At 43.3% G+C, this 112,010-nt stretch overlaps 1 protein-coding gene across 2 annotated transcripts; it reads right to left on the bottom strand.

The window, feature by feature from the left end:
- Positions 1 to 12,673: 12,673 nt before the first annotated feature.
- On the bottom strand, positions 12,674 to 101,727 carry RNF149 (ring finger protein 149). 2 transcript variants are annotated; one of them, XM_073664776.1, is made up of 7 exons: positions 100,901 to 101,727; positions 45,998 to 46,248; positions 45,443 to 45,511; positions 43,112 to 43,194; positions 39,637 to 39,733; positions 31,757 to 31,952; positions 12,674 to 13,687 (listed from the first exon to the last, which is right to left on the bottom strand). In XM_073664776.1, exons 1-7 carry the CDS (start codon positions 101,328 to 101,330, stop codon positions 13,620 to 13,622), a joined length of 1,194 nt encoding a protein of 397 aa, XP_073520877.1. In that variant the 5' UTR covers positions 101,331 to 101,727; the 3' UTR covers positions 12,674 to 13,619. The 2 variants fall into 2 exon arrangements, with proteins under 2 accessions (XP_073520877.1, XP_073520878.1); XM_073664777.1 differs by lacking the exons at positions 39,637 to 39,733; positions 43,112 to 43,194 and having other exon boundaries at positions 100,901 to 101,726.
- Between the last annotated feature and the right edge of the window lie 10,283 nt (positions 101,728 to 112,010).

The following is a 112,010-nucleotide window of genomic DNA, read 5'->3' as shown; positions in this document are numbered from 1 at the left end:
TATTTGTTTTGCATCTCTCCTCCCTCGTCTTCCTTGATTGATCGCTTTGGCTGTGGAGGAGGGAAAGTGCACTTAGTGCCTGTGCTTGAAATGAACAATCATTTTGTGCTGACAGACTTAAAGGAAATCAGTCAGCTGGTTTTTGCTACCTCATATGAGAGCAGCATGATGTAAAGGCAGAGAGCCTGATTCCAGCTATGTATCAATTACTGGACTTATTGGAGCAGCTTTCATTTAGATGATCTGTGTATAACCCTGCCCAACGGATTGGCAGCTTCCTGTGTACACTCTGGCAGCTTGCTGACAATGCAGTCAGTGGTGGGGGCTGGGTTACACCGATTAGCTGGACTGTCTTGCATGGGACACCTAGTCCTGGAGTGATGATTGTGTTGAAACTACAGCAATCTACCGCACAAGTGACAGCCCTAGAAACAGGCTCTCAACCTCTAAAGTATGCTGCTCTCAGATTAAATGGCAAAAATTTGCTGACCGATTCCCTTTAAACTCTCATCTCTTCCTGTGGCTTTGTCCACATCATATTATATTCACTTGTCCATGGCTCTGTTGCTGCTTACTTCTGAAGCCCTAAAACATGTTTTTCGGACATTTACGCTGGTAGGGCTATTGATTTCAACCCCTTGCCCCTCAAGCCTGTTTTCATCTTCATGACCAGGCCAATTTTTACAATTCTGACCAATGTCACTTTATGTGGTAAGAACTCTGGACTGCTTCAATGGATCCCACTGATTCGGAGACTGTGTTTTTTCGTGACATACTTCATGATACTGGTCAAATTTCTTCGATAGGATCTGCGTTTATTTGTGGGGAAAAAAAACTTTTGCAATTTTCAAACTTTTTTTAATTGTTATGCCCTTAAATCAGAGTAATATCACACAAAATAGTTAAACTTTTCCCACATGTCTACTTTCCATCAGCACAATTTTTGAATCCTTTTTTTTTTGTTAGGAAGTTAGAAGGGTTAAAAGTTGAGCATTGATTTCTCACTTTTCCAACAAAATTAAAAGAATTTTTTTTTTTTTTTTTTTTTTAGGGACCACATCACATTTGTAGTGACTTTCAGGGGTCTGTGTGACAGAAAATACCCCAAAGTGACACCATTCTAAAAACTGCTCCCCTCAAGGTGCACAAAACCGCATTCAAGAAGTTTATTAACCCTTCAGGTGCTACACCAGAATTAATGGAATTTGGAAGGAAAAAATAAACATTTCACAAAAATGTTTACATTAGACCAAATTTTTTTTTTCTCACAAGAATAACAGGAGAACATGGACGCCAAAATTTGTTGGGGAATTTCTCCTGAGCAAGCCGATACCACATATGTGGGGGAAAACCAAGGTTTGGGCGTATGGCAGGGCTCGGAAGGGAAGAAGCGCCATTTGATTTTTTGAATGTGAAATTTGCTTTAATAATTAGCGGACGCCATGTCGCATTTGAAGAGCCCCTGTTAAACAGTGGAAACCCCCCACAAGTGACATTATTTTGGAAACTAGACACCTCGGGGAACTTATCTAGATGTGTGGTGAGCAACTTGAACCCCCAGGTGGTTCACAGAAGTTTATAACATTGAGCCGTAAAAATGAAAATCACATTTTCCCCACCAAAATGTTCTTTTAGCCCCAAATGTTTTATTTTCACAAGGGTAACAGGAGAGAAATGGAACCCAAAATTTGTTGTGCAATTTCTCCTGAGTACACAGATACCCCATATGTAGAGGAAAGCTACTGTGTAGGCGCACGACAGGGCTCAGAAAGGAAAGAGTGACGTTTTGGAACGCAGACCTTGATGGAATGTTTTGCGGGTGTCATGTCGCATTTGGAGAGCCCCTGATGTGCGTTTGGATTTAGGAGAGCAGAATTTGCTGAATTTTTTTTGGAGGGCGAGGAGCCATTTAGCTTTTCCAGAGCCTTTGTGCTACTGGTAATGTGTAAGTCCCCTATATTTCTGATAACAGATGTCGGACCTGAGTGGGGATTTTTTGTGTGGCTTTAGTTGAAGCTTTCATTGTGAACATTTTGCATCACATTTATCCGGTGCGCTACGCTGATCACTTACATTGAGGTTTCCATCTAAATCTCCGAATGACGTGATTCAGATGAAACCCCTGAGGGATTCCTTCACTATAATGATCGGCGGTGATCTTTTTTTTTTTTTTCAGAGGTGCACAAAACTAGCGGACCGCGTATTTATTCATGCCTGAAAAGACGGACACCGCTGGATCAAAGGCCATACAGCGTCCACAATGTCTCCATCTGCCTCATTACAGGGAATCTTCCGCTAGGGGTTCTTTCTGAATCACGTATTTCAGGGATTTACACGGAAACCCCGGTATTAGCGCAGGATAAATGTGAGCAGAGCCTTACTGCGATCTTTGGGAGGCAGAATGAATAAATCAGCAGCAGGTGAAGAATTGGTGTTATTTATTTTTTACGCCGTTCCTCATGCGGTATAAGTTATATATCGACTTTATTCTTCTGGTCAGTATGATTACAGCGATACCACATTTATATTGTTTTTTTATGTTTTGGCGCTTTTACACAAAAACTTTTATAGAAAAAATTATTTTTACATCGCTTTATTCTGAGAACTATAACTTTTTATTTTTCCGCTGATGGAGCTGTATGGCGGCTTGTTTTTTGCAGGACAAGATTATGTTTTCAGCGGTACCATTTTTTATTTATATTCGTCTTTTTCATCGCATTTTAGTCCACTTTTTGTTCATCAGTATGATGATAAAGCATCGTTTATTGCCTCATTTTTTATTTATGGTGTTCACTAAAGGGGTTAACTAGGGGACAGTTTTATAGGTCAGGTTGTTCTGTATGCGACGATACCAAATATGTGTACTTTTTTATATATATTATTTTTCATAAATATTTATGGGAATAATATATTTTAAATTTTTTTTAATATTTAAAAAAAAAATCACTTTTTTTTTTTTTTACTTTGTTTCACTATGGGACTTTCACTTTTTGCAGGAGCATTAATATGCTGTAAAAACTGTCAGTGCTGCACCACCGTACTTGTTAGTTTATGCACTGAGCCACTGAGCTTGATCTAGCAAGTTTGCTAGCGCTGTTGACCCGGACGAGACATCAGGTCACCATAGCAACTATTACATCACGGGGGCACCGATCCAAGGGCAATAGGGGCTTCCCTCTGCTTTCTCTCTAAATGCTGTGATCGGTTGTGATTGCAGCATTTAGGGGGTTAAAGTGCCAGGAGCTGTACAGCACTGCTCCAGGCACTGAGTGCCGGGTGTCAGCTGTCAGAATCAGCTGACACCCGGCACCGATCGTGAGCGCACAGTTCCTATGCGCGGGCGATCACCATGATGTATCCATACGTCAAAGTTCGGTAAGTACCAGGCGACCTGGACATATGGATACTTCAAAAGTCGTGAAGGGGTTAATGATGCAGATGGAGTCCCTTTGTACGCTGTCGGACATAATTTTCGGCAGTATCAATCTAGTTGAGATGGGTACCAAAAGCATTCTGTGTCTACAGACTTGTGAAGCCTCACAGTAATACTATGTAGTATTAATTAGCGGATAGTAATTCACTATTACTGGGAGCTGGCGGTCATGTGAACAATAAAAGTGAATTGTGTGAGGCTGTCAATTTGGAATGTGCCTGGGAGTATGCATATCGCACGCTTGTGGTCTGATGACTTCCTGCTGCCGGCATCGGAGAATCCTGACAGCACTCACTGTTCTAAACCTTGGACAACCCCTTGAAATGGAAATATACTAAGGACTACAGAACAGGAGAAATTGGGTATTCTGGTTACAAGTAAGTTAAGAAGCAATACTCAATGTCAAGCAGCAGCTGCAAAAGCAAACAAGATTTTAAGTGTGTATAAAAAGGGAGATAAAATCTTGTGATCTCAATGTAATATCGTCCATCAATAAACCACTTGTATAAATCTTGTCTACACATTCTACAAAATATATTGGAAAGCCAGAGTCATTTCAAAGATAAGCAACTAAATTTTTAAAGGGGTTGTGCGGTACTTTAGATTACCACCCCATGTATTCCCCCCAGGTCCTTAAGACTTTTTGTAAATACCTTATGTTGCCGATAATGCCTGTGAGTGGCGCTATCGGTGGCCGCTCACAGGCATCATGTGACCCCAGCGCCGACGTCCCGACAAGTGAGGTGTGACTCAGCGCTGGTGTCCCTGCAGTGGCTGCTGGGTTGTGGGCAGGGTTACCCCCCGCGTCACACACCCGGGATGCCAGGTGTGATGCCGGGGGTAATTCCGCCCACAGCCTGGCATCCACCTGGAACCAGGAAGATCATGACCCCCGGCTGCTGGCAGCACTTGTCGTGACATCAGCGGATGTCAGAGCCGGCTGCAGCCGGGGGTCACATGATGCCTGCGAGCGGCCACCGATCGCGCCGCTCACAGGCATTATCAATAGCAGAAGGTATTTCTAAAACATCTTAGGGACCTGGGGGGGTATACATGGGGGGGGGGGTAATCTAAAGTACCGCACAACCCCTTTTAAACAGGAGGTAAGGCTTCTATAGTGAGAAGTTAGAAAATGGCGGCTCATAGGAGAGGTCATTTGCATATATAAATATATGCATCGTTAACAGACAGAAATAGAACATGAGTAATTCCACAGTTCTTATAAAGATCAGAGAACACTCATGACATGTGGAAGTAAGGTGATGTAGGAGTTCTTTAGAGTTAAGTAGTCAGGACTGTGAAATGCCCTACCACTCAAATAATCATGGCAAATAGGTTATTTGAAAAAATAATCTATGGTTACGTTCCCACGATAGGCTTTTATTGCATTTTTGAAGCTCCATGTTTTCCCTGTGTCAAAAATGTGTATTAGGCTGCGTGCCCACGATCAGTAATGCTAGAGTTCTGGACGCAGCATTGTACAGTACAAGCACAGTGGATAGGATTATATAGAAATCTCATGCCCACTGTGTTTTTTTTACGCTGCGGAAACTCACCTGCAGTGTGGGTTTCCAAGGCCCAGAATGTCAGTTTCTTTTGCGGGAACGCTCCGTCTTCTGTGTGGAATTTCCCTGTAGACTTGCATTAGGTGTGGAAATTCCACAGTTAAAAAAAAGCACATGTAAGTGCATTTATGCAGGTGTTTTTAGCCAGGTTTCACCTAAGAACTAATTAAAAAAAAAGAATGATGAGGGGAGCATCCCCTATATTTGATAACCAGCCAAGTTAAAGCAGACAGCTGCGAGCTGATTTCAGGCTGGGAAGGTCTTTGGTTATTGGGCCCTTCCCAGCCTAAAATTACCAGCCTAGAGCCGCCCCAGAATTGGCACATCAGATTAGATGCGCCAATACTGGTGCTTTGCTCGGCTCTTCCTGATTGCCCTGGAGTGGTGGCAATCGGGTTAATGGTAGTTGGGGTTGATGACAACTGTGATTTGTCAAAAATCACAGCTGTCATCAAGCCCTAGGATTGGTATTGGAGAGGTATCTATCAGACACCACCATTACTAACTCGGTAATACAGAAAAAAAACACTATTTGAATAAAGACTCCCCCGCACTATCCCTCGTTTACGACTTTATTGAAGAAAGTAAAAAAAAAATCCATGCAGGTTCACAGTAATCCACCAAATCCAATGTAGTCCAGAAATGAATACCTGAAAAACATAAACATTGGAAATAAACACAAGACAGTCCCTCATTCACCAATTTATTTGTAAAAATGTTCTCACGAAGTTCTGATGTAGTCCACGTTCCCTGAATCTTGCATACTTCTGATGCTGAATTTTAGGCCACGGCCCCACTATCAGTATTTGGTCAGTATTCTGTCAGTATTTTTTCTCAGGAGTGGGAGCCAAAATCAGGTGAGGAACAATCGGAGAAAAGGTATAATGGAAACAAGTCACCAATTCTGCATTTATCGCCCACTCCTGGTTTTGGCTCCCACTCCTGAGAAAAAATACTGACCAAATACTGATAGTGGGGCCGTGACCTTATGGGGAGGACACAGGAGAGGTTTTCTTCTGATGACTCTTCTATGAAGGCCATATTTGTGCATGTCTCTCTGAACAATAGAACAATGTACCACAACTCCAGAGTCTGTTAAATCTTTCTGAAGGTCTTTTGCAGTCAAGCGGAGGTTCTGATTTGCCTTTTTAGCAATCTTAAGGCCCCGTCACACTAAGCGATATCGCTAGCGAGATCGCTGCTGTGTCACGGTTTTGGTGACTCACCAGCGACCTCACCAGCGATGTCGCTGTGTGTGACACTTTGCAACGATCAGGCCCCTGCTGTGAGGTCGCTGATCGTTGCAAAGTGTCCTGGACCATTTTTTGGTCGTTGGCCTCCCGCTGGCCAGCACACATCGCTGTGTGTGACCAGCGGGACCAACGATCTGGCTGGTAACCATGGTAAATATCGGGTTACTAGGGGCACGCGCGCACTTAGTAACCCGCTGTTTACCATAGATACCACTCTGCTACGGTGAGCGGAGGCTCCAGCACACCGTAGCAGAGTGGTATCCATGGTAAACAGCGGGTTACTAGGGGCACACGCGCACTTAGTAACCCGATGTTTACCATAGTTACCAGCCTGCTCCTGCTTGCAGCAGGCTGGTAACGGGAGCAGGACATCGTGGAACGATTCTTTCCACGATATCGCTGCTCCCCTCATCGCTGGTGAGCCTGCCTGTTTGACAGCTCACCAGCGATGTATTAGCGATGCAGCAACGATCCCTGACAGGTCATATCGTTGTCGGGATCGCTGCTGCATCGCTTAGTGTGACGGGGCCTTTACAAGCAGCTCTCACTGAAATTTTGCTTAGTTTTCCAGACCTTATCTCGACCTCTGCTGTTCCTGTTAACTGCCATTTCTTAATTACATTTCGAACTGAGGAAAGGGCAACTTGAAAATGCTTTGCTATCTTTTTATAGCCCTCTCCTGCTTTGTGGGCCTCCACCATTTTCAGAATGCTAGGCAGCTGCTTAGAAGAACCCATGGCTGCTGTTTTTTGGCACAAAGTTAGAGGAGACTGGGTTTTTATAAAGCTGTGAAATTTGCATCACCTGACCTTTCCTAACTATGATAGTGAACAAGCCATAACCCTAAAAGGCAAATTAAGGTCTGAAAACTTGGTCAGAGTTATCTGAGCACACAAATATTCAAGGGTGCCCAAACTTCCTTTTTTGTAATTTTTAAAATGTAAAAGATAATACTAAGGAAATGTGTCATCTTTAAAACTTTAGGCCTTTCAAAGATTATTTCATCTTTAGCTTGCTTAACTGTTCACAATCACAGTAGTTTTGACCAGGGGTGCCCAAACTTTTACATGCTACTGTATGTTCCCACCCGTACCTTGTTCTCAGCAACCAGTCATTTGTGTCATATTAAAGAGGTTGTTCACTTTCTCTTAGTGCAGCTTTTCTCACAAACTGACCAGCACTTCTGTCCATACAATGGCTGCTGGTGCAGGAGCATGTGACCAGACCTGTCCATCAGCCTTCTCCAACAGAAAATCAGCTTTCCCACTAGGTGTTTTACAATTGGAGGAAGCCGATTTACTGATTTGGTCATGTGCGCCTCCATCAGAAGCCATTGTATGGTCATAAATGTTGGTCAGCCCATGAGAAAAGCAGCATTACCAATATAAAGGTGCCAACTAGTGATGAGCGCAAGTGCTCGTTACTCGAGTTTGCACAGAGCATTGCGGGTGCTCAAGTGACATGTTCGAGTCCCCGTGGCCGCTAGAAAGCCACAAAACATGCAGGGATTACCTGACAAACACGGGTGATCCCCGCATGTTTTGTGGCTGTCTAACAGTTGCAAAACATGCAGCAGCCAGGACTTGAACATGTCACTCGAGCACCTGCGATACTCTGCGCACACTGGAGCACCCTATGCAAACTTGAATAACGAGCACTTGTGCTCATCACTATTGCCAACACCTGTAGGTTTTTATTCCATCAATGTTAAAACATGTACAGATTGGGCTTTTGTTAGCTTCAGCCCAAATGAATGGACATCAACTTGCACAAATGTTCCGGGAGATCAAATTGAAGAGTTGTCTACAATGAGTAGAGGCTGATGAAGATTTTATCAGTCTCACGTAAAAAAAGAAAACATACAATCTTTGAAACGCATTGTATTTGTGAGAATGAATAAAAACTTCATCATCCTCTTCACCTTGTTCTGGACAAGTCTTACATTTGATCTACTGGATCATCTGTGCCAGCTGATGACATCCATTTGGGTTAATTGTTTGAGCTAACCCCACCTCCATTGGATCCATCAACTTGTTTGGTCAGACCTGGACTTCAGGTGGCATTAATTACATCATATGCGACACAGTAGAGTTATGCCTATTCAATACCTTTACAACATACTAAGTTCAGCCTTCTTAACCTCTGGCCATGTGATTGTTTTTTTTTTTGCCGGACTAACCACATGATCGCCTGCTATTGGTTTTTCTCCATCTGCTATCAATCTTAAAAGGAATTGGTGGGGTTGTTTTAACCAATGTATGACAAGGACTGATATTTTCAACATAAGCCCGGTATGGCATGTAGATTTACATCACTACCAGCCTTCTTCACCATGGGAATCTATAGCGCAGCAAGGTGTACTTTGCATGCATTGGGCCTGTGAGAAAAGGGCCATCTCCTGCCCAATTGGTACAAGGCAGTGGTGCGTGTGCAGCCATGGGGGAGGTTGGTTGTGATCTAGTGTCTGGGGGATATCAATTAACCAAGGAGGATAGGGATTGAGCCCTAACATTCATGAAAATTTGCATACTGCTCACTTGTAGCGCACATACATGAAAAACACGTCTGAATGAGACCTTAGCCTATGATGAGTTTTTAATGTTGCAGATTTTCTACAGCATTTCTGCATGTATAGAAAAAGGCGGTCAGCTCACCAGCATCGGTATCTGCAGTCAGCTGCAGCAGGAGACCCCACATGGACCAGCCAGATTAGTTTAAACATTTCAATTCACAATTCATCTGTCTCTCGGAGTATATCCAACTACTGAATGGAGTTTTAATTATATTCAATAAATAGGAAGTTTTATTTATATGGAGTCTCTCTCACTTGAAATCCTCTCTACTTACGTATTGGGTTACTTTTAGATATTCATTGCGCTTTTGAGTGAGCCTTTTATATTTTTTATTGCGGATTTTGTCTCCTTTTCGGATGGCATGCTTTAAACAAAGTTACTTTGTTTTTTATACTTCCTGGTATTTGGTTTTGACCAAACTTTGGTACCAAAAGAACTGCAAATATTGAACATATAACATTTCGACTGCATACTGCTATAAGGAATATACTTATAAAAATGAAGATACTTCGTGCATAAATTAGTCAATTTATGTGTGCTCATCATCCGTGATAAGGCGTCCTTCTTTGATGGGACCCTAACCAAATATCATGCCTCTCCTGGGCTGAAAACTTTGATATAATCATGTGCAGATCACATGCGTCTTTAGGGCACTTTTGCAACTGAAAAGCACTAAAAACGCACGTGCATTTTTTACCTGCGTATTTTCCGCATATAATGCAATTCTATGGGGAAATTTCGCACATAGATAGAAACATGTGGTACTATATTATTTAATTTTCAGATGACATTTTTGCCCAGTTTTTGACAAGAGGAATCTTGTAATCACATAATTGTATGATCCACATGGCGTGTAATGTTGAAAAGGTCACTTAACTCTTTCCCGCTGTAGCCAGTTTTCACCTTTCTGACCAGGCCAAATTTTTTCAAATGCTGCCATCACTTTATCTGGTAATAACTGGAACACTTCAACATAAACAAGTGATTCGGAGAATGTTTGTTTTGTGACCCATTGAGCGGATGCATCAAGACCAGCGTTGTGCTGGAGTCAGACACTCCCGATTCATCAAAAGGCCGATGTTTCTTCAGGAGCGTTGGACGAGCAGCTTACACCAACGTACAATTTAGGTCAATATTTTTTGTGTTTATTTAGGAATATATTGGAAATTTGATGAAAAATTAGCAATTTTCAAACTTGATAATTTTTTATGTCCTTAAAACAGTCATATTACACAAAACCATTAATAAATAACATTTACCATGTCTACATGACATTATTTTTTTGATGTTAGATTAATTTCCCATGATGAGTTTTTGATGCTATGTATATTTTCACTGCTCAAAAGACATAAAAGTCTTACAGTTCCAGCAAAGTGGATGGGATTTATAGAAATCTCATGCTCGCTATTGTTTTTTTTTCCCCACTGCATAAACTATGACCTGTTTTGTGTTATTAAAATCTGCAACATGTCAATTTCTCTGACTAGTACGCTGATTTTTATGCATGGATTTCCCCCCATAGAATTGCATTAGATGTTGAAAATCCACAGTGTTTTTACTGCATTCCGCTGTAGAAAGGCACTAAAACTACATGTAATCCACATACGACTGTCAAAGCCAAATATCAGTATGTATTAAAAAAAAAAAACATAAGTAACCTACCGTATTTACTTGAGTATAAGCTGACCAAAGTATAAGCCGAAGCACCTAATTTTACCACCAAAAACTGGGAACACTTATTGACTCGAGTATTTCCCCATCCTGGTATGCATGGCCCCCTCCTCCCAAATCCTGGTATGCATGGCCCCCTCCTCCCCAATCCTGGTATGCATGGCCCCCTTCATCCCCCAATCCTGGTATGCATGGCCCCCCTCCTCCCCAATCCTGGTATGCATGGCCCCCTCCTCTCCAATCCTGATATGCATGGCCCCCATCCTCTCCAATCCTGGAATGCATGGCCCCCTCCTCCCCTAATCCTGGTATTCATGGCACCCTCCTCCCCTAATCCTGGTATTCATGGCCCCCTCCTCCCCTACACACATGAAAAAAAAATTCTACTCACCTTCCTTCCCTCTGCTCCAACACTGCGTCCTTAATAGCACACACTGTCAGTCGCAGACGCAGGCTTCCTGCTGCTGCTTAGCGATCCTGTGCACCCGCTACTAAAGAGAAAGAATATTCACTCCTCTCCAGGCCCATGGGCGTGGAGAGGAGTGAATATTCAGTCTCTTTAGTAGTGGGCACATGTGATCACTGCAGCAGCCGGCTACAGCTACTGCCTGTGCCCTGCTCTTCCGCCGCCGCTCCTCCCACCCCACCATCCACAGCCAGTATGTAAGTGGGACCCTCACTCGTGTATAAGCCGAGGGGGGCTTTCTCAGCATAAAAAATGTGCTGAAAAAGTCGGCTTATACACGAGTATATACGGTAATTTGCATAATAGGTGCAGAAATGCTGCAGAAAATCTGCAACCTCGAACACTCACCATATACTCATCATAGGATATTCAGATATTCAAGTAAGTTTTGTGCTTGGTATATTAGCCCCAGTTACAAGGAAAATGCATCCTACTGGCTGTATAGCAGAGCTGTGTGAGTCTCTTATGACCCAGCTGCTACTACTTGTGGCAAGACTCGTTAAAGGGTCAATGTTGACTTTTAGGATTGCTACATCCAATAGGTGGCACTAGAGTTCAGGTTATCTTCCTCTCTGAAGAGGACATTTCCAAATTTCAATTTCCACAGGAGAATTGCATGACCTATAAGTCCCCTTATGCTGGCCTGGCACTCTACGCAAAGAGAAACATTACTCATTGGACTTCGAAGTATATGTCGCACACTTTTTTAGGCACATTTTTTCTTGATAAATAAATGTGTCTTAGTCCAAAAACAATATTTCTGCATACAAGTAAATTAAAGGATGTTCATTGTCCATTTGATCCCTGGAAGAAGCATTTCAGTGCGAAACGTATGTCAAGTGCCTGGTTCCCTGCTAGGTATCTCTTGGCTAATTATTATTACTTATATATTTTTCTCTATACCTTCACATGGAGTGTTTTGTTTTAGCTGTACTAATTATGCAGCTTGTGTAGGTTTGCTTTACATGAGGGCATCTTTTTTTTTTTTTTTTTTTTTTTTGATACTTTACCAATGTATTCCACGCAATATTTCCCATATTAACACACACACATACATATATGTGTATATATAGTTTTGTTTTTTTTTTACATCCTTTGATACTTTTTGTATTACTTTACTTTATACTATTATAATATGCAGGGAATTTTACTTATATTATCTTAGGAGGCGGATAATTTATTACATCTTCCAGGTGTCCCTGTTTTAATCTCACTTGTGCTGTCTCAATATTATTACTATATGTAATTTTAATAAAAATAATTTAGTAGTAAAATGTATTTTGCTTGTATGATCTTGATTATTGGGGTCGTTCTAAATGATGCACATGTGTCTTGTCATATGGATTATAGCTGTAGGGGTTTAATGTTACAGGGGAAACAAAGTCACAGTTAGGCCAAGTTCCCACGAGGAGTTTTTGACGCAGCGTATTTTTGAAAAAATGCAATTAACCGATCTTACTTAATGGGTGCAGAAAATCTGTAGCAACAAAAACTCACCAAAAAGCTCATCATGGGAACTAAGCCTTATGCATTAGCATATTTGCGCTAAGGCTCAACCGGCTGACTTATTCTTAAATCCTCGCTGCAGAAGGAGGCTCCTAATGATCAGTGTAAGTAAAGTGTATTCACAGTCAATACAGTGCAAAGATTCAAGCAGAAATTTCCAATCACCTACTAACTAGGTTAAATAGGCGATAAAATAAACTCACAAATCTATGTAACATTTATTACAACCATTACAAAGGCTTTAATTCCTCTTATATTCAGCACAGTACATTATGTAGTAATTATGCTATTTGCTTCAGATCTAAATGTAAACAAAAAGAAAAGAAAAGAATATTCAGCAGCCTTTGGTCAAACTAATCAATGAGTAAACCTGTAACTGAGTGGTATGAGCATATTCCACCTACAATTGGGTAATCTTGAAATGCTTGCATTTTCCATCCACAACCACAGAATCTGTTCAATCACCGCAACCACACAAATTCCTGAGCTGGATCCAAAACAAAAACAGAACGTATTCCACATTGCAGGTGCCGGGATCCCAGAGCCGGATCCAACAGAACAGAACGTATCAGTGTAAGAGTCCTGATTCCTGAGATGGACCAAGTACAACAGAATTTGTTCGTCACTGCTGTGTATACAGATTACCTGAGCCAGATTTCCAGAATCAGCCGTCAGTTGTATATTGTGCATGGGCATCAAGATAGCGGGTAAAGAACCAGGGAGTCTCCTTGAATAAGTGCTTTGTTTGTAAGGTTTCTTTTCATGGAGTCCAAGTGTACTGGAAGAGGGGACTGGCATGTAAGCCATCACGAGTACTATCTAGTCCACTAAACGTTTCGCCATTCCTTCAGCTAGAGATTTTACTCTCTCCAGGAATTACGCGTATTTCCTACCTGACATCGACTGTAACATTAAAATCACCAGTACTCGCCTCTGCCCTCTTATCCAGACCTTCAACAAATATGTAACGAATGCCATGTATATGTGCTTGAAGAAAGGGCTTGTATGTTAAATTAAATATAATAATAATAATATAATAAGTATCCGGCAGTTATAAGCCTCTTCTACTCTTCTCTGAAACCAAATGTCACTTCATGGCTTATATAAAACCCGTAAAATTTCTAGCAGTCTGAAGGGCCTTAATTAAGAAGGTTAGAGAACAGTAGGAGTTCCAGAATTCTGTGCTTGTTCCCCGGATGCTTCCTCACTGCCAGGATCATCTGTGGAGGAAAAGACATTTCACAAGTCAATTGTGTATTCAGAAATACGCACAGTTCTAAAGAGACATCCAGAAAAAAAGCCAAGGAGGGGGATGATTCTTGGGCACAGGCCACTTGGGTAAAAACATTAATTTAAATGTATCTTTTTCTATCAACTACTATGGATGCCCAAGTTACAGTAAAAAAGGGTATAAAAATGTAATGATGTATCCTCGCCCAGAAGTCTCTTATGACCTCTATCGAGACATATTGGCCCCAAATCATCACAAAAATTTTTGCGAAACACGAAGTTGAGTCAAAAAAATTGTACTTTTGGAGTTTTCACGCACAGCCAAAGTGGGCAGAGCGAAGATGGAACCAGGACAGGCAGTGGCATCACTCAAAAAATTCATTAAAATTGGAGTTGTTTTTTTTTTTTTACTCCTGACTGGATTAACATTTCTGGCGAGGCACAAGAAGATGCATGTTGCTGATAAGATACGTCAAATTCATTAAGTGGCATGCAACTCCTAATGAATCCTCAAAATTCCAGTCTTAATGAATCGGGGCTATATTTGATCATTTAGTAAAAAATAATTTTATAGCACAATAGATTAAAAAAAAAAAAGTTACACTTATTAGGCATCCTCTTAATCCACATAATAGAAGAATATGAAGAATGCAGAAAGTGATTTAGTGCAAAGAAATGAAAAAAATATATATAAAAAAATTATGTTTCTATATTTTTGTCAAAAAAGTTTTAGCTTATGAAATGAGGAAAGTCTAAAACAAAAAAAATTACTGTCATGAAGCTTCTCAGGCCTAGTCATTTAATAGTTAAAATGGAAAAATGGGGCTGAATGAATTTTTTATGATCATGAAATGATTATGCAATGTAATATTTTTGTAACACTAGTCAGCCATTAAAGGGAAGGTGCCATAAAAATATTATAATTTGTTTTTAATGGAGTAAAATATGAAAAATGTTAAAAGATTTGATATTTTCCACTTTTAAACACTAGGGGGAGCAGCTGTTGAAATTTGCCATGAAATCCTAGTGTACAACTAGCTCACATTACAACTGCAGTAAATTGGGATGGGGTCTGCTCACATGTGTGACCTCACTCTCCTCTCCTTTTGGGTGTTTGTAACAAGATAAGAAAGGATGAAATTTAGGATCACAGTGCGGAGACATTTTGTTAGTGACTGCAAAGTGATACTGACAAGTACAGTGTCACTGAGGATGGCCGGCAGCACCGATTCTGTTAGTTGGAGGTTTGTGGTAAGCTGGGGTTAGATACACGGTGTGAATCACATGCTGCGATTAATCCCAGTGTATGTTACACTCCGTGTATCTAATCGCATGGGTCTGGGGCGTATTAGATACACGGGTCTGGGGAATATTACACATGATGGGATTAGATACGCTCCAGAGCAGTGCATCATGCATGATGGGATTAGATACACTGGTTTGGGGTGTATTACACATGATTTGATTAGATACATAGGTTTGAGGCGTGTCACACATGATGGGATTAGATACACGGGTCTGATCTACATTTTGAAATCTATAGATAACTCGGCACATGGACGCTCCTGTACACTGATACATCTGTATATTACCTTGAAAAATAAACGTGCATCTTAAAAGAGATTGACAACAATAGGGACATATTTATTTATTTTCTTAAATTCTCATATTTTGTGCTAAAATTAATTTAAGCATTTCATTTTCATTTAAAAAAATTGCACCTCTTACCTTGCGTTGCATTGTCTATTGCTGGCCGCAGGATAGTTAGATATACTGTAAGCTTTGGAGCAGGGGCGTACATTTAAATCATTGGCCCCATAGCAGAAGTTTTAATTGCCCCACCCCTAAAAATATATATATTCGGTGGGGTCACAAAAGAGTATGTTTCACAACTTTTTAGCCCTTACAAAGTTATTTTCCTCCTATAGATGCTCCTAGATTCCCCTTTCATTGCCCCCAGAAAGTATGATGCCAACAAAAGGGTCCCCCAAACACTGTATGATACCCCCACAGTGAATTCCTTCACAGTAACCCTCCACAAGCACGGTGTGATGACCCAACATTTGCCCCCCTCAACTCCCCAGACAAAGTATGGTGACCTCAACACAGTATGATCCCCCAAATGTGACCCCCTATAAAGCCCTCCACACAGTATAATGGGCCTACATACAGAATAATGGCCCCCACCCACTAGCCCTCCAAAAAGTATTATCGCCCCCACACAGTATGATGGACCCCACACAAACCTTCACACTGTATAATTGCTTGCATACAGTATAATGGCCCCCACATAGTCCTCCATAAAGTATAAAGGCTCCCACATAGCCATCCAAATATAATGGCTCCCACATAGCCTTCCAGACAGTATAATGCACCGCATAGTCCTCTATATAGTATAATGCAAACCCCATAGTCTTCCATAGAGTCCTCCACTGCTTTGGGGCATATCATGTATGATGGCATTATATACACAACTCTGCTATGGCAGTGTACGCCTCCTTAAGAGGCATTACAGTAACATAGCAGAGCTGTATCAGTGATCAGGGCACAGCAGGGTGGATAATTACTCTGTGCTCTGACACTGTGGTGATAGCAGCGCAGGGAGTGATCAGCAACCTGGTAATGTACTACTAATCCCAGGCTGCTGATCATCGCTCACCGCTGCAGATACTCACCTCACCCTGGACCTCCGCTCCCCGGCAGCTTCAGGTCACCTCACGCACTGAGCAGTGTGGGCAGTGACAGGGGGAAACGAGTTTGCAGCGCAGCTGCGGGCTACAGCAAAATCGCCGCAACCTCCTCCCACAACTGTGACCTGGACAGCCCAGTGGCTGTGCCCAGGTCACAAGCAGGAGGCAGCCACAGTGCAGGAGATGCGGTCGGACGCCAATGCCCAGGGACCACCGTATTTGAGGTGTGTAAGTGTCGTAGACACCAGCAAATGAAAATGGCAGCCCCCGGTGGCTGAAGAAGAAATTAATAACAAACAATTAAACCAGTAAATGTAATTTTGTATTAAAAATAATTGATTATATAATCAATATACAGTGGCTTGTGAAAGTATTCACCTCATTGGCTTTTTACCTATTTTATGGCATTACAATCGGTGTTTAAATATTTTTGTAATCTGATTTGTGTGTGATGCATCAGCACTAAATAGTCTAAGTTGGTGAATTGAAATGAGAAAAATATAGCCATAAATTAAATTTATGGGATCAAATAACTAAAAATTGGCATAAGCATATGTATTCACCCCTTTTGCTATGAAGCCCCTAAAAACTTCTGGTGCATGCAATTACCTTCATAAGTCACATACTTATTGAAATGAAGTCCACCTGTGGGCAATCTAAGTGTCACATGGTCTGTCAGTATGTACACACCTTTTCTGAAAGGCCACAGAGGCTGCAACTCCATTATGCAAGAGGCACCACTAACCAAACAACACCATGGAGACCAAGGAGATCTCCAAACAAGTTAAGGACAAAGCTGTTGAGAAGTACAAGTCAGAGTTGGGTTATAAATACATATCACAATCTCTGATGGTCCCCCGGAGCACCATCAAATCCATTATCATCACATGGAAAGAACATGGTACCACAACAAACCTGCCAATTGGCCTGTCCACCAAAACTCTCAGCCTGGACAAGGAGGGCATTAATCAGAGAGGCAGCACAGAGACCAATGGTAACCCTGAAAGAGCTACAGAGTTCCCAAGCAGAGACTGGAGTATCTGTCCAAAGGCCCCCATAAGCCGTACACTTCATAGAGGTGGCCTTTATGGAAGAGTGGACAGAAAAAAGCCTTTACTTACACTCAAAAATTGTAAGGCCCGTTTTTAGTTTGCCAAAAGACATGTGGGAGGCTCCCCAAATGTATGGAGGAAGGTGCTGTGGTCAGATGACACCAAAATTGAAATTTTTGGCCACCAAGGTAAAATCTATGTCTGGCACCAAACCAACACAGCTCATCACTCAAAGAACACTATCCCCACAGTGAAACATGATGCTGACAGCATCATGCTGTGGGGATGTTTTTTGGCAGCAGTAACTGGGAAAATGGTCCGAGTAGAGGAGAAGATGGATGGTGCAAAATACAGGAATATTCTTCAGCAAAACCGGTTTCAGTCTGTCAGTGATTTGAGACTGGGATGGAGGTTCACCTTCCAACAATACAATGACCCAAAGCATACTGCTAAAGCAACACTAGAGTGGTTTAAGCATAAACGTGTAAGTGTCTTGGAGTGGCCTAGTGAAAGCCCAGACCTTAATCCAATTGAGAATCTGTGGTCAGACTTGAAGATTCTTATGCACCAGAGGAAACCATCTAACTTGAAGGAGCTGTAGCAGTTTTGCCTTGAGGAATGGGCAAAAATCCCAGTGCCAAGATGTGGAAAGTTCATAGACACTTATCCAAAGTGACTTGCAGCTGTAATTGCCACAAAAGGAGGCTCCATAAAGTAATGTCTTTAGGGGGTGAATAGTTCTGCACACTGAAGTTTTCAGTTATTTTGTCTTGTTGTTTGCTTCACAATAAAATGAAAACCAAATGTTCACAGTTGTAGGCATGTTCTTTACATGAACTGATGCAAACCCTCGAAATAAAAAAAAAACTGTGAAATTCCAGGTTGAGAGGTAGCAAAATATGAAAAATGCCAAGGGGGTGAATACTATTGCAAGGCAATGTAATTATTGATACAAAAGTAAAAATCGCGGCACCTTCCCTTTGGGGGTTCAACAGGCCTGGGCTGCCCATCTGGCAATTCTGGAAAATACTAAATGGGCCAGCACCGGCAGATGGCCACTGAGTTTACACTGGCCCTGCAGTCTCTGGTGTCTGTGACAGGCATCACTTTTAATGGTATCCTCATTCTCAAGAGGTGGATACAGTTGAAAGCAGTGGCAAAGTAAAGAGCTATTGACCTGCTCCGCAACATAATGATGGCACTGTTTGTATCTGGAGGTACACAGGGGGAATTGTTACCTTCTAGGTGCATAATTGGGGCACTATTACTATGTAGAGGTATTAAGGAGTACTATTACTATGTGAATGCACATAAGAGGCACTATTGCTGTGTTGGGGCACAAAGAGAGCACTACTACTATGTGGAAGCTCAATGAGGACACCATTATTACGTGGAGATATAAAGGGGGCACTATTCATATGTGGAGGCACAATTAATATGTAGAGACATAAAGGAGACCGTATTACTGTTGGGCATAAAAGAGGCGTACCATTATGGTTTAAGGCACTAGAAAGACATTATTACTGCGTGCAAGATTTCGGATAGGTATTTAGTTTGCGTAGACTGGGGAAAATAAGGTAGGATCCTGGAAAAGAGCTGTGCTAAACAGTTTTGCGTATTGTGATTGACTAGAGGTAATATTTTCTCTTTGTATAGTGATATCATTTGATGACTATTCCGTAGACATATATCATACACATAAAATCTTATAATTACTTTGTCTTTGATCGATATAATTGAGGTTTTATTTTCTGAGAGGGGGTGACATATCTGTATAGACCCTAGAAATGTAACTGGCATCTGCACATCTAATGGTATGCTGGTGGTGGGGCCCAGGCTGAAAAGTTGCCTTGGGTCCATCTGTACTCTAGTTATTTTGCGTAGTTGCTTCTAAATTCAGCCGACTCAGTCCCCTTGCAGCAATAATAGTAGTGTTCTTATCAATACTTTTTTTTGGGGGGTGGAGGGGTGGGAGGGGGTGCTTTTTTTTGTTCTTCCTGTTAAAACTGCCCTGAGACCCCCATTTAGGGATGCGGGTGCATTTGATTGTTTTTTGACTGAATGTAATAGAAGATCATTACGCTCTATATTAAAATTATTTCCCTGCCTCTCTTCAAGAGAAATAAGAGTACAGTAGTTTGTAATCTGCAAACGTGATACACACCCCGATCATCCGTAACCCACAAATGCACAGACATATTTCACACTCGCCACTTAGCGAGTGGGTCTGTGGGCACTCTAATGCCTGGGCTGGGAATCAGCTCTAGTCCGACCCTGGACTCCATTATTGTAGGTCTACACACAGTCACCGGTCGAATCACACCCGGTATTCACAGCCTTTTACAATTTTATCATGGTAAATATTAATACACGTGTACGTGACTATTGCAATAGTACCAGAGGGTCAGCAGCATTATGAAAGCCTCATTAACATTTTTAGAATATTACAAGACACATCACCCAATTATTTTGAGCTGGATAGTTAAAGTTAATTGGAACATTAAAACTTCCCGTAATCCCATACTCTAATGGAGTCATTTGGTTTTAGTTACCGCTTACCAGTCAGACCCATAAATCTTACTAGCAGCTTTCAAAGGTTTTATGCTCGGGTAGGGGGCAGTTAAATATCAGCCCCAGGGCACCGATGGAAGCTGCAGTTAGATTCTTTAATCACCTCGGCAGGAGACCACCCCTTCTATGAGGTCCATATGGTCCGATACGTCATAAATAAAGGGGCTGTCTTAATGAGTCCATCCCTTTAAGTGAAGGAAATAATTCTACATTGGAGCTAGTACATATCATCTAAACAAACAATCTACAATTTGAACATTGACATTAATGCCCAGGAACACAAAACTATGTGTCTACAGCCCCATATCCACCCTGTTAGGGGTTGGTAAAAGTCATTTGCTAACAAGAATAAGGCTGGGGTGACAAGGCGACTTTGGCTGTAACACAGGTTGTGAAGCCAAATATTGAGGCCGCATTGCGACTCGCGAGGTATTGTGATGTCAACAAGCAAATCGCAAAATAATACAAAGGGTTCTTACTTTTAGCGATTTCTTCCGGCAGTTACGGTGACCTGCGAGCCCAAAAGCCACCCGGTTCTTTTGCAATATGCTGCAATGTGACTGCGGCACACAGCGATCTTTGGCCGACTGATTTGTCTTGGGGTCAAAGTCACCGTGTACCCCCAGCCTAAGGAATATTTATTTTTCAGGATGACTACAGAACACAAACGTCATTAATCACACAATGACATATGAAACCAAATATGAAGGACAAGCAGCATTATCTGAATATATTTTCGGCTTTCCTAAAGGTCAAGCATATAACATTGCATACTAGTAGATTAGCGCTACAAAGAACTTGAAATAGGGAATGCGCAAAAAAAACAGTATGCCCTCTATATTGCACTTTATGTATTCATCTTATGTAATCCTGTTATGGCTCATTTTACAATTTAAACCAAGAAATATATAAAGAAATTGTATCTTCTTGTCTCAGGAGACATCTCCTCGGTCCCTGCATTAGGAGCCTCCCCACTCTGCAATAGGACAAAGGGTCAATAAAGGGGTTGTATGGTCTTAAGCTACAAGTCTGCAGTCACTCTGTGTGACTGCAGACTTGTAAATCCTCACATTCTCCGGTGCCGGCACCGGGAGCGGCAGTCATGTGACCCCAAGTGTGCTATATGCATACTCCCGGCCACATTCTCACAAGATGGGCGAGGCCTTGCTCAATGCAGGTATATTGAGGCCGGAAACAAGTCTAGTCAGAATGTGACAGGGAGTATGCATATCACATACTTGCGGTCACATGCTTGAGTGACTGCAGACTTGTAGCTTAAGACAGGACAATCCCTTTTAGTCTTCCACTAAGCATGAAGCCAAAAATAAAACAGATCAGCAAGAGATTATTAAATATATTCTCTGGAGGATTTCTTCAAGATTGGGTCTGAAAACCATGCAGCCATATACATTTCTCTGAAATGCTCCGGCTCTGTCCCTGGCCAGTTTTTCCCAGCACCGCTAGGTGATTCACTGGTTTCACCCTTATATGTACATCTGGAGACACCTGTCAATCACCTGGAGTGGTGCAGGGAAAATCTGGCAAAGGACTATAGGAATAAACAAGGCTAGTCCTTCCACTGGCCCCAGCCGGCTCCTCAAACTATATTTATGCTGAAACACTGGAGCGTTTCAACGAAAAATATATCTGATTCATGTTGCCCATGGTGACTTTTTATTATTTTTACAATGATTTTTTTTTCATCCTTTCTTCATAACTGGCTTTTTGTTTCTCTTTTTCTCGTTATGGCGTTTACAGATTGGATTAATTACTGTATATACTCGAGTATAATCCGATCTGAATATAAGCCGAGGCCCCTAATTTTACCACAAAAAACTGGGAAACGTATTGACTCGAGTATAACCTGAGGGTGGGAAATGCAGCAGCTACTGGTAAATTTCCCCAATCCTGCTATGCATGGCCCCCTCCCATGGGTGTGGAGAAGAATTCATTCCCTAGTGAAAATCTTGGTCTCCTATGTAGCTCATTGTCTGTGGTTAGGCTTCACATCAGTACCAAGATGGCAGCGACAAGGCTATTCGGCAGTGCCCAAGTTGCCATAGTAATCCATTGGTCGATGGGAGCTGGGGTGCGCAAGCACTGGCATACGGTCCATTTAAACGCCATTGTCAGAGATTGACAGCAGTGTTTAAACGATTAACAATAGCGGCAGGAGCTCAGCCCTAGCCGCTGCTAAGACACAAATGCTATCTATGTAACATAGCCGCATCTACTGCCTGTGGAGAGAGCTCTGCCCCTGTGCCCTCACCACACATGGTCATCCCTGCAATCACCAACATGTACATGATCTTCAGTTAAAGGGAACTTGACAGATTGATTATAAAGCAGGAGGAGCTGTTCAGATTGATGTATAGGTTTTGTGAGAAAGATTCAACACAGCTTGTAGGATATTGATTGAAATCCCTGCTCATTCTGGGCTCAGAAGATAAGTTGGTTGTCCTAATCAATGATTGATAATCGTCTTTGTGTCAGTGTGCATATACAGGGAACTGTTAGGCTATTGCGCACACGATGCGGATTTAATGCGTTTTTGCGGCGGTTTTTCGTTGCAAAAACGCATTAAAATCACTTGTAATAGGTCTGCCTTGTGCTGCAATGCAAATCCGCATGTGCTGTGCACATCATGCGGAAATTTCCGCTGCGGATTCGCATTGCGGTAAAAACCGCAGCAAGACCAATTCTAGTGCAATTCCGCTATGAAATCGACACCATTGACTTGCATTGGACCTCATAAGATCCGCATGACTACATGTAGTCATGCGGATCTTATGAGATTTAATGTGCGGATGGTACTCAGGTCTGGAGAAGAGGAGACTCTCATCCGACCCAGGTACCATCGTACCTACAAGTTAAAAAAGAATTATAAAGTTAAAAAAAAAAAATAATAATAATCATATTCACCTCTCCGGCGCCCTCCTAGCGACGATGCGCTCTCCTCGGCTCCCAGCGGTGATCTGCAAGGACCTTCGGTGACATCATTTAGTCAGCTGATGGTCACGCGACATCACCTGACCGCTGACGTCATGGAAGGTCATTTTACATTACCGGTACCCGCGCGGAGCCAGCAGCGACACTGGGAGCAGACCAAGGCCGCCGAAAGGTGAGTATAAGGTTATTTTTTATTTTTTTAAGCTCTAATTCTTTTTTTTAAACATTATGTTGGTCACACAATATAAATCCATGCCGGTTGCATGGATTTATATAGTGAGACCAACTTTCAAGCACTTTTCCAAGTGATGCTAAAATCGCTTGGAAAAGCACTTGACAACCCGCATGCGAAATCGCATGTGCAAAACGCTTGACATCCGCATGTCCCTGGCAGAAAAAACGCATGTAAAATTCGCATGAGTTTTTTCTGCCAGAGAGATGCAGAAACGCTCAGAAAAAGTCCGGAGAATTTCTGCATCGTGGCACACAGCCTTAGGACCACCCGTATGACTCCTAATCCCAGAATTAACAGAAATTTAATAAATAAGATACAAGTTATAATGAATATTTTCCCACAAACCTATCTATTATATAAATATCAATTTGCTCAGTTCCTCTTGTTCTGTGAAATACTAATCTATAGATTACACAGCATTTCCAAGATGACAGGTTATTTTGTAATAAATACTTTTTTTTTTTAACTAGAAAAGTGTGTACTGCGTTATTTTTTCCCACATTTCTCTACAAAGGCTGGAGAAAAAAAACTTCCCTTTAATGCTTTATACTTTCAAATAACTATTCTCTTAACAGAGTTTATCCATACCCACACTTTAAAGTGGATTGGTTACCAGATTTCACAATACAAACTATATACATTATTAAATAGATCTCTTACATGTGATGAAACTGGTGTACTTACATTAAAAATCCATTTTGAAAGTTTTCCCAACTAATATTAAAATGAACATTTTAGGGGTCCTGCTGTACTCATAACAAGCTCATTTTAATATCACCAATATACAACAACATGGATTTTCAAAATTAGTTTACATGCCTTATCAGATCTAAGAGATCCTTTTAATAATGTACAGTAGTGAGTGTTCAAACTAATAGCAGTCCAATATGACTAACCAGATTAATCACTGTTTTTGGTATCACATGTCAAACAATTTACCAGTTGGTGCAGTAGATTCTAAGAAAACCAACAGACTCAGCATTCATGATCTGCATGTTTTTGAGTCTGTGTATTTGAATAATTAATTGAAAGGGGTGTGTTGAAAATAATAGCAGTGTGGAGTTCATTTAGTGAGGGCAATCATTCTGTGAAGAAACAGGTGTGAATCAGGTGGCCCTTATTTAAGGGTGAAGCCAGCACATGTTGTACATGCATTTCTCCTTGGAAGCCTGAGAAATATGGGTCGTTCGAGACATTGTTCAGTAGAACAGCGTACTTTGATTAAAGTTGATTAGAGAGGGTAAAACTTATAAAGAAGTGCAGACAATGACAGGCTGTTCAGCTAAAGTGATCTCCAGTGCTTTGAAATGAAAAGCAAAACCAGAGAGACATGGAAGAAAACGGAAGACTACCATTCAAATGGATTGAAGAATACCCAGAATGGCAAAGGCTCAGCTAATGATCAGCTCCAGGATGATCAAAGACAGTCTCAAGTTACCTGTGAGTACTGTGACAGTTAGAAGACACCTGTGTGAAGTTAATCTCTTAGCAAGAAGTCCCTGCAAAGTCCCACTGTTAAAAAAAGACACGTACTGAAGCGGATACAATTTGCCAAAGAACACATCAACTGGCCTAAAGAGAAATGGAGAAACATTTTGTGGACTGATGAAAGTAAAATTGTTCTTTTTTGGTCCAAGGGTCGCAGACAGTTCGACGACCCCCAAACTCTGCATTCAAGCCATAGTACACTCTGAAGACAGTGAAGCATGGTGGTGTAAGCATTATGATATGGGCATGTTTCTCTTACTATGGTGCCGGAGCTATTTACCACATACCAGGCATCATGGACCAGTTTGCATATATTAAAATACTTAAAGAGGTCATGTTGCCTTACGCTGAAGAGGATATGCCCTTGAAATGGGTGTTTCAACAAGACAACGACCCTAAACACACCAGTAAACAAGCAAAATCTTAGTTCCAGTCCAACAAAATTGAGGTTATGGAGTGGCCAGCCCAATCCCCAGACCTTAATCAGATAGAACTCTTGTTGGGTGACATCAAAAATGCAGTTTCTGAGGCAAAGCCAACAAATGGCAAAAAATTGTGAGATGTAGTCAAAGCATCCTGGGCTGGAATAACAGTTGACAGGTGCCAGAATTTGGTTGACTCTATGCAACATAGATGTGAAGCAGTTCTAAAAAACTGTGGGTCAACAACTAAATATTAGGTTAGTGATTCACAGGAATGCTAAATCCTCCAAAAATAAAGAGTACATATTGTGAGTTTGTAAAGACAAATGAAGACACTGCTATTTTTTAGAAGAGCCCAATGTTCATTTTTTGTTATTTTCTGTAAAGTTTTTAAAAATGGTATACATTTATCTTCATGTTTTGAATTAGAAAACAGTATGCAATGTTCTCAATGCATGGAAATAAAAACTAGTATAAAGATTTTAACTCATGTTTTTGAACACTACCGTATACAGTATATACTGTGAAATCTGATGACAGATCTACTTTAAGCATTTATCAGTTTTGCCTGGTCATTTTTTAAGCCTGTGGCCAACATAACTGATGCCAAGTTGTACATTCACGTTGTGTCATGCTACTTCTGAAAACAACTCCTGTCGGATGAATAGAAACAATCCTTGAGAACACTACGAGATCAATTCCCACATCAATTTCCTTAGCTGGAGGAAAAGAAAAGCGGGATGGCTGCATATAAGGAAACAGGGCCTAAGTCATTCGAGGTGGTGAAAGAGAACAGACTCACAACATCTCCAAGATATGCAAAAAACACATTAAAGTAAACACAGGGTGGATAAAAAGTCACTGTACACCTAATACAGACAATCTAAGTCATAGCCACCTTTATATTAATTTTATTAAATACAGTCAATGTGACATTACATTATCTGAAGGGCAAATGGATAGTGTATTACATGCTGGTCCTGGCCTCTCCTCAAACAAGTAAAACTCCTCTAACCAGAATAACAAGTATTTGTATTGTCAATGGTCTTCAATCAAGTATTTGCTTATTTTACACCTATGTAGCATCACCATTGCATATGACTAACAGGATTACTCCCTCTAACTAATAGGTTTTACATTTAGAATGGAGCACCCATGTGCATGGTCAACCGCCACTCCATTCATTCCCTATGGCGCTGCTGAGCGCTGTTTTCTTCTATTTCCAGCATCCACATACAAAACTAATGGAGTGGCGGTCAGGCATGTGCACTGGTGCTCCATTCTAATGGGTATAAAAGCTCCTAGTTTTGCCAACCAGTACCAGGTCCTAGTGGCCAGACTACACATCCATCGGTCAATAAGTTATCACCTATTCTCTAGATAGATAAGACGTGTAACAAGTCACTAGCGCGACCACACTTAGAATACAGTGTATAAGAAAGACATAGCTGAACTAGAGAGGGTGCAGAGAAGAGCGACCAAGGTTATTAGAGGACTGGGGGGTCTGCAATACCAAGACAGGTTATTACACTTGGGGTTATTTAGTTTGGAAAAACGAAGGCTTAGGGGTGATCTTATTACTATGTACAAGTATATGAGGGGACAGTACAAAGACCTGTCTACTGATCTTTTTACTCTGAGGCCTGAGACGGGGACAAGGGGGCATCTTCTACGTCTGGAGGAAAGAAGGTTTAATCATAATCACAGACGGGGATTCTTTACTGTAAGAGCAGTGAGACTATGGAACTCTCTGCTGCATGATGTTGTAATGAGTGATTCACTATTAAAATTTAAGAAGGGCCTGGATGCCTTTCTTGAAAAGTATAATATTACAGGTTATATATACTAGATTCCTTGATAGGGCGTTGATCCAGGGAACTAGTCTGATTGTCGTATGGAGTCAGGAAGGAATTTTTTTCCCCAATGTGGAGCTTAGTCTTTGCCACATGTTTTTTATTTTTTTACTTCCTCTGGATCAACATGTTAGGCTATGGGTTGAACTAGATGGACTTAGTCTTCCTTCAACCTTAAAAACTATGATACTATGAACTTGTTTTTTACCAGACAGCCCATTTAAATTGTTTCACCAATGTATATCATGTAAATTTGTATAACAATCAAAAGCTGCTTTAATAAAATATGATTGTGGAGAAGCAGCAGGAGGACGTTAACCATGCTGAGGGGTGTGGGGGAGTCATGACAGTGTAAGGAAGTGGACAAAAGAAAAGAAGAGTATAATATATGTTGATGCCTAGCTGAGTAATTGGAAGCGAACACCGCGATCTGCTGGTCAAAGGTGAAAGTAAAGAATTACAATAGTAGGAATCTAATAGTGGGAACCTATGTTCCCAGAGGAAGAGCTTGAAGACGACACCAGATCAAGTAACACCTGTGTCGCAGATACTAATTATAAAAGGCCTGGCCAGGCTAAGAAGGAGCAGTTGGCGCCGGAATCTGTACCAGGACAGGTCGTGTGACTGCTAGGTAGGCTCACAGCCACCATCGCCACAGAATAGTCTGAGAGCGATCAGATGACGAAGAAGGCCTGAGCTCTGAGGAAGATCCGTACCCAATGCCAGTAGAAGACTGTGACCAGATCCGAACCAGGCTCAGGAGATGATCTGGCTGTAGCAGGGCCGTTCCTGTGGGCTATTACTTCCAGCGTAGACATACGGTACAGGGTGTGGGCTGGGGCCGTTCTTCAGGGAACAGAGTCGGCCAGTGCCATAAGCACACTGTATACCTAGTGACTCGCATATCTAGGACTTGTGGCCTAGCAGGAAATACCGGTGAACCCCGCTAGGGCCAGTGTAACGATCAGAGGAGCTTACAGAGACTACGACGGGGACGGGCCTAGTACTGAGAGTGACGCCCATGAGGTTGAGACATAAAAGCATTAACAGTCGTAAATATATATATTTATAAGTAGATTTTCCTTTTTGTGTTAGTTACATAGTGTGGGTTAAGTACCATTGTCTCCTCATTGTCTGTGCTGTGGCATCCAAGTAACCTGCTTGCAACAGCATCAAAGCTGGAGAGAAAAGATACCCCGATGGAGTAGTCAGGTTAATTTGCATATGCCGAGGATGGCAATAAAAGTTGTTTTTGAGCACATAGGGACAATGGTCTGGGCCACCAAGGGCATCACTGGGATGGAAGATTAGGGTTCTAAATTGTAATGCGCTGTTTAGAAGGCTTGTAGGACCTTGGCGCTTATTGACATTGTTTACAGAATGAAGATACTTCTAATTAAAATGTCGCTCCAATTAATTACTGCAGTAGTATATAAATAAGCTTAGGGGTAAAAATTTGAAAAGTTGTTAGCAAAGCTCAATGTACAAACACATGAAGAAAGGTTTAATGCTGTGCTAGACATCTAACAGCCGGCTTTACAAATGGTTAAGTCCGGCTCATTCACCAGCTCACGTTACTAATCTATGGATACAAAGCAGCCATCTATGCTCGAGCTACACGGCGCGGTACATGCAGTCCAGACTAGGATTGCGCTATGTCACAGTTACATTGCAGCATAATATAAGTGAATGTGGTCGCTTTGCAGACAGCAAGTCCCGAAAACACAGTGGGTATGAATTTTTTGCAACTTGCGTGTCATGGTTGGAGCGCTAAGCTGATCAAAATGCAATTACATTCACTTACTTTATACTGCAATACAAGAGCAAGATAGCATGATCTCGTCGGTGCAACATGTGCCAAGCCCAAGTCTCTGTGTCACGGGTGTGTCAGATGTGACAGACAGTCGCCCCGCAGTTGGTTTCAGAGATCTCTTTATTTGGCATTACAGACACCTTCTTAGAATCCATCTCACTCTAGGACCCAGAGGCTACCTCCCTCCAGATCTAATTAACACTCTGGCCTGGGTGTTTAAATTCCTTCAGTTTGCTATAGGGAGTGGCCGGTGATATTCACATGTTTCCTGTGAAGGCTTGGTGCTATTGCAGTCTGCTTACTTCCTCCACCTGGTGCTGAGAGGACGTGTTGTAATCTCTCTGAAGTCGGTTTAACCTAAGTTGCTTTCCCCTGTGTTTGTCCCCCTTGCTGTCTTTAGTTGTTTAGTGGGGACTGACTAGTGCTCATTCCCCCTTCCCTAGCCAGGGCCAAGCTCTAGGGAAATATAGGGTTTTAGGTTCCTGTGTGGCGATTGGTGAGGAACCAATATAGGGAAGACAGGGGAGACAGGGTGACATCAGATCAGCCGAGGAGGTCTCCACTCCACCTTTCCCTACACTGTGTTTCAAATTATTATACAAATAATATTTTCTCAGATTTTCCCAAATTACCTATATGAATTGCAGTCATTGTAATTTTCCAGGCAAATAACTATTAGAGTACAACTGAAAGGTTTTTGTACAAACTGCCTATGATAACAGTATATTTAAAAAAAAATAAAAAACTCAAACTGCACTCAAAATGCATGTTCCAAATTATTATGCACAGCAGAGTTTTCAACCTTTTCATTTTAATAAAGAACAAAAAAATTGTCATTTTTGAAATTCTAAGCATTAGCAGGTTATTATAAACTGAAATCAAACAGTTTTCAACTCAAAACTTTATTCTAGGTGATGTTACATTTGCACATAGGACCCCTTGTTCGAAAGGAGCTTCTGAACTCTCTCGTCCATTGAATTTGTCAGGTTTTGGATGGTTTCTGCTTTAATTGTTTTGCATGAGGACAGAATACCCTCCCAGAGCTGTTGCTTAGATGTGAACTGCCTCCCGCCATCATAGACACTCCTTTTGATGATGCTCCAGAGGTTCTCAATGGGGTTGAGGTCAGGGGAGCATGGGTGCCACACCATAAGTTTGTCCCCTTTTATGCCCATAGCAGCCAGAGATGCAGATGTGTTATGTGCAGCATGAGACGGGGCATTATCATGCATAAAATGATCTCGATGGTCCAGATGGATGGAGTGGAGGATGGCTGGTTGATGGACACCCCATGCAAACATGGCTACGGCGCTAACAAGGAGGGGGTGGAGTAATGTTTTGGGCTGGAATCATGGGGAGAGAGATTGTCGGCCCTTTTAGGATCCCTGAAGGGGTAAAGATGAACTCCATAATGTATGTTGAGTTTCTCAAACAGCACTTCCTTCCATGGTTCAAGAAGAAGAACCGTGCATTCCGCAGCAAGATCATTTTCATGCATGATAATGCCCCGTGTTATGCTGCACATAACACATCTGCATCTCTGGCTGCTATGGACATAAAAGGGGACAAACTTATGGTGTGGCACCCATGCTCCCCTGACCTCAACCCCATTGAGAACCTCTGGAGCATCATCAAAAGGAGTGTCTATGATGGCGGGAGGCAGTTCACATCTAAGCAACAGCTCTGGGAGGGTATTCTGTCCTCATGCAAAACAATTGAAGCAGAAACCATCCAAAACCTGACAAATTCAATGGACGAGAGAGTTCAGAAGCTCCTTTCGAACAAGGGGTCCTATGTGCAAATGCAACATCACCTAGAATAAAGTTTTGAGTTGAAAACTGTTTGATTTCAGTTTGTAATAACCTGCTAATGCTTATAATTTCAAAAATGACCATTTTTTTGTTCTTTATTAAAATGAAAAGGTTGAAAACTCTGCTGTGCATAATAATTTGGAACATGCATTTTGAGTGCAGTTTGAGTTTTTTATTTTTTTAAAAATATACTGTTATCATAGGCAGTTTGTACAAAAACCTTTCAATTGTACTCTAATAGTTATTTGCCTGGAAAATTACAATGACTGCAATTCATATAGGTAATTTGGGAAAAACTGAGAAATTATTATTTGCATAATAATTTGGAACACAGTGTAGTGTCTGGGCTCCCTTCCCCTCATCCCTTCGTGTTACACTTAGTCTTTCCTACACCTTGCGTGACACTCTGTGTAACCCTTGCCATGTCACCACTTCTCAGGGCAGATGGAGTACATGCTCCATGTAGACAATTAGTAGAATAAAATCTATCTGATCATTTCCTGCCAATGAACGCACTTTAACATCACTGCACACAATAACGTGGTCTAATACCAAAAAAAGGAGTATGGACATTAAGCTGTAGACTTGTGTCACTAATGATCATAATGATTTATTATGGTTTTCCAATGTGTACGTAAAAAATATTGTCTGTCTGCGATTTTTTACTCAACTGTCCAGAAAAAATAAAGTCAAGTTGGGAACCCTTCATTAGGGTGCTCCTGTAGATATAAAATTGAGCAGGGAAAAAAGGAGGTGAATCAGACGCAAAATATGTATGAGTTAGAACTTATTTTCACAGTATTTTGAGGCCAACATCAGGAGTAGATCCTAATCACACATTGAGTATAATGTAAAGTGTGTACTTCTTTGCTTCCAGTACTGTTGATGTTGGCTTCAAAATACTGAGGCAACATTTTGTCTGAGATCTAATCATCTTGGACAAACATCTTGGTGTCAGTGGTTATTAATTCATTCTTCAGTCTGTATTACTAGCCACTGTAAAAAGCCATGTTTTATGAAACCCCTATATGACATTTGGGTTTAGTATAATAAGCAGAGCTCAGCAATACAGGACAGGAAGAAAAATCACCAACAGTAACCATGTAGTATGATATACAAGACACAAATGAGCACAATTCTCCAGAGGACGAGATGGCGCCCAGCAATGCGCTCACCTAGCAATGCAGTGGTCTCTCCGGCGTCCTCCTTGGCACTGCCGCACTGCTGTAAGGTGTCTCCTGTAGAAGAAGTAGGCAGGTTGTTTATGTCACTTCTATTATCCTCTTGGGCAAAACTTAGAGTCCCAACAGAAAGGCTGCTGCCAGCGATGGATTCAGGCACAGGGATTTCAAGTGTTTCCTCAGGCTCTACCTGTAAAATATTTATACTTATTAACAAAATATACACTTTATATAACCACTCACAAGTTCTGATTCTGGTTAATTAAAGTCAGGACTATAACACTGTTCTACAGCCAAATTGGTTCAGAGATGAAAACAGTTGAACTTAACTAATTTTGTGGTGCTGAAAACAAATATGTTGCTTAAATTTGCTGATTGACCCTAATTTTTCAAATCCAGAGGATGTTGTAATTACTTATGATAATTTTTCTATAAGCCTGCATGAAAGGTGTGTCTTTATTTCTTCATCATCATTATTGCATTGATAGTAGCCAGTCTATTACATCATCTATTTAGCCTATTGAGCCGTCAGTATTCTATCATCTTGTGATGACCAGTCAAAAAACGCCAACTCTGCTGCAATGACGTAATCCTAATTACAGTTGCATCACCTACTTTTATATATGCTCTCTGTGTAAAGTATACAGTTTTAGAATTTCTTAGCTTAGTTTCTTAGCATATGGACATGTGTTTCTATATGTTTTTTCAGATATGCCTCTTTCTTGCACTAATAAAGCGGATAGTTTTGCTACATATGTGGGGAAGTCACTTTTGCATCACAAAGGCGGAACTTGACTACCATGATAAGGAAAACCTACAACCAGTATTTTGGCTGCCAAATATGAGATCAGGAAAAGAGTTGGGCTCCACACATATGTTGCAATAGATATGCATCACGTGTTACCCAGTGGTTGCATGGGTCCCAATGATCTGGAGAGAGCCAACCGATCACACTACCAATTGCTATTTCTGCATAGTGTCCCCCATTAGGAAAGGAGTTTCATGAAAGATGAAGTGGACTTTACAGTATCCAAACATTCCATCTGCAATACGCCCAGTACCACATACAGGAGAATTGCCAGTTCCAAAAGCACCAGAAACATTTTCAGTTGAGACATGTGAGGAAGAAGAGGGCTCTTGGTGTCATGAAGCATCTTCCTCTCACGACCCAAACTTTCTGTCAGCAACCTCAACTGAACTATCCTGTTAGAGATTTGGATCTGCCCAAGAGTTACACTGAGATCTTAGGTTCCAGGTCACAGCAGTGGTATCTTCTAGCAGGCGACCATTGGATTTCTTTGTTCCGCAACCGTGATAAAGATTTTGTTCAAAACTTCTTCATGGAGGGCGATCTTGTGGCAAGCAACAACATCAACAGTTTAATGAAAGCTCTGAAGATAAGTCATAATCCAGAGGAATGGAGGCTTTTCATAGATTTGTCCAAAAAAAGCCTAAAAGCCATCTTGCTACATAACGGCAATGCACTACTGTCACGCAAGGTGTGGGAAAGAATTAGTGCAACACAAAAGGAAGAGGGAAAGGGAGCCCAGACTCTAGGGAAAGGGGAAAAGTGAAGACCTCCTAGGTTGATCTAGCGTCACCCTGTCTCCCATAACATCCCAGTATTGGCTCTTCACCAATGGCCGCACGCGTACCTCGCCCTGTCTTTCCATGGCGTTTGACTCAGGCTAGGGAAGGGAGGAGATTAGCACTAGTCGATCTCCACTAAACACTAAAGACAACAAGGAAGGACAAACAGGGGGAAATAGCTTAGCTTTAGACGACTCCAGACAAATGCGCACGTCCACAAACTCCAGAGAGGACAAAGTACTGCTCTTGCTAAAGCCTTCACAGGTAGTAATGAATATCGCTGGCACCTCCCTCTAGAACACATCAGGTATTTATACACCCAGGCCAGGGAGTTAATTAGTAAGAGGGAAGTAGCCGCTGGGTCCTAGAGACAGCATCTAAGAAGATGTCTGTAATGCCAAACGTAGAGATCTCCTGCAACCAACTGCAGGGCAACTGTCTGTCACTTCTGACACACCCATGACAACTACCGTCAATTCCAGTTGGTTATGCAGTCCACATGAAAGAAACCTATGACAACATGAAACAGCTGTTGAGGTGCCTGAACTATGTGACCAAAATTTGTGGCCCTTCTATGGTGACTTAAGGGTGGTTGCCCTCTTACTTGGTCTACAGGGTGGATACACAAAGTACTGCCGCTTTCTGTGTGATTGGGATAGTCGTGCAAGAGAATATCACTACAATAAAAGAGACTGGCCTCTCCATTGACTTCAGCCAAGGATTAAAAATGTCCCACATCCAGAACTTGTTGACTCACATAAGATTTTGTTACCACCATTCCATATCAAATTGGGCCTAGTGAAGAACTTTGTAAAGGCAATGGATATTCAAATATATCATGGCTACATTTCCAAGTTTGAGTGAAGCAAAGATAAGGGAAGGAGTCTTTATTGGACCTCAGATTCGTAAGCTTCTTCAAGATGAGGAGTTTCTCCATTTGTTGCAGGGCAAGGAAAAGGCTGCATGAGTAGCATTTGCATTAGTGGTAACAAATTTCTGAGAAACTCAAGAGCAGATAACTATGAAGAGTTGGTGGAAAATCTCAAAACATAAGGATCTAGGCTGTAACATGTCCTTAAAGTTTAATTTCTTACATTCGCATCTAGACTCTCTTCCACCAAATTGCGGAGCAGTGAACGACGAGCATGGTGAGAGATTTCACCAACATATTGCAGCTATAGAGAAAAGATATTAAGGAAAATGGAATCCATCAATGCTTGCAGATTACTGCTGGCCAATTGTAAGAGATGATCCGATGCAGGAGTACAAGAGACAAGCAAAAAAGAGTTGTCACTGAATAGGGACCAAATTTTTTAGTGCACTTTCTGGAACTGTTTATAATTCGCAATAGTGTTTAGACATGTTTTAGCTATTTAGTTCATCTATCCATTGTAGCCAATCACTGGAATCAACAGAGATGATCTCATCTACAACACTTGACTAATGGGGCCAGAGACTGTCTGCAGTGGTCACACAAATGATGTTCGGCTTTTGACTAGCCGCAGGACGGGCTGCGACCACTGGAAAGGTAATGCTGGAATTTGAGAAGGTAAGTTTTGGGTGTTTTATTATTTTATCACATTGCCTACTATTGGGCAAGTTTCATAAACTCACAGGTAACCTCTAAAACGACTTAAAAAGTTAGTTTTTGGTGTTCAGCATTGGTGAGGTAATGCTGAATGGCATACATGTGCAAGTGATATATATCACCATATTTTATATATGGTTACATGCATGAGCAAACAGGAGGAAATCAATTATTCTTTGGCCGCTTAGTTCTAGGAAAGCAATGTGAGGGGTTTTGACGAACAGCAAACAGATGTTATTCAGATTTTGGGAAGGTAGAACGAGTTTCCTAAGCAGTGATTGTCTCATTTAATCTCTTCATGTACTTCAAACACGTTCTTCTACCGTACCCATTAATTGAATTCAGCAGGGCAGATGGCGGCGAGTTTCACCTGGAGGCAGGTTATTAGGGAGTTTTTTCAGAGCAGGACTTATTTTTATGCTCTCACATGCTCCGCTGCACCATGTGTTCCAGCCACCAGAACACAGGGGCCTTCTAATTGCCTGAATGCTGCCCACAGAACGAGAACTACAAGCGCCAATATACACAGATGCACAAAAGCCATGCGTAATCACTTTCTTCATGGACTTGTACAGAACAGTAAGTTATAGAAGTCATCTAAAAATATTCAGATGTTATGTTACAAAGACTAAAATATCCTGGTACATAGTACAATCCAGATCAACAAAATGATACGAGTAAATAATAAATAACCAATGCTGTGAAACACTTTGTCCTGACCGCTCGCAGTCAACTACATATTCAAGTACAATGGAGGCTTTGTGCTCTTTATGTAGCTCCATTAGTTGCTTCATAATGCCCTCATCAATTCAGCACCCAATTCTGAATGAAGGATTTGAAACTCCCCCCCCCCCATGGACATCATTTCTTTTTCATATGTCTTTTTCAATCAATAAAAAATGAACCTAATGCACAGCAATATAAAAGCGACACTGCTGTGCACATATTCCGACCTTTGTTACTTCTTTTCACCAAGTCAGGATTTAGAAACCGTGAAATGGTTAAGAATTAGTATGTTCATTTTCCGGGCGGTTTCTGCTAAGAAGACAACCGCTAATTATAGTTTAAACTATAGCAAAAAGTCACTGGAAAAATGACAGCAAGACGTCTTTTATCTGTAGTGAATTTGCCTATGAAATCCTCAGCGGGTATGCCAGCATCTTAAAGATGTTGTCTGCACATTCCCTTGCATACGTTTTCCCAGAATTAGCGCCACTCATTTCCACAGGCTTCATCTGGTATTGCAGATAACGCCATTTAAAGTACCAGACACAGCCCATGATGGAGTGAAGATACACTATATGGACCCCTATAGGAGCTTTTATGACATCCCATTATAAATCCATCGGCATTAATATGGAGCTGGTCCCGTTTTGCAGATAAACCAGCTTCCACTCTTCTGGGAAGGATTTCTACAAGATTTTGGAGGGCATCAATGGGAATTTATGCCTATTCATCTAAGACAGCATTGTGAGGACAAACACAAACGATGGACGAGAGGACTTGGTTCACACTCTCCATTCTAACATTAAAATATCCCTTCACTGGAAATCTCAACAGGAGCAGCTATCCAGCTTCAATCGGAGCCACACGGACTCTCTGGAGTCTTGTTTTTAAAACAGTAGCCAAAAAAGTGTAGAACTAAACTTTTTTATTTTATCAAATGAAAATGATAAAATGTGACGCGTTTTGAGTCATAAATCTTTGTCAGGCAAACTAAGAGTTTGAATTGAAACCCTTTGTGTGTTTGATCATTCTCATAATAAACTCTTAAGTTCTACGACCAGCTTTTGGCAATTCATTTCAAAACAAGAGTCCAGGGACTCGATGTACTGTCCACTTAAACCGGACAGCAGCTTATTTTGATGATTTTAAATGTCCAGACCGGTGTGCGCTAAAGTGGGACTGAAAAATAGGATTTGCTGTGAGACCGAAGAGCAGATTTACATTTATCTATGATGCATATGGAGGTGTGGGGCCCTCAGGTGAGAGAATAAACTTGCTCATTACTTGATTGGTCTGGTAAGGGGATTACACTAGTATGCACTATCTGGTTTGTTTCTGTTACTGGAACTAAGGGGTCTTAGCCAACCTCTGAAAAACAACTCCATAGCATAATGCCTCCTCCACAAACTGTGTAGGGAGGCACGTTTCTCCTGGCATCTGCCAATCCCAGACTTGCCCATCAGACTTTCACATAGATAAGAAGGATTCATCACTCCACAAAACATGTTCCCACAGCTCCATTCCAGTGATGGCGTGCTTTACATCACCCATTGCAATGCTTGGCATGGTGCTTTGTGATGTAAGGCTTGCACACAGCTGCTGACCATGCCAGGAAGGTCCCGGCGAACAGTTTTCGCACGATGTTAGTGGCCGACTAAGTTTGGGACTCTGAAGTTATTGAGTCTGCAGAGAGTTGGCAACTTGTATGCACTATGTGCCTCAGTGACCCCATTCTGTAACATTATGTTTATGGCACTGCATGGTTCAGTTGCTGCAATTCCTAAACATTTCCACTGTTCAATAATATCACTCACAGCTGACCATGAAATATTAATAAGAAAAGAAAGTTCACAAAGTGGCTTCTTACAACCGTGGCATCCTATTACAGTACCATGCTCAAATTCAGCTCTCTAGAACAAGACAGACTGCATGGCTAGATGATTTATTTCACATATCTCTGGTCATGACACTGAATGAAAAACCTGAACTTAAAGGGGTTGCCCCATTAGCAAAATTGATTTTAATCAATAGATTTTAGAATACCAATAAGTTCCACAATTGGATGTGTTTAAATAAAATGTTCCTGTGCTGAGATAATCAGCTGTGTTCCCCTGCTGTGTCCTGTGTAATGGCTGTGTCTGACCGTACAGGAGCATGGTCTGATCATACCACAGCTCCTGGGCAGGGGAGGAAGCAAAAGAGTATACAGACATTACAGCAGGGGATCGCAGCTGATTCTTTCTGTGAGGTAAAACATTGCTTAAAAACAGGCAGTGAAATGTTTTACTTCACAAAAAGAATCAGCTGTGATCCCATGATGTAATGTCTGTATAATCTTTTGCTTCCTCCCCTGCCCAGGAGATGTGGTATGATCAGACCATGCTCCTGTACGATCAGACACAGACATTACACAGTACACAGCAGGGGACATTTATAAGATTATCTCAGCACAGGAACATTTTATTTAAACACATCCAATTTAGTGAATGATCCAATGATTTAGTGAATCCTGCTTTGAGCAGGGGGTTGGACCAGATGACCCAGGAGGTCCCTTCCAACTCTACCATTCTATGATTCTATGAATTGTGGAAGTTATTATCATTCCAAGATCTATTGATTAAAATCAACTATATAATTACCTTTGTTTGTGGGAAAACCCCTTTAATGATTAAGAGGTGTGTTGCAACACAATGTCCATAATGTGCATTCCTGGAGAGAATAGCAGACTCTTTGTAATCTTATGTACATAGTCACGGAGATAAGACTTTTTCCCTGTATTGAGGCCTTACACATTGGGATCAGGTGATGCGTTTTTTGACACTAACTAGACAAGGGCTTTTCACAAACAAAAGACCTTTTTCCAAGAGGGCTCCATCAAGTTCTGAGCTTGTGGTTGTGGAAACCATGTTGCAGTACAGGTGTATAAAGCTATAGATTTAGCAACAGAATTTAAAAGATAAATCTGCACTTTTCACTAGGTAAAAGGTGTTTTGTGCCCTATATAAGCTGAAGCGACAGGACATGATATCTATTTAACAGATTGCATGCAATGGGTTTATTTAAAGAGAACCTGTTAGCATGATTTTGTAATGTAAAGTACAGACATGCCTGTAACGGTGCTGTAATACTGATTAAGTTGATACCTTTGGTGAAGAAATCAGCTTTCTTCTTCTGTCATCACCATTTGAGGTTTTCTGCTAGTTAGATTTCGGTGCACAGGGGCCGGGATTGTGCACTGGGTCTTCTCCTCTCGGTCTGACTTGATGTTCCCTCCTCCTGCCTCTGGTGTGTGAGTGACAGGTCACTGCTGAGATGTCAAAGAGGAGGCAGATCATTCACAGACCGGAGGCAGCAGAGGAGCTGGGAAATCACAGACAGGGAGGAGAACACCCAGTGCACAGTCCAGCCCCTGTGCACCGAAATCTAATGAGCAAAAAACTTCGCTGATTGGTGAAGAAATTCACCTAGTTGTTCTACTTGAAAAGGTACCAATTTACCGTTATCTGTTACAGCGCCATTACAGCCATGCATTTACTTTACATTACAAAATTATGTTGACAGGTTCTCTTTAACTTGTTGCTTTTCTTTCTTTAAAACATAAAGAGGTCATGGCTATGCCAAAGGTAAGCGTTTTGGTGCTACTCTACTCTATACTGTGTTGTAACAATGTGGATATAGGCTTAAAAAAGGTTATTCAGGGAGGAAACATCAACCTTTGCCCCACTAGGTTAATTAATCAAGACTTTAGTGTTATTCTTGATGCCTTAGAGCCTTTATTCCCGAACAAACATGGGAATGTTTTATTTCAGTAGCGCCATGGAGTCTATAATTGCTATAAGCACTACATGCATTTTGGGAATCCTTTTGAAAAACACATGACGTGTTACAACCTGTAATGTGTGACCCCAATATAGCAAATGCAAAAATGAAGAAACGAAAGGCTGCCATACTATGGCTCTAACTGACCTACCCAGAATCCAAGAGCTTTTATAACATCCAGTTTACACATAGGACACGTCCGGTGCTCCAGCAACCATGGGTCTATACACAGCCGGTGGAAGATATGTCTAATGGAGGGGAGAAAGGGTCAGAAACCACGCATGGAAGCCGATTTACATCAAACTAATTGAAAAACAAAAAAGCACAATAGATTTGGCTAGAAGTGTCAGGACTGAATTCTGAAGATTATTGCTTTCCTACGTATTATTACTTCTTCTGAGTTTCCGCATAAGCTATTAGGTATAATCTTTATAATTGTGGGTGAAATATAAAGTGTCAATTTACTAAATGTAAAAGAAATTCTGTGCAGTTTTCAGACTTTTGCCTTTATTCCCTGTGAGTGAAGCCATGCCCCCTAGTTAGCATTGCAGTCTCCCCCCCCAACAGTATGCCAAGCATGTGCAGTTAGGAGGATTGTTAGCAATCTGACCTAATATTATCTAATCTGCGCTTGCACATCCTGAATGTCCTGTAATCTAGCACATGCACAGTGTGCTGTAATGGAGGAGTCTAATGAACATGTCGCATTACCTGACCCTCGATCTGTAGAGATAATGTGGACAAGCTCGCAATGCTCTGGCCATTTTTGGTGAGTAGCAGCATGATGTCAATATGAGAAGGCTTTGTTAAGCAGGGGGCACGGTTTCACCCCCCAAAAATAAAAATAAATGAAAAAAAAAAGCCAACACTTCAATATATGTACAGTTGAAGTCATAAACTTACATACACAGCCACATATATTAAAACTTATTTTTACAGAATTCCTGACATGTAATCCCAGTACACATTCCCTCTATTAGGCCAGCCAGGATCAATACTATACTTCAAGAATGTGAAATGTCAGAATAAGAATGGAGACAATGATTTGTATCAGCTTTTATTTCTTCATTAAATTCTCAGTGGTTTAGAACAGGGGTCTCAAACTCAGCCGGGTAAATGGGCAGCACACAGAAAAATGTAAATATGATGAGCTGCCTTCTTTCCGGGATAAGATGACGTTTTCAGTGATACCATTATTTTTCTATATGGCTTTGTGATCATCATCTTTTTTTTGGGCATGTTTTAACGGTGTTTATCATATGGGTTATGGTAGATGTCTTCTTTTGTACGTTTATATTTTTCTGTTAATTTTTCATACTTTATTTTGAATGTTTAAAAAAAAAAAAGTTTATTTTTTTTTTCTGTCCCCCAAAGGGCCCCATACAGTATTATAGCTTTACAATTAGTCCCTTATAGTAATTCTTTGCCCCATCCTGTAATAATGTCCCCAATCCTGTAATAATGTTCTTCATCCTGGAAAAATGTCCCCAATTCTGTAATGACTCCATCCTGTAAAAATGTCCCCTGTCCTGTAATAATGTCCCTCGTCATGTAATAATAGTCCCCATCTTGTAGTAATTTCCCCATCCTGGTCCCATCTTGTACTTCTAACAATGTTCCACATTCTGTCGCCCTTTACACACACAAAAAAAATTCTTCTCACCTGACTTCGCTCCCTCGGCGAACAGTGTTTCCTCAACAGCCGGGGCGGCGCATGGCAGTGACATCAGTCGCCGACCTCTGATTGACTGGTAGGTGATACTGGTATCATGGTGCAGAGAGACGGACATTCAGTTGAAAAGGAACGCCAACATCAACGGCCCCTGGACCGGGCTGCGATCGTTGCACAATGGAGCCTCGGGGGCCCATGATGCAAAGAAGCAAGTAGACCTTGAAGGTAGGCCTGAAAATTCTGCCACATCTAGACCTCAAATAATGTCAATTAGCTAATGAGAATCTTCTATAGCCATGACATTAGTTTCTGGATTTTACCAAGCGGTTTAATGGCACACTTGGTCTATGTAAACGTCTGACCCATTCTAATTTTGATATAGAGAATTATATATGAAGGAGTTTGGGCCCATTTGTTGGAAAACTTGCTTGTGTGTTATAAAATTTATAATCTGAAACAACGTGCTAAAACTAAAGTTTATTGACCTGGAATCTGTGGCAGGGAGAAATAGGAGTTTTAATTTATTTTTATTTATTTTAAATTACTTTGATCTAAGTGTATATAAATGTATTACTTCAACTGTAAGAATATATAAGTTGGATACATTAAACCACTTCGTCAACAGATGCAAACAAAAAAAAAAAAACATTATACAGTTATGTGCTTGTAGATTTCTTGAAACTGTTTTGTGCACATTAATTTGACATGTTCTCTTAAAGGAACACTCGCATCTATTTTTTTTATTAGATCTGTGTATGTGCATGTAATGTAGTGTGAGAGTTAATATAATCGCCTACTGCTGCTCTCTCCGATGTCCAGCGTCGTTCTGCTTCGCTTTTCAATGACATCACTATAATATAGCCCTCCGCTCTATGCGTGAGCTGGATGTCTTTTTTAGGGCTCTTTCATACATCAGCTTAGATCCATTCAAATGAATGGGTCTGTGCACATGTCAGTGTGTTTCCACAGACCATGTGTCCGTGGGCAAAACACGCTGACATGTCCGTTTTTTGCATGCCGCACAGGACGAAAAACGTCCCGCACATGTGCACACTGATGACACATGTCATCAGTGTGACATGTACCGGCGCCTGGGAAACCACGGTACAGTTTGCACTGTTCCCCAGTGCCGGGTACTGGCGGCAGCTCTCATCATTGACCCCTGCTCAGTGATGTCACCACAGGTCAGGGGCCCGCTCTCGCTGCATCGAGTCATTCTCCTTTGCTCTTCAATGTGAGCAGTCGCCTCAAGCTCTCATGGTGATGAGCAAATGTCGCACAGATTGATTATAGCGAGGGACACTATGGATTCTTTCAACTTCGAACAGGTGAGGGATATTGTGTTTTGTTTTTGTTTTTTTTATTCTTAATTTTACACTTGTTGTAGACAACGGGGGCTGAATACAACTCTCAACATTGTCCCCTGCTGGTGCTGATCTCAGCGTGAGCAGGGGACAATGATGAGAGCTGCCTCCAGCATCCGGCGCCCGGGAACAGCGCTAACTGTACCGTAGATTCCCAGGTGCCGGTACGTGTGATACAGATGCCGCACACGGGCGGCACACATATGCCACACACGGATACTGATATCTCTGGTACTGGTTTTTAAAGTACCCGACATATCAGGACGTGTAAAAGAGGCCTAACAATGTAAGTCTATGGAGCTTGGTTCTGACACTTCATAGACACATTACATTACACTGTAAAAGCCACTTCCACGTCACGCTGGAGAGTCTCTGCAAAGCGGTGACGTTACACAGAAGGCACTGGACATCGGAGAAAGCAGTGGTAGGTGAGTATATTAATACATTCACACTACATCACATGCACATATACACAAATTTAAAAAAAAAAAAAGATGGGAGTGCTTCTTTAACCCTTTGTGGACATTTGATAGCTTTGCATGTAATGTGAAAATTGGACTTGCACATTGAATGTAAAATATAGAACATACTTGCATGGGAGAATACGAACAACATCTTTGGGTTTGTAGCTCTCTATGCACACCGCACAGTTTTCTGCTTCAATGTCGATACCCTGGAGTGAAGCAATTCAATAACATGTCAGATTTTCACATACACAACAGTGATTGCAGCAATCCAATCTGCAGAACTGAGTCTGCGGAGATTACACTACAAATATTTCTAGAGACAAGTCGTGGATGACGACCGCAGCTCTGACAACATTACACTGACTTGTCCAGACCAATTCTGGTCTAACAGAACTAGTCCATAAAACAAGTTGGAGAAAAACACAAGTGTGCACACAGCAATGCCATAGTATGGGAGGAACTGGACTGAATCATCGGGCAATCACTCTGCAAATGTTATGAGATTTGTGGTTTCTAATTTGGTCGGCACAATATTTAGAAAGCAAATAATAAGTGATAAAAATAAGCCTGAGCCAAGATATAAAAGTACATTGATGTTTTAGATAAGTACAAGTTCCTGACAGAGCATTTATCAAAGCCGCTGCGAAAACTGTCAATTCTACCATTAAGTGGCAAATGTGGTAGTGATCTCACAGAAAGAGACCAAAAACTCCTCCAAATATGTACTGAACACTTTAGGACACTGATAGACCAAAGTTCCAACAAATAAACTTAAAGGGGGTTGTCTGGTCCAGATCGATAAGTCTGCGGTCCATGATTCCCCCCAGTACATGCACTGTGCGCTGCAGGGATTCGCTGGTTTCTAAGCCAGGACTGGGGGGTATGTATAAGTTATACATACTCCCGGCCAGAACCCAGCCAGTGGGCGCAGCCTCGTTCCATATGCTTGTATTGAGCAAGGCTGCGCCCTTTAGTCGGCCACGCCCACTGGGCGGGCATATCACTAGCCGGCGCACAGCCTCTCTCAATGCAAGTGTATGGAGTCAGGCCACGCTCACTAGACGGGCTCTGGCCAGGAGTATGTATAACACATACGTACCCTCCAGTCCCAGGTCAGAAACTGGCGAATCCCCACAGCGTGCACTGGGGGGATTCAGGAGTCCGTAGCCACACAGAGTGACCGTACACTTATTGGTCTGGACTGGACATCCCCTTTAATAAATGGCTAATAATGCTTAAATGTCTCAGTGTAAATATATATATATATATATATATATATATATATATAAACATACACACACATATCACTACTTTTCAACGATTAAATAGGCAGACTGACAAATTACAAATCTTTTTTATTATTATATATACATACATATATATATACATACATATATACACACGCACACACACATTTATGTAGTGCACTTTGCTGGATGTATGCACCTGAATAGAAGAAAAAAAAATAATATTCATATGAAGGCGTACCCATAGGCTACAATTGGCAAGATATAGTAAAAAAAAAAAAATATATATATATATATATATGTTCTTCTGACTTTGCCAGATTTATGCCATCTTTTGTTTTCTTTTGGACATACCGAAGAACGGAATTGACCACGTTTTTTTGTTCCCAAGAAAAAAAAGAAAAAAAAAGATGTAGAAATGACACATCCTTTTTTCTCAATGGGAAAAGTACTGATATATATAACAGTAAGTTTCAATATGTCTAACAGTATATGATTGTAATGAATTTTTTGTGAAAAAATGGTTTACTCTAGACACACTCTGTCCACAGGGTTAACGCCGAAATTAAGGAAGTTCGGACTATCTAAACCAGTAAGAACTAGTCGGAAAAAAAATGGATACTTTTTTTGGTGAAAAATGTATACAGACATAGATGGACATATCACATATGTTAAACATATATGTCTAAATGTAGGCACACATAAGTCAAAGCATGGCACATTTTTGCATATGTTTTAACACATAAATTCTAGATCTGCAGAGGTACAAATGTGAGCATATAGGGGGATGATGAATATAATGCATACTGTATGAACCCCGACCGCGTCAAAGATTCCAGAGAACTGAATATTAAGCAGGATGATCTGTTCCAACCAGTATTTAATTATACTGTACAAAACACTTTTGACGCAGTTATGAATCACAACAGAAAAAGGAGAAGAATTCATTATTGAGCAATCAGCTCCATATGGGAAGGGCCCTTTTCAATCATTTTTTACACATTTGTAATAAGAGTTGATAAGAGTTCACAGCAGCGTATTTCACAGTCGGTATATGGGCTGCAATGCCTGGATCTGGATCTCCCAATCTGAACTTACAGCCTCATATCGGTCTCTGTAAATTTGGGTTGGGAAACTTGCGGTCAGTCAGGGTATTGTGGACCATACATGGACCATGAAATATGCTTGGTGTGATATCAATTATTACCTTTTCTCCTTTCTTTACTCTATGCAACTGAAGCTGATTGATGGCTTTTTTGGTTTCCTTCCGGTTGCCCTTTAAAAAAAGCAAATAAATTGAACTACAGTTAAAAAAAAAAAACAATAACATTGTAAATTATGTCATTTTCAAAAGTATCTTGTTTTAGGTGTATATATACTGTCACATGGTTGCCCATAAATGAATACAAGTTAAAAAGCCAAATTTATTCAATCAAATGGTAATTAAGATTAAAATTGGTAGCACATGTTAAAATATTTTGGATAAACCCACAATTTCAATGGGTTCAGGCAATGATCTCATGTGTATGGAGGAGCCACCAGACCATCCCTTGACAGCAGATGTGAATGGAGAGAAATATCGAGCACATGGAAGCCAGGGGAAAGAAGCATCTATTTTGGACTTTAACATGTCCATTGCCTTGTGCCCGCAAGATGTGGGATCTGGCATCAGCTTATCCACCTCATATCCTGAGAAATACTTAAAAGCTGACATCTGATAAAACTGTACGGGCAAAATTAACTTAATGGAGGTTATAGTCACCTGATTTCCATACTGATTTCCGGTATATAGGAAGCGTTGGATGTAGTAGAATATTAACCAGGCAAGAGATATAATCATCATTGTGATGAAGGCAATGGCTACAAATACCACCGACTGACCACTGATGAATTCCTGAACATGCCTGGTACCAACCGTGATGATCATCTTTACTGGTATATTTCGTCTCAAAAGTTCCATGATATCCATCCCTTTTGGGTAGCCAACCATTATAACCACAGTATTACCAGTTCCTAAAAGATAAAAAGGAAAAGTCATCAGTACCTATTTGTTGGATTAAAAAATGTTAAACAATAAAGAAAATCTGAATAATATTTAAAAAAAAAAATAGAAATTGGTATGAATCTTTCAAGAGTACCAACACTGCAGTTATGGATACAGTGGGCTTTCCCCTTTTTAGATTACAATGCAGATACATTCTGTAGTCTCTCTTCATACAGATATGTTGATTATTCTATAACCATTCTCAGGACTAAATCAGATTGAGCCCTCTTGGATCAGATGTCTCGCACTTTGCTTACAGTGAATACAATTATTGGTATCTGAGCTATTTGACGAGCTGAACAGACTTGTTCTTTCTGTAGTTCAGGACAGACTACATGAGAGGCTTCTCTGATCTAACAAACAATGGGACGTCTGTAGAAATGGTATCTGCATATAGTTATGTGATGGAGAACAGAAACTGCAACCTAAAGGCAAGAACAATGCTATTTTTTATATTACAGTACTTTAGGTTTTTTTTTTTTTTACAGGAAAAAGACTATCATCATACTTGTATTTTTCTAGTGCATGGAAAAAAGGACCATTTTCCAACAACATGCTGGATCCGATTGTCATTCAATTTTGGTGTTTGTTCTCGTTTTTTGTCATCCATGTATCATCCGATTCTATTGTATGAGTAAAATAAAAAAAACATCATGGGGTTTTCCTAAGCTAGCAACCAGGCAGGGAAAAATTGACAGCATACAAACACAGATGGCATCAGTGTTTTTTTTTTTTTCCATTCACTTCAATGAGTATAATGAGAATGTGCTCTATCCACAAAAAAAGGATAGCACAAATATTGGGCGTGTTAATCAGCAATAATAAAAAAAACCTTCACTCACTACAAACAGACTTTGTATAGTGATTGCAGTGTTACAGATTTTATTTATTTTACTCACTTATATAGTGCCACTAATTCCGCAGCGCTTTACAGACATTATCATCGCTGTCCCTATTGGGGCTCACAATCTAGATTCCCTATCAGTCTTTGGAGTGTAGGAGGAAACCGGAGAACCCGGAGGAAACCCACGCAAACACGGGGAGAACATACAAACTTCTTGTAGATGCTGTCCTTGGTGTGACTTTATCCTAGGACCCCAGTGTTGCAAGGCTACAGTGCTAACCACTGAGCCACCGTGCTGCCCACTGCAAATTCTACAATAATGAAGAGGACTGGATGCTTCGGTAATTGCTGGGGACCCCTCTATTGTTATTTTGTGATGTCTTTGTAAACAAGAGATCATTTTAAAAGTATTAAAAAAAAAAAAAAAAAGAATATCCTCCTGAAACCAGATGGGCAGGTGCAAGAGTGCTTGCTGGAGAAGTTCCAGTCCATCTCGGTTCGTAAAACTAGGTCATGAAGTCACCTGGGAGGCGTGCAGGGCATAATTTCCGATGACTGCGCCCTGACACTTTCATGAGATAAACACTATTAATAATGTCCCCAGTGACACTGTACATGGGGTGAAGATACACAGTAGGAATTTACCCTGCTGACCTTGACTTGGAAACAATATACTTTGGAGGAATCGGCCAAAGTCCCTGCTGCAGTGTGTGCAAACCTGATCAAGAACTACAGGAAACGTCTGACCTCTGTAATTGCAAACAAAGGTTTCTGTACCAAATATTAAGTTCTATTTTTCTATTGTATCAAATACTTATTACATGCAATAAAATGCAAATTAATTATGTAACAATCATACAATGTGATTTTCTGGATTTATTTTTAAGATGCTGTCTCTCACAGTTGAAGTGTACCCACAATAAAAATTACAGACCTCTCCATTCTTTGTAGGTGGGAAACTTTGCAAAATCAGCAAAGTATCAAATACTTATTTTCCCCACTGTATATAGATCCCCACTGTATATACAGTGACAGTGTGCATGCTCAGCCTCAACACAACTCCATACAACTGACACTGTTTGGGAAGGGAGGACCTCCACCAACCTAACACTTTTCACCTACACCTTGGAAGGCAAATAAGTGTCCGTTGATGGAAAACCCTTTTAAGACATCTTTTATGAAGTTATATAAAAAGAAGAAGTGTTAACAAAAGCTCTCTGCATTAACTAATTGGCATCACTCTATATAAGTGGGCTTTAAACGTCCAGCTTTCAGTTTGGTTGGGTTTTTGCCCCGTTACAGCACATAATAAACCTCCCTGTAAGTATAATCCTCCTTTGTTTACATGTGTGATCTCAAGCCGGATAATTGTGCTCATAATAAAGGAACATTAATCGAGAACCACAATTTGTTCTCCCAAGTTGATTAAACACATTAAGGCCCTATCTTTTCTTTCCATTCTTCTTGCTTTTAATGAGATATTGGAAGTACAATTAAAGCAAATCTTTAATTAAAGAGAATTTGTTTTTTTGGTGAGCTTCTTTTACTTTTCTACACAGATCATTGTGACTTAGTAGACAAAAAAATAATAAAAAGGAGGCCCACCAGAACACTTGTTTACCCACAAGAGAGCAATTTCTTACAGACAGGGTAAGCGGCTTGGATCTAGTAATGGTCAAAATTAAGCAAACACCCCACACCCCCTTTCTACAAAGTTTTTATGGTCTGAAAAGAACTGAAGAACAAAACTGGGAGATCTCCAAAGAATCTTTAAAGAGTATCTGACATCTGTAAGAAAACTCAGGGCGCTCAGCTTAAGAAGTGTTAATATATTCTGTATTTCTGTAAATACCTAAGGAGTGAAGTGTTTTCACTGGAAAACTTGAGTAAAACACTTTTTTTGTGACTTTTGGCATTTTCACACCCGTAGCCACGTTAAAATGGAAGAAACTAGGATGTAATGCGGTGTGGCTATGCCCACCCATCAAATTCAAGAAAAGTGGTGACATTCTTATGCCAGAAATGCTACTCGGGTCTCTGAGAAGATGCGGCAAAGTCATTAAGTAGTGTGCGCAAAGCAAGTCTTAATGATAGTCATCTCTCACATCATCCCTTATTCCCAAATGTTTATATCTTGGACACATACAAAAAGGACAATTCCAGTGGAGTAGGTGGTGAAAACCCACATAGGCTTAAAAGAATAAATAATTTAGCATAGCAACCTATAAAAAAATAAATAAAATTGGTAATAGAAGTAAATCAAAAGAGAAAGCCAACACTGTGTTATTTTACTTCCAGATATTGGATTTTGCTGTGGCAGCAGTTTTTGAAATAAAAAGAAACTGAAAAGGGACTACTGTCATTTTGTCAGCATCTTTAATCAACTTGACGACTTACCATTAGTTTCTTCGAAGCTAATAATTTAAGTGTCAGCCGACATGACTACAGTCGTGGCCAAAAGTTTTGAGACTGACACAAGATTTTGTTTTCACAAAGTTTAATGCTTAAGTGTTGTTATGAAGTTACAAATATATCATTCAAGCACAAGTCTTGTTCTGTGGTCTCCTGTGGCTTTACATGCACTTATAGAGCAGACATGCCTGAATCACACTCCAGTGCCGTCACACGCTCAGTAGTGACTGACTCCCTGCGGTCACCATGCCCCCAATTTGAAGTGGTGGGGACTGGACTAATTCCTGGCTGATGGCAACCCATTGGTGCCTAATCAGTGCTTGGAGTTTACCACAATTTCTGTGGTTTTGTTTGTCCACCCACTTTTTGAGGATTGACCACCGGTTCTCAATGAGATTGAGATCTGGGGAGTTTCCTGCCATAAACCCAACTTTTAAATGTTTTATTGCCATGTCACATTTATGCCATGTGACACTGTGCTCCTATCATGTTGGGAAAAACATTGTTCATCACAAAATTGCTCCTTGATTGTTGGGAGAAGTTGCTCCTGGAGAATGTTTAGATGCCATTCTTTATTCATGGCTGTGTAATTAGGCACAAAATTGTGAGTGGACCCACTCCCTAAGGTGAAAATCAACCCCACACATGAACGGGCTTAGAATGCTTTACTGGTGGTACGACACAGGACTCATGGTAGCGCTCTACTTTTCATATCCGGACAGTCATTCTTCCAGATGTCCTAAAATGTCTGAAATGGGCTTCATCAGCCAAAATAATTTTCTTTTGTCTGATGTTTCACTTTGAGAGAAATGGCTTCTTTGCTCCTCTTCTTGAATTCAAGCCAGCCTCCAAAAGCCTGAAAATCAGTGGAAATGGGGTATTCGTGTTTAACCCCTTCACGACCTGGCCAATTTTTATTTTTGGATTTTCAGTTTTTCCTCACCTTCTTCCCAGTGCCATAACTTTTTCATTTTCTGTCCACATAGCCATATCAAGGCTTTTTTTGTGGCACAAGTTGTACTTTTGAATGACACCAATCATTTTACCATATAGTGTAATGGAAAAAGGAAAAAAAAATCCAAGTGGGGAGAAATTGTGAAAAAAAAAAAAAATTCTGACATTGTTGTTTGGGAACTGTTTCTACGGAGAACGTTTTGTAGTAAAAATGACCTCACAATATGATTCTGCTTATCAGATAAAGGTGATACCAAACATGTCCAGTTTTTTCATTATTTTAGTGGTGAAAAAATAATCAGAAGTTTCCATAAAAAATTTTGAGAGGTTTGTGTCATTTTCTAAGATCCGCAATATTTTCAATTTTCGGTCGATGGAGCTGTGTGACTGCTTATTTTTTACGGGGCAAGACAACATTTTTATTGATACCATTTTGGGATAAATATGACGTTTTGACCACTTGCTACAGCATTTTTTGTGATACTGCAGCACCGAAAAAAAATAAATTTTGGTGTTCTTGAATTTTTTTTTAATTTACTGTGTTTACCAATCAGGTTGATTATTTTTATATTTTGAAAGATCTGACTTTTCTGAACACGGCAATACCACATGTGTATTTTTTTTATTATCTTTATTTTTAATGGGTGAAATGAAGGTGATTTGATATTTTTCATACTTTCAAATTATTGTTTTTTTAAACTTTTTACTGTTCTTATTAGTTGAAGCTGCAATTGTCTGATCGATTGTACAAAAGGATTTCTGTATATAGTAAAAATCAAAGTCTCCTTTGAAACCCGGGGTTCAAGGGAGCTCCATAATGACAAGTATGGAGGTCTTTAACAGACCCACTGCTGTCTTAGCAACCCATCTGCGACCCGCGAGCACATCACGGGTGTGCGGATGGAAGCTTAAATGACGTGCCGCATGCTGGCGCACTGTTAATGCCACTGTCAGAGTTTGACAGCTACCCGCAATTATTAGAGGCAGGTCCTGGCTGTAACACACAGCCATTACCCGTCGAATATGGAGCAAGCACACCCGCTTCCAACTTGCGCCGTACATGTATGGCAGATGTCGTGAAGGGGTTATAGAGAACCTGACAGCTGATACATGCTGCCTGATCCAGGAGCAAACAACAATAAGAGGCACCAGGGAGTTGTAACCCAATAAAGAGTCAATGCAACAGTAATCCATGTAAAACATAATAACATTTATTTAATCAATTAAAAGCATAGCTAATTGTTATAGTAATGGTAAAGAGTAAGTGATGAAAAACACAAATGTGTGACGAATTTGGCACTTGTATAAAATGGTATTGCATATAGGGTATCTAGACACCTAGGAAAATACATAATAACATCTTTCATATATGGGGGATAATCAGAGTGTATATATAAATGATTGTAAGGTCCCTGTATAAATGAATGTTACTATATGGGGGACTAGTGCTCCGTAATACAATCAGATATCAAAATGAACCCCAATACTAGCCAAAGTGGCCAAGTGTCCAGAAGAGTGCAGTGGCATATAAAGTCAATAGACTCACCCATAAAGTGCCGCAGTGCCAAGTTAGTCAGAAACAGGAGCCCCTACGCGCATTTTGCGTAGGTTTCGTCGGGGGGCCTGTGTGTTCTGTGCGCCAGATGGGTTTTTATATGTACAGCCAAGTGTGCGATAGCCATCACTGAAGCGGCCATTGGGGGCGGAGTCTCCAACATCACTTCCGTCCCGTTCGGCAGATCACATGAGCGGTGCGTGTCAAGAAGAATACCTCCTATGACGTCAATGACACGCACCGCGCCGTACTGATGCCATTGGGGGTGGGACATATAGGGAACACCGCGCGCATGCGCACCCTGATGATCTCACACATGAAGCCTCAATGTGTCTAACGGAGCCTGTAGTTATGTATTACAGGTATCCTATGCAGACACCTTTGTACTCGGAGACTCCGGGACAATATGCAAGTAAAATATAGTATAATATACAATACAAAAATGTGCATACCAAAAAATGGATTTAATACATATAATAAGCACGAATTGATGTACAGCATAAACATAATATGAAAACATAAAAAATGGAGTACTGCCGCAGGTGATATTCAAAATACTGAGGTGCTTTCCATAAAGGTCAAAGGAATATCAATATCAGACACAAGGAGGCTGAGTTGATGGCGGACACCATAGAAAAGAAAGGCTTCTGAATGAAATAAAATAAACACAGAACATACAAAATTAATTAAAAAGCAATACCAGAGTGGCAAATCTAAAAGACCAGAAGGAAGGGATAGGACAAGGAAAAGGAGGGGAGGAGGGAGGGGGGAGGGAAAGGGGTTATTTTGGATTTTCCATGAAAGCCAAGTCTATAAGAATGGTGAAAAACTCAATATTTCATTCAAACCAGACGGGGTCATAGTGCCTAGTTTGACTATCCACCGACACTCAAGTTGGGCCAGTAATTTTTTGAGGTCTCCACCCCTGGCACCCCGGGACCTGAAGTGCCGCGGTATAGTCTTAAGCAATGATATATCCTTCACTTTAGCTGCTGGATGTATATCCCTTACATGTTCCCGTGTGCGAACACGTAATTCGCGGGATGTCAGGCCCACGTATATCAAGCCACATGGGCAAGTGGCGTGATACACGACATGGGTTGTACTGCACGCGATAAATTTCATAATTTTAAATTCCCTGACCTCAGCCGAACAAAACGTTGTCGTGCGGACAATGCTGCGGCAGGCCAAACATGAACCACACGGGAAGCAACCAAGTCTCTGCCTGCCCGTAGAGAATGGAAAAGAAGGATTTGAGACATAGTGACTTCTCACAAGTAGGTCCTTAATATTTTTGCTCCTTCTTGCCATGAGAAATGGTCTCTCTGGTAGGAATTTACGGATATTGGGGTCAGTTTTTAAGACAGACCAATGTTTACCCAAAATATGACAGATATCCTCCCATTGATTATTAAACGTGGATATAAACCTAACAGGTGAACTAGTCTTAGGGCCCCGCTTATGTCTATTGTTACAACCAGAAAGAAGTTGGTCACAATTGATGTTTTTAGCCCTATTATACCCCCTCTTGATGCTGCGCTTACTGTAGCCCCTGGCCATAAAGCGTTCATTCAAATCCTGAGATTGTTTTTCAAATAATTCTGGCGTAGAGCAAATCCTTTTCACGCACAAGAATTGACCTAAAGGGATGGCCTTATGGTGGAGGACATGTGGGCAGAAGTGGCATGTAAAAGTGCATTGACTGAGGTCTCCTTCCGGAAGACATCAGTCTGGATGTTATCATCTGCTTGTACCAAGATCTTTATATCTAAAAAAAATCAATCTGCCTCCTATCCGACTTATGAGTAAGTTTAATGTTATAGCGGTTTCTGTTCAATTCGGCCATGAATTCCTGTAAATCTTTGGCAGAACCCTGCCAAATGATGAACAGGTTATCAATGTAACGGTACCAGCACTGCGCCTGGGAAGCGGTGCACGCGCCATAACCGAAAACCTCCCTCTCCCAATACTCTAGAAAGAGGAGCAGCATGTGTCAGGCACTGGCTATATGAACTCAGCCAGGTATGTCTGGCCTTGAAACACAGCAGACTTTCTGAGAAAAACATGCTTCGAAAGCTGCCAGAGACAGAGTCGCGCTGTAGACTATACACACATATAAGCAGATACCTGTCAATCCAGGGCAGCGGGCAGGGAGAAGACTGATAAATGCTGGCCCTGGATCGGGAAGCACCTATCAGCTGTCAAGTTCTCTTTAAGTTAATTTTCATAGCAAATAATTATTGCAATTTTTTTTGCAATTCATCTGATCAATCTTCCCATCATTCTAGAATTACGGTAATGCAAATTCACAATAAAAACTGAAGAAGCAAACTTGGCTGTTTTTCAATTGGACAAGACTGATGGACAGGTCCGGTCACATGCTCCTCCGCCAGCAGCCATTGTATGGACTGGTGAGCGGCGCAGTCTGCGAGAAAAGCTGCAGTAACAAGAGTAGGAGGAAAACCTGTCATACCTCTATAATAGTAAGTGTATACAAAATCATGTCCTCAACACATCTGATAAAGTAAAAATAAAGTAACCATCCACTGTAAGAAATTTCAGCTAACTCACAAGCTATTATAAAAATCTGCATGAATTTCTGCCTGAGGTCTGACTGTATCCCGCAGATTACTCACAAAAATATTCTCTAACAGGAGTGTGACATGGGTAGATGATCTATTGATTAAAGCAGGTTTCGAGTTTTAACGATTTAAAAAAGTATTGTTGTTTTTTCAACTTTGTTTTAAAAAAAAAAAAAAAAAGTTTGCAATTTTCAAACTAACCACTAGGCCTAATATTACATTTCACCGCCTGTTATTTCCCACAGTTATATGGACCTTACCAGCAATAAACTGTCTCAGACTAATTGTTTGTATAGGGACTATTTGGCTAAGCCCTGGGTAAAGGTCATCATAGGAGGGGGGGGAGTGGGGAGGAAAGGGGGATGGGGTGAGCGGTGACATCACCTATTGTGAAAGGTGGCTCCAATCTTATGTTCTGCATATGGTGGTATATGGCATTGTAATTTTGTCTGTAATTTTGTAATGTGACTGAGCATGAAGGCGAGACTTGTATAAGGACCAGTGGCCAGTGTGAGAATTGCAACATTTTTTTCCTAATACAGCCAAACGTGCATTTGCTTTTATTGGGTAGAGGGGAATAAGCCGAAGTCAGGCATCACCCTTAGCAGCTTATCCTTGACTGAGGGCAAGGTCATTATATAGGTTTGAAATCCAACTTTCCATCTTCCACTTCTCCAACATCTGCCACCAGGGAGAGTTGGGAGGCTCCATACGCATTAGATCGTCGTCCAGTTCCTCCACAACTGGCAAGAGCTTGGCCACCAATATTCTAATGTGTATGGTCAAGAATTTCAAAAATAAAGTCATGTGTCTAGGCTTTAAAGAGAACCTGACATCTGATACATGCTGTCCAATCCATAGAGCAGCATGAATCAGGCACTGGTTGTGCGATTTCAGCCAGGGACATGTAGCTATGAAACGCCGCAGTGTTTCATAGATAAACCGGGGACCAAGCTGTGCTGCAGACTAGTCGGACAGTCGGGTCCCCGGCAACTTCTCTCTGTCCAATGACAGTGACTGACAGGTCTCTTCCTGTAAAAGCACATAGGCAGAGACCCGTCAGTCCAAGTCAGCGAGCAGGGAGAAGCTGCCGGGGACCCACCTGGTCGATTAGTTTGCCTCGTAGCTCGATCCCCAGCCTCTATTAAAAGTATGTTTATCTCTGAAGCGCCGCAGTGTCAAACATACCTGACTGAGATAGCACAGCCAGTGTCTGATACATGCTGCCCGTGGATTGGATAGCACATATGAGATGTCAGGTTCACTTTAAATCTACTTATTACTAGAAAATCTATTTTTCCCTAATAATCTACATTGTGTGCACAATTGTTAAAGGGAATCTGTTGATAGGATCCACCCTTCTAAGCCTTCTATATGGGCATGTAGGTCATAGGAAGGTGAATAAAATGATACCTTGATATCTGTGATCTGATGTCTTATTGCAAAGAAATCTATATTTTTCTTATATATAAATGAGCTATTCAGGTCTATTAGCCAGACACTGATCTGCATGAGAATCTGCCTCACAAGGTCCTACAAGTTTGCAGGGTTTAGGTCAGGTGAGGAAGGGGCCATGTCATTATTATTTCATCTTTGAGGCCTATACTGGCTACCTAAACAAATGCAGTACTTCAATGCATGCAGTGGAGCATTGTTCTGCATAAAAATCATGGTTTTCTTGAAAAGTGCAGACTTTTCCCTGTATCACTGCTGGAAGAAAGTTTGGGAGTTGATTTTGAGTCCAACTTCAACCATAAAAGGTCCAACTAGCTCATCTTTAGTAATACCAGCCCATACCAGTACCCCACCTCCACCCTGCTGGAGTGTAAGTTGAAGTAGAGGTCTATGCCCATTACTGATCCAGCCACAAGCCCATCCATTTGGTCAATCAAGAGTCACTCATCTCATCAGTCCATAAAACCTTTGAGAAATCTGTCTTCAGATATTTCTTGGCCCAGTCTTGACATTTGAACTTGTATGTCCTGTTCAGTGGTAGAATCATAGAATCATAGAATGGTAGAGTTGGAAGGGACCTCCTGGGTCATCTGGTCCAACCCCCTGCTCAAAGCAGGATTCACTAGATCATCTCAGACAGATGTCTGTCCAGCCTCTGTTTGAAGACGTCCATTGAAGGGGAACTCACCACCTCTCGTGGCAGCCTGTTCCACTCATTAATCACCCTAACTGTCAAAAAGTTTTTTCTAATATCTAATCTGTGTCTCCTCCCATTTAGTTTCATCCCATTGCTTCTAGTCTTTCCTTGTGCAAATGAGAATAAAGATGATCCTTCTACAATGTGACAGCCCTTGACATATTTGTAGACAGCTATTAAGTCTCCTCTCAGTCTTCTTTTTTGCAAGCTAAACATTCCCAAATCCTGCAACCGTTCCTCATAGGACATGGTTTGCAGACCAGTCACCATTCTGGTCGCTCTTCTCTGAACTTGCTCCAGTTTGTCTATGTCTTTTTTAAAATGTGGTGCCCAAAACTGTACACAGTATTCCAGATGAGGTCTGACCAAAGAGGAGTAAAGACCGATAATGACTTCACGTGATCTAGACTGTATGCTTCTGTTAATACATCCCAGAATTGTATTTGCCTTTTTTGCTGCTGCATCACACTGTTGACTCATGTTCAGTCTATGATCTATTAGTATACCTAAGTCTTTTTCACATGTACTGTTGCTTAGCTCTATTCCTCCCATTCTGTATATGCTTTTTTCATTTTTATTGCCCAGATGTAGTACTTTGCATTTTTCCCTGTTAAAAACCATTCTGTTGGTTGCTGCCCACTGCTGGTGGTTGGTTTCAGCCTTCCTTACTTTGGCCATGTCTCTGAGCACTGAACACCTTGTAATTCTGGGCACTCCAGGGAGGTTGCAGTTCTGGAATATGATAGCATTGGAGTACATTGAGTTCCTGGTCACTTCAATGGGGTCCTGGTCGCTTCAATGGGTTCCTGGTCGCTTCACGTTTGATTCTTCTCAAATCTTTGGCAGTTAATGTGAGGGTTTTTTTTGTCAACGCGTTTTTTTTGCAACAAATTTTGATGATTCGGTGATCACACCTCAATATTTTAGCAATTTCAAAAGCGCTGCATCCCTCTGTAAAATTTTTAGATTTTTCAGATTCAGTTACATCTTTTCGCCTGAGGAAAACAAGCTGCCTAATAATTCTGCACTAGGGGTGTTGATCAGGGCCGGACTGGAACGGAAGCTCAGCCCTGGCATTTGGGAGCACACAGGCCCACCTAGTGCGTGGTGAATGTGAAATATTTTCGGCACATTTTTTAATTAAAACATAAATTTAATGTAAAACATAAATTTCCCTCCATGAAAATGTTAATTTCTTTCAACTGGAGGGATGGACATATTTGTAATATAGCACTCCATGATCCCAAAAACGCTGTTTGATAGTACCAGATAAGTGAATGAGATTTCTGGAATCTCATGGAAAAGCAGCTTATTTTTTCCTTGCAGATTTTCAGCAGTTTCATGTCTGCAGTGTTCCATCGCTTTGTCATGTAACTGTAAGTATGGGATTTCCATAGTTGAAGTTACGTGCTGAGTAGATCATCAGCTTCTCTCAATGTTCTGCTGAGTAAAGCAGATGATAATCTCGTCAGAACATGACCACAATTTACTGCAAATCACATTCCTGCAGGACAACTGTAAAGATCTGAGGTTGTGGGTTGTAAGTAATCACCTAGGCAGGTTAACGATGCAACAATATTTTATTGATCACAGCCATGGTAATAAATCAATTCCAGGTAAATGGCCAAAATACAGTTCTCTCAGTCCTCAAGTTCCCAATCTGGGTTCAGTAGTTCCAATGGCTTTGTATAAGGCCATACTCACTGTCTCACAACTTTTGGTTGGCCCACAGATTTTGTATCTCCAGCCAGTATAGTCTGTAGCCACAGTTCATGATCCTCTAGACGGCACATAAAACGATGAAAGCACAGGTATCCAGTAGCAGCAGTCCTTTTAAGAACGTTTAAATCCAAACTACATAATCCATAATGGTAAAATGTTTATCAATCCATCCTTCCAAGTACACGGTCTCCATCCTCTTCCTTCAATCCTTCCACACAACTCGGACTAAAACATGTCTGTCCTTTCTTTTGCTGGGACCAGTCCCCTCCTAGGTCAGAAGTGATCCCCCTCCCCCTTAAGCATTTACTGTTATCTAAAAAAAATGAAGAATATTCTAGAAGCCTTCATCTGAGACAGCATGTAAGACCCCCTGTGGTGACGGCTCCACTGTGTCTACAATCTACGCACACATAATGAGATTATTGACTGTTGGAACAATGGTTAGATACTCCTTAGATACAGATATCCTGAGATACAGATTAGTTGAATGCTGGACATTTTACAAGTGAATCTAGTGCTCATACTGACAAGTTAGCAGAACTATATAAAACATAACAAGTAAATCACTAATAAAACACAATAATAATATTGACAAAAATGGTGGTCCGTTGCTGGAAAAGTATCATAGTCTTTAGTAAGTGGGCAGCTCCTCACAACAACCACTACAACCGACGACAAGCAGAGCCGAATCCTAACATTGTATATACTGCACACTCAGCTATTCCGTAAGCTGTACTGCTTGCTGAAAGTTTCCTTTGGGGTGAAACACCCCTTTTGACGGCTGTAAGCATTTTGAAAAGAGTGGTTACAATATGGCTAAGAATAGATGTGCTGGCCATTCTTCCCTTTCTTTTTTGCTTATATTTTATATTATATACAGTTCCTCGATATACTTATGTCATCCCCCATTACCTTTTTCATCTCTCTTTAAAAGTACAGTAGGGAAAAAAGTATTTAGTCAGCCACCAATTGTGCAAGTTCTCCCACTTAAAAAGATGAGAGAGGCCTGTAATTGACATCATAGGTAGACCTCAACTATGAGAGACAAAATGAGAAAACAAATCCTGAAAATCACATTGTCTGATTTGGAAAGAATTTTTTTTCAAATTTTGGTGGAAAATAAGTATTTGGTCAATTACAAACAAGCAAGATTTCTGGCTCTCACAGACCTGTAACTTCTTCTTTAAGAGGCTCCTCTGTCTTCCACTCATTACCTGTAGTACTGGCACCTGTTTGAACTTGTTATCAGTATAAAAGACACCTGTCGCAACCTCAAACAGTCACACTCCAAACTCCACTAGGGTGAAGACCAAAGAGCTGTCGAAGGACACCAGAAACAAAATTGTAGCAAGCACCAGGCTGGGAAGACTGAATCTGCAATAGGCAAGCAGCTTGGTGTGAAGAAATCAACTGTGGGAGCAATAATTAGAAAATGGAAGACATACAAGTCCACTGATAATCTCCCTCGATCTGGGGCTCCACACAAGATCTCACCCCGTGGGGTCAAAATGATCTCAAGAACGGTGAGCAAAAATCCCAGAACCACACGGGGGGACCTAGTGAATGACCTGCAGAGAGCTGGGACCAATATTACACAGGCTATCATCAGCAACACACTACGCCGCCAGGGACTCAGATCCTGCAGTGCCAGATGTGTCCCCCTGCTTAAGCCATTACATGTCCGGGCCCGTCTGAAGTTTGTTAGAGAGCATTTTGATGATCCAGAAGAGTATTGGGAGAATGTCATAAGGTCAGATCAAACCAAAGTAGAACTGTTTGGTAGAAACACAACTCGTCGTGTTTGGAGAACAAAGAATGCTGAGTTGCATCCAAAGAACACCATACCTACTGTGAAGCATGGGGGTGGCAACATCATGCTTTGGGGCTGTTTCTCTGCCATGGGACCAGGACGACTGATCCATGTACATGAAAGAATGAACGGGGCCATGTATTGTGAGATTTTGAGTGCAAAACTCCTTCCATCAGCAAGGGCATTGAAGATGAAACGTAGCTGGGTCTTTCAGCATGACAATGATCCCAAGAACACCGCCAGGGCAACGAAGGAATGGCTTCGTAAGAAGCATTTCAAGGTCCTGGAGTGGCCTAGCCAGTCTCCAGATATAAAACATTTGGAGGAAGTTGAAAGTCCGTGTTGCCCATCGACAGTCCTAAAACATCACTGCTCTAGAGGAGATCTACATGGAGGAATAGGGCAACATACCAGCAACAGTGTGTGCCAACCTTGTGAAGACTTACAGAAAACGTTTCACCTCTGTCATTGCCAACAAAGTATATATAACAAAGTACTGAGATGAACTTTTGTAATTGACCAAATACTTATTTTCCACAAAAATTATTTCCAAATCAGACAATGTGATTTTCAGGATATGTTTTCTCATTTTGTCTCTCATAGTTGAGGTCTACCTATGATGTCAATTACAGGCCTCTCTCATCTTTTTAAGTGGGAGAACTTGCACAATTGGTGGCTGACTAAATACTTTTTTTTCCCCACTGTATGTCTTGAATCCTAGCTAAAACATGATAGTAAGTAGCACATTAGACACTTTTATAATGGGTAGTGTATAATAACTGCATATTTCAAGGTTATGTGCTTCTGATGACTAATTCTGGCAGCTAAATAGGAAAGGGTTCTTTACAGTTAGAGCAGTCAGAATGTGGAATGCCGACCACAAGAGGTAATAATGGCAGACACTATAGCAGAATTTTAAAAAGGTCTGGATACTTTAACAAAACAGAACATTGTGAGTTAAATAATCTAGTAATAGAAAATGTATAACTAGATAGTTTGAACTTTATGGTCCTAGGTCTTTTTTCAACCTATATAACTATGCAACAATGTAGAATGTACATTAGGAAAATGCTTCATATGCAATTCCCTATAATATTATTTTACAGGTAATTTCCTCTTAATTTTTTTCCTTTGTAAAGTGCTAGTTATAAACCCAATCTCTGGATATAAAAAGTGCAAAACACTCCTGAAACACTTGCACATTTAATCTGTCATCTGTGTTTCTTATGGTGCCTAAAGGAAAGAGCCAGCTTGGTAACAAGTTCAGTTATTTGCCTCTATAATGAAAGGAAATTACCAATGATGAAAGGGTTAATACTTTGGCCTTGCATCAGTAATAGCCCCTGTAGTAACCATGATAACTGTTATGAGATCATAAACAAGTGTCATAAAGAAGATTCCATAAAAGAAAGGCATGCTGCCGTGATCAGTGCCATTACTGATGCGCCTGAGGACCTTGAGCTTGACCACCCCACGTAATGTGCTGACCTTGGTGTAATTTGGAGGTTCTAGCAGGGAAAGGAGTTGTCTGCTTTAGACAACCAGAGGGTATGGAGGAAGGAAGAGGGGCGAGGAGGAAGGAAGAGGGGCGAGGAGGAAGGAAGAGGGGCGAGGAGGAAGGAAGAGGGGCGAGGAGGAAGGAAGAGGGGCGAGGAGGAAGGAAGAGGGGCGAGGAGGAAGGAAGGGGGGTGAGGAGGAAGGAAGGGGGGCGAGGAGGGTGGGGGGAGGGCGGCCGAGGAGGGCAGGGGGAGGTCGAAGAGGAAAGGGGGGGCAAGGAGGAAGGGGGAGAGGTGAGGAGGAATTAGGGATTATCCATAACGAACTGTAAACAAGTGTCCAACTTCTTGAGACTTGTACCATTTCTCCCTTACAGATCCAGGATCATCCATCTGGGCAATCAGATCAACCAAATTCATTCTAGCAATCAATGTGGTGGCAGATATCGCAGTCAGATCTCGCCCACATCCAGTTTATCACATTTATAGTCTATATTTATATTTTTCTCTGTAAATCTGGTAAATGTACAAATTCTAAAACTCTATTATATCGGCACATACTCTCTAAGCCCAAGGGAAGGGCAATCCTCCAGCCATGGTATCCTAGAGGTTTCCTCCACAGGGGGTTTTCCTCTTCTGAGTGCTGGAGGGTGACTCTTTGTGAGTCGGGGGTTGTGCTATTTTCGGTGTCATGTGAATTTAAAGAAAGTTGAGAACGTTTGACACTCAATTGCAATGCTTCGTGTATTTATTTTGCATGCTTCTGTCTGCATTTTGTTTGGGAGTCGGGGTACATCACTGTCACTCAGTGACACGTGTGGACATCTGCTGCCAACAGTTTTGCACCAGGGTTGTTCCTGCTCTGGGGAGTATGATGGAGCAGAGAAGACAAGCATTACAGCACAGCACCTGCAAGTGTGCACTCATCTTTGGAATAAGGACTTATATTACTGTATTACAAGCAGCTTCCTCACCTCATTCACACAGTGAGTATTTTTGGCAGTAATTTACATGAGTATTTGTAAGCTAAAGCCAAAGGGGAACAAACACAGAGAAAAAATAATAACTGGAACACTTTCATCTCTTCTGTGTTTTGGATCCACTCCTGGCATCTGTTAACAAATACTGATCCAAAATATCGCCATGTAAAAGTGCCCTAAATCCTTACTGACTGATTTCACAGCTTGAGTTGCAATGAAGCAACAGAGGTTGCAAGCGTTAAAGGGGTTTTCCGGTTTCAAAAACTCATGTACTTTCCTCACCCTCCATGGGAAAGACTGTGCAGCATATGATCCCTTCTATGATAACCGCCTCCCTATCCTCACCTCACTTACAACCAGCTACTGCATTTGAGTTTGAGACGCATTCATTTAGGTTAAGTTCTGCTGCATATTTTCATGCAAAAAAAACCAAGACATATAACAGCGTATTCCAGTTCCAACAAAGTGGATGACATGTTTATAATCAAAAAGGCAAAAAAAGTCAGCTCAGCCATAAGAAGATCCATGTACGGAGACTTGCAATGCAGCGGGAGGTAGGCAGAAGCAAAAAACAGTGATCCAGCATCAGAATCTTCTATTAAAAGCATTACTTTATTGTGCAAAAATAGAGAAAGGAAGTCGCAAAGTCATCTCTAAAAACCATTAACAACGTATGCAAACGCATTTCAGGCGACTGTCTTAATCATTGCATGTTTTTGCTTCTGACATGTATGTAAATCTCATGCCCCTGGGTCTTTTTTAACACTAAAGAATTTGATATGCATTGAGTTTTTGAAATCTGCAGTGTCACTTTCTCTATCCTGAACCTGTGCCGCCTGTCCTGACCTCAGACCGTCTGACCTCGTCGTCCTGTACCTGGTACCTTCTGACTCTCCGGTCTGCTGCTGCAGTCTCAGAGAGTGCCCTGGAGTGGTACCTGGTGTTTACCGGCAGCCCAGCCAATCCTCAACACCAGAGCCTCTAATGAAGACTCAGTAGACACCTAGTCACATCCCTCCAGGGTAAGCCCGGTCCGTGGCGCAGTGGGTCCACATCCACCAGCGTTACAGCCGCATGGCAAATGTGATACCAATATTTAAGAAGAGGACAAGATCTGAGCCTGGAATTTATAGGCTGGTAAGTTTAACCTCTAGTGTGGGCAACATCTTTGAGGGTTTTCTAAGAGATGCTATCCTGGAGTATCTCATTAAAAATAACCTAATTTTCCAATATCAACATATGTTTATGAGGGATATGTCCTGCAAACTAATCTGATCAGATTCTATGAGGAGGCAAGTTCTAGATTGGACCAGGGAAACACAGTGGATGTGGTCTATCTGGACTTTTCAAAGCCACTTCATACAGTGCCACACAAAAAGTTGATACACAAAATGACAGTATGTGTAAAGGGTTAACTGGCTCAGTGATAGGAAACAAAAAGTGGTTATTAATGGAACACACTCAGATTGGGTCACAGATAACAGTGGGGTGCCACAGGGATCAGTAATGGCAGGGGCAGACATATAGCTGCAGCTGCACCGGGGCCCAGAGTTGGAGGGGTCCAGTGACAACGACGCACATCCCGCTGCAATGTATTGCGATTGCAGTGAACCCGCCAGCTCCTTACGCTGCCATATATACGCCGCTGGCCAATCAGAGGCTGGCAGCTGACGCCGGCGTGTCCCTGACTGGGGGAACATGGCAGTGACGTCATGTGCCATGGCTCGCATGCCGAAGATCATGTTGTGTGGACAGGACAGAGGACCAGTGTTTCACCTAACACATCCTCCTGCACACCGGTAAAAAAGGTCCTCACCAGCTGGACTGGGGGAGGGTTCCTGCACTAACACTTTCAATGTGTGGAAGCTACGGACCTCAGCCTGCTCCTGCGAGGCTGGCTGGCTGTAGGTAATGATCATGCTGACTGGCTGAGGTGTCATCTACTCTTTCATCCTACACATGCATAACGTGAATGTGAAGAAAGGGACGTCACGTGGGACTCGTGGGAGAAGGGGTGCGGCATTGATCCCTGTGCAGCGAAAGATACCAGGAGACACCAAGGGAAGGAGCAGCCCAGCGCAGGTACCAGCCCATCTGGCAATTGCCAGAATTGCCAGATGGCCAATCCGGCTCTGCAGTCACCACTCACTATACTATGAATGTTGTTAGTACTCCTCGGCACATTGACTGACAGCCTGCTCTGCAGTATATGTGTGCAGCATATGTGTGCTGAGCAGGCTGTGGGTCAATGTGCAGAGGAGTAATTACAGCACACTCCCTGTATAGTAAGCGGTGACTGTGACTGCTCCCTGCACCACCCCGATGATTGGAAGCTTGCGGCTGCACGGAGAAAATATTTTAATTTTTGCCCTGCAGCTATTGCTTCTGTAAGGCAGACATTATTTAAATGCTAGTTATCTACAGATCACCACTATATCTGCAGGTAAATAGGGCTTGTGATGGTGACAGGCTTCTTTTAAGTCTAATAATACATAGAAAAGTTAAGATGGTAGTGCCACTACTTTCATTAAGAAAAAGCACTGAGCACAACAGTGCAAAACAAGGCATGCTAGCTGAAAAAGGCAACCTGCAAAGTATAGGCTCTGCCCACTCAGAATATACACAAGGACATGATGGGGCCCATGTGCCAAGCACAAGGTTATGCCATTCTTTCAATTAACACTGCTCCATCTGTGCAAGCTCTGACATCTACAGCTGCCAAAATATGACGTTTTATTATTTAATTAACACAATATTAAAAAAGTTCTCTATATTTTGTTAATATTTGGCTGACAGACAACCCCGTGGTACTGCTCCTCTTTGGAGATGTAGATCAGTGGGAGATAAACGCCTAAAAATGTCCATACACAGTCCAATGTTTCAGCCTAGACAAAGCATTATTTCATTTAAAGTCCACTTTTCAAACACTAAAAAAGTACGTTTAGAGCCAACACTGAACCAATTGTGATGCCTGAGTTGCCTCTTGGACCATGGCTGTAGTTCAAGATAGCTATAGATGAAGATGGCTATAATCTAGGTTTGTTTTTTATGAAGGCTCCATACATATGACTGTTCAGTTAGGCCAGGGATGTCAAACTCAAACAGAGGGCCAAAATGAACTACTTGGACAAAGTCGCGGGCCAACCAGTATACAGTATAATGGGCCCCACATAGTCCTCCATACAGGGTAATGGGCCCCACATAGTCCTCCACACAGAGTAATGGTCCCCACATAGTCCTCCACACAGAGTAATGGGCCCCACATAGTCCTCCACACAGAGTAATGGGCCCCACATAGTCCTCCACACAGAGTAATGGGCCCCACAAAGTCCTCCACACAGAGTAATGGGCCCCACAAAGTCCTCCACACAGAGTAATGGGCCCCACATAGTCCTCCACACAGAGTAATGGGCCCCACATAGTCCTCCACACAGAGTAATGGGCCCCACATAGTCCTCCACACAGAGTAATGGGCCCCACATAGTCCTCCACACAGAGTAATGGGCCCCACATAGTCCTCCACACAGAGTAATGGGCCCCACATAGTCCTCCACGCAGAGTAATGGGCCCCACATAGTCCTCCACGCAGAGTAATGGGCCCCACATAGTCCTCCACGCAGAGTAATGGGCCCCACATAGTCCTCCACGCAGAGTAATGGGCCCCACATAGTCCTCCACGCAGAGTAATGGGCCCCACATAGTCCTCCACGCAGAGTAATGGGCCCCACATAGTCCTCCACGCAGAGTAATGGGCCCCACATAGTCCTCCACGCAGAGTAATGGGCCCCACATAGTCCTCCACGCAGAGTAATGGGCCCCACATAGTCCTCCACGCAGAGTAATGGGCCCCACATAGTCCTCCACGCAGAGTAATGGGCCCCACACAGTCCTCCACGCAAAGTAATGGGCCCCACACAGTCCTCCACGCAGAGTAATGGGCCCCACACAGTCCTCCACGCAGAGTAATGGGCCCCACACAGTCCTCCACGCAGAGTAATGGGCCCCACACAGTCCTCCACGCAGAGTAATGGGCCCCACATAGTCCTCCACGCAGAGTAATGGGCCCCACATAGTCCTCCACGCAGAGTAATGGGCCCCACATAGTCCTCCACGCAGAGTAATGGGCCCCACATAGTCCTCCACGCAGAGTAATGGGCCCCACATAGTCCTCCACGCAGAGTAATGGGCCCCACATAGTCCTCCACGCAGAGTAATGGGCCCCACATAGTCCTCCACGCAGAGTAATGGGCCCCACATCGTCCTCCACGCAGAGTAATGGGCCCCACATAGTCCTCCACGCAGAGTAATGGGCCTCACATAGTCCTCCACGCAGAGTAATGGGCCCCACATAGTCCTCCACGCAGAGTAATGGGCCCCACATAGTCCTCCACGCAGAGTAATGGGCCCCACATAGTCCTCCACACAGAGTAATGGGCCCCACATAGTCCTCCATACAGAGTAATGGGCCCCACATAGTCCTCCATACAGAGTAATGGGCCCCACATAGTCCTCCATACAGAGTAATGGGCCCCACATAGTCCTCCATACAGAGTAATGGGCCCCACATAGTCCTCCATACAGAGCAATGGGCCCCACATAGTCCTCCATACAGAGCAATGGGCCCCACATAGTCCTCCATACAGAGTAATGGGCCCCACATAGTCCTCCATACAGAGTAATGGGCCCCACATAGTCCTCCATACAGAGTAATGGGCCCCACATAGTCCTCCATACAGAGTAATGGGCCCCACATAGTCCTCCATACAGAGTAATGGGCCCCACATAGTCCTCCATACAGAATAATGGGCCCCACATAGTCCTCCATACAGAATAATGGGCCCCACATAGTCCTCCATACAGAATAATGGGCCCCACATAGTCCTCCATACAGAATAATGGGCCCCACATAGTCCTCCATACAGAATAATGGGCCCCACATAGTCCTCCATACAGAATAATGGGCCCCACATAGTCCTCCATACAGAATAATGGGCCCCACATAGTCCTCCATACAGAGTAATGGGCCCCACATAGTCCTCCATACAGAGTAATGGGCCCCACATAGTCCTCCATACAGAGTAATGGGCCCCACATAGTCCTCCATACAGAGTAATGGGCCCCACATAGTCCTCCATACAGAGTAATGGGCCCCACATAGTCCTCCATACAGAGTAATGGGCCCCACATAGTCCTCCATACAGAATAATGGGCCCCACATAGTCCTCCATACAGAATAATGGGCCCCACATAGTCCTCCATACAGAATAATGGGCTCCACATAGTCCTCCATACAGAATAATGGGCTCCACATAGTCCTCCATACAGAATAATGGGCCCCACATAGCCCTCCATACAGAGTAATGGGCCCCACATAGCCCTCCATACAGAATAATGGGCCCCACATAGTCCTCCATACAGAGTAATGGGCCCCACATAGTCCTCCATACAGAATAATGGGCCCCACATAGTCCTCCATACAGAATAATGGGCTCCACATAGTCCTCCATACAGAATAATGGGCTCCACATAGTCCTCCATACAGAATAATGGGCCCCACATAGCCCTCCATACAGAGTAATGGGCCCCACATAGCCCTCCATACAGAATAATGGGCCCCACATAGCCCTCCATACAGAATAATGGGCCCCACATAGCCCTCCATACAGAGTAATGGGCCCCACATAGCCCTCCATACAGAATAATGGGCCCCACATAGTCCTCCATACAGAATAATGGGCCCCACATAGTCCTCCATACAGAGTAATGGGCCCCACATAGTCCTCCATACAGAATAATGGGCCCCACATAGTCCTCCATACAGAATAATGGGCCCCACATAGTCCTCCATACAGAGTAATGGGCCCCACATAGTCCTCCATACAGAGTAATGGGCCCCACATAGTCCTCCATACAGAGTAATGGGCCCCACATTGTCCTCCATACAGAATAATAGGCCCTACATAGTCTTCCATACAGCATTATGGGCAGCACATAGTCCTCCATACAGTATAATGGACCCCACAAAGTCCTACATGCAGAATAATGGCCCACATAGGAGTGGTGGTTCTGGTGTCGAGGGCCAAATATAAACACCCTGCGGGCCAAATTTGGCCTACGGCCCAGAGTATGACATGTACGAGTTAGGCTAAACAGGATTTAAAAAGATCATAAATAAAAGAACAGACCCTTAGGCCACGTTCACACTATCAGTATTTGGTGAGTTTTTTACCTCAGTGTTTGTAAGCCAAAGCCAGGAGTGGGTGATAAATACAGAAGTGGTGACATGTTTCTATTATACTTTTCCTCTAATTGCTCCACTCCTGATTTTGGCTGAGGGTACGTGCTCACGATCAGTAATGGCAGCGGTTTGGACGCAGCTCGTCTGTGCTGCATCCAAAACGCTGCGTTGTACAGTAGAAACACAGTGGATGAGATTTATAGAAATCCCACGCCCACTGCGCTTCTATTTGACGCCGTGTAAACTCACCGGCGGTGCGGGTTCACGAGCACAATGGAATGTAGAGGGTGCGGTAACTACACATGCGGATTTACATGCGGGATCGAATTCAGCAAACATACGTTGCGTCCAAAGCCCTGCTATAGCCTGATCGTGGGCACATACCTTTACAAATACTGCTGTGTGAATGTGGCCTAAGGGCGAGTTCCCACAATATGTATTTTGTGAGTTTTTGATTCTGCATATTTTCAATGCATGTAAAAACTCAGCGTCTTACAGTCCCAGCAAAATAAATTGTATTTTTAGAAAGTTCATGTTCACTGTGATTTTGTTTTTTGTTAACACAGCGTAAGCCAACTAGCTGGGCGTGCTTCAAGTCCGCAACAAGTCAATTCCTCTTTGCGGTAAACATGAGTTTTATTTGTACATTTTCCTCCATAGACTTGAATGAGATGAGGAAAATCTACAGGCTAAAACTACACATGTAGGCCATACATGACTCAAAGCTTTATCAAGTTAAGTAACAGAAAGTATCCAAAACAAAGCAGCCTTATTTAAAACCATGACATAACAAGGAGACAACAACCACAGCAGAAAAAAAGAGGTTAGAAAGGCATGTAAAAAAAACGCTCTCAAAAAAGGCGAAAAAATACGTAAGTAACATCATTTATCTAATAAGTGCAGAGAAAATCGGTCTGCGTTGCATCAGTGTTTTATCAGCGTTTCATCAAAATTTGATCAGTGTGACGGTTTTTAGCATCAGTTTAGTCAGTTTCATCAGTACTCAGATGTTAGAAAAAAAAATTTTTTTTCACGGACCCATCTACTTGCATTGGCAAGTTTGATCCAAGACTCTGAGGAAAGTCGGACATGTCGCCATGATTTTGTGCAGATCCTTCAGTCTTCGAAAACGCACGGCCTTGTGAACAGCCCCATAGGCTATTATAGGTTTGAGTACTACCCATGAAAAACATGGATACCACTCACACGAGGAAAACTGATGTCTGAATGAGCCCTACGGTTTATCTTTGCTTTTCCTTAAGTCTCCAGTTAGACTGGCAATGGATCATAAAGAACTGGCAGGACATCCTAATGCTGTACAGCCATGCATCGGACTGGCCACAACTCTCCAGTTTATACATAGTCCTTTTCTTTGTCCAATTAAAGCACAAATACAGCGTTTAATTGCAGTGCTGGAGTGAAACTACTAATCTAAGTTCCCTGCCCCTAGTCTTATACTCACCAGCTGCCGTCCATTTTTTAATCGGCACCGCTCCAGTCGGTCTCCAGCAAAGTGACCTGTCGGATCTCCCCAGTGTTTGCTGGATAAGCCAGAACTCACTACTCAATTTAAAGGGGTTTTCCAACAAACATAAGTACATTTTAATCAATAGATCTTGGTATAATAATTTCCACAATTGGATGTGTTTAATAAAATGTTCCTGTGCTGAGATAATCTTATAAATGTGTTCCTGCTGTGTCCTGTGTAATGGTTGTGTCTGACCGTGCAGGAACATGGTCTGATCATACCACAGCTCCTGGGCAGGGGAGAAAGCAAAAGAGTATACAGACATTACAGCAGGGGATAACAGCTGATTCTTTCTGTGAGGTAAAACATTTCACTGACTGTTTTTAAACAATGTTTTACTTCAAAGAAAGAATCAGCTGTGATCCCCTGCTGTCCTGCCCGTATACTCTCTTTTACTTCCTCTGCTGCCCAGGAGATGTGGTATGATCAGACCATGCTCCTGTACGGTCAGACACAGCCATTACACAGTACACAGCAGGGGCACATTTATAAGATTATCTCAGCACAGGAACATTTTATTTAAACATCAAATTGTGGAACTTATCATTCCAAGATCTATTGATTAAAATAACTTTTGTTAGAGGGAAAACCCCTTTAAGTCTATGAGAGTCAGAACAATGGCCTCATAGACTTAGGCCGGTTTCACACGTCTTGATATTTCCGGTACCGGAAAAAACAGTATCGGAGATATCCGTGTTTGTGTGCAACTGTATGGCACACGTGTGCAGCATCAGGAGCACATGTACCGGCGACTGGGAATCAGGATACAGTTAGCGCTGTTCCCAAGTGCAGAGTGCTGAACGCTACCCTCATCATTGTCTCCTGCCGGCGCTGCGATCAGCACCAGCTAGGGACCATGATGAGAGTAGTAGTATTCTGCTCCCGCAGTGTCCACCTGTAAAATAAGAATAAAATAAAAAAAAAATCCATATATTCACCTATCCGAAGTGTCTTGCTGTAATCCATGAGACCGCTCAGCAGAGGAGCCAGGGAGAATACCTCCTGCAGTGAGCGGACTCGAAGCTGCGCTCAGTGAGTGACAGGACACCGCTCGCTGAGCGATGCTTCGGGACCCGCTCGCTGCAGGAGTCATTCTCCCCAGCTCCTCTGCTGAGCAGTCACATGGATTACAGCGGAGGACAGTTAGGCGAGTATATGTTTTTTTTTTAATTTTAGTTTTATTTTTACAGGCGGACACTGCGGGAGCAGAATACTACTCTCATCATTATCGCTTGCTGGTGCTGATCGCAAAGCTGGCAGGGGACTATGATGAGGGCAGTGTTACGCATCCGGAGCTTGGGAACAGCGCTAACTGTACACTGATTCCCAGGCGCCGTACGTGTCACACGGATGGCATCCATGTGCGGTACGTGTTTACATGGACCCATTGACTTGAATGGGTCAGTATGATCCGTGCTGCCGGCCAAAAACGGACATGTCTATGTGTGGATCACACGGTCCGTTGAAACACACTGACATGTGCGCAGATCTACGTGTGTAAGTGTCTCTGGTATGTGTGGAAATTGTCACCACACGTACCAGACACACTGACGTGTGAAAGAGCCCTTAGACTAAGAGCTTGTGACCATTACCTCTGATTTCTGCTCAGTTTGAAGCTGCGGTCACAAGCTGCGGGAAGAGCTGACGTCGGATTCTAATGAGTATACTACAAGTGTCAGGGACCTTACATTAGTGGCACCACTCCAACGCCAAAATAAAAAACTAAACAAAAAAAACCCCGCTGGAGTGATGCTTTAAAGCAAACATTGATGTAAGCGTTGTGAAACGTATAGATTTTGAGAATGTCATTTCCTTAGGAAGTCACATTCTTCCTCAATCGTGGCACATGCTGCTAAGGCAATTCCAGCATCAATTGATGCAATTCTGCAACATTACAGCACCTCAATCATCAGAAATAACAGATAATAACCTTGTCACCACATTAGGTACTAAATCTGCCAGGAACAGATTGTACTAAAATTCTCTTAGAACAAAAGTCTTTGTGTAGCATTTATGAGCCGAGCCCGCAGCTAAGCTTTCTTCATATGACTACCCTCTCTTAATTGGCACAACATCAAACAAAGGAGCGACTTGAAAGAAGCTCAACATTTGTTTATTTGTGCACCGACTCTCACAATGTGTAACATGCTGATGGATAGAAGATCTTAAGTGCTTCTTACCTTCATCCTCATCTCAAATTATAAATGAAGATCACAGCAAATATAAAAAAAAAATTAAAAAAAAGGTCATGAAAGACTACCAGTGATACAAAATTTTGCCAGCTCATGAAAAAACTGTGCTATTCCAGACACATAACTGGATGCAAGTCTGAATAGCATACAGAAATAAGAAAAAAAAACACACACAACACAGCTAGTTACATCCGAGCTGCATCAGCTTCATCTCATAATTTTGTTTTACTGAAGCAGATTGATTTAACGTTTTTATACATTGACACTTAAATCTCGATTCAACAAGACCAGTGATTTTCTCGCCACTCTTGATGAGAAGGTGTTTTGGAGTCATAAGCTTCCAATTCATTAAGAGGTGCACGCCTGTTAAAGTACCACTTCAGCGTTTTGTTTTTTTTATATTTCAGCGCTGGAGCGGTGCAACTTTTTTTTAAACCAATTATTTTTATTTAGGTTTCAAAAATTTACAGCAAACAGTTATCAATATACATATAACAATTCACATAACGTGTAGTAATACAGTCAAAACCCTCTCCCCCTCCCCCCTCCCGCCAATACTCCTTATGCCGGGCATACCTGGGAACATTGACAATCATATTACCGCCATCCATGCGGACCATATTTTCCCAAAAGTTCTCTCTCCATGCCTCCGCCTGTAAATGCTTTCCTCTAAATGCATTACCGTACGTGTCTGAGCAATAAATTCCCTCCTAGTGGGGGGTTCCGAATCTGTCCATTTTCGTGCTATTAGTTTGCGTGCCACATATAGCAATCGCGCTATCGCCACTTTGTAATGTTCTGAGACAGGTATTCCATCCACCTCCCCCAAAACACACAGCACCGGGTTTCTGTCAATTGTACATGTATAAGCCCTCTCAATTTTGTTAACAACGACCAACCAATAAGCCACTAGCCGCGGGCATGACCATAGCATGTGTAGCAGTCCGGCCTGGTCCGTGCCACATCTAGGGCAATTGGAATCTCCCCTCAAGCCCGCCTTGTACAGGCGCAGCGGTGTTTTGTATGTCCTATGTATTATGTATAATTGGGAGATCCGTGCCTGCTCGCTTAGAGAGATCTTCGGGACATATTCTAGAATTGCCTCCCATTGTTCTGTTGTGAGGGTACCCACCTCCCTTTCCCATTTACTCTTTGCAATGAAGTGATTTCCCCCCAGATAGGAGTGCAGTAGGTCATGATATAGGCTCGATATGACTCCCCTCGTCCCTCCCTTCATGCACACAGAGTCTAGTACAATGTCACCCTGAACCGTCATGGCTCCCAATCCACACTGTGCCCTCCAAGCATGTCGAAGCCTATAGTATTGAAATCCCCACACCAAAGGCAAATCAAATTCTTCTCTCAATTTCTCAAAGGTCTTCAGGTCCGTTCCACTCTGCAGCTGGCACACATATCTCACTCCTTGCGCCTTCCAATTGCCCATTTGACACAGCTTATTAAGTTCCGGCAGATGTTCATTGCCCAACACCGGTGAGTACTTAGTCAGCCCGTCCACCCCCCTGATCTTTTTAATAGTGTCCCATACCTTCTGAGTCAAGCCTAAGGTAGGATATATTGCTCCCAATTTCTTAAAGGTACCATCCTCTAACGCCTGGACCAGTGGGCGTCTCCCCGACACATGTACCAGCACCCGGCAAGCTGCCCCTCCACAATCGGGTTCTCTCCATCCCCTTACATGCTGGCCCTGTACTGCCAAGAAATAGACCCAGGGATTGGGTGCGGCCAATCCTCCCTCCTCCTTCCCATTTTGCAGCGTTCCCAATTTAATCCTTGCCTGCCTCTTGCCCCATATCAAGGATCTGAATATAGAATCAATACCCTGAAACCGTTTTTTTGGTAGCCATATCGGTGAGTTGTGCAAAACGTACATTAGTTGTGGCATAAGGACCATCTTAATCAGGTTAGTTCTACCCGTCACCGTCAAAGCCAATTGGCACCATGCACCTATTTTCTTTTTAAATTTCTCTAGCAGAGGAACTAAATTCAGATCCGTGAATCGTGTCAATGGAAGCGCCACCCATATCCCAAGGTATTTAAATTGTGAAACCAGCTGGAGCTGCTTCCCCCTCTCATCTATCTCCTCCGCTTTTATTGGTCTATCTACAGCCATGACATAAGACTTGTGCCAGTTTATCTCCAGTCCCGAAATGCTCCCAAGGTGTTTAATTACATCCATCGTGCACCCCAATGTCTCTCCTGCATTTTCCAGAAATAACAGGATGTCATCGGCATACAGTGATATTTTGTCTTCCAGACTCCCAAATTTAAATCCGACCACTCCTCTCTCAGCTCTTATTTTGGCCGCCAGGGGCTCCACTGCCACCGCAAACAATAGCGGGGACAGCGGGCACCCCTGCCTTGTGCCCCTATGTAAGTCAAACATCCCGGACCGTTCACCATTCACCTTAACTACCGCCCTTGGGGATGAGTACAATAACTTCACCCAGGCCATGAATGCGGGGCCAAATCCCATTATTTCCATGATTTTCCATAAATATTTCCATTCCACGCTATCAAATGCTTTTCTAGCGTCCAATGACATCACTATTCTCCCGCCTCCATTATCAGCAGGCAGCTGCATATTAAGAAATAATCTTCTCAAGTTAACAGCCGTGGAGCGGTTGGGCATAAAGCCCGACTGGTCCTCGTGAATAACAGTATGCGCAACCCCGGTGAGCCGGGTGGCCAGGATCCTAGCGAGTACTTTGACATCCGTTGTCAAAAACGATATGAGCCTATACGACTCCGCATCCATGGGGTCTTTCCCCTCCTTTGGCAGAACCACTATCACCGCTTCCTCCATTGATCTCGGTAACGCCCCCTTCACCAAAGCCTCATCAAACACAGATTTCAATTTTGGAGCTAGCAGTTCCACCAGCTCCCTGTACACCTCTCCAGGTAGACCATCAGCACCCGGTGATTTGTTATTGGGCATAGACAGAATTGCACATTCCACCTCCTCCACACTCACAGGTTCATCCAACCTCATCCTATCTTCCTCAGACAATTTAGACAGTGAGATGCCTTCCAAAAATTCCTCTACGGCCCCCTCCGTGTCCCGTACTCTTGAATTGTACAGTGCCATGTAATATTCCTTGAAGACCTCCAATATGTCCTTTGTGTCTGTCAGAGTCGTCCCCGTTTGGTCTCTCAACCTGTACACCCTGGAAGACTCCCTCTGTGCCGCAGATATCACCGCCAACAAGTGACCCACTCTCTCTCCTTCCTCAAAGAATTGGGCTTGCTGAAATGCCCTTTTCCTCTCAGCTTGCATCATGTGCAGTTTATTAACTGCCTCCTGTGCCAATTTTAGTCTATTGTGAGCTACACTCGTTGGCGCCAAAATCATGTCTGCCTCTGCCCTTGTCAAGTCATCCTTTATTTGTTGATCTGCCAATTTAGTTTTGGTCTTACACCGTGAGATCTCACTTATAAAGAGTCCCCTCGTAAATGCCTTCATAGCCTCCCACACCACTGTGGCCTCAGCACTCCCTTCATTCACTTGGAAGAAGTGCTCTAGTTCTTTGGTTATGCCACCCATATCCACCACTTTAAGCCACGTTGGGTGAAGACGCCAACCTCCCCTCTGACCCTGAGCAGATCCCACTAGAAGCGTGACAACCATAGGACTATGATCCGATAGAGTCCTCTGTAGGTATTCCACCTCCCCAACCATCCCATCCATAGCAGTATCCCCAAAAGCCAGGTCTATCCTTGACAGTGTTCCGTGTGTAGCCGAGTGACACGAGAAGGTCCTCTTACCCTCATTTCGTACTCTCCACAGATCCACCATCCCCAGCTCCCCCATGTAGGTGCCAAATGCAGTCATTCCGTCCCGTCCAGCTTCCATACCTGCCGGACGTACTTTATCCCAGTAGTCATTCATGGTGTTGTTAACATCTCCCATAATCAACATCGGAGCCTCCCCCCATCTGGCCGTCAAGTCCATTACTGCTTGAAGTTCCTTTTTTGAATAAGGTGGAGGGATATATAAAGCCACTAAAATCATTTTGTGTCCATACAATCTGCACGCAATCCATACATACTGCCCTTCACTGTCTACTTGCACTGCCAGCTCTTCATAATGTGCGTTTTTGTGTATTAGGACTGACACCCCCCTGGAGTACGAGGAATAAGTGGAATGATATGTCTTTAACATCCACCCTCTCGATAGCCAGTGCCTAGTATCTCTAGTGAGATGGGTCTCCTGTAAGCACGCAATCATAGGATCACAAGATCTGATGTGATTCAGAACTGCTACCCTCTTAATCCTGTCAGATATACCACGTACATTCCAACTTAAAATCCGAACCGTACGGTTACTCATTGTGCATTAGAAAAAACAATCCACCATCATCAAGTAACATCTTTCCATTTTGTTCCCCAGCATACCAGGTCAAACAGCATAAGCAACCCCATTTTCCCGCAAATCCAACCCATCCCCCCCCCCTCCTTCTCCCTCCCCCCACCCTTCTCTTGTCACTCTCTTCCCAACGTGAGAGTGGGAGCTCAAAGAACCTGAGCAACATCGTAGTATACCGCATATCAACATGCGCCGTGTCCTCCTCCAGCATTGGCAGTCTCTCCACCACATAATCAATAATATGCATAGTCCCGAACCATTAATCAAACAAATTAACTATAAAACGTAGATCCCAGCGGGGGTTTCTCCCCCTCCTCTGCGGTTTCGCAGAGCAATGCAGAGCCACAACCCTGTCCAGTGGTCAGGATAGCAGGGTCGTGCATTCACCGTGCCGAGTCCTCAGCTTCTCTCAATTTGCTCCGGTTCCGCTCCAACCACGAGGCGGCCTCTACCGGTGACGGGAAAAAATTGACCTTTCCAAAGGCTTCCACTCTTAATTTGGCAGGATAAATTGTAGAGTATGTCACATTCAAAGAGCGGAGCTGTTTCTTCACTTCACCATACCGTAGCCGCAGCTTTTGCACCTCAGCCGAGTAATCCGGGTATATTTCAATGCGTTTGCCCTCCAGGGTAAGATCTGTCAATTTTCTGGCCTTACGTAAGATAGTGTACCGGTCTCTGCAGTTCAGGATTCTGGCTAACATCGTACGAGGGCCCTCTCCAGGCACTGGGGGTCTCATGGGCACTCGATGGGCACGCTCCACAGCAAACACCCTCGACAGGATATTAGACCCAAACTTTCCCAGCAGCCAGGTTTCAACAAAGGTCGTGGGGTCAGCACCCTCAGCTCTTTCAGGGATGCCCACAATACGCAAATTGTTCCTGCGTGACCGGTTTTCCAGGTCATCGTTTTTGTTAGCCACTACCGTGATCCTCTGAGTGTGCTGTTGCTGCGTCTTTTGCACTGAGGTTAAATGATCTTCTGTTACACCAACTCTGCCCTCCACCTCAGTCAATCTGGCTGTAACTTTCTGCATAGAAGCCTCAATGCCTCCCATGTCGGCTTTCAGACCGTTCACCTGCTTTGTCAGAGCAGTTAAAGCAGTCTTGCAGTATAAGACAGCCTGGAATACATCTCGCAGAGTCGGCTCTGCCTCATCTGAACTTTCAGCTGCCAGCACAGTGTCACCATCCCCCTCCTCCTGCTGTTCAGTATGTAGCACAGGCACAGGCATCTCCTCACCATCTTCCTCCTCATCTCCATGCTTCTCACTGCCTTCACTTCCTTCTTCATCTGCCTTCATGCCCCTCGCATACCTGTGCAGCCGTGCTGAAGCCTCCAGCCTCCGTGCATAGGCTGTGTTCCTCCTTCCCGCCTCTTCCTCTGTCTCGGTGCCATCTTGGGCTGAGGCACTGCTGCAGGCCCCGGCATCCTTCTGCCTTTTGCGGCCCATGTTGGACTCTCTGAGTCTGGCAGAAGCTCGCCTCTGACTCCTGGGACCCTCAGACAGCAGTTCCTGATAAGGGATTTGGCTGGTTCGGGCTCTGTGCAGGATAATTGAAGCTAATGGTGGTGGAGAGGCACTGCCACCCGACCTCTCACATCAAGAGCTAGGCCACGCCCCGGAGCGGTGCAACTTACCGTATCTAAGTGGTGTGCATCTCCGTACACAAAGCCAAAATTCTTACTCCAGTCTTTGTCTGGAGTAGGACTTCTAGGGTAGAGAATGCCAGAATTAGAGATGAGCTGTGATGTCACGCCCATTTTGGCAGAGCTGTGGGAAACTGTCGTGAAAAGTCGCTAAATTTTTGTGCAACTCTGAGTTGTGCAAAATTTTTGTGACTTTTCAAAAGTAATTTATGCCAGAATTGGTAAATGGGAAAAAGAGAAATTATATAGATATCAAAGTATATTAAAGTCACTTTAACAAAACATATAAATCATACTAAAAGTATAAAAATAAGCACAAAAATGCTTTATTAGGTTTTGCTAAGTCAATAGTGAATGGTTGGCCCTTCAGGAGCTTTTTATTAGTCTTAGTATATAACAGCTACATAAAGCAAGTTCTGCTCTAGAAGTCCAAGCTTGTCTGTACATTAATAGTAATGTTTGGGACTTTAACATTGATGGCCTATCCTTAGGACAGTTCATCAATGTCTGATCGGTGGGGGTGCGATACCTGGTACCCCTGCCAATCAGATGTTTCTGGTGCCAGCTGGAACTCTTCAGTTGCGGAACTGCACAGCACAGCTCCATTATTGGAATAGTAGCCGTGGAAGGGTATGGCACATGTACCCCAGTGCAGTACCCAAATGCAGCCACTATACAGTTGAGGGAGCTGTGCAGCTCTGCAACTGAACAAATTCCTGCTGCCACTGGCACCAGAAGCAGCTGATCAGTGGGGGTACCAGGTGTCGCAACTCGACTTATCAGAAATTGATGATCTATCCTAAGGATAGGCCATCAATATTAATGGCCTGGACAACCCCTTTAAAGAGAACCTGTCACCAGGTTTGTCCCATATGAGATAAGACCACTATTTTGCAGCCCTCATATACAACATTCTAATATGCTGTATATATGCCCCCAACCCGACATGCAAGACAAGAAAAAAACATTTTGTAATACTCACCTGCGGGGCAATGGGGTCTGAAGGGCGTTGCTAGTCTTGGTACGGAGCCTCCCTCTCTTTTTGCTTCGTGTGGATGACATGTCCTACGTCATCCACGCAGTGTCCCCGACATCGCGCTCCTGATTAGGGCAGAGTAAAGTACTGCAGTGCGCATGCACCGTGGCTCTTTGACCTTTCCTGGCACATTTGCACTGCAGTACTTTGCTCTGCCCTCGACAGTGCAGAGAGTAGTATGCCTGCGCAGGAGCGTGATGCTTTGGAGACTGTGTGGATGACGTAGGACGAGTTATCCACACAAAGCAAGAAGAAAGAAGAGAGGACGGAATCACAAGAAGAAGGGAGGCACTGGACCAAGATAGCGACTCCCATCGGAACCGACCGCCCCGCAGGCGAGTATAATAAGTCTTTTTCTTGTCTTGCAGATCAAGTTGGGGGCATATATACAGCATATTAGAATGTTGAAGATGAGGGCTGACAGATGGTGGTCTTATCATATGGGACAAACCTGGTGGCAGGTTCCCTTTAAGCTGGCCATATTTTAGATAGGTGTGTGCCAAATACTTGTTTGGCCAATATTTATTTCACTAGAATCACCAATGCACATGCATATTTGGCTCGGCTGAGTTTGTATGTGTTCGCGATGGAGAGAGAGGAGTATGTCTCGGCCACTCTAGTGACAGCTTACAGTCCATGAGAACAGAAAGATAGAGCATGTTAAAATCCTTTGGGGGAATGTCAGGACACCACCATACACGTCGAAATCACCAAATGATATTATTGTGTATGGCCACTTTATGCTGCATCTAGATGGGCAGATAACTGGGGAATCCGTTTTCCTAGGCCATCTAAACAGGCCGGCAAACACATGACCAACTAGCAAAACACTCAGTTGTTGAGTACGATGATTTTTAAGCCAGCGTAATAGTCTTTGTTATTGGCAGTGTATCATCCTTTATAAACTGCCGATAACATGATATTCTAGGTGCAAAGAACACTAATTGTCTAATTAGAACCTTAAAAAAAAAAAAAAAATTGCCCATAGTAAATAAGCATTTAATATAATATGTGAGCGATATTAAAATGGTTTTCCAGAATCAGAACTGTGAGTATCTGCAAAAAAACCCCCAAACTATTTGCAATGCAGATTTTGTCATCACATAAGGAAAGTGCTTAAAAATAAACCGGACCAGCCTACCCCTTCATGCTGCCGTCAGATCATCTTAGGGATATCGTCAATGAATGAGCCATATATTCAAAAATTACAAATTCAATGAGACTTTTTTCCTTTTTTTTATTATTATATTACATACAAGATAGTGGTCAGAATAGTTAGACCACTTCTATTAGCCTAAAGCAGTTACAAAGGATGAAACAAGCAAGTCAATTTGACATTGCCGTACATGTTTATTATAACATTTATTGAGCGCCTGGAACCCCTTCGAAATACAGGGTGTGTGGACATACCCTGGTGGGGTCGGTCAGGGCTCTGGTAATTTGGATGCATTGTTTCACACTACACTATTTTTGATGGACAGTGCAAATGTGAAGACATTTTTCAAGAATGAGACTCTGAAGAAAGTTTTCTGAGACTCTATTGTGCTTTTTAAAGGGAAGCCTGATCCCAGCATGTAAATATTTCATCATCAGCGCCTGTGGCGGGTTCACCTCAAGTGCTCAGGTAAATGTATCCGTGTCACCTGTACATGAAAGAGAAGCTGAAGCTGCTCAGAGACCGTTCTGCTATTCAAAGCTGAAATCTAATAACGTACAGAAGCACTCGAGACCGGCGTCCAAACCAAGGTTCAACCTCATCCCTGGTATCACATTAGGAGAAGCAATACATCTAATACACAACCGTCTGCTCCTCCATGACACAATTGTGGTCATAAGGCCAAGCTTATTGTGTGCCAACACAGGAAACAGCCTCCTGGTGCCCAAGGATGTGGACAGGAGTAGAAACCGTAATTTCAGCACAAATAACTGGTTTATACAAAGTCACTTACTAAAAATCTCACAAACTGGCCTAAAAATGACCTACGAGGGATATTTTAAGTTGTTTTCCTGGAAGTGGCACCAGGATGTGGAGATCAGCGCGTTTCACCTCAGCCGAAAATACGGACATCTTGAGGGAATAAACAAACACGATTAAGGTTTTGTTTAGCACCTCATGAGGTCGAGCTAAGGCTAGGTATAACGCTTTCCGCTGGACACAAGCGTCTGAATTAGGATTCTGTATGCCCTGACGCGGCTGTCATCTTTATGAAGCTGTGGGATAAGTTGGGCTGTCATATTATAATTCTCATTCCTAATTTTCCTATTGGTTCTCCCCCGGCCTTATTAAGGTTTTTTTTTTTTTTCTTTCCTTTATCTACAGCTTGGAAATTTTTTTGAAAAATTCAATAAAAAAAATTATGTACAACAACAAACGCCTGAATTGTAAAAAGCTGTATTCAGACGTATATGGCAGTGTATCCAAAAGACTAAAACGGGCACAACATGGTCAAAATAATGTCCTTTTGTTTACGTTTTGTCAGATTTCCATTGTATTTATTTTGGATATACAAAAACAAAGCTGATCACGTTTTTTGGTCCACAAAATAAACACGTATGAAAGACATATGTGTTTTTCTTCATTATTCTCAATGGGAGACATTTTGAGAAGTAAAGCAGTAGGTTTCAATACATCTAAAACATACCTATTGTACCAATAAGAGCTAGCCAAAGGGGTTCTCCAAGAATAGAAAATAAAAAAACTAAAAAGGAAATGTCATTAGAAATAAATTCCAAAAAAAACAATTAAATATGCAAACCACATTTGTTTTGTCTAGGGAGTAGTGATGAGCGCAAGTGCTCGTTACTCGAGTTTGCCTAGGGTGCTCGGGTAAGCTTCGAATATCGCGGGTGCTCTAGTGACATGTTCGCGTCCCTGCGGCTGCATGTTTCGCGGTTGATAGACATCCACAAAACATGCGGGGATTTCCCGACAAACGTGGGCAATCCCCGCATGTTTTGTGGCTGTCTAACAGCCATGTGGACTCAAACATGTCGTTCGAGCACCCGCGATACTCGGTGGGTGCCCGAACACCCAAGGCAAACTAGAGTAACGAGCACTTGCCCTCATCACTACTAGGGAGGTAATCACTATAGAATTAAAATGGCCACCGTCTTGCTGCACTGAAAGAAACCTGTTCTAGGATGTTAGGACAGACACCAGTGAGCATGTGCAGTAAAGAAGCTCCGCTCTCCTTCATATGTAGGAAGATGTGCTCCACTACTGAAGATACCTGAGGTAAGAAGAGGCCGCTCAAACTTCAGCATGCCTTGAATTTCTGAATAACATAAGTAGCTCCAAGTCACAGCGGTGGAGCTTCTTACAGCACATGGTCACAAGCTCCTGTCCGAACACTCTAGGAAAGGACTTCGTGTAACAAGGTGGCGGCCATTTTAATTCTAGTGATTACCTCCCTAGATAATATGATCGTAATTTGCAATTAAATATATTTAGGAATTTATAGTGACATTACCTTTGGTTATTTTTTTTTATATTCCTGGAAAACCCAGCGTATGGCACATGTTTGCATGTTTCTTGACATATACCTCCTACAAACATACAAATGTGACCCTAGCCTTACAGAAGTGGTCTCATGATGATAACCCCTTTCTATTTGCCTTCGTAGGGCATATGGACATTTTTGAATGGCATACCTCCCTGGTGACTCAGTTTTATTGGCCACAATAGTCACTGACATACATTTTAATGGTTGTTAAGTGATATATCACACACACACTACACCAGACACATTTTGCGCTGGAAATATAAGGCTATGTTCACACACGTTGTGCTTCACAGAGTATTTTGCAGCAGATTTTTATGCACATTTTCAGCTGCGTTTTGCAGTACCAGCAAAGAATTCTCTGTTCACACTTGGGGCTTTTTGTTTGCTGAGTATTTTCTGCCTTGCTTGCGTATTTGGAAAATAGAGCATGTCACTTCTTTCAGCGTTTTTGCAGCAGAAAACCCAAATAGCCCATGCACTAGGAGGCAGCTCTTCCACCCACCTACATAGAGGAGCACATGGAGCTGCACACAAAGCCAATCACATCTGCATTTTGCAGTCGGGACTGACCTGTTTTTTTTTTTTTCATAGGGCAGCCTGAGCCTAAAGGCCCCGTCACACTAAGCGATGCAGCAGCGATCCCGACAACGATACGACCTGTCAGGGATCGTTGCTGCGTCGCTATGTGGTCGCTGGTGAGCTGTCAAACAGGCAGGCTCACCAGCGATCAGGGGAGCAGTGATATCTTTCCACGATGTCCTGCTCCCGGTTACCAGCCTGCTGCTGAAGCAGGAGCAGGCTGGTAACTATGATAAACATCGGGTTACTAAGTGCGGGTATGCCCCTAGTAACCCGCTGTTTACAATGGATACCACTCTGCTACGGTGCACGGGAGGTTACCGTTCACCTAAGCAGAGTCGTATCCATGATAAACATCGGGTTACTAGGGGCATACTCGCACTTAGTAACCCGATGTTTATCATGGATACTACTCTGCTAATGTGAACGGTAACCTCCCGCGCACCGTAGCAGAGTGGTATCCATGGTAAACAGCGGGTTACTAAGTGCGCGCGTGCCCCTAGTAACCCGATGTTTACCATGGATACCAGCCTGATCGTTGGTCAAGCTGGTCACACACAGCGATGTGTGCTGGCCAGCGGGAGGCCAACGACCAAAAAATGGTCCAGGACACTTTGCAGCGATCAGCGACCTCACAGCAGGGGCCTGATCGCTGCAAAGTGTCACACATAGCGACATCGCTGGTGATGTCGCTGTTGCGTCACCAAAACCGTGACTCAGCAGCGATCTCGCTAGCGAGATCGCTATGTGAGACGGGGGCTTAAGGTCACGGCCCCACTATCAGTATTTGGACAGTATTCGGTCAGTATTTTTTCTCAGGAGTGGGAGCCAAAACCAGGAGTGGGTGATAAATACAGAATTGGTGACTTGTTTCTATTTTACCTTTTCTCTGATTGTTCTTCACCTGGTTTTGGCTCCCACTCCTGAGAAAAAAATACTGACCGAATACTGATGGGGCTGTGGCCTAAGGGTCTCACTCACACTAGCGTATAACTTGGACGAGTGCTCTCGGGAGTTTTATTGGATAGCGCTCGGCCTTTACTATGAGGCAGTGCAGATCTCATTCGGCATGAGAAAACAATCGCAACCTGCGGCAAGTGCATCAGAGAATCGGATCACATGCACCCCTTACAAGTCTATGGGTGTGTGTGAAACATCAGACCGCACTTGAATGTCATCCAAGTGCAGTCCGATGTATGTGCACAGAGACAATGGAGAAATTAAGTTCTCCATCTTCTCCGCACCTGTAATATGATTCTCTCATGCGAGAGAATCAGATCACAGTAAGATGACACTCGGCTCACACTCTGATAGAGGTTGATACAAGTGTCAGTAGCATAATTGGCACTACCCTTGGGCGAGAATGGGGTAAAAACGCCAGAAGTTATCTCACGTTGCACAAAAAACATGCCACGTTTTAAACTTTTTTGGCCAGAAATCTAGCGAAAAAGCTTTGCTGAATCACCCCAAAAAGTTTTTGAGAGTTTCTTCTCCAATAAACACAGCCTTGAAGTAAACCTAGGGCAATTCAGTCCACTGAAATGAAGCCTTAACATACAAAATACAAATACAGCTGCAAGGTAGAAGTGAGCATTAAATGTATGCATTCTGAACTGCTATACGATATAGACTATACTTAGTAATTTGAGGTACTTAGCGCACAGTTTGATCCAATTGTTGAGCCCACCTGCCACCGACAATACAACCTCTATGGATGAGAACCTACACTATGAGACTGGTCTGGCAATTTTATTAAAAAATGTGGGTTTTTAGAAGGCTGTCTGACAATATACAGTACAGACCAAAAGTTTGGACACACCTTCTCATTTAAAGATTTTTCTGTATTTTCATGACTATGAAAATTGTACATTCACACTGAAGGCATCAAAACTATGAATTAACACATGTGGAATTATATACTTAACAAAAAAGTGTGAAACAACTGAAAATATGGCTTATATGGTTCTTCAAAGTAGCCACCTTTTGCTTTGATGACTGCTTTGCACACTCTTGGCATTCTCTTGATGAGCTTCAAGAGGTAGTCACCGGAAATGGTCTTCCAACAATCTTGAAGGAGTTCTCAGAGATGCTTAGCACTTGTTGGCCCTTTTGCCTTCACTCTGCGGTCCAGCTCACCCCAAACCATCTCGATTGGCTTCAGGTCTGGTGACTGTGGAGGCCAGGTCATCTGGAGTAGCACCCCATCACTCTCCTTCTTGGTCAAATAGCCCTTACATAGCCTGGAGGTGTATTTGGGGTCATTGTCCTGTTGAAAAATAAATGATGGTCCAACTAAACGCAAACCGGATGCAATAGCATGCCGCTGCAAGATGCTGTGGTAGCCATGCTGGTTCAGTATGCCTTAAATTTTGAATAAATCCCCAACAGTGTCACCAGCAAAGAACCCCCACACCATCACACCTCCTCCTCCATGCTTCACGGTGGGAACCAGGCATGTAGAGTCCATCCGTTCACCTTTTCTGCATCGCACAAAGACAAGGTGGTTGGAACCAAAGATCTCAAATTTGGACTCATCAGACCAAAGCACAGATTTCCACTGGTCTAATGTCCATTCCTTGTGTTCTTTAGCCCAAACAAGTCTCTTCTCCTTGTTGCCTGTCCTTAGCACTGGTTTCCTAGCAGCTATTTTACTATGAAGGCCTGCTGCACAAAGTCTCCTCTTAACAGTTGTTGTAGAGATGTGTCTGCTGCTAGAACTCTGTGTGGCATTGACCTGGTCTCTAATCTGAGCTGCTGTTAACCTGCGATTTCTGAGGGTGGTGAGTCGGATAAACTTATCCTCAGAAGCAGAGGAGACTCTTGGTCTTCCTTTTTCCTGGGGCGGTCCTCATGTGAGCCAGTTTCTTTGTAGCGCTTGATGGTTTTTGCAACTGCACTTGGGGACACTTTCAAAGTTTTCCCAATTTTTCGGACTGACTTACCTTCATTTCTTAAAGTAATGATGGCCACTCGTTTTTCTTTACTTAGCTGCTTTTTTCTTGCCATAATACAAATTCTAACAGTATATTCAGTAGGACTATCAGCTGTGTATCCCCCAGACTTCTGCACAGCACAACTGATGGTCCCAACCCCATTTATAAGGCAAGAAATCCCACTTATTAAACCTGACAGGGCACACCTGTGAAGTGAAAACCATTTCCGGTGACTACCTCATCAAGAGAATGCCAAGAGTGTGCAAAGCAGTCATCAAAGCAAAAGGTGGCTACTTTGAAGAACCATATAAGCCATATTTTCAGTTGTTTCACACTTTTTTTGTTAAGTATATAATTCCACATGTGTTAATTCATAGTTTTGATGCCTTCAGTGTGATGGTACAATTTTCAGTCATGAAAATGCAGAAAAACCTTTAAATGAGAAGGCGTGTCCAAACTTTTGGTCTGTACTGTATGTGTTCAGCTACAAATTGAATTGGCACTAAGCTGCTGATAGAGAAGTGAGCCAGCAGCTGGGCAACAGTGGCACAGCCACCCTTCATCAGTCTGGGTTGTGACATATAGGCAGAGGGGCCATATGTGTTTGAGTTAGGGAGCTGTAGCTTTGGTTCTGTCTGCTCTTTTCTATTAGCAGGAGATGAGCAAACACCATTTGACCAGGGTACAGTGCACTGCGAGAGGTTATAGACGTGACCCATATGGAGAACAGATGTCTGGTGCATGATGAACCCTGTGCACATACTGTATTTCCCCCTCCATCTGCATCACTGTCTTTGCTGAATGCAATTTTTAAAGACTTGTGGCTGGCAAATACAAAGGGGCAGAAGAAAGATGACCCCAAATGGATGACAATTACGTGTAAATACCAAAATATCTTTTTCCTTTTTTTTTCAGCAACACTATAAAAAAGAAAACATTTCCACTTTAATTCTTGCACAAGCACAAACAGAATTTCATGAAGTTTATGTCCCACATGCAGCATGGCTTAGTAATAAGTATATTATATTTTTTATTAAAAGGAATTGAACTGCAGGTTTACATATCGTTCAAGGTATGTGGAAAGATGGATATTAACCCACTCAAAAATGCTGTGATGGCGGACATTAATTGGTGCATCTGTTAACTGAAAAACAACTCAGCATTTTCAGGAATTTTATTTTTCATTTGTAGTCTTTGAATCACTATGCAGATACTAATAATAATAAGTTTTATAGCGCCAACATATTCCGCAGAACTTTAAAAATTTTAGGGGGGACTTATACAGACAATACAGACTAAGCATATCTCATATCGAAAGGAGTGAGGGCCCTGCTCACAATCTTACAGTCTATGAAATTATATTATTATTGTGATTATAATATTAACAGATATATATATATATATATACACACAGTATATATATATATATGCAACTATGTTCTGAAAGTCCTGACTAAACCTGTAATTGTATAACTAGCGTGATGTGTTCTCACTTTATTTTACACATTTATGCTGTCTAGATAATATATATGCCTCATATTATTCCCTACGTTCCAAATGTATGTGGCTCACGACTATTTTGGTCAATTATCAAGAAAAAACACTCAAGGTCAAAATAGAATAAAGCCCCCACCCCCATACACTTTAGATGGCTGTCTGGCGAACGATGGTCCAGGCAGCACCTATCTCGCCAAACTCTCCCATACACAGCAGCACTCGTTTGGCTGAGCGTTCCTGTGTTCTCTGTAACGGGTCTGGGAGGTGGAACCTCTGAGCTATTATACAAAGGGGCAGTCTTTGTAAGGAAGCGGGTGGCTCCCAGGGAAAGCAGGCAGGCAGTCACGTCAACTGACAGGGGCAGTCTCTGGGCAGAAGGGCAGGAGGTCACGGCAAGTGACGGGGACAGTCCCTTGACAGGCGGGGGGTCACGGCAAGTGACAGCAGGATAAGAGTCTCTAGACAGGCGGGTGGTCACGGCAAGTGACAGCAGGGTAAGAGTCTCTCGACAGGCAGGTGGTCACGGCAAGTGACAGCTGAGCCTCCAGGTAGGCTAGCAGGCGGGTAGCAGGTGAGCGCTCCCAGGTGAGCGGGTAAGAGTTTCTGGACAGACTGGCAGGCAGGCAGGTATCTGGCAGGTACTTCCTGGTCCGCAGGCGGACTGATCCATAGACAGACTGGCAGATGCTGGTAGGCAAACTGTCGGACCGCAGGATTGCAAGCAGGTAGACAGCACTGGAAAACAAGCTGGCAACGGGACCTGAGGGCTGAAGCAGAGTTGAAAGGTGCTCGGGCACCTCCATTTTGGAGGAGGTGCCTTATATATGGTGAGATACTCCGGCCATTGGCCGGGGACTCCCTGGGACAGCAGAGCGGGAGGAGGACGCCGGGCACGAAGCGAAGAGGTGAGGGGAACGGCGTCCCTGCCTAGCAGGAGGCAGGGACGCCGACGCTACATTCTCTATGATAAAGCCACAGTCAGACATCTCTGGTAGTGGCTACTTATCTCTAGTGAAGAAATGGATCAGCAGTCCAAAATCGGACATGCCAGATACTTATCTCCCCTGGCAGTCATCAGTCTCGGGCCCTATACACATAAGGGCTCATGCAGACATGTGATGACATAGCATTTAATTTTAATTATCCAGACGTAAATTCAGTAAGCCAGGAGACATACGCTATTATCTTTATGTTTACTTTTGAATTTGTGTGTTTTTCTTTGGTTGGTTAAGAAACACAGACTATTATTATTTGTATAAGCCTGGATGTTGACACTTTTGTTGATATTTACTGCAGCTTATTGTCTGCTAACTTTGCAAGACAGGGACACAGGGTCATTGAACAATGATGTTTTCTAATCTGTTGATTAACATTGTATAAGTCCTGGTGGCTTGTTGACTCGCAGAGCAGTGGAGGACAAACTATGCAGATCGATTAAATGCTCAAACAATGAGAGTTAGGCCACGGCCCCACTATCAGTATTCAGTCAGTATTTTTTCCTCAGGAGTGGGAGCCAAAACCAGGTGAGGAACAATAAGAAAAAAAGGTATAATAGAAACAATTGCACAAATTCTGCATTTATCACCCACTCCTGGTTTTGGCTCCCACTCCTGAGAAAAAATACTGACCAAATACTGAGAGTGGGGCCGTGGCTTTAAACTCATCTCACCTCCCCCCTGACCTGTGGATGATGACATGAACCACAGATGTTAATATAAAAATAACCCCTATACTTCTGACAGGGACTTAACAAAATCACAGCCAAGAGAGACTCTTCAGAACAGCAACCGCAAAGGCAACATGGCTCCATCAAGAGGGCACAGATTTGACTCTACAAGATGTCACCTTAGGGGACCACGGCCAAGCTGGAAGAACACAGATCTGCTCCATTGACCATCACTGGAACCCAGGGATATGTTTGGGGAAACCAAGTTGGGACCCTTCGGTCACCTGCAACCCATGAATATATTTGGGATAGCCAAGTTGGGACCCTCCGGTCACCTGGTCACGTACCTCAATGGACTGTCAGCTTCTAAGATTGTCGTTAATTCCTCACTGTGGGTGCCTGCCAAAAACAGGTCTTTTAATGTTGCAGTTGGTAAGCATAAATCTACCCACACTGCTGCAGTTATGTGTTCTTTTACATCCAAAAACAATAAAAAGCGAATATTGGGAGGCAACTTGATTTACATTTAAAGAAAATGTGATGTTCCTGTCTGCATCCATGAATTCAGGTCAGGACACTTATCAGTCCCCAGATGTTTCCTTGTTGTGTCTCCATTGTTCTCACACACAAACAGCTTTGTCTGCTCCCTCTCCAAGGACAAACACCTTCTACAAAACAACAATACTAAATGATATCATCTGGCGAAGACCAGCCAACACACACATAAAACCGAAGTAACAGTGCAATATTCTACGTAAAAAGCCACGCAAACCCTACTGGCACAACCTTACTGTCAAGCCATGGACATCAGACGACCATCTCTCAGCTTGTACATAAACTTGGGGAGGGAGAATTACTAAACTACATTTATTATGTATTCTCATATATACTAAACTTGCCATACACAGAAAGGAAAAGTTGGCTGAACACAACATGCCAATATCAAGGATATCAATCAACAATCTGATGTGCATGGGGCTGTTGGCTACAGATTGTCTTTATTGACTGGAGACTACTGAGCATTTTATGAGTTAGGATAGGGTAGGGTGAAACATTTCCAACGATTCACATGTCTCCAGTGCAGAGTCGAATGCAAGTAGTCTTTTATTCACATGCAAATTAGCGCCAAGTGTATTGGTGGGTATATTAGTGCACTTGCAGTCCTCTGCTACTCTTCGCTTCTCCCAGCTGGCACCGTCCGCCACGTCCTGATTGCCGCTGGAGAGCAGAGGTGACATCATGCAACAGAGTCTCTGTTTCCACTGTCAATCAGAAAGCGGGTGATGGAGGTAAGCAAAGTCTGAGGACTGCAAGTGCGCAATTGAACAAAAGACTAATTTTCTGTCTGACACATCATTGGATGACAATGAATTAGTTATTGTTGGAGAGGTTTAACCCCTCCCCATTCTGCTCTGGCTCTGGCTCCTCGGTGAAAGTTTTCCTGACAGATTCTCTGTAAATCATGTTAGGCGGGTTCACTGGAGCAGCAGCTAGAGGGAGAAAATGAGGTTATATTCTCCATTAAGCTGCTGGCTTCCATTCACTGCGGTGGAGCAGGGAGAGATTACAGTCATGGCTCACTATAAAAAGCCACACTTCCGGTAAGCCTGCCATACATGATTTAAAGGGGTTTTCCCATGCACAAAGTTAATTTTAATCAATAGATCTTGTAATAAACATAAGGATAAAGGCCAAACCAGAATCTCAGTTTGCAGACATGGTGCTTCGGGCATGCATGGCGTACAGGTCTCTTCACTCTGACATGCCAGGCCTGGCTTGTCACTCACCACAAGGAGAACCGTTACCCCTTAGATCTAAGATTATCTCAGCACAGGTACATTTTTTTTTTAAACACATCCAGTTGTGGAACTTATTTTTATTTCAAGATATAGTAATTAAAATGTACCTTAGTTTTTGGGAAAACTCTTTTAAACGCTATTTATTTGCAGATCACAATTGTATCTGCACGTAAATAGCATTTTTTGGAAGTTACAAGCTCTGTTTAAACCCTTATTGGTCGACGTGCTATCAGTTTTAACAACACAACTGTTCTGCGAATGTGCCCTTAATTGCATTTCCAAGTCATCATAATGGAGACAAGTTCCTTGACATAAACATTCTATTAACAGCCATGAATGGCACAGCTCATGATCCAACTTTATATGAGCCATTCCAAGGTCAAACTAAATACGATGGATCTAATCCTCGACTATTCCGTCAGGAATCCACTCAAAAAAATGAACATATTACTTCTTCTCATGCATATTTTTTTTTTCCATAACACGGGCAAAAACCATTGCAGATTTAGTTTTAAAAAAATGTGAATGGGATACATACACCCCATTCATCTGCAGATGGAGCAGAATGTTAGAGGATAAGACGAGGAGTTTAGCAATGAAATGATCACCTAAATCCTTATCAAAGCCTTAATGGTGTTCTTCGACAGTATTATTGCACAGCAAGTCTATTGGAAAACAGCACTCTACATTGTAAACATGTACATTAAATATTAAAGAACTGAAGGAATTCCTGGAACTAAGTTGAAGGTGTACTTCAGCCAGTAGCATTTACCACCACTCCTCTATATACCGTAGGTGATAAATGCTAGATCGATGGAAATTCCCACCAATCTCCAGAACACAGCGCTCTCGGCTGCTTTTTAGTCCTACAGACGATGACTGGAGAGGCAGGGTTCATTATGATCCTTCACTCCATTCAATCCTAGCGGCTAAGGAAAAAAGGAAACCAAGATTCACTGTTCTCATGATCAAAGAGGGTCTCAGTGAAATCCTTCAGGCTGGAATACACCTTTAGGCTATGTTCACACATGTTGGGTTTTTTCAGCGTCACACATCTGCAGCAAAACCCAACTCTGGCAGGAAATCAGCTGCGTCAAAAACGCAGGTTTTGCTGCGGTTTTTTTCAGTGTTTTTTTCACAGTCCTTCTATCTCTATTTAAGCATGTACATAAAGTTCTGTGAAAAAAAAAATCATTCCGGTTTTGTCATAGTGGGGGAGGTGAATTGTTCAGGAATAATTTAGACCCTGGCAGGGCATTGAGTTTGTATGACAATATTTACTTTCACACTATGGTCTGCCATTCAGTTGCACAGGCATTGTTCAATTTCACACCTCACTGGGCCACAGGTATTGTTCAATCTCAAGCGTAGCTCAGCCAATGTATACACTCCTAATACAAACTACCATCTCAGTGACCAAGACAAGATGGTAAAATCACAAAAATAAATGAGTTTCACATACAGCTGTACTGGCTTATTTTCACTAAAAACGCAGCAAAACCTGATAGCTATGTTCACACATCATGGTTTTTTCAGCGTTTTTTAACTACCAATTACTTTTAATGGGTGAAAAACGCTGAAAAAATGCTGAAAGAAGTGACATGCTCTATTTTTCAAAAACCCAACCAAGGCACAAAATATGCGAAAAAAAAAAGATGTGTGAACAGAGAATTTTGCTGGTACTGCTAAACGCAGCGGAAAATGTGCATAAAAATGTGCAGCAAAAAATGCTGAAAAACCCAACATGTGGGAACATAGCCTTAATATTTTTCTTCTGCCATTTTTCATTACTTGAAATTCTCACTTATGAAGCTCTTGAATTTCCACCTATTATATTGGAGGACTGAATCTTGACGTGGTACTATTGATTACTTTACCAATTTTCTGAAATGTATCAACCAAATTACTTATCTTGGGTTTTTAACAGTACAGTAAAGGCCCCGTCACACTTAGCGACGCTGCAACGATCCCGACAACGATACGACCTGTCAGGGATCGTTGCTGCGTCGCTATGTGGTCGCTGGTGAGCTGTCAAACAGGCAGGCTCACCAACGATCAGGGGAGCAGCGACATCGTGGAAAGAATCTTTCCACGATGTCCTGCTCCTGGTTGCCAGCCTGCTGAAGCAAGAGCAGGCTGGTAACCATGGTAAACATAGGGTTACTAGGGGCACACGCGCTCCTAGTAACCCGTTGTTTATCATGGTTACCACTCTGCTACAGTGAGCGGGAGGTTACCGCTCACTTTAGCAGGCTCGTAACCATGATAAACAACGGGTTACTAGGAGCGCGTGTGCCACTAGTAACCCGATGTTTATCATGGTTACCAGCCTGATCGCTGCTCCCGCTGGTCACACACAGCGATGTGTGCTGACCAGCGGGAGGGCAAAGACCAAAAAATGGTCCAGGACACTTTGCAGCGATCAGCGACCTCACAGCAGGGGCCTGATCGCTGCAAAGTGTCACACATAGCGACATCGCTGGTGAGGTCGCTGTTGCGTCACCAAAACCGTGACACAGCAGCGATCTCGCTATGTGAGACGGGGGCTTAAGGTAAACCAGAACATTTTAGCTTCCCTATGTACCTTGTTCTTCAAGCTGCCTGTTATTAGGCTAAGTGCACATGATGCAGAAATGCTCCGGATTTTTCCTGAGCGTTTCTGCATCTCCCCGGCAGAAAAAACGCATGCGCGTTGTACATGCATTTTTGCTGCCAGGGACAAGTGGATGTGAAGCGTTTTTCACATGCGATTTCGCATGCGGGTTGTCAAGCGCTTTCCAAGCGATCTTAGCATCACTTGGAAAGTGCTTGACAACTTGGTCACACTATATAAATCCATGCAAACGGCATGGATTTATATAGTGTGACTGTAAAAGAATGGTAAAAAATAAATATTATACTTGCCTTCCGATGGCCCCCGGTCTGCTTATCCGATGCGTCCGGTCTTCCTGGTGTCTCGCGGTTGTGTAAAAGGACCTGCCATGACGTCGAGTGACCCGTCACATGACTAAATGACGTCATGGCAGGTCCTTTTAGACCATCGCGAGCTGCCGGGAAGCCAGGAAGGATCGTAATGGAGACCGGGGGCCATCAGAAGGTAAGTATAATGTATATTTCTTATTTTAATTATTTTCTTTTTACAGGTACTATGGTACCCGGGTCTGGAGGAGAGTCTCCTCTTCTCCAGACCCGGGTACCATCCGCACATTGAATCGCTTAATATCCGCATGTGCAAATGTAGTGATGTGGATATTATGCAATGCAAGTCAATGGCGGCGAAAATGCTGCGATTACGCAAAATAACTGGTAGTGCTGCGGATTTTTCCGCAATGATAATCCGCAGTGGAAATTTCCGCAGCATGTGCACAGCACATGCTGATTATCATTGGGGAACATGGCAAACCTTCTACCAAGCGTTTTTTAAGCGTTTCTGCAGCGGAATTGTCGCCGCGGAAACGCCTAAAAAATGCATAGTGGGCACACAGCCTTAGAGGAACTCAACGATCTGAAGGATCGGTCATTCCTTTTGTTCTGGGTGAGATAAGCCGACAGAGGAGGAGTCTGGCAGTGACTCTATTAGAGCCTCGGCATAGCGAGCGCTCCTGTGTATGAAGGAGTCAGGAGAGATAGCGATTGGCACAACCATCATCTGTTCTACAGCTATCTATGGTGCAAGATGAGGCTTTACTGACAGGGTCTACCAACCTAAGTCTTATATGTTACTCTCAGGTCATCGGAATCCAAAAATGTGCTTATGTGGCGAAACTGATGAATAATTATGGCAACACCGCATGAGAATATTTCTAACAGATGCTTTATTCAAGCCCTAAAGACAAATGCATGCTCTATTATGGAGCTAAGGAAAAATTGTACCTAGATTTAGGTCACCTTAAAGATGGTGAATCAAAACAAAGGTTGTCCATAAACAATTGACAAAATCTGGGGAGGCCTGAAGTTAAATCAAACGTCTATGTATCTAATATCACCACCATTTTATTGTCATTTTTACATCCATTTTTAAAGTTGAAATGTGAAGAACTAGATAGATAGGCAATTGCCTTTAAATAAGAAGTCAGAGCAAACAAAGGTATTTTAGGAAATTGTTAGGGCTCCAATGGGATGGAATAAATACTACAATATTTAGCATGAGACTAAAAAAAAAAAAACCTTGTGCACAAGCCGTGCAGAATATTCTCAGTACTATATGATATATGCTGTGGGGGATCTGCAGCATGTCAATTTATGATGGGGATGTTACTGCTGCAAAGCACAAGGGGAAATCTGTGCACTACTTTTATACTGATGACCTATGCATAGAGATCGGGGCCAATATCAGATCGGTGGGGGTCCGACCCCTGGCACAACCATCAACCAGCTATGGTGGTCTCGGCATGTAAACAGTAAGGAACGGTGGAGTTTATTCTGTTCACGGTTTTCATTCGGACCCCACCCAGAGGTGATAACAGCTGATTTTGGGTGAAATCAATGTTGGGTGTTGGACCCCACCAATCTGATATTGATGTCTTGGGCATGGGTCATCAATGTGAAAGTAGTGGATGATGGTCCATTTACCGTAGATGACTTTGCAGCGTTAAACAACCGTCAATCGATAATGATTTACTGATCGGCGGTCATTTATTAGGCTGTTTACAAAGGCAGACCAGAACTATCTGTAACATCACTCAGGCACATAGGCTGCCATTGTTCTCGGCAGCACAGGTCCTGTATACACAGAACAACATGCTGCTGAGACCCATGATCTTTTGTGAAAACCAAAAGATCATTTCATCCGATGAACAAGCGGTTTGCTCGTTGGTCGACCTGTTTAGACTGCGTGAATATCGTGACGCCAGCATTCCAGTAAAAACACTCGTTCACAATAATCATGCAGTGTAAATGACCCTTTACCCATTTAACCCCATCATTTTCCCAATGAGATCCAGTGATTTTTTTTTCTTTTTTAGGTTCATAGAAGTATATTCTCGGTTATGAATTTCATCATGTCTTGTTCTATCATTGCTGTCTGAAAGCAGCCTTCTAGTTTATTCACTCAAGTACATTTGTGCTCTACTTAGGATCGATTTTGTGCAAAAAAAAAAAAAACCTGATAAAACCTCATTACAGTGAAGTAATAAATCCTAGCTTCTCTGTACAACATCACAAGCACTCAGAATTACAGTAGTCGTCTATGGGTGCTGTAATATGGATAAGTAAAATGGCCATGTGCATTAGGGCCTTAAGCTGTCTCTACACAGCAGATTAATCTGGGCAGATCCTGCCAATCTACTGGGCATGGAGGTCTACCAACTGTCCATCAATGGCAGATGTTGAGCGAAAGAAGGATCAGTCACGCTAAACTGGGAAAGATGATTTAAACATATTTGTCACTTTTATTGCCCTGAAGGAAATAATATGTAAAAATATTTATAAATACTGAAAACATGTTTAATCAGCCCATATATATTATGGGGTCTTACATTTATACTCAAATCCTCCTGTCCTACGTGGATAACCCTGGGTTGCAAAGCCAACCATATCACACAGGGGGACTAGGGACCTCATTCAATAGTAATGTGTCCAGCCATACAATATGCCACGCAAAGCATTTACAATGAGACAAGAGTCCCAGCAACAATTGTCACTGTATAAATCAATGAAAACATTGGAGAAAGCAAGGGTATGTTCACACATTCAGTTTTCCAGCACGCTTCTGCAGCGTTTTACTGTCCTAGCAAAGTGAATGAGATCTCCGCATTCTCAATCACATGCTGCTTATTCTTTCCTTACAGATCTGAAGCAGTTTCATATCTGCAGCAAGTCAATTCTTTCAGCGTTTGTGCAGCATTTTTTATGCATTCAAATGAATGGAGACAAACACTTATTGAAAATGCAAGCAAAAACCGCGTCACATACGGGCGTATTTTACACAACGCTTTTCCTGCCAAGAGAAGATTTTTGGTGCAGAAATTTCTACTGCAAAATACTCAACATGTGCCGTAGAATTTTTACTTGCAAATTCCAGGTGGAAAATACGCAGCATATTCGCATGATAGGAACATACCCTAAAGGGGTTGTCCAACCTCACTAAGGAGTAATATGAATTGCCAATATTTCCCCGGTTCCCACTAATTTCTATCCTACCGGATTCGGCAATGACATTTTGCTAACAATTAAGTGCATGCTCTGACCAGTGATTGGCTGCAGCAGTCCCATGTTGTGCCATCACATCATTGCAGGAGTCGGGGGAAAACCAGAAAAGCTTCATGGGATCAGAAAAGTGAGTATTCAATCCTGATGTTTACACTTGTATAAAACATCTGTATCATCTGAAAGGGCAGTCTGCAATTGCTCTGAGATGGCGCCGGGCCTAACTCGCTTAGCTAATACCTGCCCGTCAGTTATTTGGCCAATAGGAAAAAATGAAATAGTCCTGATAAATAAAATTAAGAAGCCGTTACCCACCAACTAACCCAGTACCACAGCTCCAGTGGATCCTACTGGTCTATGGTTGCATTCTCCTGTCTACCCATCTGACCGCTTCAGCCAATCACTGGCCTCAGCAGCTGGCATTTTTCAGCTAAAAGAAGTGACCTGACCGTTTTTCTGACATATTAATTCCATGTATAACATACTAGATGGATTCAAAAGGGCTGGTAGATTGACACAAAAGACAACAAGAAAGACATCAGAACAGATGCTTCAGGTCAGTCACCACCAGCGTCTAAAAGATGTGGTGTAGACATACCCTAACAGTACGGAAGGCAAGGGTTACATCTACAGTCATGGCCAAAAGTTTTGAGAATGACACCAAAATTATATTTTCACATGATCTGCTGGCCTCTGGTTTTTATTAGTGTTTGTCTGATGTTTATATCACATACAGAAATATAATTGCAATCATATTATGAGTATCAATAGGTTATATTGACAGTTAGAATGAGTTAATGCAGCAAGTCAATATTTGCAGTGTTGTCCCTTCTTCTTCAAGACCTCTGTAATTCTCCCTGGCATGCTCTCAATCAACTTTTGGACCAAATCCTGACTGATAGCAGTCCATTCTTGCATAATCAATGCTTGCATTTTGCCAGAATTTGTTGGTTTTTGTTTGTCCACCCGTCTCTTGATGATTGACCACAAGTTCTCAATGGGATTAAGATCTGGGGAGTTTCCAGGCCATGGACCCAAAATCTCTATGTTTTGTTCCATGAGCCATTTAGTTATCACCTTTGCTTTATGGCAAGGTGCTCCATCATGCTGGAAAAGGCATTGTTGGGCGCCAAACTGCTCTTGGACGGTTGGGAGAAGTTGCTCTTGGAGGACATTCTGGTACCATTCTTTATTCATGGCTGTGTTTTTAGGCAAGACTGTGAGTGAGCTGATTCCCTTGGCTGAGAAGCAACCCCACACATGAATGGTTTCAGGATGCTTTACAGTTGGCATGAGACAAGACTGGTGGTAGCGCTCACCTCTTCTTCTCCGAATAAGCTGTTTTCCAGATGTCCCAAACAATCGAAAAGGGGATTCATCAGAGAAAATGACTTTGCCCCAGTCCTCAGCAGTCCACTCCCTGTACCTTTTGCAGAATATCAGTCGGTCCCTGATGTTTTTTCTGGAGAGAAGTGGCTTCTTTGCTGCCCTCCTTGAAACCAGCCCTTGCTCAATGAGTCTCCGCCTCACAGTGCGTGCAGAAGCACTCACACCAGCCAGCTGCCATTCCTGAGCAAGCTCGGCACTGCTGGTAGTCCGATCCCGCAGCTAAAACAGTTTTAAGATACAGTCCTGGGGCTTGCTGGTCTTTCTTGGGCGCCCTGGAGCCTTTTTGACAACAATGGAATCTCTCTCCTTGAAGTTCTTGATGATGCGATAGATGGTTGACTGAGGTGCAATCTTTGTAGCTGCGATACTCTTCCCTGTTAGGCCATTTTTGTGCAGTGCAATGATGGCTGCACGTGTTTCTTTAGAGATAACCATGGCTAACTGAAGAGAAACAATGATACCAAGAACCAGCCTCATTTTAAAGTGTCCAGTGATGTCATTCTTACTTAATCATGACTGATTGATCGCCAGCCCTGTCCTCATCAACACCCACACCTGTGTTAATCGATCAATCACAAAAACGATGTTAGCTGCTCCTTTTAAGGCAGGACTGCAATGATGTTGAAATGTGTTTTGGGGGTTAAAGTTCATTTTCTGGGCAAATATTGACTTTGCAAGTACAGTAATTGCTGTTAAGCTGATCACTCTTTGACATTCAGGAGTATATGCAAATTGCCATTACAAAAAATGAAGCAGTAAACTTTGGAAAAATTACTATTTGTCTCATTCTCAATACTTTTGGCCATGACTGTACATCTAACCACTGACTGTTCTGAAAAGTTATAACAACTATCTGAAGAATATTTAGACCAGATAAATCTTACAGTAGATCATAATGGTGACCCCATAATGTATATATTGCAGGTGACGTCATAGGTGAGGTGTAAGGGGGCACCACTATATACAGTACATGTTGTAGGTGACATCACAGGTGTAGTGGGCACCACTACATACAGTAGACGTCGTGGGTGACAGCACAGGTGTAGTGGGCACCATTATGTACAGTAGACGTTGTGGGTGACATCACAGGTGTAGTGGGCACCACTATATACAGTACATGTTGTAGGTGACATCACAGGTGTAGTGGGCACCACTACATACAGTAGACGTCGTGGGTGACAGCACAGGTGTAGTGGGCACCATTATGTACAGTAGACGTTGTGGGTGACATCACAGGTGTAGTGGGCACCACTATATACAGTACATGTTGTAGGTGACATCACAGGTGTAGTGGGCACCACTACATACAGTAGACGTCGTGGGTGACAGCACAGGTGTAGTGGGCACCATTATGTACAGTAGACGTCGTGGGTGTCAGCACAGGTGTAGTGGGCACCACTATGTACAGTAGACGTCGTGGGTGTCAGCACAGGTGTAGTGGGCACCACTATATACAGTAGATGTCGTGAGTACCACTATATACAATGACACAGATCACACTCAGTGCTACTTTCAGGAAACACTCAATCAGCACCCATGACATGTGATAGCAGAGGGCATACTGCCACTTACCTAAATGTGCCATAGGAACTGTGCCATTCCCGTTCTTGGCCTCATTGTAGATGACAACAGCTGATGCCTTCCTGCGGGCAGCGTTCACCACCTTGTCTTTGAATGTGCAGCCTCCTCTCGCCACCAGGGCTATCCACGGCTCTCCCTCCTCCATGGCCCTGGCACTCATGCCAGGCACAGTGTACTGGGTGTCAGGGTGACAGCCCTCCAGCTGCCCGGGATCCCGGGGGAAGCCTACGAAGCCCTGGACGCTCTCCTTGGGGGAGCTGTCCCCGTAGCGGCCGCTCTCGGTGGTGCCCAGCACGGTGCTGTTGCTCAGGGGCTCCGTGTACTCCGTGCGCACCAGGGCTGTGAACCACTCCATGGAGCGGCTGGAGGAGCCGGGGCACAGGGCGCACAGCAGGGAGAGCGCACACAGCCAGCTCAGCATCTTCTCCTGTGCCCCTGCCACTCAGCACCTGGGAACAGCACAGCAGGGCATGGACCCTTCTACTCTAGTCACTGCTGCCGGGTTGGCATGGGCAGAACAGGGCACCTGCCGTGCGGATCTCACTGCGCCGTATCCCGGTACAGGCTGCTCCTTGTGACAGTGTTGTGATCAGTCAGTACAAGTCTCCCCTCCTCCTGCTGATTGCTTCCCCTCCAGCCATGACTCCTCCCTTTCCTCTTCCCTGGTGCCAGGCTGCGCGCTGCCCGGCTTCTCCATAAGGTGGCATCTGTCCGATGTAATCCTGCGGACTCAGGCAGGGAGCTCAGGAGGGGGGCTGTGGTGGCCACTGCCGGGCTTGTAGGCTGGGGGCAGCTAGCCCTGGAGCTGTGTGGTCTCCTCTCTAGGAGGGGGCATGTGCCAACATGCTGCCCCTGCAGTCAGTGAAAGGTGCCGCCCAGGAGGCATTTCTCACCTCCTCCCTTTAAGGGCCCAGGCTTATATCTAAAGAGGAACTGGTGGCAGTCCTGCCAGGCTGGCAAGGCTCTGTTTCACTCGTGCTAGTGAAAGGGGTCTCAGCCTGTCAGAGTTGTGAGCCAGTGTTGTGGCCATGTGGGCCACCCGCTCTCACTCGCCGTGCCTCCCTGTGCCCGTGTGGACAGGGGTTATCTGTGTAAAACTGTGCCAAGCTGACTTTTGTATCCCCAGGGGGTGCAGAACGTCACATTGGTGAAAGTGGGAAGACCATACCGCGTGACACCCAACATATTAGTGACGTCAGACGCTCTCACATATTGGTTGCAGCACGTAAGATCGAGACAATAGTGTGTGTGGGACCCATACCCCCAGATACTGAAGACTGCCAGCAGTAGCTTGTTGCAGGTGGAGTCGTAAGATCAGCTCAGCACTAGACAGTCCAGTGCAAATATTGTAAGGTGTGTGGGTATATCAGGTTGCAGCTCTGTGTCAGTGACCAAAGGTTGCAAGGATTGCCAGTGGCACCTGGGGCTGAGCTGAGGCGTTGGCCAATGCTACTGACGTTTGGAGGAGGTGGAATGCAATGTTGTTCAAGACGAGGGAGAGCCCATTCAAGGCTCCCCAAAAAAGCCAGTGGACAGCTCCGCAGTGGGCCGCTCACCACCTGCCTGTCCCCCCAGCCAGACAGGCTTGGATGCCCTACTGCAAGCTGTGCTGGCCAATCTCCATGCTGGGGATCAGACCACCTATGAGCAGAAGTGTATCTAGGTTTTTCAGCACCCGGGCAGGAATTCAGTTTGGCGACCCCCCCCACCAAGCGGTTTGTGGCCACTCATACATGCGATTTGCACAATTACAGTCATGTGCCGGCGAGCTGCTCTTCCTAATTCTCTCAATGTTCAGTGAAAAACTGAGAAAAGCAGGAAGAAAAGCTAGTTGTAACGTCTTTAACACTTTTTGGGGCTGCTCCGGTCCTGCGGCGCCATCCTGTGTCAGTAGCTTCTGACTACCCGAAAGTCAGAAGCTACATCACAAGCTCTAAATGCAAGTCTAAGTGTGCAATTCGCATATGAGTGAAGTGGCCATGTTATAACTTCTAGAACCAGCAAGCAGAGATGAGTCCTGATAGTAAGTATATTACACGCTGTTAGGATTGGCTGCTACAGGGCTTAATTTTATAATGGAAGGGCTCGTCTAGGTTTGATTTGAAAGTCTGCTGTCATTCTACATGACTGCAGGCTTCTGAATTTTCACAGCGCATGCACTGCGCACTTTTAGACTTCTCCCTTGCCGGTGGCAAGAGCGGACGGTCATGTGAGCACAAGTATGCGATTTGTGCAGTGCCCGCTGTGAGAATTCAGAAGACTAAAGTCATATAGAATGACTACAGGTTCATCACAAACTTGTACAACTCCTTTAACATAGCCATGTATCACGCAATCTTACAAGTTATGGATTGTTACATGTTTACAGGATTAGAAGTACTGTAATAGCAGCACAATAATCCATCACCAGAACCACCAGCAGTACAGAAATACATCACTAGAACCCCCAGCAGTACAGGAACACAGCATCACAACAGTCATCTGTACAAAAATACATAACCAGAGCCACTAGCAGTACAAAAATTCATCATCAGAACCACCAGCAGTACATAAATTCATCATCAGAACCACCAGCAGTACATTCATTCATCATCAGAACCACCAGCGGTACAGGAATGCATTACAAGAACCACTATCAGTACAGAAATACATCCGTATAACTCCATCAGTACCGAAACACAGCATTAAAACCCTAATTTGTACAGGAATGCATCACAAGAACCACTATCAGTACAGGAATACATCACCAGGACCGCCATCAGTACATGAATACATCACTCGGACCACCATCAGTACATGTATTTAGCAACAGAACCACCATCAGTACATGGTACATCAATTGTAATATCACGTCAGACCCATATACAGTACAGACCAAAAGTTTGGACACACCTTCTCATTTAAAGATTTTTCTGTATTTTCATGACTATGAAAATTGTACATTCACACTGAAGGCATCAAAACTATGAATTAACACATGTGGAATTATATGCTTAACAAAAAAGTGTGACACAACTGAAAATATGTCTTATATTCTTGGTTTTTCAAAGTAGCCACCTTTTGCTTTGATGACTGCTTTGCACACTCTTGGCATTCTCTTGATGATCTTCAAGAGGTAGTCACCGGAAATGGTTTTCACTTCACAGGTGTGCCCTGTGAGGTTTAATAAGTGGGATTTCTTGCCTTATAAATGGGGTTGGGACCATCAGTTGTGTTGTGCAGAAGTCAGGTGGATACACAGCTGATAGTCCTACTGAATAGACTGTTATAATTTGTATTATGGCAAGAAAAAAGCAGCTAAGTAAAGAAAAACGAGTGGCCATCATTACTTTAAGAAATGAAGGTCGGTCAGTCAGTCCCAAAAATTGGGCAAACTTTGAAAGTGTCCCCAAGTGCAGCTGGAAAAACCATCAAGTGCTACAAAGAGACTGGCTCACATGAGGACCGCCCCAGGAAAGGAAGACCAAGAGTCACCTCTGCTTCTGAGGATAAGTTTATCCGAGTCACCAGCCTCAGAAATTGCAGGTTAACAGCATCTCAGATTAGAGACCAGGTCAATGCCACACAGAATTCTAGCAGCAGACACATCTCTACAACAACTGTTAAGAGGAGACTTTGTGCAGCAGGCCTTCATGGTAAAATAGCTGCTAGAAAACCACTGCTAAGGACAGGCAACATGCAGAAGAGACTTGTTTGGGCTAAGGAACACAAGGAATGGACATTAGACCAGTGGAAATCTGTGCTTTGGTCTGATGAGTCCAAATTTGAGATCTTTGGTTCCAACCACCGTGTCTTTGTGCGACGCAGAAAAGGTGAACGGATGGACTCTACATGCCTGGTTCCCACCGTGAAGCATGGAGGAGGAGATGTGATGGTGTGGGGGTGCTTTGCTGGTGACACTGTTGGGGATTTATTCAAAATTTAAGGCATACTGAACCAGCATGGCTACCACAGCATCTTGCAGCATCATGCTATTCCATCCGGTTTGCGTTTAGTTGGACCATCATTTATTTTTCAACAGGACAATGACCCCAAACACACCTCCAGGCTGTGTAAGGGCTATTTGACCAAGAAGGAGAGTGATGAGATGCTACACCAGATGACCTGGCCTCCACAGTCACCAGACCTGAACCCCATTGAGATGGTTTGGGGTGAGCTGGACCGCAGAGTGAAGGTAAAAGGGCCAACAAGTGCTAAGCATCTGTGGGAACTCCTTCAAGATTGTTGGAAGACCATTTCCGGTGACTACCTCTTGGAGCTCATCAAGAGAATGCCAAGAGTGTGCAAAGCAGTCATCAAAGCAAAAGGTGGCTACTTTGAAGAACCTAGAATATAAGACATATTTTTAGTTGTTTCACACTTTTTTGTTAAGTATGTAATTCCACATGTGTTAATTCATAGTTTTGATGCCTTCAGTGTGAATGTACAATTTTCATAGTCATGAAAATACAGAAAAATCTTTAAATGAGAAGGTGTGTTCAAACTTTTGGTCTGTACTATACATTCGTATCGAACCTCCAACTTCCAGTATGTCCTTAACAATGGTAAGGAGATATTGTACTGAGAGTTGTTGCTATTAGTCATCATCAGACTGTGGACCATACAGGAACCACAGTATTGATGAGAATTAGTCAGTATCACAAAAAAAACATTTACATCCAGGTACTTTATAGGTGACATCTTCTCTAATTGAAGTCGTTCTCCTTCTTTTCTTCATCTTGTCCAGATGCCATGATGACTTTTCACAGCCACAGCTCGTCCCTCCAGGCGCCCCTTGAGAAAAGCTCATCTGCCAAATCGCGTGTCGGAGTTGCAGCGCTGGCGTATGGGCCCTTTTCTGCGGTCTCCAATTACTTCAGGTAATGGATATTTTCTGGCATTCATGTGGATACCTTTGTTAGGGTGACTGCTAGTTAGCATATCTTTGCTTATGTATAGTTCATATGAGGGTGACATATAAGATTAATTTGGTCTATGGTTATGATAGCATTGACTCTTATATATACTCTTTATTCTAAGTGATTGTTCGCCGTGTGCTGCTGTGTTTCCCACATGGATGTCTGTATGTGTGTCTTTTTCCACCCCATCTGTATGTTTTTTTACCAATAAAGTGTTTGTATTTTCATATCTTGGTTTTTGGTTTCATCTCTTGTTGGCTACTGCCTTCCCCCCTCTTCTACCCCCGATACAATAAATCTTCAGTGTCTTCAGATCCACTGGAGCACTTAACACCAATGTTGCTTGCTCCTCTGCAGTACCGGCGAGTGACATCAGCAGCGTGACCACATGACCTGATCATGTTGCTAATGTTGCCCTGACCCCTCTGTCTGGGCTTCAATTGTGCTTGCACCTGAAAGATGCAAGTACAATTGATCACTGGCAGTCGGCGTGCTGCACCTTCTCTGAGCAGCTGTCAGCTACAAAGCTGGCTCAGAGAACGGCCGACTCCACGTCCGGGGGGCGGCAAAATACTGCCGCCGGGAGACACCTCGGACTACAGCATCAGGCGGCCATACCAGCTGTGCCCGGGGCACATGTCCCGCCTGCCCCTCTGTAGATACACCTTTGCCTATGAGACCCTCATGGCAGAATTTCAGCGTGAGCGCGAGCACCAGCTACAAATGCACCAACAGCCCACCCCAGCCAGTCACGAGTCCCCTGAGATTCGGGTCCTGAAACTATGGGCAGATGACTTTCCCCTGCTGTACAAAGGAGGAGACTTGGACACCTTATTGCAGGCATTTGAAAAGATTTGTCATCAGTACCATTTGCCTGAGGACCAGAGGGTCCGTTTCTTAACCCTCAGGGGTAAGGTCCTGGAAATCTTTGGGTCCTTGCCCAGCGAGACCGCCCGTAGCTATGATGATATCAAGCAGGCGCTGGTCCAGAAGTACAACTTAACCCCTCAGATGAAGAAGCTCTGGGGTATGCCGCGGGGTCCTGCAGACAGCTGAGCCGATCACAGGCGGACCCTATTGAGAGCAGTCGACCAATGAACTACGGGATTGGAGCTCACCACCGTCCAGCAGCTGAAGATGCTCACCGTGACCGAGCCGTTTCTGTGGAACTGCCTGGAGGTTCCTCCACAACAGTGACACTTGCCGACGAATACTACAGCAACAGGACATCAGAGGCTAAGAAACCTGCCTGCTGAAGAGGGGGTAAGACGAACTGCCCTCTGTCCCTGCCCCAAAGCTCAAGGGGGCACCTGCACGTGGGGGAACTCCGACTGTACCATCTTTGCAAACAGCTTGGACACTTCAAGGGTCTGTCCCCGTCCCAGAAACCGTCAACTGTTTTGCATGCAGCTGGGAGTGGTGGGAAGTCCCTCAACAACTTTCAACCATCGCCATAGGCCAGGCCGTGGCCATGGAACTGCGGGACACCAGAGCTGAGATGACTCTTGTGCGGTCTGAACTGGTGTCTCCACAAGATTTGGTGCCCAGGAAAACTCTCACTGTCTCTGGGATTTTACGAGTCAAACCGGCACTGCTCATCATTAAGGTGTATTTGGACTGAGGCGCTGGGCAGGGAGTGTGGGAGGTTGGGGGTATCATCGAATGTTCCCGCAAATGTATCCCAGAATGTGGCCACTGAACCCCCAAGGTCTGATTCCCCAGACAGCAATGTAATGTCCAGACCCATTGTTGATGTTGTTAATGTGATTAACATGCATACTGATAGGGATGTGGTGGTCGGTGATGTAATGTTTCCCTTTCCTCACTGGGAGGAGGAGGTCAATCAAGTAAGTTGTATCCATGCCTTAGGGTGTCTCCAGCAAGCATGCTGGAACAATTTGTCCTCTGAGGTTGTCACTGAGGGTACAAACAGCTGCTGAGGGGAAGCATGCAATTGAGGGCAGGGCTGTCCCAGGAAAGGTAGGGCTCTCAGGTAAGGCCTCATTGCAGGGTTCCTTCCCAACTGGGAGGCCAGAGAGCTGGGTTAATCGGTCTGGTCTGGTGACTTGGTAAGAAGCTGAGGAGAAGCGGGAACTAGCTGCGGTTGCAGCGGCCATGGGAGCGCCAGGACCCCGGGGGGCCTGATGGCTTCCTCCCTTCCGACTAAGTGGTTGACGGGTCAGACAGAGGTCAGGAGACCAAAAAAACAAGCAATGTGAACTGAGGTCTAAGATGGTAGACATGCAAGAAATAGGAGCATGTTCACACTAGCAAAAAGAAGCAAAACCTACAAAAGACAAAAATATATCTCATACCCTACCATCATTATATATAAATGTAAAGCAAAGTTGCATAATAAATATAGGGTACTTAGTGAACTATTTTTGATCAAAAAAAGTATACAAGCCGTCCCACCAGCGGCAAGGTGACCCTAAATTGGGACGGTACCTATACTGTCTATATTAAAAACCTTACTGTATATCAAAGTTGAAGTAATGCATATAAAAGGGTAGACAAATAGGACCGGGTCCCAACTCCAGACCACCTAGGCCCGTGGTAAGCTACATATATACTAATCAGCTCAACAAAGGGGATGCCACACCCTTAAATTGCACAGAATGCAAACAAGACAAAAAAACAGGAGACCAGTCTCGGGGAACTGAAGGTGTGGCAGTCTCATCTATTTTGGCTACGTCCAGTCAGGGGTTTCAGGCCGCATTGGAAACTGACGACAGCCTGAAAGCTCTAAAGGAGCCGGGAACACCGCCAACCTCGGACCTCAAGCAGGTGGTCTAGGACTAAGGACAGCTTTACCAGGTAACGGTCCAGCAAGGTTCACCGGAGGCGTGGCCTAGGGACCAACAGTTAATGGTACCCTATACATTCAGGGCGGAGTTGTTGCGGATTGTACATGAGATTACGATGTTCGGACATCTAGGGTTCACTAAGAAAGGCCGGCCTAACATTTCTACTGGCCAAAGATGGGGGCCAATGTTGCTGCCTACTGCTATTCATGTGACACATGTCAGAGGGTGGGGAAGGGCGCCCCAAATCCCCACTGGTAACTCTGCCCAGTAGTGAAGAGCCTTTCAGGAGGGTGACTGTGAATCTAGGTGGATCGCTGTCCATTCCTAGCCGCTCTGAAAAACGCTTCGTACTGATGGTAGTGGCCTATGCCACCCGGTACCCGGAAGCGGTAGCCTTGTTAATTCGGGCCAACAAGATGGCCACCACCTTACTGGAGAATCTATCCCAAGTGAATTTTCCTCAGAAACTGCTCACCGACCAAGGGGACCTAGTTCATGTCACAGCTGATGGAGTCTCTTTGTAAGCAGATACAGGTGCAACATCCGGTGACCAGCGCATGCCACCATCAGTCTAACGGCCTATGCGAACGGTTCAGTGGCACCCTGAAGCAGATGCTTAAGATGTTGGTCGACTCCCATGGACGCGACTGGGAGCGGTACCTCCCACACCTGCTATTTGCCTACCGTGAGGTTGCACAGGCCTCAATGGTGGTTTTTCCCCTTTGAGCTGCTGTATGGGTGATGTGAGCAGGGGCCCCGGGCTCTGGTGAAAGAGGCCTGGGAAGGAGACTTAGCCACCCTTGGAGTGTCAGTCATCGAGTATATTGTGTGCTTCTGTGACAAAATGCAGGCCTTGACGCAGCTGGTGCACAATAATATGGCTCAAGCCCAGGTAGACCAGAAGCAATGGTACTACCAGAATGCTAGTGAGAGTACCTACCAGGTGAGTCAAAAGGACAAGCTTCAGGCAGACTGGGTGCACCAGCGGCTCAACGTTGTAACATACCTGGTCACCCTGCACCATGCCCGAGGAGGGCGGAAGGCCTTCCACGTGAACATGATGAAGGTGCATCATGAGCGAGAGGCCTGCGCCCTCCCTGTATGCAACCTGCCAGAAGAGGAAGAGGCAGAGACCCTCCTCTATATGCTCGGCTAGTGTGGGGTGGGTGGGTGGATCCATCGAGGATGTGGAGATTTGCAACCAATGGTCCCAGCTGTAGGCAACCCTACTCCCTTTATGGGAGTAACTCAGCAACAAGCCTGGAAGAACACCGGAGATCACTCCCCTATCTGGTGTTCAGCATATCAGGTATCCCTGGATGTGCAGCAGCACACGCGCCAGGAGATTCACGAGATGCTGAAGCTGAGGGTCACCAACAGCACTTTTGCCTCGCCCGTAGTCCTTGTCCCAAAGAAGGATCGGACAATCCGGTTCTGCGTGAACTACAGGGGGCTCAACGCTGTCACGGTCACTGATGCATACCAAATGCCATCGATGACCTGCTCCATCATGGATCTTAGCCAGGGATATTGGTAGATTCCCCTAACCCGCAAGTCATGGGAATGCTCTGCCTTTATCACCCCATTCAGACTGTACGAGTTCACTGTGATACCTTTTGCCATGAAGAATCAGCGGATGGTCAACATGCTGCTAAAGGGACTTGAAGGGTACGCGGCCACGTACCTGGACAACAGCGTCTTCAGTCCATTCTGCGAGGATCACCTAGAGCATCTGACACAGCTACTCAGGTGGATCCACCAGGTCGGCTTGACCATTAATCCGGAAAAGTGCCAGCTGGGCCTGAGCAAGGTCCACTACCTGGCACACCATGTAGGTCGGGAACTCTGAAAGAGGAGCCCAGGAAAGTGGAGGCCATTGTGTCATGGCCCACTCCCAGGACGAAGAAACAGGTGATGTCCTTCCTGGGCACCGCCAGGTACTATAGGAGGTTGGTTCCCCACTATAGTAGCCTGGCGAAGCCTCTGACGGACCTCACCAAGAAGAAGCCACCCTCTGCAGTCGATTGGACAAACGACTGCGAGGTGGCCTTCCGGGTGCAGAAGACCGCCATTTCCAGCTTCCCGATACTATAAGCAGCCGACTTCACACAGCCGTTTGTAGTACAGACCGACGCCAGTGACTTTGGCCTTGGTGCCATGCTCAGCCAGGTCAACTCTGCGGGCCAGGAACACTCCATTTTGTACCTGAGTCAGAAGCTCCTGCCGAGGGAGGTGGCCTACTCCACGATGGAAAAGGAGTGCCTAGCAGTGGTGTGGGCCCTGCAACATCTACAGCCTTTATTGTATGGGCGCCACTTCACCGTGTAGATGGACCACAACCTCCTCAGCTGGTTACACTACGTATCTGGAACAAATGAGAGGTTGCTAGGCTGAGCCTTGTGCGCCAGCAGTACCACTTTGTCATTTGCCACAGGAAGGGCCGTGACTGAGCTATGATTAGAACCGCCATAGGCTGATGGGTGGAGTGCTCAGTCAGAAGACCTGTGTATACAAATATCAAAGACTGATGCAAACAGGAAAACAGGTGCAAGCTAAGAGAGCTACTTCCATATGTAACTAACAAATTAGAGCTGCATTCTATAACACTATAGTATGCAATCATGGAATATATGAAATTGGAATTGCATTGCTGCTCTAGAAAATAGGTTAAAATGAAGATACTTTGCTTCCACCTGTTCACACTTGTTTTTCTGTTTGGAAGTGATGGTCAGTCTCTGATATTTGTATGCACAGGCTTTCTGACTGAGCACTCGAGCCATTAGCCTATAGCCGTTTTAATCACAGCTCGATCCTACCTACCCATATAATTGTAGGCTTTCAGCCCAGGAGAGCTATCATATTAGGTTAGGTTCCTAGCAAAGAAGGTCTCCTTCTTGTTGGTTATTGGGCACAGATGAATTGGCCAATTTATGCACTAAGTACAGTGGGTACGGAAAGTATTCAGACCCGTTTAAATTTTTCACGCTTTGTTTCATTGCAGCCATTTGGTAAATTCTAAAAAGTTCATTTTTCTTCTCATTTAAGTACACTCTACACCCCATCTTGACTGAAAAAAAACTGAAATGTAGAAATTTTTGCAAATTTATTAAAAAAGAGAAACTGAAATATCACATGGTCATAAGTATTCAGACCCTTTGCTCAGACACTCATATTTAAGTCACATGCTGTCCATTTCCTTGTGATCCTCCTTGAGATGGTTCTACTCCTTCATTGGAGTCCAGCTGTGTTTAATTAAACTGATAGGACTTGATTTGGAAAGGCACACACCTGTCTATATAAGACCTCACAGCTCACAGTGCATGTCAGACCAAATGAGAATCATGAGCTCAAAGAAACTGCCCAAGGAGCTCAGAGACAGAATTGTGGCAAGGCACA

This window comes from Phyllobates terribilis, unplaced genomic scaffold (assembly GCF_046119375.1).
Source record: "Phyllobates terribilis strain yellow unplaced genomic scaffold, ASM4611937v1 Scaffold_2__4_contigs__length_985480577, whole genome shotgun sequence".
NCBI classification, from domain to species: domain Eukaryota; kingdom Metazoa; phylum Chordata; class Amphibia; order Anura; family Dendrobatidae; genus Phyllobates; species Phyllobates terribilis.
The sequence above is the reverse complement of the archived record's forward strand: the minus strand, read 5'-3'. Positions and strand labels throughout refer to the sequence as shown.

Excerpts from the sequence above, each read along its gene's own strand:
- RNF149 (XM_073664776.1), bottom strand. The coding sequence starts at position 101,330 with ATGCTGAGCTGGCTGTGTGCGCTCTCCCTGCTGTGCGCCCTGTGCCCC. Across the intron at positions 31,953-39,636 it reads TAAAAGCTCTTGGATTCTGG|GTAGAGCCTGAGGAAACACT; the intron begins GTAGGTCAGTTA and ends AATATTTTACAG. Across the intron at positions 13,688-31,756 it reads AGAGACCACTGCATTGCTAG|ATGATCCTGGCAGTGAGGAA; the intron begins GTGAGCGCATTG and ends TTTCCTCCACAG.